The 144179-nt window shown below is 46.3% G+C and overlaps 2 protein-coding genes and 1 long non-coding RNA gene across 5 annotated transcripts in view; 2 read left to right on the top strand and 1 right to left on the bottom strand.

Moving 5' to 3' along the window:
• ISCA2 (iron-sulfur cluster assembly 2) overlaps nt 1–18429 on the top strand; it is a 28122-nt gene extending 9693 nt beyond the window's left edge. The window contains exons 2-4 of the mRNA XM_068132550.2: nt 7475–7604; nt 9818–9933; nt 17655–18429. Coding sequence (XP_067988651.1) covers nt 7475–7604; nt 9818–9933; nt 17655–17826 — 418 coding nt within the window. The 3' untranslated portion in view covers nt 17827–18429. The remainder of the gene's footprint in view (nt 1–7474; nt 7605–9817; nt 9934–17654) is intronic.
• A 5492-nt stretch (nt 18430–23921) lies between these two features.
• Nucleotides 23922–54547, top strand: LOC137437869 (uncharacterized). The gene is made up of 3 exons (XR_010986607.2): nt 23922–24120; nt 27482–27628; nt 54397–54547. It is a non-coding gene; the product is annotated as an uncharacterized LOC137437869 (long non-coding RNA).
• Nucleotides 26975–91726, bottom strand: LOC137437868 (uncharacterized). 3 transcript variants are annotated; one of them, XM_068132551.2, is made up of 14 exons: nt 91090–91726; nt 68765–68835; nt 63181–63978; nt 62722–62847; nt 60267–60458; nt 59591–59845; nt 46757–49276; nt 45373–45453; nt 44940–45068; nt 37109–37249; nt 36694–36852; nt 35472–35651; nt 34638–34778; nt 26975–27241 (listed from the first exon to the last, which is right to left on the bottom strand). In XM_068132551.2, the coding sequence occupies exons 1-14, from the start codon at nt 91158–91160 to the stop codon at nt 27159–27161; spliced, it is 4947 nt and encodes a 1648-aa protein (XP_067988652.2). In that variant the 5' UTR covers nt 91161–91726; the 3' UTR covers nt 26975–27158. The 3 variants fall into 3 exon arrangements, with proteins under 3 accessions (XP_067988652.2, XP_067988654.2, XP_067988653.2); XM_068132553.2 differs by having other exon boundaries at nt 36694–36849; XM_068132552.2 differs by having other exon boundaries at nt 60267–60455; nt 91090–91306.
• Nucleotides 91727–144179: the final 52453 nt, after the last annotated feature.

Raw genomic sequence — 144179 nt, 5'->3', positions numbered from 1 at the left:
TTTTCCCTCATTGAGCAGCTAGGGTGCGATACAACCAACGTTCGGGTGGAATCGGGTGAGTTTTGTTAGGTCGCGGTTTTAAACCACCGCTCGGTCTATAACATCCTAACCGCGATCTATAACAATTGGTAGTCAGGAGGTGGGATTCGAACCTGGGACTAAATTTATTTAGCCCAAATTTTGGACACCAATTGTGTTAGTACAATAACAATTGGTGTCGGGGAGTGAGATCGACCCGGAGCGCGCTTCACGCGCTCAAAATTATAAAGTACGAAATTTGTTTTGTTTTAAAGGAAGAGCCCGAATTTTGAAATCGCGCCATGGCTGTCCAAGGCGACGGGATGCCGGTGGGAGAGATAGAGGGGTTAGAAGTAACCCAGGACTTCGGGGAAGAAAGGGAGGAGGAAAATGGCAGTGGTTGCGGGAATTTCAGGTGCACAAAATGGCGCTCTAGCGCACGTGATTACAGCGGCGCCACATTTAGCCACGCCCATGGTCGCGGTAGTCGGAACCGGAGATGCCAATGGATTTGAACCTTTTTTTTATACAAATGAAGGCCCTTATGGCCCAGAATAGTGAGCGATTGGAGGGCCGGATGGATGCTCAGAGTGAGCAATTGGGGGTAATGGGGAACCGGATGGATGCTCAGAGTGAGCAATTGGGGGTAATGGGAAACCAAATGGGGGTAATGAGGGACGAAGCGAGGGGTACCGGTGAGAAGTTAGACAATAATTTTGAGGGGTTAGACAACGGAATAAAAGAGGTGAAACATGGGTTAACGGGGGTGGAAAATAGAATGGCTGCCCAGGAGAATCAGTTAGAGGGGATGAAACATGGGTTACCGGGGGTGGAAAATAGAATGGCTGCCCAGGAGAATCAGTTAGAGGGGGTGAAAAATGGGTTAATGGGGTTAGAAAATAGGATGGAGGACAAATTGCGGGAAATAGGGGAACAATCCGCCCGGGAAATCGAACAGATGGGGAACCAGATGGAGGAAATACGACGAGGGGTGAGTGAGGAGGTTTCGGGGCTACGCGAGGAGGTAAAGCGAGGCGAAAAGCGTATAGAGAAAGAGGTGAGAAATAATACGGCAAAGTTACAGGGGGGAATAGAAGATCTGACGGAGGAGGTGGAGCAGCTGACGGAGGGACAAACGAAGTTAGTGGAGCAGGTTCAAAAGAACACTGCGGTACTAGAAGGGTTAAAGGCGACACAAAAAGAAATTAAAATAGAATTAATAGCGACGCAGAGGCAATGTCAGATGGTAAGGGAGGAACTGACAATGAGGGTGGACGAGGTGACAGAAGTAATGGAGACGAAGGACCGGGAGGTAAGGACGCACGTAGAAACGGTCACGGTAGCCTTAGAGGACGAACTTGAGGAGACGCACCGAGAAATAAAAGAGGTTAAGCAAAAATTAGAGGAAGTGGGAGAAGAGGTGAGTGAAATTAAGAAGGGACGAACAGAAACTAAGAGAGAAATCCAGGAGGAGGTGATGGAATATGTGCAAGGTCGGTGCTCAACTCATGATGTGATGCTCACTAACCAAATAAAGAGTTTGCAGGTGGCAAAGGAGGTGCGAAGACGAAGTACGGAGGTGAGTGGCAATGTATATGATGTGAGGAAAGCTTCAGTCGGCTTGGGGATTGGTTTGGATCCGGGTGTTCGTGAAAGGCCGTTGGTGAAGTGTGCGACAGGTCTGGTGTGCGAAAAAAGAGGTGTGCGAGAATGTCCGACCATGGGGTGTGTGAGGAAAAAGTGCACGCCGAGGAGTGAGTGTGCCGTCAGGAGTGAGTCGGTCGTAGCGCGTGTGCGAGGGAGCACAGGGAAGCGCGGTGTAGTGAGTGTTACGGAGGAGGTAACGAAAAAGTGTGCGCGGGAGGATGCGCGAGAAAGGTGTGTAACGGACGGGTGCATGAGGAAAGAGTGTGCTGTCGAGAGTAAGGGCGAGTGCGCGACCGAGAGTGGAGGTGAGAGTAGTGAGAGTGAAACGGAGCGTGAGTTGGTTGTGACAGGTGAGCGAGGATGTACACCTGGAATGGAAGGGTGCACACCTGGAATGGTAGAGCGTGTGTGGGAAGGCACCTTTGAGTTGGTGGTGAGGCACGTGGATGGGTGTGCGAATGAGAGCACACCTGTGATTGTCACAGAGGAAGTGACCGAGGAGGGGGCGCGAAGCGGTGTATTGGTGAGGTGTGCGAGCAACGAATGTGTGCCAAAGTGTTCGGTGGTCAGGTGTGTGACCAAGGCTGTGAGTGGAATGGGTGTACCTGGGTGTGAAAGAAAAGGTACGAGGAGAATGGGAACGGCTGCATGTATGAGCAAGAAAGAGGTAGCGTATGCATGTAAGCCTGCAGGTGAAGCGTCGACGGTAACCGGGTTAAAGGTTAGAACGACTTATAGCCGACTCGGGCCCTCGGTGCGTGCCGGGCTTCGCGTGCCGCGAGAACCGGCGGGGATCCGAACCACGGCGGTTTCGAAAGAACCGCCGTGCGCGATCCACGCTGAGCCTCGCGTGGAACGGCCGCGTCCGGGCTCCACTGGGCGGAGCGGGCAGCTCGATAGGAAGGGTCGTCATGGCGACCACTTTCTATTGAGACGTGCCGGCAGGTCGAGATCGGGACATTGGATGGCTCCACGCCGAAGTGGTGCGTGGGATCTCGGCCCGGGTAAGCCCCCGTCCCTGCCCCGAATGCGGGACGTATCCAGCCGCTGGCACAAAACGACCCGCGTTCATTGCTCGGCTGTACGAAGCCGGGCTGTAGATGTGAATTGGCGCACCGAGAGGATGTAATAGGTAGACGGACTGTGATAGTGATAGTGATTTGATCCGAAATTTAGAAAAGTGAATAGAATTGGCAGTAAATGGAAAATTTTTGAATTGGTTGAATTTGGACGAGCGAAATTGGTAGTGAGAGACCCCCGATGTGGTGGGATGGCAAATCCACCATCCTTCCCATGTGGGGGCAAAGGAGCAATAGATTATGGGGTGTATGGCAGTGAAAACTAGCCCGGGTGGGGTAGGTTATATTGATAGGGATCTAGCGAAGATGACATTAGGTGACGATAAGGTTAGGTAGTGACTGATACCTGTAGTGGGGACGCAGGTAGATTAGTGTGGATGATAATGACGTGGGAGCGCAATAGTTTAAAGGGACGACAGGGAAGCGCAAGTTTCAGAAGGGAGTAGTTAGCTGAGATGATGCCGTGTTTGTGAGAATTGAACAGGTGTGATTGCACAGGTGTGCAACTGGACAGGTGTGTGGAGCAGTGTATGAGTAGTGAGTGTGTGGATCAGCGCGAATGCGCTTGGGGAGAGAAGGGTGCAGGTGGCACCAGGTGTGAGAGCACAGGTGTGCAGGTACAGGTGTGTGGAGAGAGTTGGAGTGAGTGGTACGGAGTGGTGTGCATGGTGCGAAGGTGTGGATGGGGGAAGAGTGGACCCCTTTCACGAGTACCCGGGGCGGGTTGTGCAAGTGTTAGGTAGAGGGTGCAGGTAAATTGTGGTTGGATATTGGCATTTGTGGTGCGGTTGCAGAATGGTGTTGTGAATGGGTGCATTAGTGTTGTGGAAATGGCTGGGCGTGTAGCCTGTTAGTGTGTGTAGTTGGTTGGGCACTCCACCACTGTGAGGATGTCGGCCAGGTGAGGCCGCAGGTGGGCTCTGGGAGCCGGTTGAGTTGTGGATGGGGCCCGAGGATCCGGAGGACGGACCCGGGTAGCCCAGTGCCAGAGAGGGCACCGAGTGGGGAGAGCGCCAGAGGGCCTTCCCCAGGTAGTTAGGTTAGGGTAAGGAGCAGGTAAGCTCGGAGGCAACTGCAGTGGTGGAGGTGTGCAGGTGGGTAGACCCACTGGGAGAGGTACACGTCGCAGCCCAGAAATTGTACGAGGGCACCGGGAGATGAATCGGGGGAGTGAGACCCCAAATTGAAGAGCACCACAGTTTGGCCAATGGGAATTGGTTTTTAGAACCCATAGTGTAAGAGGGCCAATGGTTTGGCCGGAGAAAGACCCCGGGTAGTGTAAAGTTGTTAAAGTCATTTAGGAAATAGTTAGGATTGATGAACCTGTCGCACCATACGCAGCCACTTACCTGTGGTGATGATGATGACTCCACACCTGTGTTTTCTTTGTTTGGTGCAGGAAATGAGATTGCTGTGAGGATTTGTGAGACGCATCACGACGTGGGTGTGACATTGTGCTTTGATGTTCCATCTCTGCCTCCTTATGAGGATTGATGATGAATTGATGATGGCAAATTTTGAAGTAGAGGGATTGTGGAGACGAATTTGATATAGGGGAAATATGGGGAAGACGTGACAGTAGTGATGAATTGGTAATGTGTAGGTTTTGTACATATGGGGTAAGGGCAAGGGTGGGCTAGGTAACAGGGGGGTGACGTACGGTAGGGACGAGCTTTCTCACTTCGCCCTCCGTACGCATTTCGCCTTGCATTGCCTTTTTGATGTGTACCCTTGAGACCTTACCCCTCGCTCATCTGTCTTGTCCCCCCTTTTTTTGTCTCCCACATGAGGACCTGAGCGCCGTTGGGCGCCGAGGGGAGCGTGCGTGGGTCGGCCATTGTGCGCCCGAAATTCCCAGAACCAGCTGTCTGCATCGATGCACCACATTATGGACCACATGTCAGTGGCCGAGCACCACTTATGGACCCCATGGGTTGGGGCATGGCCCCTCTGCTGGAACCGGCCATGAGGGCCCGAAATCTTGCTGGCGGACCTTGGCCACAGGGCACCAATGCCCCACAGGTGAACCATACACATAGTCGGCCTGGTGGGCCATAAATAAATAAAAAGGACACATTGGGTGCAAGTTTTATTGAAAATAGGCCGCCAGTAAGCAAAGCAAAGAAAATGACAACAACTGGAAGAAATAATGATAACCAGCAGAGGGAGCCGAAGAGCAAGAGACACCTGCAGGGTTGGGTTTGTTGGTTTTATTTTATTCATTGAACAATGGGGACTGCACCGATTGGTGCTTGGGTGTGTATTGGTGCGTTTTTGGGTGCTTTAATGGTGCATTGATGCAGAGCAGACTGTCCTCCCCCCAGAAAGAACAATTACAGGTCCTGGGTTAGTTTTGTAAATAAAAGCAGAGTCATTGTAAATAATGCTCCCCACCGTCAGTGTATAGTTTGAAGACCATTCCGCAATTCGGTTAACTGTGGGCGAAAGTCTGTTAGGCAGGGTGCAATGGAGCAGCGGGACACATTTATTTATGTTTAAACTGTCGCACTCAGGGTCAGGTTAAAAATAGAGGGAACTACACCTACGTGTCACGCTAAAGCTAAAAGTTGTAGGCCCGGGACGTGCCTAAGAGGAGGAGAGTGCAGTGTTGTGGATATGAGGACTGTATATATATTTTTTTATTGTGTGCTGTATGATTATAATCATAATTATTATTATTGTTGTTGTGCTGTGCCTCCTGCCTCCGGAGCTGTGTAAGATCAAAAGGGCGTCCCATAGTCCACAAGCATACACGTCAGCCAATCATAGGATATTCATGTTCGATAGTTATATCTTATTCTGTGTTTTAAGATAAGGCTGTGTCTCCCATTAATTGAAATACTCCATTGCACCAGTGAGAGAGAATAGATCCCCTTCCATTCCCATCCCCAAAAATCCCCATTTCCTTCACATCCCCCCTTTCGTGATTGCCGACCCTCGATTGCCATATTACATCCCCTCTCGTCATTGCTGAGCCTCGATTCCCAATCACCTCCCCTCCAATAACCGCCATTGACCACGAGGCTCGAGTCAGGGAAGAAAGGCGTGTCTCCACCTCGTCAGAGGAGGGGAGGGGCGCGCCCGCCCGTCGTCGTCCGGGGCGGAGCCCGAGGGTCGTGCGACCAGCCAGGGCCGAGGTGAGCGCCCCGATGGGCGTGTCCAAAGCGCCGGGGGCGTGATCGCTGGGGGGCGCTATAAAAGGGCGCAACCGGAAGTGGAGGAGGAGAAGAAGAAAGAGAGATGCACTCTGGGTTGGAAAAAGAAGGGTTGTGAAGAGAGGAGGAGTTGGTTGCAAGGAGTTGGTCACAGTCGGTTGCCAGAGAGAGGAGTCGGTGGTGAGGAGTGAGAGAAGCAAGAAAGAGTTGAGGGTTGAGGGTTGAGGGACCAGACCAGTGAGACAAGTCCTGGGAACGCAGCGGACGGAGGCCGCCGCAGCCGCGCCACCCCACCGCCAAAGGGGGCCTGAACGGCGGTTCGGAGCAGGGCCGAAACGGAACGGCGGCTGCTGAACGCGCCGGTTGTGCTGCAAGACCCCCCCTTGGACCTTTCCTCTCCCGCCAGCCATCCACCTTCTGCCATCCCTGGCATTCCCCGTGTGAGTCGTCTTTGTTTGTTCTGTCCTGGGTAATAAGTTAAGTCTGTAGATAAGCTAAATTTGCACTGTGTCACCTGCGTCTTGTACTTGTAAATAAACTGAATTGCTTTTTGTTGCTTGTGTGTAAATAGTAGAAATAAATTCAGTCGTAATATTTCAAACCTTTTTTTTGTCTCCGTTTTCCTCTTGCATTGCGTCGCTTTTGTCTTTTCCCTCATTGAGCAGCTAGGGTGCGATACAACCAACGTTCGGGTGGAATCGGGTGAGTTTTGTTAGGTCGCGGTTTTAAACCACCGCTCGGTCTATAACATCCTAACCGCGATCTATAACAATATATTCACATGAAAAAGTAAGTACACCCCATGTAAAGTTTTGACTTTTTCAACATATTTCAACATACAGCTATTTGATCTTCATTTCAACAATATTGATAAATAAAGGTGATATAATATAACAAATATCATGAAACATTTACATTTTATTGTCCATTGTATAATTTAAATAAACATAAATGCAAATTTCACATGTGGAAAAACTAAGTACACCCTTGGCTCTAATAGGTGGTATTGCCCCCTTTAGCAGAAACAACCTCAAGTAGGCGTTTCTTATAACTGTCTACCAGTCTCTGACATCGACTGGGAGAAAATTTTGCCTACTCCTCCATGCAGAATTCTTTCAGCTGTGCGATGTTTGAGGGGTTTCTTGCATGCCCAGCTCATTTCAAATCCCCCCACAACATCTCGATGGGATTTAGATCCGGGCTTTGACTTAGCCATTCCAGAACCCTCCATTTCTTTCTTTTCAGCCATTCCTTGGTGGATTTATTGGTATGTTTAGGGTCATTGTCATGTTGCAAGGTCCACCTTCGGTTGAGCTTCAACTTTCCGACAGATGGCCTCACATTATGGCCCCCTTGGTATGTATCGCGTTAAAAAAAATCAGACATTCAGACACCAAATTGTGTATTTTAGTTTGATTCATATACATTTATTATGTAAGACCTCTTTGTATGCAGGGAGACCTTGGAATGAGTGCCTTTTCTGCAGTTGTATGACCTGTTTTGAACATATGGGAGGCAGGTGTACCCCACCTGTTTTTACTCCATACCTGTCTCGTCACTTCACCTGTTTCACAGGGATCTTACTTCCCAATTTGCTGCACAGCGTCTAGTTGGAGGGTGCCGTGCTCTGAGTGAGCATGCCAGCACAGAGGGCAAAGAGACGACGTCCTCAGCAGACATCCACCTCAGTGACAGCTGTGTGCAGGTCTTTGATTCTCTTTTAGAAAATGATGGGTGATTAACATCCAATAAAATAATGTTTGATGCATTTCTGCTATTGAACATGATCGAGGCATGGGGTTCCAAACCTTAGCTTTTGACGTATTGAGGCTGAAAATGCAATTTAAATTTTATTTTTACCATTGAAAGAAAGGAAGAAGTTTCGGGAACTGAGTGGCGTGCTGATGAGGAGGGGAGTGTCGTTGAAGCTGAAGGGAAAGGTGTATGCTGCATGTGTGAGAAGTGTTATGATTTATGGGAGCGAGACATGGGTAATGAATGTAGAGCAGCAACGAAGGTTGGAAAGGGTGGAAATGCGAATGGTTCGATGGATGTGCGGAGTATCGTTGAGAGAGAGGAAGACAAATGATGAATTGCGAAAAATGATGGGAATAGAGCCTGTGATGGATGCTGTGAAGAGGAACAGTTTGAGGTGGTTTGGTCAAGTGTTGAGGAAGGATGAAAGTGACTGGTTGAGAAGAGTGATGGAAATGAATGTAGAAGGAAGTAGAGGACGGGGAGGACCGAGAAAGACTTGGCTGAAGGAGGTGGAAGAAGAAATGCGGGCAAGGGGGTTAACAAGGAGAGATGCAGAAAATAGGGCAAAATGGAGAAGATCGTTTCGATCGGAGAAGATCGTAGGAAGATCCTAATGCTCTAGCAGGGAAAATGGCCTTAAAATGCATGTCGTTTTGTTGTTGTATTGAAAGAACCATGAAGCACCAGGTTTGGTGTGAATCTAAGGAGATGCTTTATCATTTATATCCAGTGTGTTTGGGGTGATTTGTCATGGATTTTTTTTTTTAGCGTGGTTGTAGTGGGGAATATCTTATTTATTTATTTATTTATTGAAGTCACCACAAGCTTGTGTAGCTGCCCACCAGGAAAGGATCAGGGGAGGTTTCTACTTAATGTCTTGGATGCATTCTGTGAATCTGCGCTGCTAAGCAAAACGATGTTTACCACATGAGATATTCCCATAGACGTAGTGTTATAATGGGGGGTGGATGCGTTCTCGGGGCACATTTTTGTCACCCTAACGTATCTTTAACCTCACTTAACTAGCTATTTGGGACATATTAAACCAATTGATAATGGACAATTAAATTACAAGTTACAGGTGTACTCGCCAAAGGTGTACCTGAAAGTTCATCCTATTGCTCACGCTCAAGTACCCATTGTTGTTCAAGTTGGATTAAGACCTCGTTCGTCAGGTCATCCCCATGTGACTGGAGCAGTTGAACCACATCTTTCCTCATCCAATGTTTTTTTTGTAAGTTGGGTGCAAAATAGTCCATGGAAAGCACTTAATATCTATCCGATTGCGAGGGAAAAACACGTGTAACTGACCCCAAGTTACCGCTAATCCTAACTGTCGATGTTGCATGAGGGTGGGATGTGACTTGGTGGAGTGTGCATGGTGCTTGCTCTATAATCGGATAATGATGTGTGTATTCAAAACGACGTAAAGCCGGTTTTGGCTCGACTTATCGTGAACTATGTTCCCTAATTTGTTGGCGACGTTATAGCGAAACGACGTTATTTGGCACCATGTATATCGCCGACTCCCTGTATGATGTTTCAACCACTGAGTGATCTTTATCCAGGACTGCGAGTTATTGAGTCATTCGAGACTGGTGAAAATGAGAGTCTCACGATCTCCATATTGTAGTCACATGATCCACCCTCCCCATCTCTCCCTGGGAGAACACTTTGCAAACAATGCCTGCAAAGACCAATTGGTGGTCGAAACTTTAGTCCTGAGCCTTGCATGCAGGACAGCTATACTAGTTGATGGTTCCTTCAATTTGGAATATTAGTCAGGAAATGATCCTCAAGTAAGCATTTTGGCTGAATAAGATTGTATCGGGTGTTTATATCGGGTAATAAGATTGTATCGGGTGTTTATATTTCTGGTAGAGCATGAGCGTAGGGAGCAATCAAGCTTGAAACGGACCTCAATGATGGTTTGCCATTGTTTTGAAAGGAGAAAAACATCATTTCTCGATATTCTGTGTTCTAGCTCTTCCACGAGCCTCGACTTTGTATACAAAAAGGTCATCTTTTACTTCTCCAAGTGCATACTTAATTATTCTGAGTCATTCATCTGATTTCCAATTTATCACTGCTTTTAACCATTGCGATGTTTTTGTTGTTGCACCCTGAGGTGCGTTGCGATGTTGTTGGGTGTTTGTGCAGAGATTGCTGGCAATAGGAGAGGAAGGAGAGTTCCTCCGGTTGGAGGTCGAGGGCGGTGGCTGTTCAGGCTTCCAGTACAAATTTGGTCTCGACAAGAACTTGTCTGCCGATGACAGGTATAGTAAATTTGCTTCTGATTATTGAGATATACTCTCTACCTAGCTACCCTGCACCTACGATCGGTGCGAGTGCAAATTGCATGCGTAACCACCGACGTTCACAAGACATGGGGGGCGGGGGGGGGGGGGGTGGGGGGGTTGGGGGGGGCGGGGGGGGGGGTGGGGGTAGGGGGGGCGGGGGGGGCAGGTGACGTGCGATTCACCTGGGGAGGGAGTCCTTAATCTCGTAATTTCACTGAATTCCAGTTACAAAATTAAACTTTGATTTATAGGCTAGGTTTATGGTCTAAATGTTGTACAATTGCTATTAGATACAACCAAGGTAATTCCATAGTTGTGGAGATGGTGTTTACACACCTTCAGGGACTACTTTTTATTTACACTCCAAGTTAAACTATTTATCCCCAATTTTTAAAATTTGGAGGTGGGATGCAGGATATTGTAACCGGCTATGTCTGTCTGTCTGTCACGCTATCTATTCCTAAACGGTTGTGCAGAAATTCACCAGACTTGGTGGTTATGATCACCACATGGGAAGTAGGTGTGAGAGCAGTATCATTTTGCCTCTACCCCTTGTGGCGGGGTCAAAATGTCAAATACCAAAAAATGCAATTCCCGGCATATTTTAAAACTTTTTAAATGGAACTTTGTATATGCAATCAACATTGGAGGTTGCATGAAATGTGTAACGATTTTTTGGATTTGACCCTCAGTTCATGCCCCATGGGGGTGAGGATTTAAGGTCATGGGGTGAAAATGGGAGAAAAATTTTTTTAACTTTGAATTTGATATTGGGTCAATCCTGGTGGAACCTTTTACCATCTTTCAACTTTGATTTAGGTGGAAAGCATGGGGATTTGCGAGGGAACGCCATCGACTTTGCTCTGGTTGTTTTAACTTGGTAGTCTTAGTCTCTAGTATGTGCGTGTGGAAAAATTTAATATTTGCATATCATCTTCACCCTAACATCCTCAAAATTTACTGTATTTGAATGTGACATGGGACAAAAATGAAAAGCTGACGAACAAAATCCCTTTTCAAAAGTCTGCAAATTCTTGCACTGTATAACAAAATGAAAGTTGTACATTGATACAAGTCTTTTAAATACATCACAAAAAGCTTGTTTTATAAAAGAGCCACAAAACAATAATTCAACAATTATTGTGTTACACTTGCATTCTGTCACGTCTGTATTACCTCCGCCACCGAAGGTGGATGGAGGTTATACATTTTCACCCTTGTCTGTGTGTCTGATTGTCTGTAAACAGGATATCTTAAAACTTTGTGGTGGGATTTGGACAAAACTTTGTGGAGGGATTTGAACAAAACTTTGTGGAGGATTTGGCCAAAACTTTGTGGAGGGATTTGGCCAAAACTTTGTGGAGGGATTTGGCCAAAACTTTGTGGAGGGATTTGGCCAAAACTTTGTGGAGGGATTTGGCCAAAACATTGTGGAGGGATTTGAACAAAACTTTGTGGAGGGATTTGGACAAAACTTTGTGGAGGGATTTGGACAAAACTTTGTGGAGGGATTTGGACAAAACTTTGTGGAGGGATTTGGACAAAACTTTGTGGAGGGATTTGGACAAAACTTTGTGGAGGGATTTGGACAAAACTTTGTGGAGGGATTTGGACAAAACTTTGTGGAGGGATTTGGACAAAACTTTGTGGAGGGATTTGGACAAAACTTTGTGGAGGGGTTTGGACAAAACTTTGCGGAGGGATTTGGACAAAATCTTGTGGAGAGGCTGGGTGTGAGACAAGGACAAAATGATTAGATTTGGATGGAAATGTGGATCCGGATCCGGATACGGGGATTTTAAGTGATTTTTAACCATTGGGAGATGGGGCCAAACACGATATATACCTGATGCTTCAAGAAGTTGTGGACGAATTGAGACAAAACTAGTTGGATGAGTTAGATAAGCGACAAGATCACGCCGATTCGATTTTGGTTCAGGTTTGGCTCCAGAACCGGCCCATTAGTGGGATACAAAACGTAAACTTTTCATCCTGGCAGAGGTGTGCATTCTACTGAGTGCCTTTCTAGTTGATTATTTGAAGACCATACAGTTATTTCTGCAAGTTAAACATCCTCTGAGGTTGCTCCCTTGCACTACAAAATGGAAATTAAGGCTAACTAGTGAGGTACACGTGCTACGCACGGGTGGGAGGCCAGAAGCAAACAGACAATACAGAAACGGTGAATGCTAAAGCATGAAACCAATAAATTCCACATTCCTGTAGCACCTTCAGTCAGTCACAGATCAGATATGGACAGCAAGTTCGTGAAGGACTTCCATGAAAAACGTACCCGTTCGCAAACAAACAGATACGTGTGTTCCATACCCAGTCAATGGCGAATCTGCATATGGCGATCCGCGAATTCACGTTTAGAAAGTAGAAACCGTCACGGCATTTCGTCATTCACTTTAACTCGATATCTCTTTTTTCATTCCAAACAGTATAACTCCAATCACAAATTAAATAACATTAATATAAAAAAATAAACTTTTAACAACATTCGTGACATAAACAAATATTTAAATCCTGATGTGAAGTTCCGTACAGTTAGGTGAATACAATTACGAATTCAAAATCGTAATTGTATTCACTCAATTCCAATCATCAATTGATACGTTAACAAAACGATTAACCTGTAACGATTTAACATTACGATTGAATGACGGTTGTATTGGGATATTATCAATCCCACGCATTGTGTAATCTGTCCACTTCCGCATTCGCGGCAGGTTCATAATTCTCATCAAAATCTAAACAGTATTTGTAGAATTTCAATAAAAGCCACATCACTGTTCATATCGGTAAATATTATTCCATCGTGTTTGGAAAAACTGGAAAATTGGAAAATTGGAAAAACAATATAGCCTATTTTACTCCAAGGGGTCCCAGGAATACCCACCCAAAATATCATTGCGATCGGTTCAGCTGTTTTTGCGGTACCTTCGAACGGACAGACGGACGTTTGGTGAATAGTAAGATATAACACAAAAGCAACATCTTTGACCACCAGGCCCAACTTCATAATCTTTACCACAGGTCAGAGGTTACACAGCCATGTAGCTAGGAATAAAAAAAGATTTAATCTTCTGTGGCAAAGATGTATCAAAAATCATTTAAGCCTTCACCCTGTAATGCTACAATTTAAAAGACACAAAACAGAACATTTATAAAAGAGCAATTTGGTAATTGCCTAGTTCTCAAAGATGTTTTGTGAACCATTACAAAGCAATCGCCAAGGGTGATCCTTGCAATCGCCAAGGATACAAAGCAATCCTCCCCAAGAGCCAGCAATCCCATGATGGCCATATTTTTTTTGGACCACCATTTCACCTTGACCTTCACTATTTAGGGACCGAGTGTAGATTAAGAAAATGTGTCCCATCTGCAATCTATCCATAAACTCAACATCATGATAAATGGTGGAAAATTATTCAAGTTGGATCACAAAGATTTTTTTACTTAATTAGGTCACAATGTGAAAAAGTAGGTCAAGCACACAAATCAAATATCAGGTGCACACCTTCATAACAACAACAACAACAACAACATGCATTTAAAGGCCATTTTCCCTGCTAGAGCGGGGGTTAGCCTTGCGGTCCCCATGACAATCTTCTCCATTTTGCCCTATTTTCTGCATCTCTCCTTGTTAACCCCCTTGCCCGCATTTCTTCTTCCACCCTCTTTGGCCAAGTCTTTCTCGGTCTTCCCCGTCCTCTACTTCCTTCTACATTCATTTCCATCACTCTTCTCAACCAGTCACTTTCATCCTTCCTCAACACATGACCAAACCATCTCAACTTGTTCCTCTTCACAGCATCAATCACAGGCTCTATTCCCATCATCTTTCTTCATAACATAACAGGTCCACTATTATGTTGCAAGAACATCTTTGAAGGCCAAGAAGTCTTTGAGATTCTGCATTGTCAAAATTGAGCGATGGAAAAAAAAAAAAAAATTTTTTTTTTTTTTTTTTCAGACTGCCATTTGACCTTGACCTTTAACTCGGATGGGTATGATGTACAATAAGCATAAATGCGCCTTGCTCAAGGCTATCTAGAGGACAATTTCATTCTGATTGGATAAACCTTGGTAAACAAATTGGTGAAAAATGTCTAATTGGGTCATGACCTTAAAATTAGGTCACGGTAAAAAAAAACCGGTCAGCCACGCATATTTTTTATTTCCATTATTGATACAAAATGTAATTACGAAAGTCCTCGTACATTGGCAGAAAGAAGGGTGAAAAACCTAAATGGTGGTTTCGTACTCCTATGTTGGTAAGATATTGACCTTTAACTTGGAGGGGTATGATGTAAATTGAACATAAATGTGTCTTGTTCTAGGCTATCTCGAGAGGGAAATTTGGTTCCGATCGGACAAACCTTATTTGAGTTATGTTGAAAAATATTTTTAAAAATTAGGTCATGACCTTTAAAATTAGGTCAAGGTCTAAAAAATTGTGTCAACCCGCATACCTTTCCCATTGTTGATGCAAAATTTCATTCCTGAAGTCCGAGCTGGATCTGAGATACAGCTTGGAAATTGACAGAAAAAAGGGAGAAAAACCTAAATTCCTACTCGAAGAGTCGATGTACTAAATTCCTACTTAAGACGCAGATTCCTACTCCTGTCCTAGGGGTCCAAGAAACTCTGGAGTACCATTAAAAATTGGGGGAACTAATTGTACAAGCAAACTCTACAACAGCTATATTCTATAGGGGGAGGCTTAATGAAGCTGTAGACACCAGTTTAAGTAGGCCTACATGTAAGCTTCATCGTCATTCCTTTATAATTAAGCTATTTTGTATTTTATAAGTGAACATACCCGATCTGCATGTATTCATAGAAAACCATTTGGAACATTTAACTTACCTCGAATGACCAAATACTTTATGTAACAAGTCACCAAACCATCTTCAGTGCCGTCTTGCTCTCAAATGTGGTAAATGTGTCGAATACAATGTAGGCGTTATTTTGGTTGATTGACTCATTCAAGATGATGCAACACTTGAACACTTGTGTGAAGAAAATGTGGTAGATTGTTAAATTGATTACATAATTCATGAAGATGCTTCAGGGAAAGTTGAAGACAGGTTGTGCAGATTATATTGGAAATCTTACCCCCATAGCATTATTCATGTGTCGGTAATAAACTGCGTGAATTTTAACATAAATACAGCTCAAAAGGGTTTCTGGGATAGAGCACAGTGTATTAAATTATATTTATCACCAAAAACACATTTCTTCAATATGAAGCATTTAAGTGACTAGTACACCCGTTCACTACGGGAGCGGCAGGAAGGGTCATTCCTCTTTGGGGTATATAGATTACCGTCGATCTATGGACGGGTCTCAAGAACATTGGGTGTGTGTTCATTTACCAAGTTTCTTGTGGAGAGATCACCAAGTGGTTTAAGCAGTCGAGCAAGCACTCCATTCAAAACCGTTAAGGAACGGCTGGCTTGGCAAGCACTAGCTAGCTGCTTGGCAAATGGGCACAACCCGGGCTTCCTCCCTTTCAGTTTCGTGTTAAACAGCAGGAGCGAGTTTCCAAAGTTTGATACGAAAAACGCCACGTTAGCGGCAGGAAGGGTCATGTTATTAACCCAACTCTTGTGGGGTATATAGAGTACAATCGATCTTTGCTCAGTTCTGTAAGTAAAACTTACCTCATGGATGTCAGGATTCCTCCAAATTTCTTTATTTAGTGTTGTAACGTGTTTGTGGTTTATAATATTTTTACTTATGGTAGAAGCTGTTGGGCCGTTGCTCCCACGAAAACGCCATAAGCTACTTATGAATGTTGACCCGACATTTGTTCAAGGAGGAAAAACCCCTTGGGGAGGTGGGCTATTATTGGTATTAATATTGTTTTGTAATAGCATTAATATTATGCTATTATCATTAGTTTTGTTATTAGAAGCGGCCTTGGAAAAACACCACGATAAAGCTAACTTAACATGGATGTAGACCTCAACACACAACTCCATTGACGGCAATGATGGGGAAAACCCGCTCGGGGTAGAAAACCCCCATGGGGAGGAAGGCAAATGAATGCGCTACAACCTTCATTGTGTAACCCTTAGTCATCCTGTCAAGATTGGTTGAGATTGGATAAGTAACAACGGAATGTATCGCGGTCCAGAATCATCAGACAGACAGACAGATGCCAAATTGCGTATTTTAGTATGATGATTATCACACCATTCAAAAGTTACAACCAGGATACGTCACGTCCGCATCGTTGAAAACTGGGCAACACAGAGAAATAAATTATTACTCCTCCCTTTATGACCATCCATAAGTGTAAATTCAAATTTTGATGAAACGTTTGAGAGTGAATTTGTGCACAATTTTGTTAATAAAAAAAAAAAAATTTGAATTATGAAGAAACAAAAACACATTTTCCAATGTTCACTTTGGTCATGTTTATTTTGGCTTTGTTGTCATCGTTCTGGGAACATAAATAAGAGGTGCAGATGCGTGAGCATGTTTTTTGTGTTTGTTTTTTGCTCTGCTTGTGTGGTAGATTGTTTCAATTTACACTTCGAGTGACATTTACACATCGTGGACAAAATTTAATCGGCCCTTTAATGGAAATGGCTGCAGATCTGTACAAACTATGAACTCGCAGCAATCATTCTGAAGTATATTATGTGTGCCGAGTGACTGGTCGACAGACTCGGCTACGCAACAGGTTAATAAAATGGCGAGAAGTGGCAACTGCAGAGGGCGCAATGTGCACACGTTCGGCGATGATGTACATGTTTTTAAACTTTCATTGCATCCTGCTTTATGTAGAGCAGAAATGATAGTCTAAACCCTCTTGGGTATAAATCGGGTTGTCATTATTCATCTTGTGGAATTTAATCGGTAAAAGGACTTGTAAGTCGGTAGAGCCGACGTTTCTGTGAGAATCCACTCGTCTTGGTCACGGCAGATGTTGAAGTGAAGAAGAAGCTAGAAAATCGTCACGCGACCTCCACCGTTGGTAGGGTGAATTGGTCTGTAGACGGTCTCATACGGTGTGGGAGACACGTTATAGCCTTGTCCCACATACGTGACCGATTAAATCGCAAACTGCCCCTTTTGTTGAGAGATGGTGATTCAATTATTTCCCAAATAGATATTCCTTTACAACTCGAGAAAAGCACTTTTTTTGTCGAAGATGACCACTTGACTTATCAAAGCTGTGACCATGCAGGTTGAGTTCAGGTGCGTATGTACAAAGCCTCTTCACAAACTGGACGACGATGTTGGTTCATACGGGACTTAAGAGTTTGCCGAGTTTCTCCTATGTTTGTCCCAGTGCATGATGGCTCTCCATTGATGCCATACACCAAGTCGCATGTCCTATCCTTCTGGATCTTGTCCTTAACATGAACGAATGGGCTGCGTATAATTCTGTGTGTTTATATGACGTGACAATGCCATACTTGGAGAAGGATCTTCTCAATTTCTCAGACAGCCCAACCACGTACAGAATGGTCACTTGTGTGGGTATAATTCATCACGTGGGTATATCACTCATCTTGGGTATAATTATGCGTACATGTCCTAATTTAGAGAAGAAACAAATCCAACCGCCCCCACCCCCCTGGAACTCATCTCTCCTCCTCCCAGAACCCAAGATGCATACTATTTATTTATTTATTTTTCTAAATATCTTATTGGTGTTTATGCCTTCTGCACAGGGTGTTTGAACGTGCTGGTGCGAGTGTCGTCATCGACTCTTCATCGCTCCAATTTGTCCGTGGATGCACCGTGGACTATCGGCAGGAGATGATCCGCTCGGCTTTCCGAGTGGACAACCCGCTGGCAAGCCAGGCGTGCTCTTGTGGATCCTCGTTTGCCGTCAAGCTTTAAAAGTGACGGCCAGGGAGCACGTGAAAGCCACGTTTGTCTTGCTTGCCTTCGAGGGCGACTTGTGGACACCAAAAAGTTGTGCATCGTCATTTGTAAAGAAAACATGTTGACTTTGCTGTTATTATTTGGTAGAAAAAAAATAGAATTTATAAACAGTTTGTTGTGTATGTATATTTTTTGCCCATGGTTTCATGCCGCTAAAATCCTTGATGGTTTGAAACGGACGCAGTTTTGTTTGAAATCCATCTCTATAGTTACTAGTCATTTATTTTATTTTATTTTGTAGAATGTGTGCTTGTTATTGAAGATGTCGTAATGTTTGTGTTTTATTGTGAAGGAATGTATGATGTCTGGGCTGGGTTTTGGACCTTGGCCACGTGTTGCTATGAGCATTGGCTGGGGATTCAGCTTCCGCCCCTTGCCTTTTTTTCCATAGAACGTGATGTCCTTCTCGATTGGCAGCCTGGTTTCGGAAAGACAGGTGTTGAATCAAAACTTTGGGGTGGGGAGGTGGGAAGGGGGGGGGGCGGTATTGCAGTGTGGGGAGGGGGGGGGTGATTGGCTGTGCTCATGGAGATTGGAATAAAAAAAAAATTCTTTGTTATCCCAGTTTTTGTGTTTTCTTGGTTCTGCGATTGTACATTTCATTCCTGCATACTAACTGTGCCTGAACATTACAGAAGTTTGGTTGGAGTCCTTGTACTTTGGAAGATGAGGTCATCCTTTATACTTTGGATATTAGTGACTTCCATGTTGGGGGGAAATAAGGATTTCACCCAACTTGCATATCTCCATCGGGTTTGTAAACTAGACATTTACCAAGGCCTTGTATTACACGATTTACCAGCAATATTCCAGAGGATTGTTTGCTTTGGCCCCAGTCTATTTTGAAGCTCTGAAAATTCCCCACAAAATGCTGTTACTGCAAAGGCCTCAAATCTTGATATGTGAATTGTATTTGGGATAACCTTTGCAGGTGTTTGCACTTCCACTAGAGTGACAGCATTATTGACGTGTGTTTTGATCCCATCGTGCCCCCAATCCCCACACCCTTGTTCTGATGTCAATTGCAGGAATTCTCACCGAAGCCTGGAATTAATCTCCGTGAAAGGGCAGAAGGTTCATAAATGCCTTCGCTGTGAGAGCACCGAGACTGTTTATGTAACACCCTTCATTTCCCAAACTCCATCCCCAACCATCCAGTTCATAGTTTTTTTGCCTCTTTACATTTGGATCCAAACAATCCACTTTATACCAAAAGACTTTTGCTCCGCCATATTATTGATAATGCTTACTCGGTCTTGTTCCATGGCCGTTTATTATCGAATCCCCCCTCCCCATGTAAATATGACGGTATTTTTAAATCATGTTTATATTAGGCATCCTTATTCCCCTTTTTCGTGAGCTCAATCAATCAAATACATTTTTTGCAGCATAGCCCACAGAGCAATCCGTTGGGGGCATTACGGGCCTTAAAAAGTGCAAACCTTTGCCCCCCTGAAGTGCATGATTGGTCGGGGTGACGTCATATATATATATAATCGTCTCGGCTGGTCACTTTTGTGCTTGTCACTCACTTCCCATTCCTGGCTCTTGTGCGCTCATGAGGGGAACTTTGCGGCGCTCATGTGGACTTTTGCGATCATGAGGAGGTGTTAGTGGCAGTTTGCGGTGTGCTTCCCTGGACGGCAGAGGGACCCAAGGTAGGACTGCCTTCAAAAAGGGCCTCACGTTTATGGGGCCGAGGAGCGGCCATCTTGTGCGCTTCCCACCAGTGGTGCTTCGGGCTTCGAGGACCAGAAAGCTCCTAAAAGTCTAGTTGAGCAGGCTAAGTGCCTGCCGATATAAAAAGAACATTGTTTTGTTTTTATTAAATCCTTCCCCTTGTCTGTGTTTCGTGTCTGGGTGGAGACGTCTCACCATAGGCTTTAGTTTACCTCACCATTTTTTTATTGCCATGCTTAGTTTCATTAAATTCATTATTGTGCATTTCATTTGTTGTGTTGTTTATTCGTTTTGTAGGTTCGAGGATAAAAACCCCGTGAGCTCCGTGCAGGTAAGCACTTTGGTTCCGTCCCGCGCGCACCAAAAAGTTCCGCCAATTTCGGCTTGATCGCCTCGGAGTAAAAACCGTTACGGCCTTCTGTCACTCTGGGGTGTTAACCGTTCGGGCTGACAACAATCCAATGGTATTAATTTGTGATTGGAATGATGAATTATGCTGTTTGGACTGAAAATATAGAGAACGTGCTGTCAATGCTTGACGTTCGACTGACGGTGGCACAGGAATGTGGAATTTATTGGTTCTTTTTTTGTCATTCACCGTTTTTTTTTTTTAACCGAAGTCATTGACGAACCGGTTGTCCATCCCTGAAGTCAAAATAATTTCATACTTGCATTATTTGCTAACTGGTATCCCCACCCAAATCATACTATCCTCTTCAACTAAAGTATCAAATAAGCCCAGCTTCGCCATTGTTAGACTTTCGGTCTTGTTTAGATAGCACCTTTCATGGTGAAAAAAACCACCAAGACACGGAACACAGAAGAAAAACTAGAAAGAGCGATCAGCGATTGCCGACCCAAGCCCAGGACGTGTGGTTTTGTCCTTTTGATCCTTGGGATATTTTGTGTCCTCTGGATATTTTTGCACTTGGGAGGCTTTTGGATCTTTGGGCAGGGTCTTTGGTGTATTTTGGGTATTCAGTGTCTTTAGGGGTCTTTCGTGATGCGATCATCTGGGTCTTTTCGGTTTTCAGGGTATTTAAGTGTCTTGGGAGGGGGTGGGTCCTTGGAGTCTATTTTTATTTTTTTTGGGATACAGAATCGAGGCTCGTGTAAGAGCTAACACATTGAACATGAAAACATGCACAGACACATAAAAGATACAATGAAGGGAGCGGGAGACAAGGGGGGGGGGGGGGGAGAGGGAAGCACACAAGCACAACAACAGTAGAGAACAGGGACGTCGGTAGATCTGGGGGAGGATGGAGGGGTACACGGTATAAAGCACATGAACACTACTAGGAATTTCAGGAAAGAAGTTGGGGATTGAAAGAGGCAGATTTGGGTTTTTTTAACAGGGGTAGAAAATATCAAGGTTTATGGGGGAAGATAAGAGATGGTGCTGAACAGCTGTTTTAAAGACCTGGAGGGAGGAGAGGGATTGAAGAGCATGTGGGAGTTTGTGCCAGAGGCAGGAGAAAAGAGGAATGAAAGAGTGAAGGTGAGCAAGGAGTCTTGATTTAGGCAGTTTCACTACAAGAGGGTTGCTGGCAGATCTTGTGCGTCCTGCAGGGATATTTGGGAGGCAGAGCACAGACAGGCAGGGGGAGAAAGGCTGAAGAGGAGTCGGAAGAAGACAGAAAGACCACCACCCTGCCTGCGGTGAGAGAGAGAGAGAGAGAGAAAGGCCCTCAGAATCAGCTTCATCGCCTCAAAAATTGCCTCAGACCTCAAAAATTGATGTCTTCTGGGTTTTTAAGTCTTTGATGGTCCTCCAGTAGGGTATTTGTGGGTCTTCATGGTACTTACGGTCTTCGTGGTCTTAATGGGTCTCAGGGTTATAAAGGTTCGAGAGGATCTAATGTAATTAATACACATACTCATGTTTTGTGTGGACAAATAAACAAACAAACATAAAAGATGTCATGCATGGCATGATACTTGTTAAATCCCTAAAATATGTTGTTGACCTTTTGCCTATGTTGACCTCAAAAATAATTGCTTGAATTCAGTGACCTGATATGCAAATGCTCTTCATATTCCAAGTCAATCGGATGAAATTGAGGATTTTAGAAATTTTGCCTATGTTGATCTTTTCACCTTTTGACCAAAAAAAATAATTGGTGGTTGAATTAAATGACCGGATATGCAAATCTTGTCCAAATTTCCAGTAAATCAGATAAAAATTGAGGATTTTAGAAAGTTCACCCAAGTTGTGAGAAGGTAGATATTACCTTCGAAGAGCTGGAACTGTGTAGGAATAGTATGGACCATGTGCGAGTGGAAAGCCAATTTCGATGTAAAGGAAGTAGGGATTTGTTAGTTTAAGGATTGTGTTTGAATGTGCACGATATGAGGGCCGAGCTTGTGATGAGATAGAGAGGGATTGAAGTTGAGGAAATGTGTGTGAAACCCCATGCAAACTTCCACCGTGCGTGCCTGGTGACATCTCTGTTGAACAATGTTCACAAAAGCCCAGAAAATCGAGGCAGAAAGCCATGGCATTCTGCTCGGCAGAACGAGAGGGGGGGCGGAGCTATAATTGTCTCCTGGACGGGGGCGGAGCTCAACGTCTGGAGGAGGAGCAAGCGTTATCAAGGGAGACGAGGGAGGAGCAAGCAGCAGTGCGTTCTGTGAGGAGAATTGGGCGGGAACAGAGTGCGATGAAGCTTGCTGTGTTTTTGGAGAGCCTGAGGGGAAAGAGAGAGGAGAGGGAGGAAAACAAGAGAAGAGTGTGTTGTGAAGCTCTCTGGAGAATTGAGAGTGGGCAGAGAAGAGCGTTTTGTGAAGAGAACTGAAGGAGGAAAAGGATTAAGGAGGTCGTCCGACCTACCCGCTTTGGCTCTGGTGTTGTCTTCGTCCTCCCACCCCCATTGCCGGTGGTTCATCGAGCTGTCACCTCACCTTGCCCATCGTCCTGCCCATCTCCTCAACACCAGCTCCATGCCCATCTTCCCTTTGCCACACCAAGAGATAAGTTGCCCGGTTTTGTGTCCCTCAGGTCTCACCCCGTCTGTGCTTGTGCGTAAGGGGCCTTAGTTTTAATAGGATTTATTTTACCTCATTAGTTCACCTCATTGTATATCTTATTATAATAGAGCAAACGTATATGATTCGCTATGTATGTATGTATGTTTATATGTGACGGAAACGTCTTCTTCAAATAAAATTACCACCCTCTTAATTAATCCTCTTAATTGCGTTAAGACTGCTGAGACCTCTCAGACCTTTGACGACCCTTTAATTCCCCCAAGACCCCCAAAGACCCAACATACCCTGAAGACCCCAAAGACCCAAAACACCCCAAAGACCCAAAATACCATTCAAGGCCCTGAGGCTCAAAAAGACCCTGAATACCCAAAAGACCCCAAAGACCCAAAACACACCGAAGACCCAAAAACACCCCGAATACCTAAAACACCCCAAAGACCCAAAACACCCAGAAGACCCAAAACACCCCGAAGACCCAAAACACCCCGAAGACTCAAAACACCGAAGACCCAAAACACCCCGAAGACCCAAAATACCCTTAAAGGCCCAGCGGATCCAAAAGACCCTGAAGACCCAAAAGACACCGAAATGGTCAAAGATGCCTACCCCTCTGAAACGACGTGTGGTGAGGCGGGCGGAGCGCGCCGAGTCACGCTAGTAGTGATAATTGATCATTGTACGTATATAGTGATATATTGAAGAGGATATAGTATGACCTGGGTGGGGATACCACTACCAATTGCCAGTTAGAAAATAATGCAAGTATTAAATTTTTTTGACTTGAGGCATGGACAGCCGGTTCGTGAATGACTTGGGTAAAAAAAATACAGCGAATTGAAAACGATGAATCAATAAATTCCACATTCCAGTGCCACCTTCAGTCGAACGTCAGGCATTGGCAGCAGGTTCGTGAAGGACTTGGACACAAAACGTATCCAGTCTTAATGTTGCTATATCCAGTCAATGGCGAAACTGCAAATGCGGAATCCGCGAATGTCACGGATGGAAACCCTTACGTCATTTCCTCAATCTGCTTTAAACTCAATATCTCTATATTTTCATTCCAAACGGCATCGTTCATCATTCCAATCACAAATCAATACTATGGTATTAATATATCAAAATACAATGTTAAATCACGATTGTATTGAGATATTATCAAACTAGGGAAACCGTTATCATCTGTTCATTTCCGGTTTCTGAGCAAGATCCATTTCGCCAACATTTAAAAATCATAACTGTGTTTAGGAATTTCTGAAACCTACCTTATGACACCCGATGGGATCCCAACACGTTCCACAGAAGGTTATTATATTCCCTTTTAGTAAAATATGCAACTGCAATGGTTAATAAACGTTGTCCCCCTGTCACGTGACCAGATCCTCAGCTCTGATTGGTGTAAGTTTGTGGGGACATACAGAAAGACAAACGCTGTTCTGGACTGCTTCGCCCTACGGGTGGGTCAGGCCGTAAAAAACAACAATCCTCCTGGAGATTCCTGCTCTCGGATGATTTATCATTCCTCATTGTAATTCTGTGAACCTGATACTTCCTCTGGGAAACCCGATGCTCCAAGAAGTGAGTGCCCCCCTTTGCCTATTTATATTGTGCCCGTTGGTGATTCCCACTGGGATGCAAAGCAGGTACTTGTGTCGGAAATTCTCACAACTGGAAATGGTTGTCTGATTTTTGGTAGGATGCTATATGATTTTTTGGTAGGATGCTATATGATTTTTGGTAGGATGCTATATGATTTTTGGTAGGATGCTGTATGATTTTTGGAAGGATGCTATATGATTTTTGGTAGGATGCTATATGATTTTTGGTAGGATGCTATATGATTTTTGGTAGGATGCTATGATTTTTGGTAGGATGCTGTATGATTTTTGGAAGGATGCTATATGATTTTTGGTAGGATGCTATATGATTTTTGGTAGGATGCTATATGATTTTTGGTAGGATGCTATGGTTTTTGGTCGGATGCTATATGATTTTTGGTAGGATGCTGTTTGATTTTTGGTAGGATGCTATATGATTTTTGGTAGGATGCTATATGATTTTTGGTAGGATGCTATGATTTTTGGTAGGATGCTATATGATTTTTGGTAGGATGCTGTTTGATTTTTGGTAGGATGCTATATGATTTTTGGTAGGATGCTATGATTTTTGGAAGGATGCTATATGATTTTTGGTAGGATGCTATATGATTTTTGGTAGGATGCTATATGATTTTTGGTAGGATGCTATATGATTTTTGGTAGGATACTATATGATTTTTGGGAGGATGCTATGATTTTTGGTCGGATGCTATATGATTTTTGGTAGGATGCTGTTTGATTTTTGGTAGGATGCTATATGATTTTTGGTAGGATGCTATATGATTTTTGGTAGGATGCTATGATTTTTGGTAGGATGCTATATGATTTTTGGTAGGATGCTATATGATTTTTGGAAGGATGCTATATGATTTTTGGTAGGATGCTATATGATTTTTGGTAGGATGCTATATGATTTTTGGTAGGATGCTATGATTTTTGGTAGGATGCTATATGATTTTTGGTAGGATGCTGTTTGATTTTTGGTAGGATGCTATATGATTTTTGGTAGGATGCTATATGATTTTTGGTAGGATGCTATATGATTTTTGGTAGGATGCTATATGATTTTTGGTAGGATACTATATGATTTTTGGTAGGATGCTATGATTTTTGGTAGGATGCTATATGATTTTTGGTAGGATGCTATATGATTTTTGGTAGGATGCTATATGATTTTTGGTAGGATGCTATATGATTTTTGGTAGGATGCTATATGATTTTTGGTAGGATGCAATATGATTTTTGGTAGGATGCTATGATTTTTGGTAGGATGCTGTATGATTTTTGGTAGGATGCTATATGATTTTTGGTAGGATGCTATATGATTTTTGGTAGGATGCGATATGATTTTTGGTAGGATGCTATATGATTTTTGGTAGGATGCTATGATTTTTGGTCAGATGCTATATGATTTTTGGTAGGATGCTGTTTGATTTTTGGTAGGATGCTATATGATTTTTGGTAGGATGCTATATGATTTTTGGTAGGATGCTATATGATTTTTGGTAGGATGCTATGATTTTTGGAAGGATGCTATATGATTTTTGGTAGGATGCTATATGATTTTTGGTAGGATGCTATATGATTTTTGGTAGGATGCTATGATTTTTGGTAGGATGCTATATGATTTTTGGTAGGATGCTGTTTGATTTTTGGTAGGATGCTATATGATTTTTGGTAGGATGCTATATGATTTTTGGTAGGATGCTATATGATTTTTGGTAGGATACTATATGATTTTTGGTAGGATGCTATGATTTTTGGTAGGATGCTATATGATTTTTGGTAGGATGCTATATGATTTTTGGTAGGATGCTATATGATTTTTGGTAGGATGCTATATGATTTTTGGTAGGATGCTATATGATTTTTGGTAGGATGCTATGATTTTTGGTAGGATGCTGTATGATTTTTGGTAGGATGCTGTATGATTTTTTGTAGGATGCTATATGATTTTTGGTAGGATGCTATATGATTTTTGGTTGGATGCTATGATTTTTGGTCGGATGCTATATGATTTTTGGTCGGATGCTGTTTGATTTTTGGTAGGATGCTATATGATTTTTGGTAGGATGCTATATGATTTTTGGTAGGATGCTATGATTTTTGGTAGGATGCTATATGATTTTTGGTAGGATGCTTTATGATTTTTGGTAGGATGCTATATGATTTTTGGTAGGATGCTATGATTTTTGGTAGGATGCTGTATGATTTTTGGAAGGATGCTATATGATTTTTGGTAGGATGCTATATGATTTTTGGTAGGATGCTATATGATTTTTGGTAGGATGCTATGATTTTTGGTAGGATGCTATATGATTTTTGGTAGGATGCTGTTTGATTTTTGGTAGGATGCTATATGATTTTTGGTAGGATGCTATATGATTTTTGGTAGGATGCTATATGATTTTTGGTAGGATGCTATATGATTTTTGGTAGGATGCTATGATTTTTGGTAGGATGCTATATGATTTTTGGTAGGATGCTATATGATTTTTGGTAGGATGCTATATGATTTTTGGTAGGATGCTATATGATTTTTGGTAGGATGCTATATGATTTTTGGTAGGATGCTATATGATTTTTGGTAGGCTGCTATATGATTTTTGGTAGGATGCTATATGATTTTTGGTAGGATGCTATATGATTTTTGGTAGGATACTATATGATTTTTGCAAGGATGCTATATGATTTTTGGTAGGATGCTATATGATTTTTGGTAGAATGCTATATGATTTTTGGGAGGATGTGAAAATTTGAGCAAAAACCTATAAAAGCTACGAAGGATTCCTTTGTGGGGAAATGACAAGAAGGAAGATCAGCTGAGCTGTAAATTCAGAAAAAGATTGTTTAATGTCTTCATTATCTCCGATCACCCTGGATCTCTGACTCTAGCGCTTTTCATTATGGACAATAAAAATTATACCAATAATATTATAAAATTATGATAGTATAAACAATGTGGTGCATTGAGGGCACGAGTTTTCCTGCAATGTGCTCCAGTCCAACCAAACGGTCTCACAAACAGCTGTAGGAGCCGGGGCTGTTGAGGCACCGGTCAGTTCCACAAGGTGGTGGTTTCTGTTCGCATTCGTCCACATCTGCACAGGAGACAACCACTCTTGTTAATGCAACCACTCCTTTCTTCAGTTCCCTTTAATACCAGATCCTCCCATTATCCCACATCCTCCTCCTGTCATATCACAAGCTCTTCTTATGATTGGCTCTGTTATTTGAGTATGGTTTAAAAATTTTTTATATGACATAACACAATTTTGATCAGGTACCCCAACTTGTTCATCCATAAAGATTTTCCCTTTCCCTCTCTTTCCTCTCCCTAGCACTGCCTGATTGAATGGGCATTGGACACAGCTTATGGTTGTGGACACACAGTTAAGAGAGCTTCTGAGATATACCTGGATATCTCAACCTGGATGATGAACGGTTCCCAGCTGATGATCCAAAAGACCATTGAATTGCTCAGTCAGGTAATTACAAACTAAGCGGTTGATTGCTTTCATTGTAACTACTGTGGCTCTCGTAGAGCGCATCGTCTCTCCTCGCGTCTTCATTCTGAACAAAAATACCATTGTTAACTGGACATGCTACTATTATGGTCTGTATACCCATATCATCCGTGCACCCCGATGATGTCGGTTTCTTGGCATCGGTTATGAATGTCATGAATATAATTCTTCTCTCACATCGGGTCATATATCAGATATATGAAGTTTCAGATTTTTTTTGTTGTTGTTGTTTTATACAAGATCGAGGCTCGTTTAAGAACGAAAATTGATCACAAAAAGACAAACTGACACATAAAACATAAGATAAAGGGAGCGGGAGACAAGATGGGGAGAGAGAGGGAAGCACACAAGTACAACATTTGAGAGCAGGGACATCGGGAGATCCGTGGGAGGGAGAGGGCTTGGGGAGGGGGGAGGCACGGGAAGGGGGTGGTGAGGGGTGGAAGAGGTATAAAACACATGGACACTGCTAGGACTTCCAGGAAAGAAATCGGAATTTAAAAAAAGTGTATCTGGGGTGAATTGCCGGGGGAAGAAAAGATCAAGGTTTTGGATGGTAGAAGATAAGAGATGGTGGTGAACAGCTGTTTTAAAGACCTGGAGGGAGGAGTTGAGCGGTTTCAGAGAAAATGATGTTCAAATTTTGTCCTTTAATCTAATATGGTTGACATACCATGTGACCTATGATGTCATAAATTTAACTTGAGTAACCCAGCATTATACCCCATGGGGAGTTCTTGCCATTTGGCAAGTTTAAATTTTTTTTGTTGAGCGGTTTCAGAGAAAATGATGTTCAAATTTTGTCGTTTAATCCAATATGGTTGACATACCATGTGACCTATGATGTCATAAATTTAACTTGAGTAACCCAGCATGTGACCTATGATGTCATAAATATATGAAGTTTCATAATTTTGGATTGAGATTTCATTTCAACCAATTATAGCTAGAATACCACTTCACCGATGACATCATCGTTATCACCATATATACCCCATGGGGAGGTGATGACATTTATGCCAAGTTTCAATTTTTATTACAATTTCACAATCTGTTTTGTCGTAACTGGTCCACAATTTTTTGGAAATACAGTATTGTGCTGTATAATCGTGCTTTTGGCCGTATCACTCAATATAATTACTTTAAAAATTCTCGTATCCGGATCCTGATCTTCACCAAAATCGAATCAATTCGTCCATGTCACACACCCAACCTGCCCGACAGATTTTTGCCGAATCCGTACACAACTTTTTGAGATATCCTGCTCACAAACAGACAGACAGACAGGGGTGACAATATAACTTCCGTCCAGCTTCAGTGGCGGAGGTAACAATTACTACGAAACGGGAGTGTTTTGAAAGGGGCAAAGAGGCAATTTGTGCTGTAGTTTTTAAGTATATAATTCAATTGAAATAAAATAAAGACTTTAAATGGGAACCCAAATGCTCTGACCACCTCGTCATTAATCTATCCCTTGATACTCTATAAAATATATATGATGTGTCGTTTTCTGATTTATAAAGTGGGTAATTTTGCAATTAAAAGTCAAATCTTCTTATTCGCGATTAGCCGTGACGTCACACCATGAAGCCGACCACCATTTCCGTGTTGTTTGCGGGTTACATCGCGCGGTGCGATTTAACTCAAATGAAGAATAATTTTCAAATTTCTTCAAATATGACAGGTCGATGCATTCTTGGTGGTTGGAGTAATGCAAACCGAGAGAGTTTCATGCTACACCAATGTTCGGAAGATCCGAGGGTTGCCAGAAATTGAACGAGGTTTGTCCAAAATACCCGAGTATGGATTGGGCCTGAAAAATGTTTGCTTTTGTGCTCGGAAGATTTTACAGAGCACTGTCATGGAACAACAGAGATGGCTGCAGATCTTGTGGTTACCCACCACGATTGAGAGAGGATGTCATCCCCACGATTAAGTGGAAGAAAGCCGTAAGTCGAATCTAAAACACCATCCCTACCGAGCTACAAGCATATGGACACGGGCGATTTGAACGGTGAATTAAACACCTGTATTGGCCTGCCAATGACCGATCTCACCTGCCACTACCTCTCCCTCACCCCTCCACTGGGGTGAGACATCGACACGGCACAGATGCAGCACAGACCCGAAACAGCATGGACACGATGGTGGGACACGTCCATGCTGTGTCTCTGCTGTGTTGTGCCGTATTTCTTCTAGAGTAATATAACTGATTTATCAATTAATACGAAATCCCTGATAAGCCGCCAATTGAACAGAAAAACCAACCTACCAATCTGTAATGAATATAAGCCTCGTGTTGGCTTAGCGGTTTGGGTGCCGGCTTGGGATCTTAGAATCCTGGGTTCGAATCCCGGTCGATCGTTGAATTAACGCCAGGGGGGTTGACTCAGCCTGTCATCCTTCCGAGGTCGGCAAATTAAGTACCAGTTCACTGGTAATTCCATGTGTGTCGCAAGAGGCGACTAACAGGGTTGGAGGAAGGAAGGGCATCCGGGCATAAAACATTGCTTCAAAAAGGGGACCACGGTGCCCGAAAAAGGTCAACTCCCGCTCTGTGGGGAAAAACGGCCTGTGAAGGTGGTTCTTCTTCAATCTGTAGTGAATATGTGACCAGCGTTTTCATCTGCACTACTAACACTGCCATCTTAACTCGCACCATGTTCATATGAATCGCTCACATAAGGCTCAAAATGATACGGCTCCACAAATCCCCCAAAAGCGTTTCCATCACTAGTTTTGTCTTCAATAGTTTCTTCCAAATCCCACTGATCAGTTTCAACATATTGATAACTTTCAGAGTTGCTAATGACGGAGGAATCAGTATTGGAATCCGATCTCGACAGACATTGGTCTCTGTGCAAGTCGCCATTTGGATGAAGGTGGGTTCATCATGTGACGTCACTGGCGAAATTGAATATCGACACTCTAGGGCTGTTTTCGACACTTTGTGATTGGCCGAAATTTTTCAAAATTTTTATCCCTTCAACTTAGACAGTGATGAATGATTTTCAATGGTTTTCAGAAAAGAAAATTGCGTTTGGGATCCCCTTTGAAGGCTGTAAAAATGCGGAAGTTTACCACTGTAGATGCAATGTCTTAGAAGAAGACCATTCCTTTTTGCATCTTCGGATTGCATCAGATCTTTCGCATCATCTTTTGCATAGAGCTTCCAAAGCAGTTTCCTCGGCTGGGGGGCCCAATCCTGAATGGGTCACCACTCAGATGCAGGATACTCAAATGGCTCATTCTTCCAAGTAAGCTGGAACTCATTTTGCCGACCTTGGATTGAAGTCAACCCACCTGGTGTTAATGCAATAGCATGGCAGGGGCTCAAACTCAAGACCCTAAGATCTTAAGCCAGCAACCTTAACCATTAAGCCAACACAATGCTTAATGTCTTCGACGCCACCTTATTTAGCACAATACATTAGTTATTTGTGCCTGTTGTTTGTGTCCTTTATGGCATCCTTAAAACAAAAAGTTTCCTGTTTGAATGATTTTCAATTCTGTTTGATTACCAGACAGGCAAACAGAATAAAACATTATCTCACTCCTCTCTGCTCATGTGCTATCAGGACAAATTCAGTGCCAAAGTACTGCTAAACTGCAGGTTTGTTTTCTGATTCATGTTCTGATCAAAATGAAGTTGTTGCTCGATCATAAACTGATGATCGCAGACAGACAGACAGACAGAGTGAATTAATTGCTCAACCCTGCTTTCCGCGGCGCATGCACAGGGTAACTAGAACGGCACTCGGTAGAGAGCATACCTCCACCAGGCTGAATAGTTTATGTTTTGTATCCCACTGATAGGCCGGATCTGCATCCGGACATGAAGCAAAATCTAATCGCTTGTTCTTGTCACCTAACCAACTCGTCCACCAAGTTTTGTCATAATCCGTCCATAACTTTTTGAAATATCATGCTATATACAGTATATTGTTTTCGGCCCTATCTGTCAATGGTGAAGAATCACTTAAATTCTCAGATCTGCATTTTCACTAAAATCGAATCAATTCGTCCTTGTCTCACACCCAACCTGGACTGCGTTTGGATGGGTTTGAGGGTAGAGGAGTAGCAACTGAAACCCTAATCCTATCCAGGTTCCTCCTGATGACACCGTCTTTGCTCTTTACTTCTTCTGGTTCCTTCTGATGACTCCAATGCACTATTTGGTTTTCCATTTCATTATGATTGTACTATATCCTGATGCTGTGTGGACTGTGCTTCCCCGCTGATGGACCTCTGGTAGCTTGTAACTGTTGCTGCGTTTTTGCCTGAGAAAGAACTGCTGAAATCTATCTATCTGGGTTCTTCCCAACATCTTTGTTCCTTTCACATTTCTTTCTACTTTTTCATGTTTCTCTTTATTCATTCTAATTCTTGCTTCGTCTTTATTTCTCTCTTTCTTTATCTATCTGTCTTAGGAGAAGTGAATTCTTGCAGAAAATTTTCTGGAAGGTTCACTTGGCTGTGCCTGGATTGGGTTTGAGGGTAGAGGAGTAGCGGCTGAAACACGAATCCTATTACTCCTGATTACTCCATCTTTGCTCTTTACTTCTTCTGGTTCCTTCTGATTACTCCAATGCAGTATTTGCTTTTCCGTTTCATTAATAAATTCTCAGATCTGCATCGTCACTAAAATCTAATCAATTCGTCCTTGTCTCACACCCAACTTGTCCACCAAGTTTCGACCAAATCTGTCCATAACTACACTACTCACAATAAGTTAGGGATATTGGCAGGTTCTTCGGTGTGGTTGATTTTGTGTGTTTATTATCTTGAAAAAAGTTTTTGGTCCTAATTCTATGGTTATTAATGAGTGTGAAAAAACACAGCATTCTTGATTTCAATACCCTAACCCTAACCCCTATAAAAAAAAATAAACTCACTCCTACAATATCCCTAACTTATTGTGAGTAGTGTATTTGAGATATCCTGCTCACAGACAGACAGATAGACAACCAGCGGTGAAAACATAACCTCTGTCCACCTGTGATGGAGGTAATGATTTTTTTTTCCTTTTTGATCCCATGAAATACTCATTTTAAATCTTCTTTACTCTTGCTGATGTTTTTTATGCCTTTTCCTCACTGCCTACCATAATTGTCAATATTGTCGTGCAACTCCAATTAACATCAGAGTCGCGGAAAGCCTAAACGGTCTTATTGGAGGCAACTACCAAAACACGGATGCGGCTATGGCTGCGCGGGAGGAAGAAGGAAAATGAAGGCTGCGGCGAAAGCACTTAACTGCAGCACGCCGGCGTAGCTCCGGTCCTGTGAGAGGAAATTAACTGAAGCGGCACAGGTTTGAATGGGAAAGGAAAATAAGACAAGGGTTTATTGGGAAAACAAGGACAAAGACAGGAAAAAGCACGCGCCGGTAAAAAATATCCTAATCGGGATCCCGCACACCAGGCCTCAAATACAAAACGGGGGAATATGAATTAACAAAGAAACACGTCTTTTGTGTCAAAATGTACGCGGAGGCGGCCTTATCTTGTCTTTGTCGTCTTGGTGGTAGTCCGTGGGCTGAGTAGGGTTTACATGCACCCCCCCCCCCCCCACAACTTAACCTCCCGGGTATGTCCATGTACCCCCCACCCTAGGGGTTAGGAAAAACCATGTTAACAGAAAAAAACCTCATTCCCTCATAGTTTGACCTCTGGTGACCTCATTAGTGACCTCATTTGCATATAACACATATCATTGTAAAGAGTGTCCCAGGACAAACATTTTGAGGGGTCATATGCAACCATAGGATGACTAGGTAAAAAGTTATGGCCATTTGAATTTCGCCTACCCCTAATTTTCGGAAATCACTGACACAGGGGGGGGTAACATCAAAATATGCGTGGGAGGTACCTTGGGAATGAGTTTTTTTTCTGTTAACATGGTTTTTCCTAACCCCTACGGTAGGGGGTACATGGACATACCCGGGAAGTTAAGTTGTGGGGGGGGGGGGGGGGGGTGCATGTAAACCCTACTCAGCCCACGGACTATGGCTGCCGTCCAACACCGCTCCGTCCGGCCCGATCGCACACCACGAGGTCCCTCGCTCCAAGTCCCACAAGGCCTCTCAGCACCGAGCACCACGCACCAAGCACCGATCACCACGAGGTCGACAGCAGGACAGCGAGCTCCACTCGGGCTACACCTCAGCCCAACTCGGGTCGGGATCTCTGAACGACTCGACCGGGCTGCTCCAAACAACTCCCTATGGCTCAACTGCCAACTCTGCGAACTGCGCACTGCGAACTGCCAACGCAACTCGGGCTCTCTCTCCTCGTGCTGAACTCAGGATCTCAACTCAACTACTCACTCCTCCGGCTCAACTCTACTGCTGAAAATGGCGTCCTGCCCTCGGTAATATCTCCGGCCGATGACGTCAGCATTGGCGCACTCCTCAGCCAATCAGAGCCTCCCCGGGCTTGCCGGCTTGTCCAGGGGCACGCCCACTGCGCCACCGCCACGTCCGTCCGACTCTGTGGTCACAGCACGTGCTATGCGAGGTGGGTAGGCCTCTCGGAGGTGTAAATGGTGGCGGCCAATTGTGGCGGTGTTCCAGCCTGATTTCTTCCTAAGTCATGTCAGGGGGAAGGGCGTCATTCAGTGTTGTACTAAAGGTCCTAACTAGTGTTTATGTGCTCTGCAGTGCCATAATGGACAAAGGTTTGACTACTAGGTGAGGCATACAAGGGCTCTACTCATTATTCCCTACACTAACTAACACACGAATCTCCTGGTAGATTCACAATCATACATCTTAACCCGACAAACTCCTACACATGAAGAACTTATTACAGGTAGATTCCCTATCGCGACAGTCGAATACCTACCTATACAGATCTACCTAGCTCAAGATATTGCTTTACCCCCAGACATAACAATATATTAACCTTCTATCCCGAGTCGACTCACAACTGGATTTCTGCAATTTTTGAAATTTTATACGAGTTGCTCACCAAGGCAGGCCATCCTCGCAGTATGCAGGCGGTAACCTTCATGGCATTGGCAGGTGTAACCGTGCTGTACCCGGATGCAGCGACCATTCTCACAACCGCTCAGGACCCCACACTCATCAGCTGGCATTTCCATCTCCAGCACTGGGTGGAGAATGTTTAGGTCAGATATGCAAAGGGAATTGTAAAGTAACGCTTCTGGGCCATGACAAATGGAAAGAAGTGAGATGAAAGTGAAATGATCTTCAGAAAGATAATCTCAGGAACGCAACAGATCTGGTCATGAACCATGCTCTATACAGAGCGTTGGCACTGCCGAAGCAGGTTCTTTGGCTAGGGTTACAATCCTGGATGGGGATCACCACTCCGACATATATTTTGTTCCCGATGACCCAAAGGACCCAAAAGTCCCCGAGCACCCACAAGATCCAGATGACCCAAAATTCCCTGGATGACCCAGGAGGTCACGGAAGGAATTTGTAATTTTTTTCATGGTGTCACCGATAGCTCACCTATTTTTTGTGAAGGACACCATCATGGGACCTTGGTGCCCACCAACTAATGCTGGCAGACAGGACGCCCGTTTAACGTCCATCCTAGGGACGGCACACACATTGATGAATCTCCCTGCCTGTGAAACACCGGGATGGCAGTTTATAACTGAATCGGTATTCAAACGCAGGCAAGACAGCTTAGAGGCGAGCCTGCGTTACATCTAGGTCATCCTGGCAGCCCATAATTCCGCAGTCAAAGTTTTTTGTTTGGAGTGATTGAAAAAAAGACATTTCAATATTCTTAATTTGCCATTCTTTGAAATAGAAAACGGTAATATAATACCTCCAGGGCCATGTAATGGGGCGGTCTCCCGTAGGCTGTCTGCGCCATCATGATACATGAAATCTGGAAGTGGCAGTTCCTCATCACCATCTGGCAGGAAGTGAGGTTCAAAGAAGTCCCTTCTTTCGGTGGCTCTCGATCCACCAGCCCGAGGGAGGTTGCATAGTTGAGCATAATCCTCTGTACAGGTTTTAATGAGTAATGGGTCAGTATTGCAAGCATTACATTCACGATACACAGGCAAGCATCAGCTGGGAGGAAGTATTTGGAAACTTTGGGCAAAGCTCAATCATCATGACTATAACTACCTAATTTATTTTGAGGTCAAACTAAAAGCTTTTGGTAAGATCATAATAAGATAGTGATAGAGAAATTTTTTACCATTAACCTACCTGCAATAAACCTGGATGTAAAAACCATTAAGCTTAGGAAGGTGTTGATGTCCTGGAAGTTGTTTTTCACCTTGGCCTAAACTACCTTAAATCTCGAAGCATAAACTGGTGATCATCTAGGATTCTAGATAACCTTAAGCTGGGTCCTGTTTGAGCTGATCAAGGTGATCACTACTGCTGAGAACTCTTGCCCTCTGACAACTATCGGGGACGCCTCTTCGTGGTGGTTGTACCCCCCAACGCAAGTCAGGGGCCAAATCTTCCCCATTCTTCCCTGCTGCCCGGATTCTTCAGGGCAACGCGGCCACGGTCGGAGTGCTGATTGGTCCTCATGGATAACTCTTTCCCTCTTGTCTCTGTCTTCTCTCTCTCTCCCTCTCTCTCTCTCTTTCTCTCTCTCTTTCTCTCTCTCCCCCTCTCTCTCTCTTTCTCTCGCTGTCTCTTTCTCTCTCCAACTCCATCGTGGCCCTGACTTCATAAAGGCAGGGGTACACCATCCTGGATGTGGGGTATCTCTGGGTCACTCCTGGGAGATCAATCAGCTGTCTCCGTGCCACGGGCTTGTTGGAGAGATCTGTCAGGAACTATACAACAACAACAACCACAACAACAACTCTTGCCCTCTGTTGTTGTCTATAGGAGATAATAAACTCAATCATGGAAAGCCAATCATGACTACCTGTTGTCCATTTAGAATAACCGCTGAGAACTCATGCATAGACAACAACAGAGGGAAAGAGTTCTCAGTGGTTATTCTCACCCCCTCAGCTCCCCTTTTGTTGTACGTATCATTTGAGTGAAAATCGTGAGGATTGTTTGAGAAACCCCACCTGATGACTGCAGAGGACACAAGGCACACTCCATCCCCCACGCCTGGCCAAAAAGGCAGCAGCACTCTGTGTAGGTGGTCTGCCGCTGCACCAGCTCGCTACACATTAGTTGCACGTCTATGTTCCAGCACACGTCCAGGTGTACGGATATATCATCTTCTGGAAAGATAATATAACCAATAATCAACAGCTACAATGACCAAATGACAGTGGACCATCATGAACGTGTGTGTGTCATTGTTGTGAATTGTGTCCATTGGAAATATTTGCACTACTTCTCAATGCAAGTATCACATGGTCAAATATCTAATTGTGCAACCCATAAACACAGTTATATCCTTACATGCACTTGCAAGACCTGTGTGTAAAATGCGCATGCATTTAATGTTACTGCAGCTCTTTAGATGGTACGCACCAGCAGGTTCTGAGCCATTCAAACAGGCCTGCCCACTGGGATCCAGAACTTGAGGTGGGTGACAAAAACAGCTGTAGGAGCCAGGCGTGTTTACGCACTCGCCATCCATGCAGCGCCCTTCATCCGAACACTCGTCCACATCTGTGCAATGGGTGCAATTGGTTAGCTTGTCAATAGCTACAATGGTGTAAACATAGCTCATGATTCGTATTCCACACAATCCAAGAGTGAGAGTTGGTATGCTGGGATTTATGGTAGAACAGTACTCCCATTGAGCTATGGAAAAGGTATTGTAGATTGTGAGTAGTTCTCTGATTTTTTGAAGAAAACCTCTTGAATGACATCTGATGTCAGTATTTGACTGGCATAAGAGGCCAGCTTTTCTATGCGGGTGGCCCAGTTGAGGTCAAGGCTGATACTGAGGCCAAGAAGAGACTTACCTCTTCCAGTGGCTGACTATGAAAATAGGTGGGTTCATTTGATGATCCTCAAGGAGCTAGAGGTGAGACGTAGGTTTTCCAGGATTCAGGGGCAGATCCAGGAGTTTTGAAAGGGGAGGTGGACGGGGGTCCAGAAATCAAGGGAATGCTGCTGCAAGTGCAAAGCCATTAAGATTAAGGTGTGGGGTCCAGAGCCCACTGAAGGGCCCCAAAAGCTTTGGGATTTTAGATGCTCTCGGGTGCACTCTGAGCATCTACTGACCACATTAGCTACATGTTTGGAAGGGAAAAATCATTATTTTCCATTGTAATTTTTTTTTTCTCTTTTTATCATAGATTTTGACATGATTGAATAATTGGAACGTGGAGCTTTGTCAACCAGTTCAGCATCAGTATATGGAAGATGATGTCTCGTCTCTCGTGTCGTGTTGAGTTGTCAGTCATTCCTTCTTTATTATTATTATTATTATTTTGATCGGGTCATTTGTGAGTGTTCACAATGACATAAAAATGAGTATGTGAACATCAAATGTTATTTAACTCCCTCCAAACAAGACGTCTTTATCGAAGTACCTGTAATTAAGTCGTAGCATCTGAATTCATTCAGGAAGGATTGTTCATGAATATTCATATCAGAACTTTTGTAACAATTGGAAATAGTCCCTCTTCATACTGTGTTCAAGACTATATGGCGAACGGTTTCAGTTACACTTTTCATATTGTTTTCCAAACTAGCGATGAATCGAAGAATCAGTGCATGTGTCCTAAAAACCTGCTCTACTGTTCATCCTCTTTCTGCTCTGTTCACTCGATTATTCTCTTTGGGTTAATTTTCATCTGTCACTGCTGAGAAGTTATAGCGAACATCACTGCAATACACAACTAATATACTTGCCTTGCACAGTCAGCTTGGTGCGAGCCAACTCTTCTGTTTTTTTAAACGTTTTTTCCTTTGATCCAATATGGCTGCCAGACCACGTGACCAATGTCAACATAAGTTTACATTCTCCAATATAATTGTTGCATAGATCACGCTCAATAATTTTCAAACTGATCAGACTATGCGTTGTCCCTGTCGAATTATGACGTCATAATTAAGGCACCAATGATGTCATTGTTAACAACACTTATTCCCCATGCAAAGTTCTATACAATTAGCCATGTTTAATTTTTTTCCATGGAGCGGTTTCAGAGATATGGAGGTGCAACTTTTTCCGGCTTTTTTCCAAGATGGCTTCTGCACCACGTGACCTATGATGTCATAATTATCATTAAAAAATTCTACAGGGGAAGGCACTCCGATGGTGAAAATTCCGTGTCCATCGGGCCAACGGTTGCAAAGAGAAAAAAAAATTCATACTGATCGGATCAAGCATTGTACTTGTCGAATAATGAAGGCACTGATGACATCATTATTACCATGACCTATTCCCATTGGGAGTACTTGACAATGAGCCATGTTTCCATTTTTTCCATTCAGCAGTTTCAGAGAGATATAGGTGCAAAGTTTTCCAAGATGGCACCAGTACCACGTGACCTATGACGTCATAATTATCACTAATAATTCTACAGGAGGCGCTCCTATTGTGAAAATTTAGGGTCAATCGGACCAACTCTTGCTGAGGAAAATGAATTTTTAAAATGCAAACACGTACGTTTGCGTACGTACACTATTCGTACGTACGCCACACGTACGCATGCAACCGATCGCTTAACCCCACTTCTCGATTCGCAGGTGCAGGGTAAATGTGGTACAAAACTGGATCCTCTTAACTACAGGCCTATTCGCTTGCTTCCATCTATATCAAATCTATCATCGAAGTTGACATCAAAATCCTTCCTTCTGTCCAATGGCCTGATCTTAGATCATCAGTTCCGTTTCAGACCCAGTCATTCCACCATGGACATGCTGCTTCTACTCCCCCAATTCTGGATGAAGCCTTCAATCTCAGACAGGAGATCAGGACCATCTCTCTGGACATATGTCGAGCATTTGATAGTCTGGCACCCTGCCCTGATCTCCAAACTCTTTCCAAATGGGATCCAAGAGCACCTCCTCTCATGGATCACTGATTTCCTCTACTCCTGTATTCACAATGTCGTTGTGAACAGGGTCCTCTTATGTCCTCTCCCTGTCATCTGTCAAGGCTGGATTGCCCCCTGGACAGTGCCTTTGGCATAGTCTTATTCCTCATCTTCATTAATACATTTTCTGATTCACTGGAAAATCCTACATATCTCTTTTGTGATGATTCCACCCTCTGCCAGATCATTTCTCATCCTTCAGCCAGACAGATCTCATCGAAGACAGGAGACAGGCATCTCCCCTCTCTGCAGACTTTGATAGAATGAGGAACTGGCCCAATATTTGCAATATGTCTTTCAACCTGGACAAACCCCACACACTCACACTGTCTCTCGGAAAGCCATCTGGCAAACCCTCCCATCTGCTTCCCAAATAAACCACTTGAAGAGATTAAGTAACTAAAACGTTTAGGCCTCACCATCAGCCATGATCTTTCTTCGACAGACCATATTTTCAAGATGGCCTCCAAAGCCAGCTGCCGACTGGGCATCCTCCATCGTGCAAGGTCTTTCTTTGGCCAATATTAACTTTTGAATATCTACAAGGCCTTCATTTGCAGCCTGATGGAGTACTGCTCTCCCATTTGGCTTGGTGCCCTTGCCTAACACCTTGCCCTTCTTGATGTCATGAAAAGCAAGGCCCTCAAAAGCATTGGGAGCTCCTAAGATAAAGCTAAGTGTCTAGGCCTGTTACTTTCGCATCACAGACAGGTTGGTAGCTTCTCTGTATTCTACCGCCTCCTTTTTGGTCTTGCACCCTCTGCCTTGTCTGTACTCTGTCCCTCCCATGTTTCTGCAGGACGTACACAGTCCACCAGTAACCATTTTATTGTTAAACTCACAAAATCCAGGAAGGCTGGCCTTCTCCTTTGGAAGCTTCCCATCTGCCTGGAAGTCAGCAAACATCACTCCCATCCACAAGAAGGGTGTAAGATCCTATCAACTATGGGCCAGTGTAAGCTTGCTTTCAGTTACAGGCTAAGTTGTGAAATCCATCATTGCTGCCAATGTCATCCTTACTCTTTTCAAAGATTGTGATGTCTGACCATCAGGCAGTTTGGATTCCCTCCTGGTCGCTAAACAATGGACATGCTGCTTCTAATCTTTCAGCAATGGTTAGAGGCTCTCAACCTCAAACGAACCATCTCCTTGGAGTTATCTTGGGAATTTGACAGTCTGGCATCCAGCTTTGCTTGCTAAGGTATCTATCAGTGGCTCACACAAATGCATTCATTCCTGAATTTCGGACTGCCAATACAGCCCAACACTCGTGCAGTCAGTGCGGTACTATCCATGGAACACTTTCCTTTCTGTTCCCAGTTGGAGACTGAAGTTCCCCAAGGCAGTGTATGCGGCACAATCTTGTTATTCATCGACTTAAATGGCCTTACTGATCCTCAGGAAAAATCCTCTCCTCCTTTTTGCAGATGACTCCACACTGTCGTACAACATTCCATCCCACTGATAAGCAGACAGCAGCTGCGTCAGTCAATGCTGATGTGGATATGATTGAATTCTCTCTGGTAAATGTTACATCCCCTTTTCAAATTCAAAATCATTGGTATCTCCCACCTATATTTTTCACTTTCCAAACAGGTGGGTGGTCTCTCTGTCTTATACCGCCTCCTTTCTGGTCTTGCACCCTCTGCCGTTTCCATGCTCTTCCCCCCACCTCTTTCCACCAGGTTCCTGCATGGCATATGCAGTCTGCCAGTAACCCCCTTCTGGTGAAATCCAAAAATCTAGGCTCACTGCTCACCCCCACTCATTCGTTCCTCTGTTTTTTACTGTCTGTGGAACCAACTTCCTCGGTCTCTTCAATATTCTTCTTCCCTCCATGGCTTCAAGACGGCTGTTCACCCTCACCTCAGGTCATTCCCCATCCACAACCATAATATTTTACACCCCATTAATCCTACCAAGCCCATCTTTTTCCGAGTTTATGGTTTATCCTTCCACTATTGTGATTGAGAGTTTGCGGATGTATCCATCTTGTTCACCCACTTTGTCCTTCCATTGCTCTCATTCTTTGCCATACCCATTATCCCTCCAAGCAGTAGTGAATCCAGGGTGGGGTCTACACCCCTCCCTGTTATTTTTGTGGGGAGTTAAAAAAGAAAAAAGAAATAATGACTAAATCTGCTAAAAACAAATGCAGGCACTCCTCTCTGTAGCTCTACATTTTTTTTCTCGCTGTGATGCATATTTTTCCACCGCCATGTCCGAAGGATCGTCGTGGCGTATGTTCTGCAGACGACCACCGATCAAAACAGAAGGGTATTATTCCATTGTAAAGCAAAGGATATACATATTGTCCTGCCACCAGCAATTAAGACCTCTGGATGACAGATAACCGAGACAGTTTTACTCCCGAGGCGGCTGCCCGACAAATAGCGGTATTTTTGTCGTGCGCGGAATGAAGGAAGGCGAAGCGTTTACTTGAACGGAACGCACGGGTTTATTCCGAAACCATAAACAAGTAAACACGACAAGGAAAATTCAATAAATATGATTGAATGAAAATAAAGCAAGGGGTGCAGTGCAATAAATGTTGAGGTAACCTAAAATTCTAACTGAGGTACCTCCACACACGGACTCAAAATTGGACACCCAGGGGAAAGATAAAATAAAATAAAATTTCTTTTCAGTGCTGGCACTTAGGTCTGACCTACGAGGTTGGTAGCTGGGGATGAGGCCCAGAGCTCATTCTCCCTCCAGCGGGAACCCGGCACAAGATGGCCATGGCATCGTGCCTGACGGCGCCACGAACGTGAGGTGAGTTGTGAGACAGCCCTCTTTCGCTCTCCCTAGGATGAACTGCATGGCCTTCAAACCACTCAAGCAATCGCCAAAACCTCATGCAAATTACTGCCGACTGGTATAAAGTGCTCCTCACCCCAAAAGCGCACACAAAAACCCCAATGCACCAAAAATATATCACAAGCTTCTCATTCGACCAGGACCCAGAGACACTCTTCCTCTTTTTTTCGAGAAGCTTCTCCATGATGTTACACTGACCAATGGCAAAGCTCTTTCCAAATCACTCCATGGTCCTCTTGGCCAATCATGAACTTTGGGGCGTGGCCTCATGGCCTTTCTTGACCGCACACTGATTCTCCACCTCTACTGGGCGGGGCCTGCCTATGAGGTCCATTAAGGCGGGGCTTAGTGTCCGGGAACCTGCCTGGTTTGCAGTGGACGGTTGTTGTGATTCAATGGAGTTTTCATGGCTGGCCTTGTCAGCAAAACGTAAAGGGAAAATTAAAGAGAGGAAATCGCATACTGGGGAAAACTAACCTTAATTCCTAACTAATTATCCCTGCTTCACCCCTCGTGTGAAGACACATAAACAATCTTAAGCTACAGTTTCCCTACTTATGTACATCGAAATTTCTCCTACTTGTCCACGGTCCATGCTAAGATTATGCAATCCTACCTTTACTATGGGATTCCTTCATGAACCCCCATAAACGTAACAATATAATACAGTAAGTACTATTATATTGTAAATTAACATCCATTAAATAGGTGGTCTGCCCATTAAACGGGTTTTATTTTTAATCTGCACGTCAGGTCGTTCCTGCTTCGTTTTTAATTAGTAAGTCGTACTCTACTTCGGGCATCATAATCGAGTAGTATCAAGAGTAGTATCAAGTACCGTAGCTTTCATTGTGAGTAATTTTTGTAAAACTTATTTGTTTCTCTTCTATTTCGATGTATCTATGGTGGGTATTTATTTAATTATACATTTAGTGATGTTCTTTATTGATTTAGCGATTTATTTTGGATTTAGTTAGGTTAGGTTTGTTTGTGTAAGGTGTCCCAACATTAGCAAATCAGAAACGCATATTCGATTAAGCCCCCGACCCCCACCCCTCAGCCCCCAAGCCCACCTTCTTCCAAATTTGCAGTTTATTCCTCCTGCGAATTTACTTCTGTATCCAACTTGTCCACTCCGTGCATCCTCATTTTACCCTTTCTTCCTCCCCACTTCCCTTATTTGTCCAATTCTCCCTATATTTTATCCTTCAATCCTGTTGTTGGTGTCCCCTCCACCCCATCTCTACTGTTACAACCTCCACCCCACTCTACTGTTCATTATGTTCTGATGCGCCCAGGTCCATTCAGTGTTCTAGCTCTTCCACAAGCCCTTACTCTGTATACAAAAAATATCTTTGCCAATGAGTCATGCTGTGAGGGAGTACTTCTTAAGCAGATGTTACGCATACATTGTTTAATGGGCCTGACATAATTATGCAGACATATAAACGTTCATTAAAATCGACGTTAATCGGGTAGCAGTGAAGAATCCTCAAAAAGTTTAATGACCAACTTTTGTTTGGGAGGAGAGCTGAGTAAGTTGGTGAAAGGGAATGTATGGGGTATGAGCCGGTGGGTGTTGGATACAAAAGGTTCCCCATATTTTTTGTACCTTGTACCTTATGCGTTTATGGCCCCTATATACTCTTTGCTGAGCACAAAGCACAACTTTACCAGCTATGTTCATCTTTTTAATCACTTATAATATGCATATATACATGAATGAACTAGAACGGCACTCATCGAGCGTGTAGTCTCGCCTCACGTGCGCATTCCAAACCCCAAAAATTTTTTTACATTTTTCTTTTCAATCCAATATGGTCACCAGAGCACGTGACCGATGATGTCATAAATTTAATTATTTACTCATCAATATGAAGTCATATGAGGTCATAGATATGAGGATATGATAGATATGAGATATCATATCTCATATGAGATATGAGATATGAGATAGATATGAGGTCATAGATAAAATATATGACGTATCAGATTTTTAAAATAACGATTTTGATTCAACCAATTTTAGCTGGAATACCACTTCAGCAATGACATCAGCATTATCACCCTATTACCCTATGGAGGGTTGATGACATATGCCAAGTTTAAATCTTTTTCATTGAGCGATTTTTGAGATGTCCAAATTTCTTAATTTAATCCAATATGGCTGCCATACCACGTGACCTATGATGCCAAAGTTTTTAATAAAATATTCTCCATGGGGAGTCCCTCCTTTGTTTACAGTTTTCTAACGATCGGACAAACGGCTCTAGAGAAGAGGCAATTGAAGCGAAAATATATAGACATGGACACAGATACACAGACAGACAGACACGGGCATTACAAAAGTCTCGCAACCCCTTCGGAGCAAGACTAATAACAATTCCGTGTGTTTGGTCCACTTCTCTGAACATTTAAAAAAAAATCCTATCACTATATCCTGAATACAGATGCTTCACATAAAACACCAAGCTGTGTCCTCTCACCATAACAAGCCAGATGCACAAAGTCATAGTAGAAACCGTCTCTGCAGTGGCACAGGAAGCCCCCTTGCTGGTTCACGCAGAAGCCCCCGCGGCATGCTGTCCTCTCAAACAGCAAGCATTCGTCTGCATCTGGGTAGGGAATGGAAAGCCTCGAATTCCGTCTGCTTCTTCATGCGACTTCGGCACAGAAACGCTTATATTATCCGCAGCCAAAACATTCTTGCCCTTTACTGTGGAACGTTTAAATATTTTAAACAAACGGTGCAGGTGATGATGAAACGGTGGAGAGATTCAGGAGTAAGCGTGTCACTGCTTTTTGAGTTCTGCTGTCTGACCAAAAGTATGTGATAATGTCCAAATAATTGTGAATGTCTGATGACGAATAACCAAATCGGACGGTTATGGACATTCCTTAGAAAGACCCTCTCCTTACCCTGGTAAGGCTGTAAATCTGGCCTCATGGGATCCACCGGGATATAACCCCTACCTCCAGGACACAAGGAGGAAAGCTCTTCTGCAGAGGGATAAAGAGAAAAAAAAAGTTAGGCAACTTATGATTTATTCCCATAACTTCACGACCTCTAAAGGTTCACAAGCAACAACACCATCATACTAAAACCCAAACACACTTCATCCTTTGCTCAGCTTGTGCAACACGGTTAACATAACCTTAATGGACCTTTTTGTGATGGATCATCTGTCAGCAAACCTGGCATCAATGTACTGCGACCAGATCCCTGCAGGGTAGTGGGCAGCACCTTCGTAAAGCGATGAAAAGGCAGGATGGAATGCGTGGAGAGAATTTGTGTCCTTGGTGGCCAGACGTTCAAAGCCGAGAGTGGGTCGCAAGGAGCATGAGAATGTGGACAACGGTAAACAGAGGGGAAAAACAACCAAAGTACAGTACGCCAAGCAGGTTTCATTTACAGGAAAACAATGAAAACCAGCGCATGTAGAAGTGGAGTTTGAGAAGTTTGTGATGAAAAAATAAAAAGCTATTCAAAGAGCTTGGAAGTTGTTTTAAGTCCATGGTGGAATGGGATCACATGAGGCCTACACGTGCGAAAGCCAAGAGTCTTAACATACTTCCAAACAGAATTGAGAAAGATGGATCCAACCACAAAAAGGACATGAAAGTGCTGATTTCTGGGTTACCAGCCGTGATCCCCATCATGAAGTTCTGTTGGAATACCATGTACATGCAGGGAACGAGACTTGGAAACCTCGTGTTTACTTAGCATGACTGCCTCATGGGTTCCCATGAGTAATTACCAATAAATGCTTCGTGATGACTTTTGTAAAGAATGCTAGTGGCCACAAACTGATGTATGCAACTCCCTCAAGAACTTGGACATAAAGTTTCAAGATAATCCAATAATGTATGTGACCGATGAACAGGGCAGGCAGTAAATACATTAAGCATCAAACGTCTACCTTGTTGTATTTGTACATGCTTTTGGTAAATGAAAACTTAGTTCACTCCTTGCGTGGAGTTTTTAAAAAGCTACCGATTGCATCAATAAACCCCTCTCACATACAGTAGGTATGTGCATGTATTTACAGTATATGGTGCTATCTATTCGTTACTTTTGAAAAATGGTGGCATTTCTGACTCTCCGCCACTTCCTCGTATACTCATTTGATGCCTTTCCCTTCCTGTACTCCATTTTTTTCCAAACATATCATCCCATCTCTCGACAATTTGCCCACACTTTACGATCCACCTTTCATTTTTGTATCACCCACCCTTGTTATTGCTTTCTCGAGAGTTACACCCCCTCCCCTTCCCACGGCGTTGTGAATGCAATGTGCCTCACCAGAAGGAAACGCTGGGCAGGGCTGGCCATGACAGCTGCCCCAGATCCCTCCGAGTGTGCAACAGCACTCCTGCAAGGTAAGGTTAGAGGCCAAAGCTGCGCCACATTCAGCTCCTTCCTCCACCGCCAGGAAGCATGCTGCCCGTTCCAGCTCACCCGGCACCCCACTTTCGTACCCTGTATGCCTTGCACTTCCTAGTCGGGTTTGACCTCCAAGCAGTGCATGATCGTGACCTTCCAGCCTGCCAATTAGTTCACCTAATTTTCTATTTCCTTGCCAGTTCTTAAAACTGTCTTCTTTATGACTCTCTCGCAGTCCAACTCTTCGCTGTTCTGGCCTCTTGAGTCTTTCAGTCCAAACAGGTCTCCATCGTTCTGCTCTATCTTTTCCTTCTGATTTGCTTCCCCATTGCTCTGCTTGCCTGCCATCTACCAAAGGAGGCCCAAAGCCAGTCGATTTGAAATCTCCCAGACTTGCCGGCACACTAACAGTCTGGGCCTCTGACCAGCCAAGTCTCCAGCTTTCTTTCATCTTGTCTTTTTGTTCATGCACATGTTCCTCCAGCCTGTCTATTTGTAAGGTCTCCAACCGATCACTCTCCCTGCTTTTGAGCTCCCAGCCCTGTACTTTGAGTTCCTCTCCACTTTCATGCCGAACATTTTCCAACCGATGATGCCACATCTCGACCGGTGCATTTGGCTTTCGTTCTTTTAATCCACCTGGCCAACCTTGAGGAGTCTCTGGTCTTCTGTATGCTAAATAATTTGGAACGGTGGCTCGCCAACTGTCCAATCGATCCTGATTTATTTCTGGTTTTCTATCGTTGTAGTTTTCAAAGTGAGCTTCACCCAAGCCCTCTGGTTCTCCATCCTTAAAAACTGCCTCTGCTGAACCATGCCATCTTACCACTGGGGTAGCTTGTTCATGATCACTATGGAGATGTTTTTCTTTGGCAATATTGCTGCCTGGTGTTCTAATTTCTTCTTGCTGCCAAATGCTGCTGTCTTCCTTGCCTTGTAATTTGCTCTCACCTAGAATATGAGAGTTTGCCAACCTCCGTGCCGGCATGTACTCTTCCCTCTCTTTTATTCGAGGAAACATCCTTGACTGTTCGTATTCTAGATTATCTTTCCCTTGAACCAATGAACTTCCATCCTCTCTTGATTTGGTTCCTCTTAACCTTTCTGGCTGTGTAATATTGGACCCTCTTGAAGTCGTCTTCACATGAAGATGTAGGCTGCCATGTTTTCCAGTGACTTCTTCCCCTCTATGCCACATTATTGGTGGTGTAGCTGGAAGGTGTTCTGGTCCTGAGTCTTCATCATGCCCTTTATCCACTGAACCTATATTCTCGTGACCTTGTGAAGCATTCGCCTTATGTTCTTCAAATATTCCTTCACTGCCATTTTTGCCAAAACTTGCATCATATGCATCCCCTTTTAACTCGACATCTGTCATGTGTTCTCTTTGTGGTCCATAACTGACATTACCATCCAGTTTCGGGATTTCACTATTATTTTGAAGCTTATGATCCAAAACATGTGTACCATTTTCCTTCTCAGCCTGTGATCTCGTTTCTACTTTTAATGGAACATATGTCGTGTGGCCAGTGAATCGAAAATCTTGTTGACTTATAGGGGAATGCAAGTAGTTATCAATTGCAGTACTCCAGGAATTTGTAGGGGAAATATGCAGATCTTGAGATGATGATCCTTCAGCATTTGGATTTCCTGTGGTCTCCTGGAACATAGTAACAACTTCCCTTATGTCCTTTGGCTGAAGTTCCTTCTTGGATGGCTGGATGTTTGCCTGCTGTTGAAATCTAGATTCTGGCTGCCAGTTTGGCAGCGCATCTATTTTCCAGGTTGTAAATTCATTATGTTCCTGATGTGTCATGTCCACATCGGCCTCTACGTCTGCACCTTCTTCTCGAGCCACAATGTTCACATTTGATTCTGGCAAATGTCTCCCCAAATTATTTAACTTTAACTTTTCCTGCAAATACCTTGCAGGTAGCGTTTGCTCTCCCATTCTGTGATCCTGCACTGGCCTTTTGTTTGGACCCATAGCACCTTTAGCCTCCTCCAAGCGTCGACTTTGTTGAAAACGCATCAAGTTTATAGCTACTGGAGAGCTCGGATAAAATTGACCAGGTCGAACACGACTACCCTTGTGATGATGACTTCTAAGATCGAGATGTCCCATTGGTTTGCCGTGTTTGTGAACCTCCTTCGCCAATGGAACCACCTGATGTTCAGCTCGAACACCAAGATATTCAGAACCTTTCTTGGATGGAATTGTCGATCGATCATAGCTCAAAGTGATTGGTGCATTGGGAACTTGTGGAATTCGAACAATATGATGATGTCGAATGTTCTCTGCATTTTCTTTCTGTCCACCTCCACCATTGAGTAAATGGACCCGATGGTGATAAGTGCCTCTCTGACCTCCTCCTCCAGCTCCACCTGCTGCTGCTGCAATTGTCTGTTTTCTCAATTGAGTTTGCACTTGAGATGCCCCTGTGGGATACAAAAAAAAAATCAATGCTCCCCCGCATTGGATTTACAGTGTATTCAGTCATGCATCTGTAACTTTTCAACTTTTAATTGTCTTAAAATTTAGTGTCAAACTGTGTAACATTTCATAATGTGTTACATCAATCGAAATACATCTAATAGTTATATTAGCGACAGCCTTTACAAACACGTTCAAATAAGTTTCTGTGTCAATAATTTTTGCCAGAACTTTCCATTTCTCAAAACTTTTTAAAATTCAAACAACCATTTGAATAGAGATGACAACTTGAACACAAACGTTGATCAACAGCCAATAGATGTTTTTCTTCTTATTCTTGTCATGACATCACCAGCCATGTGGAAAACCTCTCCTGTTCATTAGAAATCGTTCATTTCGTCTTGAGGCACAGCAGATCAAACTGCACTTGCAAAATAGTCAAAGAAACAGTCCAAGTTGATCTGTTCAAACAATCACTTCCCTATAGATTATGTTTAACTGAACAGAAACCTCATTTCCTTCAAATATGGTACAGGAAATAAGGCTGCACTTCATATGGAGATTGCAAGGTTGAGAAGGATCAATTTCAACTATGGAAGGCCTGTGTTATGTCTTCTTGCAAAAAGAATTGAAAAACACACACACACAGCATTCATTGGTGGCAGAAATCCTGCAAACCGTTTTGCTGTTACAGGATACCTAAATAGACTCAATAGGCCACCATAGTTAATTATGTAAGCAGGTGGCCAGTCCAATGTGGGCAATGTCAGGTCTCATTAGGATCACAGCAAGGCCTCCAGCAGCTCGGTTTTTCTTCACCAAGGGTTTTGCAAAAGCACGTGTGGTGCCAAATGGTAACCTGGAGCAGCCTTTCCAATGAGAATGCAAGATTGTTATCACAGCCCTTAGAGAATCCCATCTGTTGCGATACGAAACTCTGAGGAGCCTCCACATTCCGGAAAGACATTGGCCAATAACAAAAGAGTTTTAATAATGGCTTACAGCAGGCTTACACATTACACTTTAACGTCTCAATTTATATTTCCTTTTCTTCTTAGTCTTCGTCTACATTTATATCTTCATATACTCGTATGTAAGGACTATTTTCAATTCGCGAAGAGTAGGCGAGACATCGCCGGGACCATGGCCAAATCTGTAATTCCAGCCCTCACCTACAGAGGGCATTGTATCAGCGGTATAGCCGATACCTCAGCCAATCATACAACCTCACAGCCTTGTGAAAGAAGAAGAAGCACTATCTTGACTAATTTATTTGTCCGGCTTTGCAATCTTTAGGTTTCTGCATCTTGTGGTTTGCTGGTGAGAGTAGCCAGGAGCAATTGTACAAATGAGTGCGGATGCTTCTGACGTTATGACGTGGGAGAATTGCCAGATTGATACTGTAGAATGTAGATCGATCAACGGTATCCACACTAGACTTGCTGCCTTGTGATGAAAGGTTATTGAATTTAATCCCCAATCCAAAACCAGGATCTTTTCTACCCACCAAGCCTTCCTTCTTCCAAATTTCCATTTTCCCTTCCTGAGAGTTTCCTTCTGTATCCATCTTGTCCACCACCCCATGCGTCATTTCCTGCCCTCATTCTTCCCCATCCCCTTTGTTTGTCCAAGTCTCGTTCTATCTTGTCCTTCAATCCCACTGTTGGTGTCCCTTCACCCTCTCCCTCTACTGTTCTTTTTGTCCTGCTACGTCCTGATCCGTTCAGTGTATTATCTCTTCCATGAGCCTCGACTCTGTATGCAAAAAAAGGCTAAAAGAAGGCAAAATTTACAAGAAACTGCTGCAGAAGCTGTGACTGCAGTCATTACTAGCAAACAAAAAAAACTCATGAGTACAAGTAGCAGCACCACTCCAGGGTGCTGCTACTTGTACTCATCAGCACCAACGGAGCAGGTTTGAAAGTAGAAACAAAAGGAGAAAACTCTTGCATTGCAAAAATATAAGATGGGCCTAGAAATAGAGGAACTACTGTTATGGATTTGTCACTTCCGTTGTTGTGGTTTTCATCCACTGTAAACATTTTTGATTCCATGTATTATTATCGTTGTCATTTAAGGGAAATAGATATAACTGTTTTCAAAAGGTAAAAAAAAGTTAATGTTTTAAATGAAACCGGAACCAGACGACGAAGAACAGGAAGGGGAGAAAAAGAAGGCGGAGCGAGTGAGTCGGACAAGAAGGAGCCGAGCTACTTGGAGGTTTGGAGCGAACGTTGACGAACGAGAGTCACGAATGAACTTTTGGTTTCCCGGGAAAGGGATTCCTGCAACAGAGTTGTTATCGCTGTGACAGATCAACCTGCGTGTCAGGTTTTGCGGTCGATTCCGAAGAGAATCATCGTCGGGCCGTTACGTCTCGAGTACGGGCCGTCAGCCATTTTGATGCCTTTGAAGCAGTGTCACTTTGCGCGTCGCGTAAGGTTTCTTTGCTTCGCTTCAGCCGTTTTCACCGCCTCCAGACGTTTATCTGGGGTGTGTGTGTGTAACGTGGATTTTGAAGGTAAATCTGCGGTTGGCCGGTTTGGAGCCGTGAAACGTCCATACCCGAGGGTGTGATTTCCCAGTCGCCTGGAGGGCGCCTTTGGATTTCCCAGTTGCCTTGAGGGTGCCTTTGCGCAGCTTTGGCTGCGTGACGGTGACTGTCAGCCGAACAGGATTCTGGTCTCGATTGGACATCGTTCTGACGATCGCTGGAGCGGATCGACTTGGGCTTGATGCCAGAATAGAGACATTGGGGAATGTTCTTGTTTCACTCACTTGGAGCACAGTGAGTTATATATTACGAAACTGATGGTACCATCATAGGATATACATTGATTGTACTTTTGATTAATATTATTGTTGTACTGTTATTCTTGTGTGATCTTAATACAATATTTGTTTGTGGGTAACAATTGGTGTGGCTTCATCATTGATCTTTGACATACAGAATAACACATTTTTCTGCCGTGACTCCTCTCGGGGCTCGGAGGTACACCGTGACCAGGGGGTTTGGGAGAGGAGCACGTAATACTACACACAGCAATGGTTGATTGAGAGGACAGAAAGATGAGGATCAATGTCATCTGAGTTCGGCATGAGAGACAACCTAAGAAGATGAACTCAGTGGTGTAATGGGTAGAGCAACTCCGGAAAGTCTGGGAGGTCAGTGGCTCAAAACTTGGCCAAATCATACCAAAGACTTTTTTAACTAGAACGTCACTCGGTAGAGCACATACCTCCAGCACGCTGAACAGTTTACGTTTTGGATCCCAATGATAGGCCGGATCTGTATCTGGACCTGAACTAAAAGCTAATCACCTTGTTCTTCTCACCTAACCAACTCATTCACCAAGTTTATCATCATCCGTCCATCTCCTTTTTGAGAAATCATGTGCACAGCCAAACCAAAGAAAGCCAAACAAAGGTGAACACATTACCTCCATCCACCTATGGTGGCAGAGGTAAAAATGGTTTGTGCTGCTTTCTTGCTTAACATTCAGCATTTAACATCTAAAATGGCACGGACAATCCCCATAGGTTGGGATCCTTGGGGAGGAGGAAATTCCTCCTTAGTGATTGCCCCGCTAAGTACAGTGAGAAGGGCGGCGCCATTGTTATGACATCGCTGGTACCAAGAGTACCCCGGAAATGACGACCCCCAAGGTCAGCAACTGTGTTTATATCTCGTCTAACAGTCTTGTGTTGTGTCGCGTGTGTGTGTGTGTGTGTGTGTGTGTGTTTATGGCAGCTCTACTATAAGCCTTAGACTTAGATCATTAAAGAAAATGTCAGTAAGATTTATGCTTGATAGCATGCTAATTTGCATAAAAAGATGAAGGCAGTGTCTCAATGTTTACCGATTCATTTGACCGATACTGGTTAGATAACCACAGTGGAGAGGCCTCCTATCATCGTCAATATCAGAGGGAGATCAAAATAGGAGGATTTAGTCAGGGCCCTTAGGGATATTTTGGTTCATATTCTTCCAAAAGCATCAAATTTGGCGCAGATGTTGCCCATGCCATACTCTTTCGATTTTTGACGGGCGCCAAGGGCGGTATGATCCGGGGACCATACCGGTCCATCCCGCCATGTCACCTGACCTATGACATCATAATTAGGATATGCATCCAATTATTATCTATAACACCTGACCTATGACATCATAATTAGGATATGCATCCAATCACATGGCGTACTATAAGTGGTCAAAGTTCAAAATGAATCGATCGAAAAATGAAGGCAGGGATCCATTTTCAAGGTTTTCATAAAATCCAATATGGCCGCCAGGTCACATGACCTATGACGTCATATTTATGACATGTATACAATCATGTATACATGAACCCGGATCATGATCGCACAAAAATTAAACACAAGGATATGGCACACAGTTCATAAAACATCAAAATCCGTACCTTTGTAATTAGACTGATGAACTGCATATGCCTGAAAATTAGGAAATAGACATGTAAATATTTCCTCTAATTGTCAAAAATAAGGTCAGAGTTCGATTACCCAACCCAGAAACATAAAATGGTGAACCTCGTGTAAATCTTGACAAAAAACTCAAAAACCGACATGTTTGACTCAAAAATGACCTTTAGGATGACCTTGAGGGTTGACCTTGACCTCGAATCATCAAAATAACATCATAATTGGATTCCTCGACCTCGAAAACCCCTGAAAAGTGGTATCATACATGAGTCCAACCCTTTTGGTTATTTAACTGATTTTCCTCTAATCCGGGTGGCGGCCATTTAGTATTTCGCCAATATGGGGCCCCCGGGGGGGGGGGAGGGGGGCGCCCGTCAAAAATCGAAAGAGTATGGCATGGGCAACATCTGGGCCAAATTTGGTGCTTTTGGAAGAATTTGAACCAAACGGCCCCAATATATCCCTAAGGGCCCTGACTAATTCCAAGGTGTCTGGACCTCCCGCTACTTCCACATCTTCGTTGCTCCCAAGAAAACAAATTATTATCGTTTGATTCAACAATTAAACCTTCGCCACTTCTTTGTTTTTTGCAATGTACCTGTACGTCACTTCCTGTTTGACCTGTTTATCCCAGGTTCGAATCTCGACTCAGCTATAAACTGCCTCCCTGGTGTTTCACATGCAGGGTGAGGCATCGATTTGTGTGCCATCCATCGGAAGGGCGTTAAGCTGGAGGATCCGTCTGCCAACATCGGTCGTTGGTGAATGTTAAAGATTCCACGTTGTCTTTCACAATGGCCAACCAAAAACGTTCCCATGACCAACCCCACAATAAGGTAGGGATAATTGCAGCCATTAAATATGTAGTTGTGAGTTGTTTTTCTTTACTGCCAAAATATTATTTAACAACCTCTATTTTAAAAAAAAAGTATGCTTCCAATTTATGATAAACTAACACAATTTACGATATAATTTACTTATGATAGATTGTAAGATACTTAACCATAAGGAATGGCTTCTTTATCACAATACGAAACGTTTATTTTCCTATTTATTCAACATTTCTTGAACAGCCGTGTAATCCAGTGGAATAATAAACCATGGTTTGTAACCATGGAGGACACAACTTGTCCTGTATGTGCCAAACATCACTTAACATATGTATTTGACATAATTCGTTCAGGATTTGCTGGTTATTATCAGACACAATTCAAGTTTAGAGGCCCCACGAGATCACCAAATGTGAGGCCAAATTCTTGCCATACCAGGAAGTGTGAAACCTTGGTAGGAGGGAAGGAGAGCAGAGGGGGTTGAGGCAGGAAGTGGGGGGAAAATAAATGTTCAGTCCCTCCATACTGGCACAGGCCGACAAGGTTTGATGGAACGTTACGATAACACAAACACGCATATGGCATGTCATAGTGCACTTTTGGAAATGTACCAGCTTGATTCGTTTGGAAATGGCTGGTGTAAATTCTCTGCATAGTTTATACAAAAGTTATTCAATCCAAAATTATGAATGTCACTTTTGTTGTAGTCTGACTCCCCATTGAGGTCAATTGTCCTTACCTTGAACTTTCCACTGTGTGCTGTGTCAGCTGATAGCTCCTGATTGCCCCCCCCATGGGTTCACGGTGAAATATAGTCTGTTTAGTCTCTCCAGCAACACAGATAGATCTGTTTAAAGTCACATAATGTCACTTTTAGAAGATGCCAGATCGTCACAAAGTGATACATCAACGGCAGTCACAATACTGCAAATTCTGCTATTTTTTTGGGAAAACAGATCCAGAGAGCCGGTCGTCTTCAATCTAGTGGCCCCTTGAGGAAGCCGTGAAAATGGCAGGGACCATGTCCTGAAAGTAACTACTTCCATTTACGTCTCCATGGTGACCGAAGTCCACAATCCAATCGGATAATCAAGGAGCATCTGCATGAGACCTAGGCCGACCTTCCAGGATTCGAATGGTGGTGCACACATCAGGGAAGTAAAAAAAAACCCCCCAAAAAACCCAAAGATCTGCTCGAGGCACGTTTCCGTCGGGACGGCATCCCAAGTGCACTATGGGGTTTGGCATTAACGAAATTAGTCTCACGCCTTGGGCAGGGTACTTTGAGATGAGAAATTAAACCTGGCAGGACCCTTGGAAATAGAAGCCAGACCAGAGGATGGAGTTTGTTGTGCTATTGAGCCCACAGGAAACCGAGCGTCGTCAAAGTGGAAATTCCACAGCGTTGCAAGCAACGCTATCAAACCACATGATGTTGGCAAAACCTAAGTGATGTGACATAATTATTTGTAAAGTAAATAATAATAACGCTTAATGGCATTACATTATGCTTTAGACTGCAGTTTGCACTACAGGCTGAAAATCGAGCATTCCGATCCCAGATTCTGTCCAATTCCAATGAAAATGCAATCTTGCCCTTTGGATAGAAATTCCAACGTTTTTCCAATCCACGCCATGAAAATGTATCAATAATCATCTGAATCTCTGCGCCTCAACGAAGCAATATTTCATCTCCCTCCTCGGCGTTTTGCAAATGCACTTCTGCGTTCCACGAGCACAATCTTCAAAGCTGCGGCGATGAGATTTACTGCACCCGGATTGCGTTTGCTTAACCCCATGCCTGTACTTTTTGTCTACAAACCGAGTCGATGAATGTACTTCATTTGTTTGTCCCCACGGTTGTCAGCTATTGTGACATCACTCTTTTGGAATGCTTATAATCTCACTCGACCATCCCATTTTTCCATTCGCTCATCTCCCCGTCTTCTTCCTCGTGTAGGCACTTCCATGCACCACACATCTGTGAGGAAAGAGTTCCAGGAAGCACCTGCTTCTCATTCTCACAAGTTAGTGACCTAACAATCTTCTTTTTGCATGTCTTGTCCCAGCGCTGGCTTTGCTACTGTGTCGTTTAGTTTATTTCCTTTTGGACATAGCCATGGCTGCCAAAGACGGTGAGGGTCGAGAAACAGCCCAGAGAATTCGAGCCAATTAAAAAGCAACAGTCAGCGATTCCAGGAGGAATAAGGTCGGGGAAACTGGGTAAACGTTCTCTGGCTGGTTTGATTAAATGTAACAGCACCATTCGGTCATGGCAGGAGCACACCGCCTGAAGATTTGGTGACATGGTTTCTTTTCTACTGGATTTGTCTGAAATTCCGGCTCGTTTGGAATACCTCCTGCAGGCCACGGAACCCTGTCTGTATTTTCTCAAGCCAGGTCTGCACAAGTGTTGCCAATAAAAAGTAGATTGAGCACGCAGGCTTGTCTGCAATACTCCGTAGCGCGTTGCCGTTCCCGTAGATCCGTTGGATGTCTCATTCTCAAACAATACTATCTGAGAACGAAACTCTTGGGAAAAGAATAGTGCAAATAAGCTTTTTCTTGAGGCTACAGTATGCTCACAACGATTTGTTGTAATGAATATAACTATCAATTGCATTGTTCAAACAAATTGACTGTTGTATCAAATGGACTCAACAAAAGAACATAGTTGGCGTGGAATCATTTACCTCCTGAGGGATTTGGAAATGGTTCTTTATATTAACTAGCAGGCACACCCACTCTCTGGGTGGCAGTATCCTTCTCAGTTTATCGGAGCTCGGGCCAGAGTATGTGCACCAAAGTAAAGCAAAAGTACGTGCTTGTCTTCTGGCATTGGGTGGCCACTTAAGGCCAGTATTGTGGTTGGAGCCAGAAGTAGAACTGGATTTGGAACCTCTACGTAGGCCCAATAACTTTTACATGTCAAAATTTGAGTTTCGGTTATGCCCACGTTTGTTCCATTATAGGAAGACTGACACCACCAGACTGCTCATTGAGTTGATTTGCTCATTATGCTGGAGGACATCTTCTCCTGTAGATTGATCGATGGAGCTCTGATTGCTAGGAGTTTGTTCCCAAGCCCAGAACAATTCTCGGTAACTCACTTGACAGCAGTCACAGCCAACAGGAATGGGTGTGTCAGTGGCAGGGAATGATTAATAGGTGTGGTTACATGTACAAAGAATCTGGGGGGCCCTGAAACAGTGGGTCAGTTTGCCTGCTGGATTGAACACTGTGTAGGCATGTTTACATTCCCATAGGACCACACACTAAAATCAAATATATCTTGCTTTGTCAATAATGGACAAAAACTACCAAGAATCAGACATCACTGACTGGTAGCCTGCGGATCAACTGAACTTGAGCTACCTCAACAAATATTTCAAAAAATGGAAGAAAGCCAAATCCAAGCTATGTCAGCATCTTTGTAACTTGTACTTTTTTTTCTCAAAAAAATTGTTTGGTCAATATATTTGGCACCTACAACTACACCTCCAGAAAATGTGCTATTCAGGCTCAATTGACATCTGTTACAGGACATTCTGCCTTTACAAAGACACTCGATGCACAGTCTATATTTCCACATCATGCTATAGTTACCCCACACACAGGAAGAGAAAAGCGGGGTTAAGCAATTTGTTCACTTCTGTCTGCCCATCCACACAACGTCAGTTTATGATCAAGAAACAACTTATTTCAACTGATTGTTATATTTTGAACACTAATTGGAAAACAAACCTGTAGTTTAACAGTACTTTGGCTCTGAATTTGTCCCGATCACACATGCGCAGAGAAGAGTGAGATATTTATTTTACTCTATCTGCCTGTCTGGCAGTCAAACAAAATTTAAAATCATTCCAAACAGGAAACTTACTGTTTTTAAAGATGTCACAAAGGACACAAACAACAGGCACGAAAAACTAATGTAATTTGTTAGGGTGGCGTAACAGCCACTGTGTCAACGGTGGTAAACTTCCGGAATTAATTTTTTTATACGACATTTTAAATCTTTATTTTATTTCAATTGAATGATATAATTAAACACTGCACAGGGTAAAGTGTTATATGAACTCTGTATTCAATGCTGTATTTAACTAGGCTGACATTACGGCTTACCGTTTGCTACAAAACACAAATAATATCTCCACATTTGTTGCAAAATATTTTTCTCCTCAACAGAAGGTAACAAGGAAGAATGAGGTTGTGTGAAGAAGTTGTCCACTTTCGTTGTTTCATTTTCACCGATTCAAGTGTTTGTGGAGATAACAAAATGTATATTTCCGATCAAAATGACTATTAACTCCAAATAGCTCTCTACAGATCATGTGATAGATATATAATGGTACTCCAAACACCAAGACACCTCAAGATTAGTCACAACATACCAGAGATCAGATGAAATCCATTTAATTTGACCTCTTGTGAGGTGATCTTTGGCCATGACACCCGGACACCTTTACGGTTGGTGTCATGGATACGATAAGATAATGCAAAGGATCCTTGGTTTCCATGTACTGTATGTTGAGATGAAGATGCCACGGTATCGTCAGTTATGGAAATTACATGTATCCAGATTTTTTAAAATTATAGTATCCAGATTTAGATCCAGATCTTCACCAAAATCTAATCAGTTCGTTCTTGTCACACACACCCAACCTGTCCACCTTGTTTATCCGAATCAATCCATAACGTTTTGAGATATCCTGCTCACAAACAAACAAACAGACAGACAAGCAAGGGTAAAAACCACCTTCGGTGGCAGAGGTAGATAGTACGGCGTGATGATATGCTACACCAAAGATGGCCAAAGCCTGATAATCAAGGGATCAAAAATTACTTCATGAAACAACCAGACACCAACAAGCAATGGTGAGGCAAAATGCTTAAGACTATGCATGAGGGCATTGTTTTTCATGAGTTGATAAGAAATTTCTAGGATGAACGTAGATAAGATAAGAAAGTCAAGTTTCCATTAGACTGGAGGCCATTTTGACGTAAAGAGCTGACAAAGAATTGTCGTTTTGGTGTAGAAGAGCACTTTACCTCGATTAGGCCCCATAGGGACAACTCGCTGTATGGTGACAGCAGGGGCTTGGACAATTTTGATGAAGTGCAGAGATGAGATCTTGGGTCCAAGAGGGAGACGAGCAGACAGAAAGGAAGTGGTGGGTGGCCTCGGCACGGGGACGTATGGCACAGCTTCACGGAACTTGGGAGTGAGGATTTGTGATGGTGGTGGTCTTCCCTTCTTCTCCTGGGAGAAGGAGAAGCTGGGAGGGCACAGCAGATGAAACTCATCTGTGAGATAAATGGGGAGACAAAAAATAATTAGAGGTAAATGGTCAACCACAAGGTGTGAACTACGCATCACGTGTAGACCAAAATAGGTTGGGCAGGCGGGTTACCTCACCCTGAAGGAGTTTTTGCAAGAGCAAGCATGGAGTTTTGGGGTTTATTTTCATTTAAATTCAATAGTGACAATAATTCTCTTAATACTAGCTCAAATTCCAGAAGTTTAGAATGCAATTCCTTCAAACTGCTGTCTTGAGCCTGATTTTAACACAAACTCTTGCATAATAGTCCAGTGCCTTCATAACCTGGCCACTGTATCCACCGTAAGGTCGACATATAACTACCATCGTAATTGGCATGACCAGCTCTGATTGTTTAGCAGTAATGTGGTGTACGTATTTTTATTGAAATTTGAGAATGGGATCACCAGAGCCAGGGGTGGGGCAGCGCTGGCATCCCGGGCCCCAAGCTTTTCCCAAGACACAGCAGCACATGAGGTGAGGCACGACGAGTGCTAGAGGCAGACTGCAGCCTGCCGAGTCGACCTCGCGGTAGCACTGAGCTCGGCCACCGTCATTGGGCTTGGGTCGTCGAACGTAGTTTCGAGAAGCTGCCACTGCTTGGGTGGGAAAGGGGTTTCAGTTTAGGGTTAAGCCTGGAGGAATTAAGGAACTGAAACGTCACTGTATTCACAGGCAATGCATCCAATTATGCAGGTATACAACAGAGCGCTTGGCCATGATTTAAGGCATTGCGAGGTACTGCCTGCTCCTCGATGGCTGTTTGGACGGGTGTCTAAAGCCTTTATTTTTCTTTCTAGACTGACTGGTGTGGGTTGATTCCCATGTGGCAGCTCACGCCCACCAGCATGCAATTTGAACGTGTCATGGTGAGAATGCCAAACACCCCTCAACATGAGCTAAGAGAGACCTTCATACTGTAGATGACTTAAATAAAACTGGTTGAGGGTTTCCTTTACAGTAGTTCCTAAGGTATAGGTTCATGTAGATTAAACAGACTTTATGAGTTAGTTATGCTGTTTGGCATTACTTTCTGAACACTTGCAGCTCATCACCTTGCAATCTCAGGTACAATTGCCACAGAAGGTGGACAGAGGTTGTGTTTTCAGCCCTGTCTGTCTGTTTGTTTGTCTGTCAGTGAGCAGGATATTTCAAACGGTTATGAACGGATTCGGACAAAATTTGGTGGATTGGTTGGGTGTCTGACAAGGACGAATTGATTCGACTTTGGTGAAGATCTAGATCTGGATATGAGAAATTTTTAAATATTACAAGTGATTCTTCACAAGAGTTAGGGCCAAAAACGATATTTCAAAAGGTTGTGGACGGATTTGGAACCTGAGAGGCTAAGCCTCAACAATCTTTCCAAGATATTGCACCAAGAAGGAGATTGTAGAGCAAGTTATCTTCCGGCCATTTCCTCCTATCACCAGTAATGTAGCACTCCGTTTAGCCATACCTATTATGGCTAAACACCAGATTTTGCAGCCACATCTACGTTATCTGGTCACTGCCTCTCTTTTGCGCTGATGAAGGACTAATGCTTGAAACGCCAGCAACACCTCACTTACCACGGCAGAAAATATACTCTTATCGGCTTTCAGGTGATAAAAATCCATTGTACTTTTGAAAATGGTCATTTTCCTTGCAAAAGTCAGTCGCCAATTGGGCATCCTCGATCATACAAAGTCCTTACTTTGCACACCTGAACTGCTATCCACCTACAATGCCTTAATCCACAGTGTGATGGAGTACTGCTCTCCCCTCTGGGTTGGCTCTCCTGCCTCACACCTTGCTCAGCTCGATGCCATGGAAACCAAGGCCTTCATTATCATGGAATCTCTCACACTGAAGCTTAGTCTATCGGTCTATCACTTTCTCATTTCAGACAAGTTGGTGGTCTTTGTCTTCTACCGCCTCCTATCTGGTCATGCACCGTCTGCTCTTTCCGTACTTCCCCCACCTCCACCAGGTTTCTGCAGGGCACACACGGTCCAGGAACAACCCCCTTCTGGTAAAACTACCGAAATCCTGGATCACTGCTCACCTCCACTCAATCATTCCTCTTTTTCCTGCCAGTGGAACCAACTTCCACATTCCCTTCAATCTCGTTTTACCCTCCAGGTCTTCAAGAAAGCTATTCACCACCATCTCAGATCTTCCCCAAATCCAAAACCATGATCTCTTCTACCCTTGTTAGATCACCCAAACCCTCCTTCCAAATTTCTAGTTTTTCTCTCCTGAGAGTTCCCATACATATCCATCTTGTCCACCCCATGCATCCTTTCCTGCCCCCCATTCCTCCCCCACCCATTGTTTGTCCAAGTCTCCTTTTATCTCGTCCTTCAATTCTGCTGTTGACATCCCCCTCCCTCTCTCTACTGTTCCTTTTGTGCTGTTACATCCTGAACCATTCACTTCCATGAGCTTTGACTCTAGCCAAAAAGGCATCATTCTGAAAGTAGATTATAAAGATAACACACTGGCTTACATACAACATCGATAAATGTGAGAACCTTTGAAGAATCAAGATTACAAACAGAAACAGAGTGTGGTGTGACATGTGGGGATAATCTTCCAAGCCAGACTGGAAGAGCAGGGGTGGGTGGAGAGGGAGGTTAAGCAGTGTGTTCCACAGAATAAATAGGTAATCGGATAAAAAAAAACATCGACTTAAAACAGATAGCTGTTTCAGCCCGAATGGTATCACCCATCGGAGACAACTAGCAAAGCCATGCAGCCAATAGTAAGGAGAATCCAATATCACCAGACTGAGGGGATTAAACAGAGAATAGCTGGAAAAAGAAAAGGAAGGCAATGATTATGTACCGATGTGAAATTCTCTTGGAACCATGCGCTTACCACGGCACCGACCGGTCTCGTCGGCGGAAAATCCTTTGGGACAGACGATCTGCGGTGAGGGCGTAGGAGGTCGTCGCATCCGTCGCTGTGTGACCATGGGTCGAAATGGCTTTGTGGGTGGAGACGCTACAGACCAGGAAACGTAGAATAGAAATTGTTCATCTCCAGTAAATAAATAATAAAATTGATTAATCCATGTACCTGCTGTCTTACTGATCAAGACTTATCTGTCTTACATTGTGGGTATCTTTCCAAACTATCATGACCAATGATATTGAAAGATTGGACTATTGGAAGAATCCAAAGCAAGCACTTGAAGCCCAGCTGTGCAATTATTGTTATAATATTAGACTTTGGCCATGGCACATTTTGGTGCAATTGTAAAAAAGTTGGTTCCCATCCAGAGCCTTAACTTTACCTTAGGTGCTCCGATGACTGTGTAAAGTAGGTTTGACTCACATATCCGTAAGGGCGGCGCATTCTGCCTTGCGGCAGAGGATATCCTGCTCGTAGAGTCGCAAACTCTTCGACAACGACCCCTATTGCAACGCACACTGCAACTCGGGGAGGGAGAGATGACTTGAACCTGGCTCCGTTTCTCGATACCCTTTGGCGTTAGTGAAGGAAGACGAGGTGCAGGAGGGCCAGGAGGTAGTACGTTATTGTAAAGGCCATAGGTACGGGAGGCCCGCAATTCTTGAGGTCTAGCAGGTTTATGAGAAATGATGTGATGATGTCGAGATGTGCCGGCTGCATTTTTATGAAGGTTAGCAGTGTTGACTGAATTTCGTAAACGATTTACAGAGTGGACAAGACGAGGTGATGTGGCAGCAAATAGCTTCCGGTGTCGAGGATCCACAGTCTGCCTCTGCACCTTTACCATGACAGTGCCAGTGCTGCCTGACCCTAGCAGACGCTGTGCAGCATCTCGCATAGCCTGCAGCACGTGGGCAGGGGGTCCAGGGCCTCCTGAAGCCGCCGCCATTGCTGCTGCTGCAAGGTCAAGCGCTGGACCCTCCTCTACTGATTTACCCCCTGGAGTTGCAAAATGTGGTGCTCCTCCTGAATTGGCCACAATCACATGGCTCAGAATGTGGTGTGACTCCTTCGTGGCTCTCCTTCGGCCCCCTGAACCTGACCTTGAGGTACCAGACGATCCTGAGGAAGACACTCCTGGTGGCCCAGGAAGAGCTGAGCTGGCACAAACCCCCGGCCATACGCATCTCCCCCCAGCTTTGCATGGTGGGAAGCAAATTGCTGCAGGGAACAAGAAGGTTGCATAGTTATTGCCGTTTTAATAACGAATGCCAATTTACACATAACCCTTCGACTTGGAGAATAAAACCAGTTATTTTCCGCAATATAAACAGTAAACGAGTGCCGGTTTCCGGTTGGTATCCCACTGATAGGCGGCTTCTGGATCCGGACATGAACCCAAATGTAATCAATGTGTTCTTGTCACCTACCCAACTCATCCACCAAGTTTCGTCCGAATCCGTCCACAACCTTTTGAAATATCGTGCAATATTTAGCTTTTAGCCCAATCTCCCAATGGTGAAGAATCACTTTAAAAATTATCTGATCCGAATCTGGATCTTCACCAAAATAGAATCAAGCCGTCCTTGTCATACACCCAACCTGTCCACCAAGTTCTGTTTGAATCCGCCCATAACCTTTTGAGATATCCCCACTCATGGACAGACAGACAGACAGACAAACAGACAGGGGTGAAAACATATAACCTCCATCCATCTTCAGTGGCGGAGGTAACTATTAATTATCAAAACAATGATGCCCTTTAAAAATGGCAAATATTTATGTGTATAGTCACGTGAAAAAGTAAGTACACCCCATGTAAAGTTTTGATTTTTTTCAACATATTTCAACATACAGCTATTTCATCTTCATTTCAACAATATTGATAGATAAAGGTGATATAATACAACAAATATCATGAAACATTTACATTTTGTAGTCCATTGTATAATTTAAATAAACATAAATGCAAATTTCGCATGTGGAAAAAGTAAGTACACCCTTGGCTCTAATAGGTGGTATTGCCCCCTTTGGCAGAAACAACCTCAAGAAGGCGTTTCTTATAACTGTCTACCAGTCTCTGACATCGACTGGGAGAAATTTTTGCCCACTCCTCCATGCAGAATTCTTTCAGCTGTGCGATGTTTGAGGGGTTTCTTGCATGCACAGCTCGTTTCAAATCCCCCCACAACATCTCGATGGGATTTAGATCCGGGCTTTGACTTGGCCATTCCAGAACCCTCCATTTCATTCTTTTCAGCCATTCCTTGGTGGATTTACTGGTATGTTTCGGGTCATTATCATGTTGCAAGGTCCACCTTCGGTTGAGCTTCAACTTTCCGACAGATGGCCTCACATTATCCTCAAGCACCCTCTGGTACAATGAAGAATTCATAGTGGATTCTATGATGGTGAGCTGCCCAGGCCCTGATGCAGCAAAGCTGCCCCAAACCATAATATTTCCACCACCATGCTTTACAGTTGGTATCAGGTTCTTGTGGTCAAATGCTGTCTTTGGTTTTCGCCAAACATGTCTTCTGGTACTGTGGCCAAATAGCTCTACCTTTGACTCATCTGTCCAGAGCACATTGTTTCAGAAGTGCTGGTCTTTGCCGAGGAGTTCATTGGAAAACTTTAGTCTTGCCCTGATGTTCTTTCTGGACAGCAAAGGTTTCCTCCTGGCACACCTCCCATGTCGATCAATTTTGTGCAGCCTCTTTCTAATGGTAGACTCGTTCACTTTGACATCAACAGTGGCAAGAGCTACCTGTAGGTCCCGTGATGACATTCTGGGGTTCTTAGAGACTTCTTTCAGCATCTTGCGGTCTGCTCTCGGGCTGAACTTGCCTGGGCGGCCTGGCCTGAACAAGTTGGCAGTTGTTTGGAATCTTCTCCACCTGTAGATGATCTTCCGGACAGTCAAATGATTGATTTCAAATTGTTTGGAGATCTTTTTAAGTCCCTTCCCAGACTCGTAGGCATCTATAACCTTCTTTCTGAAGGCCTCAGAGAGCTCTTTTGATCTAGGCATGGTGACGCCGCACACTTCAACAACAGAGAGCAAACAAAACTAAATGTCTGAGGTTTAAATAAGACACGTTCCTCCAAGATCCTCTCTAACGATGTTCTAATCATTTGCACCTGAGCTGGTGCACCTGATTCTAATTTTAGGTATTTGAAGTAGTGATAAATGTAGGGGTGTACTTACTTTTTCCACATGCGAAATTTGCGTTTATGTTTATCTAAATTATACAATGGACTGCAAAATGTAAATGTTTCATGATATTTGTTGTATTATATCACCTTTATCTATCAATATTGTTGAAATGAAGATCAAATTGCTGTATGTTGAAATATGTTGAAAAAGTCAAAACTTTACATGGGGTGTACTTACTTTTTCACGTGACTGTATAGTGCATTCAGAAAGTATTCAGACCCCCTCACTTTTTTCACATTTTGTTATGTTGCAGCCTTATGCTGAAATCATTTAAATTCATTTTTCCCTCATCAATCTACACTCAGTACCCCAAAATGACAAAGAGAAAACAGGATTTTAGAAAGTTTTGCAAATTTATTAAAAAATAAAAACTGAAATATCACATTGACATAAGTATTCATACCCTTTGCTATGACACTTGAAATTTAGCTCAGGTGCCTCCCATTTCTTTTGATCATCTTTGAGATGTTTCTCCACCTTGATTGGAGTCAACCTGTGGTAAATTCAATTGATTGGACATGATTTGGAAAGGCACACACCCGTCTATATAAGGTCTCACAGCTGACAATGCATATCAGAGCAAAAACCAAGCCATCAGGTCGAAGGAACTGCCTGCAGAGCTCAGAGACAGGATTGTGTTGAGGCACAGATCTGGGGAAGCCCACAAAAAAAATTCTGCTACATTGAAGGTTCCCAAGAGCACAGTGGCCTCCATAATTCTTAAATGGAAGAAGTTTGGAACAACCAGGACTCTTCCTAGAGCTGGCTGCCCGGCCAAACTGAGCAATCGGGGGACAAGGGTCTTGGTAAGAGAGGTGACCAAGAACCCGATGGTCACTCTGGCTGAGCTCCAGAGATCCTGTGTGGAGATGGGAGAAACTTCCAGAAGGACAACCATCACTGCAACACTCCACCGATCTGGGCTTTATGGCAGAGTGGCCAGACCGAAGCCTCTCCTCAGTGAAAGACACATGACAGTCCGCTTGGAGTTTGCAAAAAAGCACCTAAAGGACTCTCAGACTGTGAAAAACAAGATTCTGTGGTCTGATGAAACCAAGATTTAACTGTTTGGCCTCAATTCTAAGCGTCATGTCTGGAGGAAACCAGGCACCGCTCGTCACCTGCCCAATACCATCCCAATGGTGAAGCATTGTGGTGGCAGCATCATGCTGTGGGGGTGTTTTTTAGCAGCAGGGACTGGGGGACTGGTCAGGGTTGAGGGTACAATGAACGGAGCAAAGTACAGAGATATCCTTAATGAAAACCTGAAACAGAGCGCTCAGGACCTCAGACTGGGCCGAAGGTTCACCTTCCAACAGGACAATGACCCTAAGCACACAGCCAAGACAACGCAGGAGTGGCTTCGGGACAACTCTGCGAAGGTCCTTGAGTGGCCCAGCCAGAGCCCTGACTTGAACCCAATCGAACATCTCTGTAGAGACCTGAAAATGGCTGTCCACCAACGGTCCCCATCCAACCTGACAGAGCTTGAGAGGATCTGCAGAGAAGAATGGCAGAAAATCCCCAAATCCAGGTATGCAAAGCTTGTCACGTCATACCCAAGAGGACTCGAGGCTGTAATCGCTGCCAAAGGTGCTTCAACTAAGTACTGAGTTGAGGGTCTGAATACTTATGTCAATGTGATATTTCAGTTTAAAAAAAAAAAATTTGCAAAACTTTCTAAGATCCTGTTTTCTTTGTCATTATGGGGTATTGAGTGTAGATTGATGAGGGAAAAAAATGAATTTAAACGATTTCAGCATAAGGCTGCAACATAAGAAAATGTGAAAAAAGTGAAGGGGTCTGAATACTTTCTGAATGCACTGTATGTATATATATACAGTCGTGGCCAAAAATATTGACAGCCTTGCACTTTTTTTTTTTGAATAACTCACAATTTTCTCTGAAAATACGTTGCAATTGACAAAAGTATTTGGTCTCCACAATTTTTTATTTCACTGTGGATATTACAGAACATTTGTTTTTGAATCAGAACTTAATATATCCTTTTAAATCAGAAAAAAAGCATCCAAGTATTTTCTTTTCCCCCAAATAAGTCTTGATTGAAACAGATAGTCATGTCTGGTTGTTTCCATAAGCTTTTGGATTCCCACAAAACTGGTATCAATAGTTGTTATGATAATATGGCCTGTGACGACCCCCTTCCCAAGTCTAGGACCTGAATGTTTCTATCGAGCCGGGTATATTTAAAATAGGAATACGTGGTGGAAAGATCAGATGTGGAGCACGTAATTACGAGCCCTCTGCCAGTAGATTGGTCCAGATATTGGTCTCGCCAATCATCTGTGACCAACAATGTTTTGCATCCAAAAGCAAAAGCCCAGGAGCGGACCACAAAAGTACCAGCTGTTTTTAATTATTACAATGAATATATACAATGGCTGTGGATATTAGGTGTCCCCCCAATGCCTTCCCCCTCCCATCCCAGCCAACATTATTTTACTCTACTGCAACTTACACATATAGCAATTGAGGGCAATGCAAGACCCTTCAAAAGTGAGCTCTGCAGGGGAGCAAGCAGATAAATGTCCACACATTAGATAATCCGTGGTGGTATTTTATAAGAGGCAATGAAATCATTAGGGAAGAGCGGAAGGACACTCTTTTATTTTGCCAACAGGTCTGGTAGTGCTGACCGAACCCGGTGCCATGTTTACTGGCAGATATCGTGAACGGCGAGAAGCCCAGAAGCTACATCCATGTGCGCCATGTTCATGAATCCGCAGACAGCTCGGGACGGCCCGTTACAGAACACCAGTGACAACTTACGGACAGTGCAGGTTAGAGGGCCAGGCCGCGACATCCAGCCGGGGCAGCATCGACCCCCACACACGTTGGCACTGGAGGAGAGAGAGAGGTAAATAATGCGGAGAGCGGATCATCCATGGACGTTGTGAGATGCCATGTTTGCCTAGCAGTTTAGGCAATTAGAAACAGCAGTCCTAAACAAAATCACTTCCTAGAGAGGGAGCAGAAATTAAAGTCTTCCATTACAGTATCATGACTCCTGTATGACTACAGAACAAATAAGCAGCTTATCGTAATTACCTTTTGTATATTTCCTTTAAGGGGCTCTATTTATCCGATTGTAGCCAGGTGATCTTAATCCCTTCTTTTCCCGGCGGTCTCTTTCGGATATGTTGGATTACACCAATAATCATTTAAACATGTGGAGGCCAGCTTGTTGTTTGACAGTGCTTTCAGTTATTTTTTTCGTTATCAGAAAACAAAATATCAAACTATGGATGACATCATCACTTTTTCAATAATTTTGATGGAATTTCAACACAGGAGAAGCTAGGACTTTGGCCCCATCAAAGCCTGTGGTATTATATTATTGCCAACTTATGGTTGTGTGTCCATGTTCTCTCCATTTTTAAATGCTGAGTGTCAAAGCAAGGAAGCAGTAAGTACTCGACAGGGATTCGCTTAACAGACTGTTACGTTTGTGGGGGGTAAGCAATAATTACCTGAGAGCCAGGTAGAATTGTATAGATTACCATGCTCCGTATGTCGCGATGAAGAAGAAGAACCCCCATGTACATAAGTAGGGATAAGGTAGACCGTATGTCGTGTAATTGTATAAGTGTCCCCATGAGAGGGATGGGGTTATGTTAATTAGTTAGAGATTAATGGTAAATCCCCTGTATGTAAATGGCCTCTGTTATTTTTCCTCTGTTCCTTATGACAATGCAGCACACACACAAAGCCAGGCAATAGCGCATTAAAAGACACCAAATAAAAGCTAACCGGAAACAGGACTTTGAGCACCAACGATGATACCACCAACGTGTGATAACACCAAGCAGGCAGGTCCAGGAGGCCATGCCCCGGAGAGCAGTGATTGGTGAGATTTGTCGAGGAACAAAGAGAGGGACTGGCTGATAGGAGCAGGCACGGGCGGCGTCGGATGACATCAGAGCCTTGAGCACAAAGGAGTTGAAGGGCTGACATTTTCTCTCTCGTTTTCTGGATCTGGAGGTGACGGGTAGCCGATAAGCTTTCTTGCATTGGGACGAGCTCTTGCGGTGGGACAGTCCAAACGAACGGTCTAAGTTTACGAGCTCTTGGCTGTGGGGTTTGGTGGTGAATGGTCGTGTTCCGACATCATCATCGTGATCGTGAGGAGGAGCGAACTGCGGACCGAGGCCTGCGGTTTCCCACGCACGGACTGCAGACCGAAGCCTGCGTTTCCCACGAGCGAAATGTGCACGGAGGCCTGTGCTGTTCCCGCCAAGGACGAGGGGGTTTGACGATTCCCGAGGGGGTTCAGGAGACACTCAGAGCTAAGTACCTTAAACACACACATTTATTTTCACTTTTATTGTTCCCTTTGTCTGCATACGAGTCTGTGTGGGGATGTCCCATTTAGGAACCTTAGTTTTGCTGGGTGTTATTTTGTTACTGGCATTTCTTCAATAAAGCCGGTATTTTTGGACATTTTAAATCCGTGTCGGTTTGAATTAATTTTTATCGCAGGTTCGAGGACGTCCGGTGGGACCCGTGAAGGTAAGTTCATCCTTCTCCTTTCCCTCGCGTGTAAAGAACACCGTCATTTTTTACTCAACACCTCGGAGTATAAGCTCGTTCGGCTATCCGTTTCCTTGGAGGATTTTAATCCCTAGGAACAGGACAATACATTCAAGTATTTAGTAAGACGTGGCCAGGGCCCAATCACCGATGTCCCAGCCTCAGGGCAAACACTCTAACCATTGCAGCATCAATTGTGGAATGATCGCGACATTGTGTTGTCATTCAAGGTTCCATCTGAACTCTGTACTAATGATGCAGAAACCCAAGGTTCAAATACTATACATTATCTTGATTTGTCCATCTTGTACTAATGTCCTTGTTTTTTTGTTTTTGTTTTTTTTCAAGTAAATGTCCAATAATATCTACCAATGTACCGAAAATTAGGGAAAAAAGTGGAAAAGTTGGTGGAAAAATTAGTACCATACCGATTTACTTGGAGCAGGGGGCACTGCATCAGCGGCACTGCTGCGCTCCCAGAAATGATGCAACCAGCAGCGACATGCTGCCCACGAGATAATATTACCACAATGTTCTTGTAATTTAGGGTAAGCGTACATTGATGTAACTTATGATATCCTTATAATTATTCGAGTACATACACAAGCACCGATGTCTGATACAAACTCGAGCAAATAGAATGTCCAGGTGACACGTTTCTTAGTTACAAAGAGTCACATTAATCTCAAATAACTTCATAAAACCAATTGATTTGACTCATTCGAGAATAAAATGTGAATTCAACTTTTTTAAACGATAACATGAGAAAGAGAACTAAATACATTTGGAACTAATAAGTACATTTGCTCGAGATTAAATTGTTAACTTCGCATGTTTGTTCTGGTGGGAACAATCGATAAGTGTTTGGGAATTCGACGCATTTCCGCCTTCATGGTGATTTATTCTCTCTGTATATAAGTGAATTATTTGATAACGATCAGATGTTGTAATTCCCAGATGTTGGAATCGGAATTTGCTTTTCATTTATTTGGATTATGCAGCACAGTACTTTTCAACATCATGATGATGCACAGTACTCGTAGTCGTTTTCATGAAGAACTACATCCCTGGAGTTGGAAACACGTGAAAACACGTGAACCAAAATCGAATTGGCTTGTTATTGTCACCTAACCAACTCATCCACCAAGTTTTGTCGTAATCTGTCCATAACTTTTGAGATATTATGTGCCATATATCGTTTTGGCCCCATCTCTCAGTGATGAAGAATAACATTTTAAAAATCATTGGATCCAGATCCGGATTTTCAGCAAAATCTAATAATTTTGTCCTTGTCACACACCCAATCTGTCCACCAAATTACCTCCAAATCCATCCACAACTTTTTGAGATATCCGCTTCACAAACAGACAAACAGACAGGGGTGAAAACAACTTCCTCCACTGACAAATCTTTGCTTTCCCTGTTTTTCATTCAAAATTAAAGCTGCTACCTTTTTTGCTGATATGGATAAAATGTTGGGCTTACTAGTTATTCTTTTCTTATGTTTAATTGGCTGGTTTTCATTGTTAAACATCTGTAAATCATATTGTTATGTCGGTGGGGTAAAGGAATATCTAGAATCAGATAGATCTGTATAGGTAGGTATTCGACTGTCACGATAGGGAATCTACCTTGTAATAAGTTCTATGTGTAGTCCGGTTTGTCGGGATAAGCTGTATTGATGTTCCTCGCTACGAGGGAGCAGGGCGTGCTACATAGTCCAGGGATTATGGATAAGATTCCTTTGTTCGTCGTCCCCCCTGTCGCCAAACCTTTGTCCCTTATGGCAACGCACACCTATAAACACTTAGATAGGTCCTTTAGTGCACACAGTAATTAATTCCCCTCCCTTACCATGACGACTTTGGAAGAAGACAGGCAGGAAACCAGATCGGGGCACCTCTGGCTGGCCTAGCAACCCACTTCGTGGCAAGGCTGGGGGCCACGCCCAGGAGGACTGTTGATTGGGCAGGGGAGGGGCGAGCAACACCACAGGCGGGAGGCCCTCGGCCAATGACAGGGCGCCAGCGAAGGTAAAGATTGGAGGAGAGTCGACGAAGGTGATAAGAGGGTGCGCTGCACGACTTTTCAGCAGCTCTCTCTCCTGGCTTCCTCGCGTTCGTGGTTTCCTCGTGCTCCTGGCTTCCTCTCTAGGCGCCGTTCTCCCTGTCTCAGCTCTCTCTCTCTCTTTGTGGTGAACCTCGTGTGGGGATCGCTGGCCCTGCGTAGATGCGTGGTGCTTTTGGTTCTGCGTGGTGCTTGGAGTGGTGCTCGGTGCATCTGGAGCTTGGTTTGGTGCTGAGCGGGCGGGACCTCGTGGTGTGCAGCGGAGCGAGTCGTATCGGGGCCTAGTGAAGCGTGCGAGGCGGATGGAGGGGGTTTCTCCGCGCCGGAGCTTGGAGCCGCGTGGGGACAAGACGACGGACAGATAAGACCGCACACCACATACACCAAATATAACGAACGGTTCTTTTCGTAATTCATTCCCTCGTCTCGTATCCGAAATCTGTCGTGTGGGGACGTCCCGATTAGGACATTTGCTACCGGCGCATGCTTTTCCTGTCCAACCTCCTTGTGAATAAACCCTTGTATTATTTTTCTATATATATATATCTGAACGCAGTTTCCGTGTGGTTTATTTAACAGGTAAGACTGCAGGGCTCTTGCGCCGCCCCCCTCCATCCCGCGCACTTTTGTGTAGCTTTTTGTTTTTGGAGTCCGCCATTGAGTTTTCGCCTCAAGAGCTAAGGCCTTCGCAATCGGCTTCCGTGACTGTCTGATTTTAATCAAAGGCGGCCACACGACAAATGGTATTCAGTAGTGGGATTTGAACCTGATTACAACTGGTGCCAAGGAGTGTGGAGAATTTGGAAACAAAATTTTCATAGTCGGAGGCGAGAAATTTGTATAGTCGATTGGGCATACGAAGCGCGATATCGCGTCTTCGAAAAATTTTAATGTTGTTTTAGGAATTAAAATAAATACGCGCGCGGGAAACGACCTTCCTCAAAGCGGATGTCGGAGGCCGGTGAAATGGAGGTGTGTAGCGAGGCTTCTGTCAGTTTCGGAGGTGAGTCGGAAATGGCTGGGGTGGAGCATAGTGGTGGAGCTTCCCCCGCCGCAGAGACGGCCCCCATAGACAACCAGGCCTTAATACAATTTATGGCGCGATTGGAAAATAAAATTGATGGATTGGAGGGGAAAATGGGAGAAATGAAAAATGAACTAAAAGGAGAAATGAGGAGATTTTGTGCCGTTGGGGCCCAGGAGACGCTAAAGGTGACAGAATTTGAATCGGAACGGGGGGAAGCCAAATTGGGAATTGCACCCGGAATGGCAATTGAAGGAAATGAGGAAGTTACAGAAGGAAATTTGGAAGGAAATAGGGAATGTGAAATTGTAATAGGGAATGTTTCCCACCTGCTGGCCTGGAGGTGAATTGGGGCCGGGTGGATGCCTCAACACCTCAACAGGGGGATGAATTTGGAGTGGTGCAGCACCAGGGCGTTGTACAGAGCAAGAGGGGGTAACATTATTGGGGGTCTGTGTGGTGGAGCCGGACCATGTATTTATTGATCAAGGCCTGTCAGGGCCAGAAATGATTGGTGATGGGGATTATGTACATGATGTGACCCAGCGGCTGGGGACCTGGGACAGTCCCATGGAGGTACTGGTTGACCAGGCCCAAAGGAGCTTGGGGAATGAGGTGAGTCAGTCCGAGGAGGTGGTTGAAGTGACCGAAGGGACCCTCACCATGCACTGCGGTTTGGTAACGGAGGCTCCGAAATTGAATACCCAGTTGGGGGAGTGTGTTGGCTCCGGGCTGGATTTTGACATTGAAGGATCGGGAGATAGAGCCTCTGGAAATTTGGTCCCCGTAGGGAATTTGGACCAGCTGCGGGGAGGGGCAGAACAACCTGAGGGAGGGGTTGTTACCTGCAGCTGCGGTTTGGGAGGGGAAATGCAAATTGTAAAAAGGAAATTTAAAATAAAATTTGAAATGGGAGGTTGATGTGGAGCAGCCTTGGTTAGAGTTGGTCCCCGGGCTGTGGGATTTGGACCAGAAGAGGTCATTGGGGATGGCCTTGGGCAAAAGTTGCCCCTTTAAAAATTTGGGTATGCTAGCCAGCTGGGGGGCTGTGCTGGCGAGATTTGGACGTGGGGTCCAGCCATGGGCGGCATGGTACGACCTGGGCCCCACAGGGGGTCTGGAGTGTGGCGTCCCTTGTCCGTCAGGGAAACGCCCGAGCGTGTGGCTCGGGCCGACAGGGTCACCGGACCCTGGTGGGGGTTAAGACCTCCAGGTGGCCCGAGGTGGTTTCTCAAGCCTGGGATGGCATGTATTGAGGACCACAAGGGGGAGGTGTTGTGGGTCGCGCTTTGGTGGTGGCACTGCGGATGGCCAACTTGGGCCTGATGTGTTGACCGCCCGGGCATGCGGCCTGACACCCTCTCCCTGAGACTCTGGGACAGCAAGCATGTGGTGACCTGCCATGCTGTGCTGGGCTATGGATGCGGGTCGAACCGCATGGAGAGGAATGAGATAGCCCACCGGACAACCATTGGGGCATCTGTGGAACGTGATGGTGTGAGAGTGACCTTCCACAGATGGTGCGTGATGATTTATGGACTCTCTGTTTGGGAAGAGAGCCATGGGGTTGATGAATCGGGAAGTTGTAACGTGCCGAGCATATGGGCCATGCTCGGCTGGCATGTGTATGGCAAAGCATCTTTCTTTGGTGAGTTTAGCAAAATGTGAAAAATGTTTGGCACGGGTAATCTAAGGGTTAGATGCAAAATTAAGGGTGAATTTTGTGAAGATAAATGGTGGTCACTGCACAGTGGCACCATTATTGATCCAGGTGTGTAGACCAAAGAGTTGGAGGCTGTGATAAAATTGATAGATTAGCAAGCCACAGCCTTCAACTTGTTGCGGGGGCGACTGCGCCAATATTTGGGATGCGGGGTTATGGGGATGTAGTTGTGCAGCCTGAGGGTCAACGTGGTGCTGTGCGTGTCCGAGATGTGTGGACCATGTCTTCTGGGTGGGTCTCCTGGTGGAGCATGGCTGTCGACTGGACCTTGGTGTGGTCAAGTGTGGGTGGGCACTGGGGGGCTGCGGTTGTGGACTGGGGGACGAGGGCGGCGTAGGTGATGTGCGGGGAAAGCCACGCACTGCGACCGTCTCCCCCAGGGCCGAGGTTGTGCATGCGGTAGTGTTTGTTGGCAGCAAGTGCTCACCACATTGGCCAGCTGGGGTTGGTGCAGCCATGTTCCTCGCAGGCGGGGGGCGGGGGGGCGGCGAAGGATGGATGGTGGGATGACCCTTGCACGGTAGAGGTGCAGAGCTGTCATAGCCATATGTAGTTGTGTAGTGATAATCACCGTTGGATGCAGACCCACATACCTGCCAGTATAGTGGGAAGAAAAGTGAAATTTGGAAAATTTGGTTGGCCCAATGAGAAATTTTGGGATTTTGAGGGTGGAAGGCACTTTGGACCTGACCAACCGGTAATTACCTGTACATCAAGGTAAAGGTAAGGTCTTGATATTTACTGTCCCAGGCTTCAGGACTTGTTTATGTAAATTTGGGGACATGTAATTTGGAGTTGGGGGCGGGTGAGAGTGATGACATGGATGGTGAGGGGGATGGAATGGGTGCCACAGAGTCTTGTGGGTGGCGTTTGTTTATGTGTAGAGGTGATGTGTTTCTATGTGGTCGTGAGGTTGGAGAAAATGAATGAGTGATGATTATTGAGTTTTGACTGGGATTTCACATGAAGCAGGCCATGGCAACTCTTGTAACATCATTTTGGTACCATCATCTATGGAAATGTGTGAGAATTGAATGGCAGCAGGGGAGGAAATGTGTTTTGGGATCTTGTGGGTGGGGAAGGTGTGTGTGTCCGTAGGTACAGATCAAGCTCGGAGGAGCGATGCCTGCGACCCCCCCTCTGTGGCAATTACCCCTGGCAGCCAGTGGTATCTGGAAATTAGAGCTCATCGGTGGAGGGTCTGGTTGGGCGCCGTGGGGTAAAGGAGACCCCCGGCGACCCGTGGAGCTGCGCGGAAGCAGGAGGCAACGGAGCCTGGTGTGTGGAGACGCTCACCGGCGGGGTAACAGTTGGAAAGGGCTGTTGGGCTGTCACGGGGCCAAGAGGTAAAGGGGGGGGGGGGGCAATGAACTTGTGAGTCGGTTGACTTGTGTTTGGGACTGCGGACACCACAGCCTGAAGCGCCCCCACCATCTTAGTGTGCGGTACCTCCCCGCTGCCTAGTTGAGACATGCACACATGAATATGACATCAATGCCATGGTCCTGCAGGGGGGTGAAGTAAGTGCTTGAAATGATTTTGTGTGTAATGAGTTTTGGAATGAGAATGAGTGGATAAGGGGTTGTGTTGAATGAATGAGGGCGAAATCCACGAGCCATGTCAATCACCTGTAACATCTGGACAGGGCCCGCGGAAATTTAGGGGTGCATTGGGATGGCCCCGCAGGTAAGGTAGCATCTTGTGGCATCCACCGGGGGACGCGGTCTGTAGACTGGGTATGTACAAATGTTTATTAGAGTTCGGAATTTTCGAATAAGGATAAGTTTGTGGTGAAGTTAGTTTTTGAGTGTTGTTGTTTCCTCCCACTACAGGAGCGACGAATGGAGATCATTGTACATATTTGCATGGTTGTTAAGGGGATTAGCATGTTAAGGAGAATAGGTAGGAAGTCCGGCTCACTTCCCACAGCCCTCCTGATTTATTTCATAGGCTAATTAAGTGTGTGACATTAAGTGTTAAGACTGGAATGGTCACGCCTACAGTGAACCTAGCAGGAGCTATGGTTCCAGGGGAGGGGGGGGGGGGGTGGGAGCTGTGTTATGTCGGTGGGGTAAAGGAATACTCTCCATTGCCATTTTGTTTTCTGTGATCAGCGTGACCAGGGGTGTGTTTCATTAGCAAGAGGCTTGCTATTACTTTCCAATCCAGTCGTTCCGTATCAACCGCTTCGCAAGCCGCTCGGCAAGTGGAGTAAGCAATTGAGAGCTGCTTCGTTATGTTCGCAAAAATGGCCGCTGTAGTCGGATTCAAACCGATGCTACAACCAATGAAATGTACGGATGCATAACCTGGTTATCTATATATAATTTTTTTTTGAAATGTGCATTTCATACTTTTATTATTTCTACTTTTCATCCTAATTCTTCAAGACCTATGAACATGCAAAACCCTTCCATCCCCATCCCCAAAATGTACAATGGTAGGGTCCACATATAAGTTTGGTAGGGGCTCCTCCATCTGACTGCCCATTTTTAAAATCTTTCTTTCCCTCTTCCTTGTACTCTGTTGGGGCTGCTGACACAATAAATTCGTTTGGGGAAGTTGTTGTCACAAGAGGATCGAGTAAACACTGAAAACGACAGCCTGCACAGCATTTGTTCGAGTACCACGATAACATTGTTTCCATGAAGACCGCCATGTTGTTAAGCGGTTCTGTATCCTGCTGCTTTATTCATCAGAGGCTGCGTAGCAAGCTCTCGCGAGATTTCAGTCGATCCAGTTAGAACACGGAAGCAATCAAAACATGGAGCAGGAACATAACCTAACATTTTTTGATTCATTTATTGAAGGTTCTGCCTTGAGTCCATCTGCAGGAAGTAGATGCCTGACATAATGAACCTCCTTTTGGCGAACTTTGCATTTTTGCATGTTCAACTTAACTTGAGGATGTAGGATGTAGCCTTCTCCATGACTTGTTTAAAAAGCTGTTATGATAAGTTCGATCTCATCCTGCAATCAAGATATCGTCTATGAAAGCTGTGGCTCCAGCAATGCCATCCAACCTCTGAGCCATGATATGCTGAACTATTTCTGGGGCACATTTCGATCCAAACGGTAACCACAGCCAATTTAAAGTGACCTATCGGTGTATTGAAGGTCGTCAGATGTGACGAATCCTCATCCACGAGAATCTGCAGGAGCCCACTCTTTACATCCAATACCAAGAATAACTTGGCTTCTGGTATGTTGGAGAGCACCTCTTCAACCGTCTTCATGGGATAGTGTTCACGTTTAATGGCGTTGTTGAGATCTCTAGAATCCAAACATATTCTCAGCTTACTGTTGCGAACTTCAGGTATGATTGAACTGACCTACTCGGTTGGCTCCTCCACTAGAGTTATGAAATCCTTATCTACCATACAGTTAAGGTCCTCTATGATTCTAGGCATCGACGCTGCAGGTTGCCGGCGTGCAGCATGTACAACACCATTGGATGACAGATCTATTTTGATTTAGTAGACCCCAGGTAGGGTACCTGAAGTACAAATTATATCAGGAAAGTCTCGTAACTCTGGAGGAATCTACTTGATTCACCATCTGTTGACTGGACCTCCACCAGGGAACTCAGCTGAACAATGAGGCTAAGGTTCTCAGAAGTATACCCAGATATCACATTCTCCTGATTCAGGTTGACCAGCTCACATGAAACTATTACAGACATCCCCTTGAATTCCAGGGAAATATCTGTGGAAGCAACCGGCTGAATGATATGGTTGGAGTAGATTCTCAGGGTTTTATTGGACTTGTAAAGGTAAGAGTTGATCAGTAGTCTTTGAAAATCCCTGAGAGTGAGTGCATTGCACCTTGCACCTGTATCAATGTGGAAGGTAATGTTCGCAATGCCACTGACGCGGACAGTCTGGGACCATTTGTCACCTGCCACGGTGCCGATGTTGTCGACCTTGTACATCTGAAGAACCTCTGAATTGTTTTCCCATAGTTGTTCCTTGTTTTCTTCACATTGATTAGGTGCGTTTTTCCCAGTCACTGTCACCTATGGCACACCAACATCCTGTGATCCGGGCCTTTCCAATAGGAACAGGCAGAGCTCATTGCAGAACATTTCCTTTGGTTCCACAAATGGCGCTTATCCTTGCCTTACATAAAGCACGCTTTGAATTCCTGTGGCTGTGATGACTAGGAACGAGGCTTGGGATGCGATTTCTGACTTGGATGACACTCCAGGCTGGTAGTTATCTTCATCTTGCACGATGTGAAGTTGCTTGCGAGACAACTCAAACTGTTGTCCAATCTCCAGAGCTTTGCTAGTAATCTTTTCTAGTGTTAGTCCTTCACCTTGGTCCAGTACCCTTTCTTGCACCTTGGATTCATAAATGCCAGCAATGATCACATCTATAAGAAAGTCCTCAGGATCATCATACTCACAGTCCATGAGAACAATTCACAAATCCTTGACAAAGTTATCAAAAGTCTCCTCACTCCCTTGTTTCCACTGCTGGAGCCAGTGCCGGGCAATCCGCCTGTACTTTCTTGGGCGCACATACATTTCAAAATGACTGAGCACCCTGTCGGGATCATCTTTCTCACTTTCCTCCCATTTGAACGTCTTGTAAAGTTTGTGCCCATCAGCACCGATCCAAGAGCCCAGTCATCATACCGTATTTATGGATGGTTGGTTGTCGGAAAGCTGTGATTTCTGTTAACTTCGGACACCATGTAACGTACTGCGTTATTCACCAAAGGCCGCATAGCAAGCTCTCGCGAGATCTCAGTCAATCCCGTTTCAGCCGAAGGCAATCCAAACATGGAGCAGGAAAATAACATTACATTACAGGTGCCGAGCACTCCGTTACATTGGAATCAAGCAAGCCACTTTGGCAAATGATCGTAACCATTGGGTCACTGAATTGGTTCACCAATCAAAGGCTAGAAAGAATATTGTTTTCTTTTAGATTAAACGTCAAAGGTCAAGGTTGCATGATATATAAAAAATAACCACCTTTAGAGGCCATTTTTCCCCGCAAAGCGGGGGTTGGCCTTTTTCGGGAACCGTGGTTGTTGTTGTTTTTTTGGTCCCCTTTTTGAAGCAATGTTTTACGGCCGGATGCCCTTCCTGACGCCAACCCTTTTTGCCGCCTTTAACGACAAACAGGGAATTACCAGTGAACTGGTACTCAATTTGCCGACCTCGGAAGGATGACAGGCTGAGTCAACCCCCCTGGCGTTAATTCAGCGATCGACCGGGATTCGAACCCAGGATCCTAGGACATCCTAAGCCGGCACCCTAGCCGCTAGCCCAACACCAGGGTCAACACCACATGCATAAAGTCATCAATTTACATCTGATTGACCTGAAATTTGAACAGGGTTTGCATATTGGGTAACTGAATTGGTTCACCAATAAAACGCTAAAAGCCGATTGTTTTGAGGTCAAAAGGTCAAGGTCACTAATTATCAATTTCCATCTGATTGACTTGAAATTTGAGTAAGGTTTGCATATTGGGCCACTGAAGGCTTTTGCTTTTGAGGTCAAAAGGTCAAGGTCGCCTAAGATCAATTTTTGGGGGATTTTTTTTAGCTGTTTTTGTCATGTTTAGCATACGAAGAAGTACAAATTTAGAAGAAGTCCAAATACAAAGCGGACGCGGACTGGCTTTGCATTTTAAGATGCTCTCTAGTTACCTCTGCCACGAAAGGTGGACGGACGTTACGTTTTCACCTCTCTCTGTCTGTTTGTTCGTCTGTGAGCAGGATATCTCAAAAGGTTATGGATGGATTCGGATGAAACTTGGTGGTCAGGTTGGGTGGACAAACTGCTTCGATTTTGGTGAGGATCTGGCGTGGTGTTGATGCCAATAATATGTAGTTTCCTGATTTTCAAAAGCAATACAACCAAAGTAACCCAAGAGATAGTACTATTATAATCAAACGGCCTGAAAGTTTTGCCTTATAAGCAAAAAATTAAACTTGAACATTTGGAGAAAAAAAGGAGAAAGCAAAATGTTTTTCAGTGCTATCACTTATTTTCCATCTCTGGAGACCTAGAACTTCAAGAAAATCCGAGTGAGTCTTTGTCCTTTCGAATGGTACTCGTGAGCAATTGTTTTGCTTCTGACTCATCCCCTACCCTGCAATGTAAGAATAATTGGGGAGTAGAGTTGTTACCCTGCGCTCGCGAAGCGAAAAGTGGGGTTAAGCATTCTTGTGCGTACATGTGCCGTGTGCCGTGTGCCGTACGTGTCTGCATTTTAAAAATTAATTTTCTCAGCAACCGTTGGTCCGATTGACATGAAATTTTCACCATAGGAGCACCTCCTCCTGTAGAATATTGATTATTACGTCATAGGTCACATGGTACAGGCGCCATCATGGAAAAACTTCGCACCTCTATATCTCTGAAACCGCTCCATGGAAAAATTTGAGACCTTGCTCATTGTCAAGTACTCTCCATGGGGAATAAGATATGTCAATGATGATGTCAACGGTGCCTTCGTTATGACGTCATAATTCGAAAAGTACAACACTTATCCAATCATTATTTTAAAAATTTCAGCAACTGTTAGTCTGATGGACACAAAATTTTCACCATAGGAGCACCTCCTCCTGTAGAATATTGATTATTACGTCATAGGTCATGTGGTACAAGCGCCATCTTGGAAAAACCTAAAAACGTTGCACCTCTATATATCCAAAACCGCTGCATGGAAAAAATTGAAACATGGCTCATTGTAAAGAACTCCATATGGGGAATAGGTGTTGTTAATGATGACGTCATTGATGGCATAATTATGACGTTGTGGCGGACACAAAAGCCCACTGGCATGGTGACATCATTCCACGCACCAAGTGGGCGGTGGCCACGCCCGAGGGGTAGGCGTGGCCTCATGATATACACCGGGCGACCAGCCCGGAGGAGTTCAGTGTTACAGTGTAGTCTTACAATAAAGACGTTTATATGTTACCGCTTGTCCGCTTCCTCCTTGCTCACAAGCAGCGCGCGTAACGCCGCGCTTTACTGGTGACCCTCGACGTTGGATCTGCCGTAGCGATCCTTCCGAACACGACGCCATTGCAATGGCCAACGACAAGGCAATGGCGATTAAACTTCCCGAATTTTGGGAGGCCCAGGCCGAAGTCTGGTTCGTTCAAGCCGAAGCCCAATTTCAGCTTCGGCGCCTCACCAACGACGACCTGCGCTACTGCCATGTCGTCGCCTCCCTCGGGCCCGGCACGGCCGCTCGAGTTGTGTCCGTCCTTCGCCACCCACCGGACGGCCACAAGTATGAGGCACTCAAGCGGCTACTCCTAGCCACGTTCGGCCTCACGGACGACGCACGGGCCGATCGCCTCCTGGATCTCCCCGAGCTCGGTGAGACGCGCCCGTCGGTCCGAATGGACCATATGCTGTCACTGTTGGGCGACGAAGCCCCCGGTTCGCTATTCCGGGCGCTTTTCCGTCGCCAACTTCCAGCGCAGGTTCGCCTCGCGTTGGCCGGGACCGGGCTAACGGAACCCCGAGCATTGGCGGCCGAGGCGGACAAGTACTTCGCCGCTTCGGACACGCGGGCGAGCGTTGGCGTGGCCGTCACGGCCTTCGACGCTGATGTTCCACAGCATCATCTTCTACAGCACGCTGATGTTCCACAGCATCATCTTCTACAGCACGCTGATGTTCCACAGCATCATCTTCTACAGCACGCTGATGTTCCACAGCATCATCTTCTACAGCACGCTGTGGTTCAGCAGCATGCTGATACGCACCTCGTGAACGCCGCCACGCCCCGCCCACCGCCGCGGCGAAAACCGCCACCGCGGGGAAACCCGTCGACTCCACCGGCCTGGCGGAGCCAGCCGCGCTCCTCCAGCTCCACCACCTGGTGCTGGTTCCACGCCAAGTTCGGCCACGAAGCTCGGCGGTGTCATCCGCCGTGCTCCTTCAACGGGTCGGGAAACGCCCGGGCCGGCGCTCAATTGTGGCGATGAGCGCCGGCCGTTCGAGCAGCCTGCTGTTCATAACGGACACCTTCTCCGGGCGCCGTTACCTGTGCGACACGGGAGCACAGGTGAGTGTCATTCCCGCCGGCACGTCAGACAAGCACGCCGCGGGTGGGGGCCCCGCGCTGCTTGCCGCGAACGGGACGCCCATCCGTACGTACGGAAAACGCTGCCTCTCTCTGCGGTTTCGAGGGCAGGTTTTCCGATGGACGTTCGTCACCGCCGACGTGCCCATGGCACTGCTTGGCGCAGACTTCCTGTGCGCTAATGGGCTCCTGGTCGACGTCAAGCGCAGACGGCTTGTCCAGGCCGAGACGTTCAGCTCGCTCGCATGTGCGTTGCCCAGCTCAACGAGCGGCTTGCCAAGCGGCTTGCCGAACGATTCGGTTCCGGCCACGTTGGTCTGTACGCTTCCGGCAGCGGACGCATTCACCCGCCTCCTCGCCGGCTTCCCGGCCCTCACGCGGCCCACCTTCTCGGCGGGGGCCGTCAAGCACGGGGTGGCCCATCACATCCCCACCGTCGGGCCACCGGTCTACGCCCGGGCACGCCGCCTCGAGCCGACGAAGCTGGCGGTGGCAAAAGCGGAGTTCGCTACCCTGGAGCGACTCGGCATCGTTCGGCGCTCAGAGAGCGCTTGGGCGTCGCCGCTGCACATCGTGCCGAAGCCCGGCGGGGGATGGCGACCGTGCGGGGACTATCGCCGTCTCAATGACGCCACGACTCCCGACCGCTACCCCGTCCCCCACATTCAGGACTTTTCCGCCCGTTTGGCGGGCAGGTCCTTCTTCTCGAAGGTGGACCTCATACGTGGCTACCATCAGGTCCCCGTCAGGCCGGAGGACGTCCCGAAGACGGCGGTCATCACGCCATTCGGACTCTTCGAGTTCCTGCGCATGCCCTTCGGTCTGAAGAATGCGGCTCAGGCGTTCCAGCGACTGATGGACAGCGTCCTGCGCGACTTGGATTTTGTCTACGTCTACCTGGACGATATCCTCGTCGCCAGCGCGTCCCGCGAAGAGCACCTACACCACCTCCGCACGCTCTTCGAACGCCTGGGCCAGCATGGCCTGATTGTGAACCCCGCAAAGTGCCGGTTCGGCGCCGCCACAATCGATTTTCTGGGGCACCGTGTCACCAGGTACGGAGCCGTCCCCCTGCCGGCCAAGGTGGAGGCGGTGAAGGGGTTTCCGCGCCCCCGCACGATCAGAGGGCTGCAGGAGTTCCTGGGCATGGTGAACTTTTACCATCGGTTCCTGCCCCGTATCGCCCAGCTCCTGCGCCCCCTGCACGAAGCTCTCCGAGGTAAGCCGGGCAAAGGCGACGTTACCTGGACCGAGCAGATGGACACGGCGTTCACGGGCGCGAAGCTCGCCTTGGCTAACGCCACCATGCTCGCGCACCCGGCGCCCGATGCACCGATCGCCCTCACCACCGATGCCTCGGACTACGCGGTGGGCGCGGTGCACGAGCAATGGGTGCGTGGAGCTTGGCAACCACTGGCGTTCTTTAGCCGGCAGCTTCGCCCGCCCGAACGCCGTTACAGTACCTTCGACCGCGAGTTGCTCGGACTTCACTTGGCGGTCAGGCACTTCCGCCATCTGCTCGAGGGTCGGGCGTTCACTGCCTTCGTCGACCACAAGCCGCTGATCTTCGCGATGGGCAAGGTCACCGAGCCGTGGTCGGCCCGGCAGCAGCGTCACCTCTCGGCCATGTCCGAGTACACGACGGACATCCAGCACGTCGCGGGGAAGGACAACCCGGTTGCGGATTGCCTTTCCCGGGCCGTCGCCCACGCAGTCCACCTCGGCATCGACTATGCCCGGATGGCAGCGGACCAGGCCGCTGACCCCGACGTCCAGGCTTTGCGGACCGCCGTCACGGGCCTCCGCGTCACCGAGGTGCCGTTCGACGGCGCGGGCGCGGCCCTCTTGTGCGACGTCTCCCTCGGGCGTCCTCGCCCCATTGTGCCCGCGGGCTGGCAGCGCCAGGTGTTTGACGCCATCCACGGCCTGTCCCACCCGGGCGCGAGGGCCTCCCAAAGGCTGATCGCCGACAAGTTCGTCTGGCATGGCCTCCGGAAGGCCGTCCGCGGCTGGGCCAGGACATGTCTCGCGTGCCAGCGCGCCAAGGTGCACCGGCACACCCAGGCCCCGTTGGCCCCGTTCACGGTGCCGGAACGCCGGTTTGACCACGTCCACGTGGACCTGGTGGGACCTCTGCCCCCCTCGCGGGGTTTCACCCACGTCCTCACCATGGTGGACCGCACCACCCGGTGGCCGGAGGCCGTGCCCTTGGCGTCGACAACGGCGGCCGATGTCGCGCAGGCTTTCATCGCCACCTGGGTCGCCCGGTTCGGCGCCCCCTCAGACATCTCATCCGACCGCGGCCCCCAGTTCACCTCGGAGCTCTGGGGGGCGGTTGCGCAGGGGCTCGGGGTCCGGCTGCACCGAACCACGGCCTACCACCCCCAGGCTAACGGCCTGTGTGAGCGATTTCACCGCTCATTGAAGGCCGCGCTCCGGGCCACCCTCCGCGACGGCGGCTGGGTCGACAGGCTCCCCTGGGTCCTGCTGGGCCTCCGGACGGCACCCAAGGAGGACCTGCGCGCATCCGCGGCGGAGTTGGTCTTCGGGCAACCGCTGCGGGTGCTGGGCGAGTTCCTCCCCGACTCCACGGCACCATGGTCCGCGGCACAGCAGCGCTCCGCTCTGCAAGAGACCGCCCAGAGGTTCGCCCCGGTGCCAACGGCATGCCACGGGCACCCACCGACGCACGTCGCCCCGGAGCTTCGCACGGCGGAGTACGTCTTCGTCCGCCACGATGCCCATCGGACACCACTGCGGCCCCCGTACGACGGGCCTTTCCGCGTGCTGGAGACCGGGGCGAAGCACTTCACCCTGGACATCGGCGGTACTCCTGACCGCGTTTCGGTAGACCGCCTCAAGCCGGCCCACCTCGATGTGGACCATCCACCGCCAGTGGCCCGACCCCCACGTCGGGGCCACCCTCCTGCGGGCAGACCCCCGGCACCGCCCAGCCCCGCCGCCACGGCGCCCCCCGGTCCTGCACCCATCCCAGGGGCAGCCAGGGGCATCCCACCTGGTATCCCTGCACCCCGGACGCCGCCGATCGCCAGGGGGCGCTTCGGCCGGGTCATTCGACTGCCCCACAAACTGGCCCTCCAGGTGCGCGGGAATTCTGGGGGGGGGCGCGTGTGGCGGACACAAAAGCCCACTGGCGTGGTGACATCATGCCACGCACCAAGTGGGCGGTGGCCACGCCCGAGGGGTAGGCGTGGCCTCATGATATACACCGGGCGACCAGCCCGGAGGAGTTCAGTGTTACAGTGTAGTCTTACAATAAAGACGTTTATATGTTACCGCTTGTCCGCTTCCTCCTTGCTCACAAGCAGCGCGCGTAACGCCGCGCTTTAACGTCATAATTCGACAGTAACAACGCTTAGTCTGATCAGTTTGAAATGTATTGAGCGTGATCTATGCAACAATTATATTAGAGAATATAAATTTATGTTGTCATCGCTCATGTGGTCTGGCAGCCATATTGGATCAAAGAAAAAAAATGGTCAAAAACGGAAGTGTTGGCTTGCAACAAGTTGACTGCGCAGGGTAAGTATTCTATGAATACCATCTAGTTGTATAGGAGTAGTAGTGGTAATAGATTTACCATGCCTTGTGAGGTAACAGTCTTATTCTTTCATATGCAGTACAAGGCTGTGAGGTAGCATCATTGGCCGAGGATGCCACTGTGCCAATAATGCAGTGCCCTCTGTAGGTCGGGGCAGGAATGTGTAATTTGTTCAGTGTACCGGCGATAGCTCGCCTAATCTTCTCGAAGGACACCATTCCGGCAGACGGAATGCCTGTTTAACTTCCATCCGAGGGACACCACATGGATGGGCAACACTGGGATGACAGTTTATGGCTGAGTCTGGATTCAAACTCAGGCTAGGCAACTGTGAGGCAAGTTTGCGAACCTCTGGACCATCTTGCCAGCCTGCGACAAACAGTAAATGCGTTTTAAAGTGTGTTCCTAGAAATTAAATAATAAAAAAGGAATTGTTCCATTAGCCAATTGGGAAATTTCTGAGCAAAAATCAAAATAAAAGAGGGAGAATCCCTGTGCATTTGGAGTTTAAGTGCAAAGTGATTCAAACCCATAAAATGTACAAATTATACTTGGCGTGTGTAGCCACTACGGACAGAACAACACGACTGGTGTGTCACGCACTGTGCCAGGTTAGGCTGAGGGGGTACCGGGCGGGAGTTCGGGGGGGGGGGGGGCGGGATGCATCACATCGCAGCCAAAACCGTACTTCTCTGCATCCGACAAGCCAACGCTTCCAAAAGGCGAGACGAAGCATGTTTGGCGTCACGAGTGGATCCTACAGGGTGTTGTTCTTCCTAATGGTCCGCCCAGCGAAGCCCAGACACCCCCAATGAGAGCTCTGGAGTCCAGACAATAATGCGCGGCCAATTGGACGCGTTTCCAAGAGTCGCCAAAATGCGCTGCGTTCAGCGTTACGTCACAAACGTTTTTTCCTCGTGCCAACGTGCACAATGGAACGGTACAAGGCCAGTGTGTCCGAAACAAATGCGCGCATTCAGCTTTCGAGTACAGGCTGCCCCGGTCCACGTGGTTGTTAATGGCTGGGTGTGTCGCTCCCACTAATGGGAAACTTTTGTTTAAATCTTCTCACCACTTTTGCCGTCCATGCGCGTGTTCGTTAAGGAGCTTGTTCTCAAAAACGATTTTGTGCCGTTTCCAACACATCTAATCCCTTAGCCGTTTCCTGCCATCCCCTCACTCGTCCGCTGAGCCCCCCTTGCGCCCTCCCTCCCACGCGGTTGCTAACAGCGCCGCCCGTTCCCATCACTGTGTACTCGACACAATGTAAACAAGGAATGTCGAGTAAAGCAGAAGCAAAGAAAACAAGCGGGGGGGAGTGGAGGAGTGGGGGGGGGGGGCAAGAACATCAAAACAAGATCCGAGCATTTTACAGCGATAAGTTTCACTTAGTCCGTTTACTTACTTTGCTTTCTAATCTCAAATCATTGAACCAACAGTATTACGAGGAGCGTTCAAAAAGTTGTACGAACAACATATACTAACATTGTTTTTCTGTACATAAGTATATTTCTTATATATAATTAAAAGAAAAATTAGAATGGCACTCGGTAGAGAGCATACCTCCGCCAGGTTGAACAGTTTACGGTTTGTATCCCACTGATGTAGACTAGACGGATTTCTGAGAAATGTGAATGTTAGATGCATTTTTGGGTAAAAGTTGGGAACCTCACTTTTTATCATAATTCGGGTATGCTGAATTCGAGTAACCCGGTTCCCAAGCCGAATTTAGAGGTTTTGACCTTCTAATTAGCATAAACAAAATGGCCGCCAAATTGCCATTTTTGTACAATTTATTTGAACAAGCATTCATATATCCTGTATATACATGCAGCTCTTTTACTTTAACTTTAGGCCTACAACTTTTACCCCAAAATGCACCTAGAAGCTTATACATGGCCTTTTTTCATAAATCCATCTAGTCTATGTTATGGTTGGCGACATATTGAAAGAGACATTCAAACTGATATTGAAATTGGACACTATAAAATGAGAAATGGTTTTAATAAGACAATCATACAACCATTTATTCTAAAATTAAGTATACATGGCCATGAAGCACAAACATTCAGGAATGTCACACATGTTGTTTTGCCAAACTACATCAAATTCATACAAGGGGTCTGATCATCACTCTGTTGCTGACAGGCACACATTGATGTGCACCTCAACTCTGAATAGCGACATTTGCAGCGTCGAGTCTTGCATTGTTTCTGGGTTGCATAACAAATCATCTCGAGGAAACTTTCTGGGATTGGACTCAGTGACATCAGAATACGCTCTAGTCCTGAATCACCACGTTTCCATCCCATTTCCACAGGTGCAGGAAGGTCAGGTATGGCACAATGAGCATTTCTCCATACCATGGCTTGATAGTGTACTCGCATCAAATGGAAATGAAGACCATCACTTGTCGGTGACATTGCCTCTGGTTTACCAGTCTTGGAGAACAACATATGTCATGCTGAATCAATCAACAGAGGTTGTTCTGTGCACATTATATATTCTGCAGACGAACGCTTCTGCAGATTTGATTGTCCTCTGTGAGTTCACCAATGCCCAAGTTATTCAGCAGTTTATGCAAAACTCAAAAAAAAAAAACCGGCTTGGGAACCGGGTTAATCGAATTCAGCATACCCTAATTATGTTAAAAAGTGAGGTTCCCAACTTTTACCCAAAAATGCACCTATAAGCTTGTACATGGCCTTTTTCCATAAATCCGTCCAGGGCAATCAACAAACTCAATGGTTTGTTAGATGGAGGTTTGTTGGTAAAAAAAAATATATACGTTTTGTACATCGTGGGGACGGTGGTGCGACTTCGCGTCCAAGTCTAATGGGCCGGATCTGGATTCGTACCTGAACCAAAATCGAATTGGCTTGTTCTTGTCGCCTAACCAACTCATACACCTAGTTTTCGCATAATCCGTCCATAACCTTTTGAAATAAGATATGCTATATATCGTTTTTGGACCTATCGCTCAATGATGAAGAATCACTTTAAAAAAAATTATCGTATCTGGATCCAGATTCGGATCTGCACCAAAATCGAATTGAATCGTCCTTGTCACACACCTAATCTGTCCACCAAATTTCGTCCAAATCCGTCCACAACTTTTTGAGATATCTTGTTCACAAGCAGACTTGGGGCGAAAACGTAACCTCCGCCCACCTTCGATGGCCGAGGTAACTATACACACCTGGCTCGGTGGCATAATGGTTAAAGCCCCCTCTGGGTTTGGCAGGCCTGTGGTTCAAACTTCGAGCCCCACCCGAGTCATACCAAGAAGTGTTTCTTTGTGTATTGCTTTATGTTTAGCATTTATAAAAGAATAGAGTACGAACAACCATAGGTTGGCAACCATTACCTATGGGCCGATGGGCTCCTTCTGCGTAAATGAAGTTCCTTACAAGATAATTAATTATTATTATATATTTCCGAATTATATAAACAGGACTTATGTGACGGAAAATAAATAATTCTGTGTGTTGGATTATCGTGAGCATGGAATATGTCTGCGCTTCATCCATTGGAAGCACAAGCTGAATGTGAGAATGCGAACGACGTGGACAATGCCCAGCCGAACATCATATGACGTCACAGCATGTGCTAATGAGACGCACGGGGGTTACACCCGACCCAGCACTGGCGCTGCGGGACCACGGACGCACGTGCAGGGTGTAAACCGCCAAGGCAGACTCGTTTTCCCTTCGATAACCACGAGGGTCCCTTTGGTATACACTTTGTAACGATCCAGCGCAACGATCACACACGGGTCTTCGGCTTATTGGGTCTACGAGTGCAACCAATATAATATACCATTGTGATTGGATGTCCCGTTAAAGGGTTACCTGTCATGCAGCGACATTGGGGCAGTCACAGCGGTTATAGACCAGTAGGCCATATTTGACCAGCAATATAACTAGGTGTACAAGTCAACCTTACACTCGATATAGCGACGGGCAAAATGTCCCAAGCTGGCGAAATATACCGTGACATCGTTAACGTTCATCTCGCAGACGGGACACCTTGAGACGAACCAACCTTTGCTCTCACACAGGTAAGGTAACCTCGGCACAACACGTCCATACACAATCATCACAAGATTCCTCGCGCGGTCCTCACCCCGCGGGCCGCGCGCGCGCCCGGCTCGCGTGCAGCACGAGCGCCAGCAGCGCGAGGCTCGCGCGCCGCATGGCGTCTTCCCACAGGTCCGCGTTCCCTCCACCTCGCGCGTCTCTGTCGCTCCTTCGTTTGTTTCACTCTCTCCCTCTTCCCGTCGGAACTTTCTTTGTCTTCCCGGAAGCGGTTCTTGTGTTGTTTTCTTTTTTTAACTCTTTACTATTGAATTTTTTTAGTTCCTTTTATTTTCCAACTTTTTTTCCTTTTCGTCCTTTTTCCCGCCTTCAAGCTCTTCTCTCCCTGGAGATTTCCCGCGTTTTTGGATCGATCCTGACACCAAATTTCGTTCTCCTCTTCGTTTTGCTCGATGGAAACCTTTTTCTCACGAGTAGTTACCTCTAACGCACTCCAAAATGCGCGCCCTCGTTCTCTGCTGCGCACCCCTGCCTCACTCCCTCTGCAGACCTTCCGCTCTCCGTTCCGTCAGGACGTGACTGAACCGGAGAGCAGCGTTCGAACATCGTTCGTCGACCGCACGGCTTCTCTGTAAAAGCGCAAACTTTCGAAAAAGCGCAAAATATATTAAACAAATAAACGACAACGGGAGACACTTTCACTGCTCCGGGTCTCGACTCGCAGTGTTGGGTTGATAGAGAGGGAAGGTATAAAGGACGGGGGGGGGGGGGGAGGTGGGAGAGAACATTTACAGTAGAACAACACTTTGGTTTCCCCATTCGGCAATCCGCAGAGAAAGAGAGCGTTGTTTTGGGCGGTGACCCCCAGGCTCCCCCCACCCCTCATTCCCCTGCTGCAACGATTCGCTCTGCGAGGTTTTGCCCCCGAGACAGCAAATCACGTGCGCACGCGCAGCTCCGAACACCCCCAAGCTTCCCTCGCTACCCTTCAACCCCCTCCACCCCCCCCTCTCCAGCAACCCCACCCCCACAACGGCAGGTGCCTCCACCCCCCCCCCTCCCCCCCAATGAAGTACGCTCTTGTCGAGGAAAATCTTGGAAGGTGAGATTAATGATTTTTCTCTATTCTGCACTTCAAGTTCCTTCTTTGGGTATATTCCCTAAATATTGTGCTGGATCTTGCACACCTAAGGAAAGGCAGGTAGACAAGCATGATTGTAAAACTGGCAGTTTCGGGCTCGTGCAGGTAGGCGTAGAGATGTGCGACTTGCGAGAACACATGCAGGTAGGACGGCAGGTACGAGGTGGAAGCTTGTGTCAGTCGGCGGACAGGTAGAACAATGGATGATGTTGCTTGAGGCATGCTAACCGCCATGGAGAAGCAAAGAGAAGCTGACGTTTCGGACGTTAACCCTTCGTCGGAGCAAAACAGAGTGGAATCTTTTTATTTTATTTTTTCTAGAAAGGGTCGATATAGATGGGAGTGAGCCAGGGGTGCGTGCGTCAGAGGGGGGTCAGGGAGCACGTGGGGGTGAGAATGGCTGATTTTGACAGGTGGGTTCAAAGTTCATCGGTGAAAAGTCAAGGCGACTTGGACTGGGAGAAAAGTAAGAATAATAGGAAAACAAACAGGGATCGAAAGATCGTCAGATTCATGAACGTAAGCAACTTTTTAAAGTGCATCAAGCAGAGGGGCAGACAGGGAGGCACACCAATGTGTCGACCTTGGCTGGTAGGTATATAGGCAGGTAGGTATAAGGTGTAAGACTGACATTAGGCAGGCGGCTGGAAAATGAGCAGTTTGGGATGCAAATTGATAGGTAGACAATGGACATCCACAGAGGCAGGTATGTGTGCACAAATATAATGCAGGTACCAGGGAGGCATGGACAATGCACTCCCACTCGCCTGTTCCTCCCATTTCTTAGCGATTATGATTCCCTCTTTCACGGCCATTTTGCAGGCATATCAGACGCCTGCCGGCTCCAAGGAGGGGGGCAGTGGGGGGCACGTGGGAGGGGTAGCATTCGCTCAAGTTTCTCCTTGCGATCCCCAACGTTTCTCCATCTGGAATGCCTGCTCCGTGTGTTTTCCCACCTAAACTTCAGCAGGATGTGCTAATACCGCATTGCCCTGATGGAGACAAGTCCATCCACGTACTTTCTTAATTGCACATCGCCAAACATAAGTTCACATTTAATTTTCTCTCTTTTATCCAGAATGTTGCGTCACAAAGTCCCGCGGATGGATGTTTTAAGCCAGGTGTCACATTTGCTGCCATGAATTGCTAGACGTAAAATATCCCACAGTGTTTTTGCTGAGTAGATTAGTTATCGCCAGCAAACTGGAGCAAATTTCAAATTCCTGCCCTGATAACCACTGGGACGGCAAAGGCAAGCCACCCAGTGTAATCCCTGCCATGGAGCTCCTTTCGCAGCACTTCTTCGTTCGTATGCAACACAAGGCTGCGGAGTAGCATCATTGGCTGAGGACGTGGCTGTGCCGCTGATGCAGTGCCCCCTGCTGGTTAGGGCAGGAATTTGTCATTTGTTGAGGGTGCCGGTGATAGCTCGCCTACTCTTAGCAAAGCACACCGTAGGATCTTTAACATCCACCAATGAATGCTGGCAGACGTCCAATCATTTACTGTGGGTTTAACGTTTATCATTTAACGTCCGTCGTTTAACGTCCATCGTTTAACATCCGTTGCTGAACGTCTATTTAACGTCCATTGTTTAACATCTATCATTTAAAAGTCCATCGTTTAACGTCTATTTAACGACCATTGTTTAACACCCATCATTTAATGTCCATCGCTTAACATCCATCATTTAACGTTCATTGCTTCACATCCATTTAACGTCTATTTAACGCCCATAGTTCAACATCCATCATTTAACGTCTATTTAACGTCCATTGTTTAACACCCATCATTTAACGTCCATTGTTTGACATCCATCATGTAACGTCCATTGTTTAACATCCATCATTTAACGTCCATTGTTTAACATCCATTGTTTAACACCCATCATTTAACGTCCATTGTTTGACATCCATCATTTAACGTCCATTGTTTAACATCCATCATTTAACGTCCATTGTTTAACATCCATCATTTAATGTCTATTTAACGTCCATTGTTTAACACCCATCATTTAACGTCCATTGTTTAACACCCATCATTTAACGTCCATTGTTTGACATCCATCATTTAACGTCCATAGTTTAACATCCATCATTTAACGTCCATTGTTCAACATCCATCATTTAACGTCTATTTAACGTCCATTGTTTAACATCCATCATTTAATGTCTATTTAACGTCCATTGTTTAACACCCATCATTTAACGTCCATTGTTTGACATCCATCATTTAACGTCCATTGTTTAACATCCATCATTTAACGTCCATTGTTCAACATCCATCATTTAACGTCTATTTAACGTCCATTGTTTAACACCCATCATTTAACGTCCATTGTTAAACATCCATCATTTAACGTCCATTGTTTAACATCCATCATTTAACGTCCATTGTTTAACATCCATCATTTAACGTCCATTGTTTAACATCCATCATTTAACGTCCATTGTTTAACATCCATCATTTAACGTCCATTATTCAACATCCATCATTTAACGTCTATTTAACGTCCATTGTTTAACACCCATCATTTAACGTCCATTGTTTAACATCCATCATTTAACGTCTATTGTTTAACACCCATCATTTAACGTCCATTGTTTGACATCCATCATTTAACGTCCATTGTTTAACATCCATCATTTAAAAGTCCATCGTTTAACCTCTATTTAACGTCCATTGTTTAACATCCATCATTTAACGTCCATTGTTTAACACCCATCATTTAACGTCCATTGTTTGACATCCATCATTTAACGTCCATTGTTTAACATCCATCATTTAAAAGTCCATCGTTTAACCTCTATTTAACGTCCATTGTTTAACATCCATCATTTAACGTCCATAGTTTAACATCCGTTGCTTAACGTCCGTTTAACGTCTATTTAACGTCCATTGTTTTACGTCCATCGTTTAATGTCTCTTTAACATCCATCGTTTAACGTCCATCGTTTATGTCCATTTAACTTCCATCGTTTAACGTCCGTCGTTTAACATCCGTTTAACGTCCATTTAACGTCCATCGTTTAACATCCGTTGCTTAACGTCCGTTTAACGTCCATAATTTAACATCCATTTAACGTCCATCGTTTAACAGCCGTTGCTTAACGTCCGTTTAACGTCCATCCGAGGGACGGCACACACATTTATGAATCACCCTGCCTGTGAAACACCGGAATGACAGTTTATAGCTGTGTCAGGATTCCAACCCAAGCTAGACATCTTAGAGGGGAGAGTGTGTACCTCTAGTCCATTCTGTCAGCTCTGAACCTGCCTTCGGGCAGAGCACGACAGGGGTTAGGAGAGAGAGAGAGAGAGATAGAGAGAGACAGACACAGACACACAGACACAGAGACAGAGAGCAAGAGAGAGAGAGACAGAGAGGCAGAGACGTGGAGGCTTGCAACTTATGGTCCTCTCAACTGATGAGCCGAATGTGCCTGACATAAGCAAAACCGATGTCTTCTTTAAAGTATGTGAATCCAAGCATGGATTATTTAATGAATCCATGCATCCACTCATCCATACATGCAATCACCCATCCTTGTGATATGAACCTCTCATCTTTACATCTCATCTATCCAACCGTCGATGAACCTATCAATTTGCTGGTGCATGCTATCCTCCACATAAAAGGGCAAGCGTGCACATTCTGCACAGCCAGAGCAGGAGTCGACATGTGGTTATAAGGCTGCCTGGCTCGTAGCCCTGAGACCTGAAACGGTTCCAAGACAAGCAGACCGGCCACCCTTCCTCCCTCCCCTGCCTTCCCTATATTCGTCCCCAGGCCTACCACCTCTACATGAACCGCTTTACAGGGTCACGTTGCACTGCCTTTTCAGGACCCGCATCGATCCCTGGACTCCAACACATTTTCATCTTAGCCACTGCAGTCTCAAATCCCTGGACTCCTCCTGTACAGCTGATTCTTTGTTGAAAGTCTTTGACATATTGGATTAATGCCTTTCTGTTTCTACTCAACATACTGTATGTATGAAGAGCGCTTCATGAGAAATGCGTACACAACCTTAGATGTTAGTGCTGAAATAACGAAGAGAGTCGCTTAACTTGTTAGCTAGGTGGTTATAACACCCATTATTTAGGTGAATCATTCACATTGCGATACAAGCAGGAAATTTGGCAGTTATGTTCTAAAATGGATACTCTTTAAATTCATTCGATTAGACAACTCGAATATTCAACATGGCGGCCATTTTGAAAAAAGCATTTGAAAAAAATGGCCTGTTTAAACTAAAACTAAAAAAAAACTAAAATGTTTAAAATTTCAATTTACCTAATTAAGATCAATTAATTTTTTTAACGATCTCTTAAAGACAATATGTAGTTCTGTGATTTTGTATTGATACTCGTATGTCCTAAATTCAATATAAAAAAGTTTATGGCACTTTTTTGCAATTTTGGCGGCCATTCTGAAAACAAATGGCCACCATGTTGCATTTTTGCCCCCGTCGCACCGCGGAGCGAAAGGGGGACTATGGTTTTCCCCTCCGTCCGTGTGTGCGTCCGTGCGTGCATCCGTGCGTGCGTCCACCCACCCGTCCGTCCGTGCGTGCGTGCGTAAGCGAAGGACCGAATTCTAATTTGGTGTGTGGGTGCAACCCACGTCAAAATCCAAGATGGCCGCCGCCATGTATGTCTGAAACTTGTGAGCGGAATATCTTGGAAAAATAAGCGAAGTACCAACCTCTAATCTGGTGTGTGTGTGTGTGTGTATCTACACATAAGGGAGAACGCTATTGAAAATTGGGTCGCCACGTCAAAATCCAAGATGGCCGCCACCATATATATATGTCTGAACCTTGTGAGTGGAATATCTTGAAAAATAAACGAACTACCAACTTCTAATCTGGTGTGTGGGTGTATCTCGGCATAAGGAAGACCGCTATTGTAAATTGGGTCGCCACGTCAAAATCCAAGATGGCCGCCACCATATATATGTCTGAACCTTGTGAGTGGAATATCTTGGAAAATAAGCAAAGTACCAACTTCTAATCTGGTGTTTTGGTGTATCTCGGCACAAGAAAGAACGCTATTGAAAATTGGGTCGCCACGTCAAAATCCAATATGGCCGCCGCCATGTATGTCTGAACCTTGTGAGCTGAATATCTTGAAAAATAAGCGACGTACCAACTTCTAATCTGGTGTGTGTGTGTGTGTGTATCTACCCATAAGGGAGAACGCCATTGTAAATTGGGTCGCCACGTCAAACTCCAAGATGGCCGCCACCATATATATGTCTGAACCTTGTGCGTGGAATATCTTGAAAAATAAACGAACTACCAACTTCTAATCTGGTGTGTGGGTGTATCTCGGCATAAGGAAGACCGCTATTGTAAATTGGGTCGCCACGTCAAACTCCAAGATGGCCGCCACCATATGTATGTCTGAACCTTGTGAGCTGAATATCTTGAAAAATAAGCGAAGTACCAACTTCTAATCTGGTGTGTGGGTGTATCTCGGCACAAGAAAGAACGCTATTGAAAATTGGGTCGCCACGTCAAAATCCAAGATGGCCGCCTTGCGTCTTCCACTTTGTCAACTCACATCACTTCACCGACGGGGGACCTCGGTGTAACGCTTGTCTAGTTGGCTAATCAACTGGATTTAAAGAGGATCGATATATAAGAACATCACTGACAAGTTTCATGATTTCACAATGTGAACGGTTTTTTTGCGTTAGCCGCCAAGCTTTATTAGGCAGGAAAGAACAAATGCTCAATTCACATCAATGGAGTTTGCTTAGTTTCTCGACATGAAGGCCTCTGAGTGGGCTTGAAGCAGAAAACTGTGAGATCCAATAAATGGAAATACGAGTATTGTGTTCATAACACACCGTCGGGGTACTTTTAATAACTTTCGATTAAAAACAAAATTCTCTCTTGCTTTTTTTGGAAACTTTCCCTGGTGGTGGTCTGCCCAAGGGCAGGTTCAGGTCTGCTGCACTGCAGCTCATATCAAGGATTTTAAAGGGTAGGTTTAAACGGTAAAGGGTAGGTTTCCCTGGTGGTGGTCTGCCCAAGGGCAGGTTCAGTGCTGCTGCACTGCAGCTCATATCAAGGATTTTAAAGGGTAGGTTTTCCATTCCTCCGTTGTGGGAGCCACAGCAGGAATTTTCAACTTCGTCAGGGTTCCTGCGATAACTCGCCTGCTCTCTCGCAAAACGACACCGTGGGATCTTCGGCTTCCACTAACTTGTGCGAGCAGACGTGACACCGGGTTTAACGTCACATGCTCATTGATGCAACTTCCTGCCCGTGAGACACCAGTGAGGTCGTTTACAGTCGAGTCGGGAATCGAACCCAGACAATACAGTTCAAAGAAAGGTGACCGAACTCTGCATCATCCTGTCGAACTGTAACAATAAAATGAGCGTTATTAAAGGTCACAGGTGAACTCGGCAGAACGCACACAACTTGTCAGCGGTACATTGTTTTTAATTTATTATTATCACGACTGTTGTTGGGATATTCAATGATTTCGTTTGCAGGAGGTTAAAAAGAAACACCTCCAGCTAGGGCAAGGCACCAGTGAAATACAATCCGTAATAAAAATTCCTTTGGGAAAATGAACTGCCTTCGGGTGACATCTTCAAAGCACCGACCAACAATAACCGGGACAGGCCCGAGACGGTGACCAACTTCATTTCCGGGTCGTTCAACAAACCTGAGTTCAAAGCAAGCCCTCGATGACGTGTTATATTGACGAGCAATGAATCAACTTTGGAATGCCCTCGTTTGTATAGTCTGTAATTGTTTTGTTTATGAGTGTTTACATTTCTATCACTGAGCATCCTTGCAGACCAATCTGTCTGTCTGTGTTACGTCTGCAAAGCACAAAAATATCTGTGCTGACGTGTGAGCAGCTCCTTCCTCCCTTCCTAATATACCCTCAACTGTCTTGTTTGTTCCCCATAGGCTTTATTTTGATACGAGCATGTACCACCCATTGCTTTGCTGATGGGAATATCAAGAGAGGGAGAGAGGGGATGAGGAGGTGAGGAGAGAGAAAGAGAGGAGGAGGTGGGGAGAGCGAGAAAAAAGGAGAGGGAGGAGATAGGAGGGGATAGAGAGAGGAGGTGGAGAGAGAGAGAGGAGGTGGAGAGAGAGAGGAGGTGGAGAGAGAGGGCATGGAAGAGAGAGAGAGAGGAGGGGGAGATAAGAGAGAGAAGGGGGAGAGAGAGGAGGTGGGGGAGGGAGGAGGGGACGAGAGAGATGGGGGGCACAGAGAGAGCTGTGGGATAGAGAGTAAGGGGGTGGGAGGAGAGAGAGTATGGGAGGAATATCAAGCGTGCACATCTATATCTGTGCCCCCCATCTCTACAAGACGAGAGAGATGGGGGGCAGAGAGAGAGCTGTGGGATAGAGAGTAAGGGGGTGGGAGGAGAGAGAGTATGGGAGGAAGGAGAGAGTAGGGGGAGGGAGGAGAGAGTAGGGAGAGAGAGAGAGAGAGAGAGAGAGAGGAGGTTGGGGAGCACATCAGATATTGATGCAGATCAGAATATCATGAAAGCAGATCGCACAAAAAGGTGAAACAATGCAATCTTGTGAGAAGATGAAACAAGGAGCGAGGAGAGGAGGTTCGAATTTATTTAACAATTTACAAAACTAGAGAGTTCGTAGAATACCTTTCCCAGCGCAGAGTTCAATTGTATAATTAAATTGAAATAAAATAATGATTGCCGTCATGCACCACCGTAATGACATCACACCCCTGTCATGTGACTAGATCCTCAGCTCTGATTGGTGTACATTGTGAGCGACACACATACATACAAACAGGCAAAGACTGTTCTAGACAGCTTTGCCCTACGGGCTATGCTGTGAAATATGTACAGGTATGTACTATTTCCTTATGTTCAATGGGCGAATTATCTCACATTATGTGTACTGTGGACTTATCTTAAATGGCAGCGGTTTTTTTTGTTTTTTGTTTTTTGTTTTTTTTTGTATACAAGATCAAGGCTCGTGTGAGAGCTAAAATCAATAAAAAGAATTTTTTTAAACGACACACAAAACAAACAAAAAAAGGAGCGGGAGACAAGATTGGGAGAGAGAGGGAAGCACACAGGTACAACAGCAGAGAACAGGGACAACGGAAGATCTATGGGAGGGAGAGGGCTTTGGGGGAGGAGGCATGGGAAGGCGGGGGGGGGGGGGGGAAACATAAAACACATGGACACTGCTAGAACTTCCAGGAAAGAAAAAAGTCGGTATTTCAAAAAAAAACAGTGGATTTGGGGTGAAATTACAGGGGTAGAAGAGATCAAGGTTTTAGATGGGGGAAGATAAGAGATGGTGGTGAACAGCTGTTTTAAAGACCTGGAGGGAGGAGTGGGATTGAAGAGAGTGAGGGAGTTTGTTCCAGAGGCGGGAGAAAAGAGGAATGAAACAGTGAAGGTGAGCAGAGAGTCTTGATTTTGGCGGTTTAACCATAAGAGGGTTGCTGGCAGATCTTGTGCGACCTGTAGGAATATTTGGGGGACAGAGCCTAGAGAGAGCTGGGGGAGCAAGGCCAGAGAGGAGTCGGTAGAAGACAGAAAGACCACCAACCTGCCTGCGGTGAGTGAGTGAAAGGCCCTCGGAGTTAGCTTCATCGCGGAAGATTCCAATGATTCTGAAAGCTTTGGTTTCTACAGCGTGAAGCCGAGCTCGGTGTGAGGCAGGAGCACCAGCCCAGAGTGGAGAACATTATTCCATTGAGCTGCGGATGAAAGCCTTGTATGTGGTGAGGAGCTCAGGTGTGCCAAGGAAGACTTTGCACGACGGAGGATGCCCAATCGGCGACTGGCTTCGGAGGCTAGCTTGGAAATGTGGTTTTCCCAGGAAAGATCATGGCTGATAGTTGGACCCAAAAGATTGAGTGACAGAACTTCTTGGAGAGGATTATTCAGAAAGTAGATGGGAGGGTTGTCCAGTCGGTCTTTTTGGAGAGACATAGTAAGAGAGTGAGATTTGTCAGGATTGAGAGACATGTTCCACTTGTTTTCCCAGTCTGTGATTTTGTCCATGTCTGCAGAGAGTGAGGAGGCTGCAGACTGCCGATCTGAGGGATGAGGAATGGAGCGGCAGAGTGTGTAGTCATCAGCAAAGAGATAGAGAGGATTTTCCAGAGTGTCAGATAGATCATTGATGAAGACCAGAAAAAGCACAGGGCCCAGAACACTACCATGGGGAACTCCAGCCTGAAAAGGAAGGGGAAATTCGAGAAATCCATTTAGGGCCACACGTTGACTACGACCAGAGAGGAAGTCCGCAAGCCAAGCGTGGAGATTTCTATGGATACCATCAGAGGAGAGTTTGGTGAGCAGAGCGGGGTGCCAGACCGTATCGAAGGCACGTGATATGTCAAGGGAGACAGCTCTGATTTCCTGTTTGGCATTGAGGACCTCCATCCAATTTGATAATTAGAATTTGCGGTGTTGCAATTTGATAATTTAGGATAGGTGGCAAATATTGATGTGTGTGTGTGTGTGTGTGTGTGTGTGTGTGTGTGTGTGTGTGTGTGTGTGTGTGTGTGTGTGTGTGTGTGTATGTGTGTGTGTGATGTTTGCGGCACAGGGAAAAGGGAGGATCCTTATTGTATCAAGTGTTTCTTTTGTCACAAGTTGCCAGTACAGCAAAGCTGAGGGCTAGCCACGCATCGCCTGGATGACCCACTCGGCCGTATCCAGGAGGAGCCATCAAAAGATTCCAGTACGAGCAAAGTATGCACAGAATTTAGGTTTCATTGTGATCCCCTTCAAAATAGCTCCATTGACTTTTGATACATTTCTTCCAACGTGAGCAAAGTGCTTGGACTATTAACAGTCAGCCATTCCTGGCAGGCTCCCACAACACCTTGATCGCAGATGATGGCCAAAAGTGTCTGAGTCTGCGATCCAGTGAACCATAGACCTTCGTTTCAAGGTTGTTTTCCAGTTTGTTACCCTCGCCAGAGGAGAGGGTATTGCATTTGAGTCCGTTTGTCTGTTTGTCTGTTTGTTTGTTTGTTTTACACAGAATAAATATGATTTTCTCTGCGACCGTTGGTCCGATTGACAGGAAATTTTCACGATCGGTGCAACTCCACCTGTATAATTTTTAAGCGATAATTATGACGTTATAGGTCACGTGGTTCGGCCGCCATCTTGGAAAAATCGAAAAAAACTGCACCTCTATATCTCGGAAAGCGCTGAATACAAAAAATTGAGACATGGCTCATTGTAAAGAACTCTCCATGGGGAATAAAATATGTTAATGATGATGTCATAGCTGCCTCCATTATGACGTCATAATTCGACAAGTACAAAACTTCATCCGATCAAGATGAAATTTCTTGAGCGTCATGCAGGCATAAAGTGGTGGAGAAAAAAAAAATAATGATGACGTCATCGGTCACGTGGTTCGGCCGCCATCTTGGAACAACCGAAAAACTTTGCACCTCTATATCTCCTGAAAAAGCTGAATATAAAAAAATAGAGACATGGCTCATTGTAAAGAACTCTCCATGGGGAATAAAATATGTTAATGATGATGTCATAGGTGCCGCCATTATGACGTCATAATTCAACAAGTACAAAACTTCATCCGATCAAGATGAAATTTCTTGAGCATAATCTAGGAATAAATTAGTTTAGGAAAAAATAATGATGACGTCATCGGTAACGTGGTTCGGCTGCCATCTTGGAAAAACAGAAAAACTTTGCACCTCTATATCTCCTGAAAACGCTCAATATAAAAAAAATTGAGACATGGCTCATTGTAAAGAACTCTCCATGGCGAATAAAATATGTTAATGATAATGTCATAGGTGCCTCCACTATGACGTCCTAATTCGACAAGTACAAAACTTCATCCGATCAAGATAAAATTTCTTGAGCATAATCTAGGAATAAATTAGTTTAAGAAAAAAATAATGATGACGTCATCGGTCACGTGGTTCGGCCGCCATATTTGTTTTAACACAAAAGTCGTAAAAACCACTGAAAACATGTCCTGGCGAGGGTCTGCAATCTCTGATTGCTCTTTCTAGTTTGTTGTTGTTATTGTTGTTTTATATTGTATTTTCCCAGCTTTTTTATGTAACAATGCATGACTGCACCTTTGCACAGACTCTGATAATTGTTCCTTCATTTTAACAAACATTTCATTTTTTTAACTCTTCAAATGCTCTGGAAAATGTCGCACATAACCTGGCCATGAGAAAAAGGATGCACAAACAGATCAATTGGATGCATGAGCTATGTCACAATATTAAAGGTACATGGAATTGTGTAATATCATGTAATAAACATACACTACCAGTCAAAAGTTTAGGTACACCCAACATTTTATGATTTTACTATTTAATGTGAAAAATGAACATAAGATGTGAGCAAAACTCTTACCAAAGATATATCTCTTATTTACTGATAATGTATTGTGCTTCAATGTATCTCTCTTGTGCGAAACATAGGTTCAAAGCACTTTTTGGAAATAGGTCAAAAAGTGCAATTCTAAATCCAAACTGAAACGCGAAGTTAATGTTATTAACGTTTCATCTCAGAAGCAAAAACTTTACAAATAACCTACCGTGTGTGGAATGAATGTTTGAGCTTAGTTTCTTCATCACGTGCAATGTCTATTATTGCCAGGCGTTGCAAAAAATGTTTACTGAAAGGCCAGCCATACAAGCTAAGGAGTGTTTTTGTGTTTCAGATTTCATGAACATGGGTGCCAAAGCTCAGCTCATGCCTGAAAAAAGACAGGCAATTGTGATTTTGAGAATTTTTTTCATATTTTGTTCATATTTTGAACACGAATTGGAACATTAATCATAAAACAAACCTGCAGTTTAGCAGTACTTTGGCACTGAATTTATCCCGATCGCACATGCACAGAACTGCTTGTCTGGAAAGGTATTTTTTTTATCTGCCTGTCTGACAGTCAAACAAAAATGAAAATCAATCCAAACAGCACACACCACTGTTTCTAAGGAAGGACATTGTGAAGGACACAAACAACAGGCACGAATAACTCATTTTACGTGTGAAAATAAGGTGGGGCATATGATGCTGCGGCAACAGTGGAAACTTCCCCAAAAAATCAAATTTCGACAAACTTCAAATCCTTAATTTTATTTCAATTTAATTGCATGCTTGAACATTGAAGATCATAAATCGCCTTCTTGACATTTTCAAAACCTCCTGTTTAGCAATGCAGTACTTGGACAATATAATTACGGTCTCATGCCCTGAGGGCAAAGTAACTGTGAGATTCAGTCTTCACACCATCTCATGCCCTGAGGGAAGAGTAGCTGTGAGATTCAGCATTCACAACATCTCATGCCCTGAGGGCAGAGTAGCTGTAAGATTCAGCATTCACACCATCTCATTCCCTGAGGGCAGAGTAACTGTGAGATTCAGTCTTCACACCATCTCATGCCCTGAGGGAAGAGTAGCTGTGAGATTCAGCATTCACAACATCTCATGCCCTGAGGGCAGAGTAGCTGTAAGATTCAGCATTCACATCATCTCATTCCCTGAGGGCAGAGTAACTGTGAGATTCAGCATTCACACCATCTCATTCCCTGAGGGCAGAGTAACTGTGAGATTCAGTCTTCACACCATCTCATGCCCTGAGGGCAGAGTAGCTGTGAGATTCAGCACTCACACCATCTCATGCTCTGAGGGCAGACGAGCTGTGAGATTCAGCATTCACACCATCTCATGCCCTGAGGGCAGAATAGCTGTGAGATTCAGCATTCACACCGTCGCATGCTCTGAGGGCAGAGTAGCTGTGAGATTCAGCATTCACACCATCTCATACCCTGAGGGCAGAGTAGCTGTGAGATTCAGCATTCACACCGTCGCATGCCCTGAGGGCAGAGTAGCTGTGAGATTCAGCATTCAAACCATCTCATGCCCTGAGGGCAGACTAGCTGTGAGATTCAGCATTTTCACCATCTCATGCCCTGAGGGCAGAGTAGCTGTGAGATTCAGCTTTCACACCGTCTCATGCCCTGCGGGCAGAGTAGCTGTGAGATTCAGCATTCACGTCATCTCATGCCCTGAGGGCAGAGTAGCTGTGAGATTCTGCATTCACACCATCTCATGCCCTGAGGGCAGAGTAGCTGTGAGAATCAGCATTCACACCATCTCATTCCCTGAGGGTAGTGTAGCTGTGAGATTCAGCATTCACACCATCTCATGCCCTGAGGGCAGAGGAACTGAGATTCAGCATTCACACTATCCCATGCTCTGAGGGCAGAGTAGCTGTGTGATTCAGCATTCACACCATCTCATGCCCTGAGGGCAGAGTAGCTGTGAGATTCAGCATTCACACCATCTTATGCCCTGAGGGCAGAGTAGCTGTGAGATTCAGCATTCACACCATATCATGGCCTGAGGGCAGAGTAGCTGTGACATTCAGCATTCACACCATGTAATGCCCTGAGAGCAGAGTCGCTGTGAGATTCAGCATTCACACCGTCGCATGCTCTGAGGGCAGAGTAGCTGTGAGATTCAGCATTCACATCATCTCATGCCCTGAGAGCAGAGTCGCTGTGAGATTCAGCATTCACACCGTCGCATGCTCTGAGGGCAGTGTAGCTGTGAGATTCAGCATTCACACCGTCGCATGCTCTGAGAGCAGAGTCGCTGTGAGATTCAGCATTCACACCATCGCATGCTCTGAGAGCAGAGTCGCTGTGAGATTCAGCATTCACACCGTCGCATGCCCTGAGAGCAGAGTCGCTGTGAGATTCAGCATTCACACTGTCGCGGCGTCGCATGCTCTGAGGGCAGTGTAGCTGTGAGATTCAGCATTCACACCATCTCATGCCCTGAGGGCAGAGTAGCTGTGAGATTCAGCATTCACACCGTCGCATGCCCTGCGGGCAGAGTAGCTGTAAGATTCAGCATTCACATCATCTCATGCCCTGAGAGCAGAGTCGCTGTGAGATTCAGCATTCACACCGTCGCATGCTCTGAGGGCAGTGTAGCTGTGAGATTCAGCATTCACACCATCTCGTGCCCTGCGGGCAGAGTAGCTGTAAGATTCAGCATTCACATCATCTCATGCCCTGAGGGCAGAGCAGCTGTGAGATTCAGCATTCACACCATCTCATGCTCTGAGGGCAGAGTCGCTGTGAGATTCAGCATTCACACCATCTCATGCCCTGAGGGCAGAGTAGCTGTGAGATTCAGCATTCACACCATCTCATGTCCTGAGGGCAGAGTAGCTGTGAGATTCAGCATTCACACCGTCGCATGCCCTGAGGGCAGAGCAGCTGTGAGATTCAGCATTCACACCATCTCATGCTCTGAGGGCAGAGTCGCTGTGAGATTCAGCATTCATACCATCTCATGTCCTGAGGGCAGAGTCGCTGTGAGATTCAGCATTCACACCGTCGCATGCCCTGAGGGCAGAGCAGCTGTGAGATTCAGCATTCACACCATCTCATGCTCTGAGGGCAGAGTCGCTGTGAGATTCAGCATTCATACCATCTCATGCCATGAGGGCAGCATAGCTGTGAGATTCAGCATTCACACCATCTCACGCCCTGAGAGCAGAGTCGCTGTGAGATTCAGCATTCACACAATGTAATGCCCTGAGGGCAGAGTCGCTGTGAGATTCAGCATTCACACCATATGCCCTGAGGGCAGAGTAGCTGTGAGATTCAGCATTCACACCGTCACATGCCCTGAGGGTTGAGTAGTTGTGAGATCACTGAGATTGAGCAGTCAGACAATGATGGCACCTGTAATTATATTTCGTGAAAACACAAAGTAATAGATTAATAGATCATTCACAGGGCCTTTCTTTTTCCAGACTGTGCGGTGTAAGACGTTCTATGAACTCTCTGTCGTTTTGTTTAAATTTCTATCAAACGTTTAACAATCATTTATATTGATGATTGAACTTCAAATTTCTGAACTTTATTCTCTCAAATTACTGCAAATAAAACCCTCTTGGTGACTTTCAAGTTTCAAACAGCATTTTGGAGCATGGAATCACCATGGTTGCAAGACAAGGTAAACCAGGAAATGTTACTCGGCAACGATAGAAAAGCTGAGTCGTTGTCGCCTTTGAGCTGTGTGTGTCACGTGGGTTCGAATGTCGACACAGCTATAAACGGCCTTCCTGGTGTGTGGCAGGCAGGTGAGACGTCAACACGTGTACCAAATCAACGCTTGTGACGTTTGAGAGACGGATGACGAAGCAGCGTCGTTCCGCGTTCCCAAAGTCTCCGTGCTGGGACTACGTGAGCCTGGAAGCCTCGACGTTTTTAATGTGTCGCGGAATCATTTTGCCCTTCACGTGTTAACATGTTAATTGTGTTTTCTGTTACCGGAAGTGACGAGAGGGTTGCTTGGTTGGTCACGTGCGTCAAAAAAGATTGCACACGGATTCCGAACGCCTCTGACGTCTTTGCCTTACATCGGGTTCGGGTTAATATAGCGGTTTCTATTTGTGGGCAGGGTAAAGAGGAAGAAGAGCACGGAGTGGACAATGGTCGCACCGTACTCGTCGGCGAACGCAATGGCTGATTTGAAGGGCACGGTACAATAGGCAGTCTCAAAACCCACTTTGCATTCACGCTCAACGTGGAGCCATGACAACCCAAAGTAATTATTACGTCATTGCTGTTTTACACTCGCTGAACTAACTTTTTCGAGGGTCGCTTTGACATATTTATATAAATCGAAAAAGGCATTTTTAAGAATCCGTTTTTCTTATGAAATGATATTTTTTAAACTGACCTTAAAAGACATTTCGTTTAACAGATGTCGGGTCTTTATGTCCTTTCATCTCCGTCTTTCCGACAAGTGGCTCCAGGCTGGAAAAACTTTGTTCAACCCTCGCTGTCCCACGTCCGCCATTTATTGTGAAGCTGAAACTTTTCGCGGGTATTTCCCCTCCAGGTCATTAAGGAACACACATTGTGCCTCTATGCGGTTTAAATGGCTCCAGGTAACGAGTTTGACAAGGACCGGTGTAGTTCGCTGGAGGCTCCTTGGGTCCATCTGGTAACGCTTTGCCTTTGTCGTGTCATGTTGGTTTAACCCTCGACACGAAGCTTCCTCCCACACGTCCGTCTCAATCGCTCCGCACTTTGGGTGCTTGGATGGGAGGGTGGGGGTATGATTGGATGGATGGATGTGTGGAGGAATGATTGGATGGATGGATGTGTGGAGGGATGGTTCATTGGATGGATGTGTGGAGGAATGATTGGATGGATGGATGTGTGGAGGGATGGTTCATTGGATGGGCATGTGGAGGGATGGTTCATTGGATGGATGTGTGGAGGGATGGTTCATTGGATGGATGTGTGGAGGGATGGTTCAATGGACGGATGTGTGGAGGGATGGTTCAATGGATGGATGTGTGGAGGGATGGTTCATTGGATGGATGTGTGGAGGGATGGTTCATTGGATGGATGTGTGGAGGGATGGTTCAATGGATGGATGTGTGGAGGGATGGTTCAATGGATGGATGTGTGGAGGGATGGTTCAATGGATGGATGTGTGGAGGGATGGTTCATGGATGGATGTGTGGAGGGATGGTTCATTGGATGGGCATGTGGAGAGATGGTTCATTGGATGGATGTGTGGAGGGATGGTTCATTGGATGGATGTGTGGAGGGATGGTTCATTGGATGGATGTGTGGAGGGATGGTTCATTGGATGGATGTGTGGAGGGATGTGTGGTGGGATGGTTCATTGGATGGATGTGTGGAGGGATGGTTCAATGGATGGATGTGTGGAGGGATGTGTGGTGGGATGGTTCAATTAATGGATCGGTGGGTAGTGGGATGGTTGGATGGATGGATGGATGAGTACTTGGAAGGATGGGTGGATGAATGGATGAGTGATTGGAAGGATGGGTGGATGAGTGATTGAAAGGATGGGTGGATGAGTGATTGGAAGGATGGGTGGAGGAGTGATTGAAAGGATGGGTGGATGAGTGATTGGAAGGATGGGTGGAGGAGTAATTGGAAGGATGGGTGGATGCATTGATGGACGGATAGATCGATGAGTGGACGGATGGTTGAGTGGTTGGAGGAATGGATAATTACGTGGAGGGGCAGCTCGGTACACATGGATGGATGATTGTTGCATCAAGGTATACATTTTTAAACATTGGTGAAAACTTTCAAAACATCAATTAAAACCCCTGGTGCCTACAATTCTGATTTCATCCTACTTTGTACCACTGCAAGATCGTTACAGTCGAACATCATGAATCTCCCGGTCATGTGTTCCTCGAACGAGGGTGAAGACCATTGGCGATCGAGCGTTATTCAAGGTATTCCTTAACTGTGGAGTTATTTGCCTTTTAAAATCCGTACAATCTCAACCATTTACGGTTTTTAAATCTGGTGAATATGATTGGTGGGATCACTGGGATGGATGGATGGATGTACAGAGAGAGGGGTAGGTGGGTTGTAGTATTTACGATGATTTTCTCGTATTGTACTGCATATCCCTGTACTATGGTTTTTAATGGGTATAATGTAAGTGTTGAGAAAGCTTTGAGGGGCCTTCAAAACATATGAACGACAGAGTTCATAGAACACGATACGCCGCACAGTGTTCAGATGTATATTTCAACTTTAATAAAATAATTATTTTAAAGTTCGTAGAAAAAAGAAATCTGGAAGTGTAGCGCGACTGAAGTAGTCTTATACACCACCTTATGGAACATGTCGAAGTACGGTGCTGATAAACTTGGAGGTTCTTGGAAGTATTATGAAGGCAATTTGTGTTCTACAACACTAAAATGTGTAATTCAATTTTAATAAAGATTTAAAGAGGTTTAAAAGCGTATAAATTAATTAATTCTGTAGTTTACCGCCGTTGACGCGGCGTCTATTACATCACCTTATCCAACATGTTACTTTAGGTATTCGTGCCTGTTGTTTATGTCCTTTATAACGTCCTTAAAAACAGTGATTTCCTGTTTGGAATGATTTTCAATTTTGCTTGACTGCCAGGCAGGCAGACAGAGGGAAAATATTGTCTCACACCTCTGCGCCTGTGCGATCGGGATAATTCCCAAGTGCGATCGGGATAATTCCCATGTGCGATCGGGATAATTCCCGTGTGCGATCGGGATAATTCTCATGTGCGATCGGGATAATTCCCGTGTGCGATCGGGATAATTCCCATGTGCGATCGGGATAATTCCCATGTGCGATCGGGATAATTCCCATGTGCGATCGGGATAATTCCCATATGCGATCGGGATAATTCCCATGTGCGATCGGGATAATTCCCATGTGCGATCGGGATATGCAGAGAGGAGGGAGAAAGGCAAAGTACAGTAAAATGGCAAACTTCCCTTCCTATTCATGTTCCGATTTGTGCTCGAAATATAACATTGAATCCATTGCCAGGTGCACAACTTGCACAAAGCTACTCTTTACAATACATTCATAATACACCGATCTAGTACCGTAGGTACACCGATTTTGGTTCCCTGGGATCCTCATTCGGATGTACCATACTCTGTTACAGAATGTCGAAGTGACGTTGACCGATATGCCTCCGCCCACATTATTACATCATTATACGCGTACATACTTGTACTAACTGATTTACATCCATTCAGCTGTTCTCAAGTATCACATTTTTACCTGACATGACCTCGAACCTTTCAGCTTTGACACGGAAATCTAAACAGTAAATCTTTGCTTCATAATATATTGTTACGGTTTTTAGAACCTTCACTTTGTAAATTTAGTAGTAAATTTCCTGTGTACATTTCCCCTTAATTGGCTGTTAATTGAAATGAGCACCTTAGCTAGTCCATGTACAAGCATGTAGCCAATCATAGAACCTCTCTATAGTTATTTCATTAGTCTGTGTTTCAGATAAGGCTGTGTGTCCAATAGTCGATCTTACGTTGCACCAAAATCAAATAAGATAGATCCCCTTTCGATGGCCCCAGAACCTCCATTACCAACTGCATTTGCCTCCACTACTCATGTGCTCTAACTCAGAGAAGAAGGGCGTGGCCCGCCCATCGTCATCAAGAGGAGGAGTCAGCCAGCCCCGATCAACCAGCCAAGAATGAGTGGGTTTGGCTTGAGAGGGCGGAGAGAGAACGATCAAACAGTTTCGCGAACGTTCCAGGGTGTGGCGCTATATAACCCGTTGCGCAGAGCCCCCACCAGAGTTCTGTGGAGAGGTGAGCAGAGTTCTGTGGAGAGGTGAGCAGAGTTCTGTGGAGAGGTGAGCAGAGTTCTGTGGAGAGAGGTGTGGTGGGATGTGGTGGGAACAAAATCGGAGATCTCGCGAGATCTCGGAGACGGTGGGAGGGATTTTCGAAGCTCCACACGGTCTCCACGTTTTTCGAAGTTAAGTCTGTTCACAATTGTATTTTGTCGAAACTGTATTTATCTTTCGGTGTGTGAAGTTATTGTGTGCAACTTTGGTTGTTTCTCGGTGTTTATCTTTCATAAATTGATCGTCTGTTTGCCGTGTCGTGTCTTGAGGCCTTGTACAGTGTGCACTGTACAACCTTGAGGCTTTGTTTTTCTCTCAGCGGTCCGTCGTTTGTGATCTAATAACTTTCGTTCTCTGTATTCCCAGGCTTTTCACCCATAGCCTACTTCCTTGTGTAAATCTCAACTCAAAAAAAAAAACAAAACAAAAAAAACATTTCCTTCTCTGTTCTCATTCGTTTATTCATTCTTATTCGTTCGTTCGTTCTTCGACCACGTGTTTCTCCCCCATTTCCCCAGATAGTTTTCACTCATTAACCTTCAATGTTTACACTTTCCCCTCAAGTTATGTATTCCATCATATTTTATAACACCTTTTTCTTCTTCTTCTTTAAAAGGCTGCTTTCGACTTGCTCACCAAATCAATTCATCCCAAAAAAAATATCCATCTCCTATAGTGCCTTTTTTCTACATTCCCTAAACTCTCCTGCACTCCATCCTCCATCCAGCGTCCTTAAACGTATTTTTAACTCGAAGGTCACAAGAAACTCATTTTGCAATAAATGTTCGTTTCCCATAAATCGTACACTTTCAAAAATCCAATCTCACCCCTCCCCTCCAAATCTTCCCCATAACCCCTCCCCTCCAAATCTTCCCCATCACCCCTCCCCTCCAAATCTTCCCCATCACCCATCCCTTTCAAATCTCCCCCCTTGCCCCCTCCCTCCTAAACTACCCCCTCACCCCTCCCCGCCAAGACGCCCCCTCGCCCCTCCCCTCCTAGACTCCTGCCTCACCCCTCCCCTCCAAATCTCCCCCATATCCCATCCCTTTCAAATCCCTCCCCTTGTCCCTTCCCTCCCAAACTCCCCCCTCACCCCTCCCCTTCAAATCTCCCCACCCTCATTGCTTCTCAATTTCCCCCCTCTCACTCCCCCTCCTCAAAGCGTCCTCCCTGCTTCTTCCCCTTTCAAACTCTCACCTCCATCTCCCCCAACCTTCTGCCTCGCTCTTCCCCCTCCTCAAATAACACCTCATTGTGGCTCACCCAATCACCATCAAACCTTTTGTCCGCCCCATCCTTCCCTTTCTCCGAGCTATTCTGAAATCTCTGACACACGTTCAACAGCTCTCCCTATCTCTTCCACCTCTTCCACATCTTACCCTACCCCTCCTCCCCCCTGTTCTGTATCTGATGCTCCCCCTTCCTCCTCATTAACGGTATGGACCTCAAACATCCGGGGCCTTCGTTCAAACTTAACTGATCTCTCCATACAGGTTGCTTCTGTCAAACCAGACGTGATCTGCTTAACAGAAACTTTCCTCCTTTATGATGTCTCTGATTCCATAGTATCTCTCCCGGGCTACTCCCTCCTCCGGTATGATAGACCTGAGCCTCGTCCTGGAGGCGGGGTTGCTATCTTTATCAAAAACTCTCTTCCTCACTCGCCCTGCACTGCACTCTCTCCACCTCACCCCCAGGAATACCTCTGGCTACGGCTTCCCCTTCGCTCCCACCTCTTGTTCATATGTGTGTTGTACCGTCCACCAAACAGTGATGACTCCATCTACATCTCGCTGTCTGATGATATGGACCAACTTCTATCTACTCATCCCAACTCTCTCTTCCTCATATGTGGTGATTTCAATTGTCACCATGCCAGTTGGCTGGGTGTGGGTACCTCTCTCACCAGCCATGGCTCTTCAGCAAAGGACTTCTGCGACTCACTGGGACTGACACAATCTGTCAATTTCCCGACCCGGATCTCAGTCAACGGAACATCTTCTCTTCTGGACTTGGTTATGACTAACTTCCCTGAAAATGTCTGCTGCTCTTCTTCTGCTCCGATCGGATCATCTGATCATGTCCTTGTTAAAGTGGACATCTCTCTGACCATCCTCAGGGAGCCTGCTCAGCGTCGACGAGTCTGGTATTTCACTCAGGCCAACTGGCACGGTCTTCAAGCAGCCATCAATCATCTGGAATGGTCTCCCATCTCTACCACCTCTGACATCAACTCATCCTGGGAATTCTTCCAAAGTAAATTGCTCTCTCTCATGCACAGATTTATCCCATCTCGTCTTCAGTTGTCATACCCTTCCTCCCGTCCATGGTACACGGAATCTTGTGGTGAGGCTGTTGCCCAGAAACAACTTGCCTTCGTCTCCTGGAAAGCAAATCCAACGGAAGGAAATCTCATTTCCTTTCACAAAGCCCGAAACAAGTGTGTGTCCACCCTCAGGAGAGCCAGGAAACAATATCTCTCCGTTCTCAAGACCGAACTCTCTTATCTGTCTCCCTCTTCCAAATCCTGGTGGCGTCTGGTCAAATCCGTTTCTGGTGTTTGTTCCCCCTCCATCCCCTCCCTTATCTCAAACGGCTACACAGCTGACTCCGCACGTGAAAAAGCTGAATGCCTCAACTCTGTGTTTGCCTCTAAATATTGTGTCCCAAACCCATCCCTCTCTGTACCCACCATACCCAGTCGTACCCTGCTGCTCCTGGACTCCGTGTCCTTTCCTCCTGACAAGGTGGAAAAGTTTCTGTCAACCCTCGACTCTGATTCTGCAACTGGACCCGACGGCATCAGCCCACGGGTCCTAAAATCCTGCTCTGCTGCTCTATCTCACCCTCTCTCTGTTCTCTTCACCCTCTCGTTTGCTCAAGGTCAACTGCCATCTGCTTGGAAATCAGCCAACATCACCGCTTTGCACAAAAAAGGTGCAAAAACAGATCCTAGCAACTACAGACCAATCAGCCTTCTCCCAATTATCAGCAAAGTCATGGAATCCATCATTGCTTCGGATATGAAATCTTTCCTCTTCTCCAATGGCTTGATCTCTGATCATCAATTTGGTTTCAGACCAGGTCACTCTACTCTGGACATGCTGCTTCTGCTGTCTCAACAATGGATGGAGGTCCTCAATGCCAAACAGGAAATTAGAGCTGTCTCCCTCGACATATCACGTGCCTTCGACACGGTCTGGCACCCCGCTCTGCTCACCAAACTCTCCTCCTTTGGTATCCATGGAAATCTCCACGCATGGCTGGCTGACTTCCTCTCTAGTCGTCGTCAACGTGTGGCCCTGAATGGGTTTCTCTCATCTCCTCTTCCTGTTCAGGCTGGAGTTCCCCAAGGCAGTGTTCTGGGCCCCGTGCTTTTTCTGGTCTTCATCAATGATCTCTCTGACTCTCTCGAAAATCCTCTCTATCTCTTTGCTGATGACTCCACTCTCTGCCGCTCAATTCCTCTTCCCTCAGATCGGCAGTCTGCTGCCTCCTCACTCTCTGAAGACCTGGACAAAATCACAGACTGGTCAAACAAGTGGAACATGTCTTTCAATCCTGACAAATCTCACACTCTTACTATGTCTCTCCGAAAAGATCGACTGGACAACCCTCCCATCTACTTTCTCAACAATCCTCTCCAAGAAGTTCTGTCGCTCAAGATTTTGGGTCTCACTATCTGCCATGATCTTTCTTGGGAAAACCACATTTTCAAGCTGGCCTCCAAAGCCAGTCGCCGACTGGGCATCCTCCGTCGTGCGAAGTCCTTCCTCGGCACACCTGAGCTCCTCACCACATACAAGGCTTTCATCCGCAGCTCAATGGAATACTGTTCTCCACTATGGGCCGGTGCTCCTGCCTCACACCTAGCTCGGCTTCACGCTGTTGAAACCAAAGCTTTCAGAATTATTGGAATCTCCCGCGATGAAGCTATCTCTGAGGGCCTTTCACTCACTCACCGCAGGCAGGTAGGTGGTCTTTCTGTCTTCTACCGACTCCTCTCCGGCCTTGCACCCCCAGCTCTCTCTGTGCTCTGTCCCCCAAATATTCCTACAGGTCGCACAAGATCTGCCAGCAACCCTCTGATGGTTAAACTGCCGAAATCTCGGCTCTCTGCTCACCTTCACTCTTTCATTCCTCTTTTCTCCCGCCTCTGGAACAAACTCCCTCACTCCCTTCAATCCCACTCCTCCCTCCAGGTCTTTAAAACAGCTGTTCACCACCATCTCTTAGCTTCCCCCATCCAAAACCTTGATCTTTTCTACCCCCGCTAATTCACCCCAGATCCACCTTGTTTGAAATTCCAACTTCTTTCCTGGAAGTCCTGGCAGTGTCCATATGTTTTATACCTCTCCCACCGCCCCCTTCCCATGCCCCCCCCCCCAAAGCCCTCGCCCTCTCTCAGATCTCTCGATGTCTCCATGTCTCTCGGTCCCTGCTCTCAAATGTTGTGTTTGTGTCCTTCCCCCTCTCTCCCCATCTTGTCTACCGCTCCCGATGTTATATGTTTTATGTGTCGGTTTGTCTTTCTGTGTGATTAATGTTCGCTCTTTCACGAGCCTCGATCTTGTATACAAAAAAAAGAAAAGAAAAAAAAAGGTGGGCAGGCAAAGCAGTGGAGCGAGAACGCATGAGGCGGAGGACGTACGAGGCCTGAGGGAAACGCCGCTTGGAACACCCCCTGCGCGCGAAGCTCTGACGCGCTGCTGCACGTGAACCAGATTGCGGAGGAGTCGGCGGCCGTTCACCTCCAGCCTGCCATCCTGAACGGACTCTTCTCTCCCTTCTAGCCATCCACCCCTGCCATACTATCCATTCGTGTACGTGATTTTGTTTTGTTTGTTCTGTCCTGGGTATAAGTTAAGCTTGTTTTTAAGAATTGCTCTGTGTCCTTCTGCTCCTTCCATTTCCCTGTAAATTACTTCATTCCTTCTTCTTCTTTGGGTTTTTTTGGTGTAAATAATAATAAATCCTGTTATTTCTTACCTTTGGTTTCTTCTTCATTCACATCCGATCGTCTTTGTGATTTCCCCCATTGAGTACCTATGGTGCGATTTCGGCCAATGCTCAGGATCGGGTTTAGTTCTCTGTTAATGGCTCGAACTTTGGACTGCTAACCCGCTCGGCAAATACCATCTTGTCCGTGGTTTCGAGTGGAGTTACCCACCTGCCTTGTGGAGGGATTGGTGGAGGTGTACGGGAATCCCTTGACCAATCACCTCGGCCAATCCCACCCCACAGGGTCACGGGGTCGCTTCAGGATCGGAGACGGCCAGTGCAGCATAGAAGGGGGATTAACCCCCCCCCCTTTCTAAGGGGAGCGCCGTCCCCGTTTCCGTAACAATTGGTAGTCAGGAGTTGGGATCTGGAACCTGGGACTAAATTTATTTCGCCCAAATTTTGGACACCAATTGTGCCATTGGCCATAACAATTGGTGTCGGGGAGTGGGATTTGAGGCCCGAACCAAATTTTTAATCCATCTCGAAATTTGGTCGAAATTACGAGCGGCCGAAATTTTATTTAACATCTAAATTTTAAAATCGTGCCATGGATGATCAAGGTGATCGGATGCCGGCAGGGGAGCTAGAAGAGGGTTTAGAGTCGACCCAGGACCCCAGGGAGGAGGTGGGAGTAATGCGGGAGGAGCGCAACACGCATTCGGTAGCAGAGGTTTCAGGCGCTCAAAATGGCGGCGGCTTGCACGTGGCTGCGGCGGCCACGCCCGCTGCACCAATGGGGGTGGTCCAAATGCAGGCCCTCATGGAGCAATTTATGGCACAAATGCAGGCGTCCCTCAACCTGGAGGGGGACAAATCAAGGGCGGAAATCAGAGAAATGAGGGACGAAGCGAGGGGTACCAGTGCCCAAATTGGGAAGTTGGACAGTAAATTTGGGGGATTAGAAAACCAAATTGGGGAATTGAGGAATGATATGGGAAATCAAATCAGGGGGCTAGAAGCCAAATTTGAGGGTTTAGACAATAAATTTGAGGGGTTAGACAACAGGTTAGAAGGGCTAGAAGGTAAATTGGGGGTCCAACTGGAGGACGTGGGTAACCAAATCTGGGAAATGAAGAATGGGTTAACGGAGTTGGAAAATAGAATGGCCACCCAGGAGAACCAAATGGAAGGGGTGAAGAATGGGTTAGGGGGGTTAGAAAACACCATGGAAGGCAAATTGAGGGAAATAGGGGAGCAATCCGCCCGGGAAATTAAACAGATGGGGAACCAGATAGAGGAGGTAAAAATCGGGTTGGAAACCAAATTGGATGCCCAGAGGAATGATTTGGAACAGATGAGGGCGGCATCTACCAAAGAGATGGGAGAGATGGGGGAGGAGATAAGGCGTGGAGTGGGCGAAGAGGTCGCAAGGGTACGCGAGGAGGTAAAGCGGGGTGAGGAGCGCATGGAGAAAGAGGTGAGGAATAGTACGGCTAGGTTACAGGGGGGAATAGAAGACCTGACACGGGGAGTAGAGCAGCTGACGGTGGGACAAAAGGAGTTGGGGGAGCAAGTGGAAAAGAATACGGCGGTAATAGGAGGGTTGAAAGCGACCCAGAAGGAAATAAAAAAAGAACTGATAGCGACTAAGAGGGAATGTCAGATGGTACATGAGGGATTGACAAAGTTCTGTGGAGAGGTGAGCAGTGTTCTGTGGAGAGGTGAGCTGAGTTCTGAGGGAGGTGCGCTGAACCAAAGTGAGAGAGTTCTGAGGAGTCCTTCTGTGGAAATAGGTGTGCAGGCAAAGCAGTGGAGAGAGAACGCATGAGGCGGAGGACGTACGAGGCCTGAGAAAAACGCCGCTTGGAACACCCCCTGCGCGCGAAGCTCTGACGCGCTGCTGCGCGTGAACCAGATTGCGGAGGAGTCGGCGGCCGTTCGCCTCCAGCCTGCCATCCTGAACGGACTCTTCTCTCCCTTCCAGCCATCCACCCCTGCCATACTATCCATTCGTGTACGTGAGTTTGTCTTGTTTGTTCTGTCCTGGGTATAAGTTAAGCCTGTGTAAGTATAAGCTGCCCTGTGTCTCCTATCTTTCACTGTAAATTACCTTCGTTCCCTTCTTTTCTTTGGTTGTGTAAATAGTAATTAATAAATACCTGTTCTTCCTACCTTTGTCTTCTTCATTCTTGTCCGATCGTCTTTGTCTTTTACCAATTGATATATGTGGCACGATTCGGCCAACGCTCAGGATCGGGTTTAGTTCTCTGTTAATGGCTCGAACTTCGGACTGCTAACCCGCTCGGCAAATACCATCTTGTCTGTGATTTCGAGGAGAGTGACCCACCTGCCTTGTGGAGGGATTGGCGGAGGTGTACGGGAATCCCTTGACCAATCACTTCGGCCAATCCCACCCCACAGGGGAGCGGGGTAGCTTCAGGATCGGAGACGGCCAGTGCAAATAGAAGGGGGATTAACCCCTCCCCCCCTTGCTATGGGGAGCGCCGTCCCCGTTTCCGTAACAATTGGTGTCAGGAGTGGGATTCGAACCCACGCCTCCAAGGGAGACTGCGACTGCGATTAATGATGTCATGACGTACCGCGAGGCTCAGATATAGCGGACTGTGAAGATAAGTGTGTGTTACGGTTTTTATAACCTTCACTTTGTAAATTTAGTAGTAAATTTCTTGGGTACATTTCCCCTTAATTGGCTGTTAATTGAAATGAGCACCTTAGCTAGTCCATGTACAAGCACGTAGCCAATCATAGAACCTCTCTATAGTTATTTCATTAGTCTGTGTTTCAGATAAGGCTGTGTGTCCAATAGTCGATCTTACTTTGCACCAAAATCAAATAAGATAGATCCCCTTTCGATGGCCCCAGAACCTCCATTACCAACTGCATTACCTCCATTACCAACTGCATTTGCCTCCATTACTCATGTGCTCTAACTCGGAGAAGAAGGGCGTGGCCCGCCGATCGTCATCAAGAGGAGGAGTCAGCCAGCCCTGATCAACCAACCAAGAATGAGTGGGTTTGGCTTGAGAGGGCGGAGAGAGAACGATCAAACAGTTTCGCGAACGTTCCAGGGTGTGGCGCTATATAACCTGTTGCGCAGAGCCCCCACCAGAGTTCTGTGGAGAGGTGAGCTGAGTTCTGTGGAGAGGTGAGCAGAGTTCTGTGGAGAGGTGAGCAGAGTTCTGTGGAGAGGTGAGCAGAGTTCTGTTGAGAGGTGAGCAGAGTTCTGTTGAGAGGTGAGCAGAGTTCTGTGGAGAGAGGTGGGCAGGCAAAGCAGTGGAGAGAGAACACATGAAGCGGAGGAAGTACGAGGCCTGAGGGAAACGCCGCTTGGAACACCTCCTGCGCGCGAAGCTCTGACGCGCTGCTGCGCGTGAACCAGATTGCGGAGGAGTCGGCGGCCATTCGCCTCCAGCCTGCCATCCTGAACGGACTCTTCTCTCCCTTCCAGCCATCCACCCCTGCCATACTATCCATTCGTGTACGTGAGTTTGTTTTGTTTGTTCTGTCCTGGGTATAAGTTAAGCTTGTTTTTAGGAATTGCTCTGTGTCCTTCTGCTCCTTCCATTTTCCTGTAAATTACTTCGTTCCTTCTTCCTCTTTGGGTTTTTTTGGTGTAAATAATAATAAATCTTGTTATTTCTTACCTTTTCTTCTTCATTCACATCCGATCGTCTTTGTGATTTCCCCCATTGAGTACCTGTGGTGCGATTTCGGCCAACGCTCAGGATCGGGTTTAGTTCTCTGTTAATGGCTCGAACTTCGGACTGCTAACCCGCTCGGCAAATACCATCTTGTCCGTGGTTTCGAGCGGAGTTACCCACCTGCCTTGTGGAGGGATTGGCGGAGGTGTACGGGAATCCCTTGACCAATCACCTCGTCCAATCCCACCCCACAGGGGAGCGGGTAGCTTCAGGATCGGAGATGGCCAGTGCAGCATAGAAGGGGGATTAACCCCCCCCCCCCTTGCTAAGGGGAGTGCCGTCCCCGTTTCCGTAACAATATACTTATACCAGGTTTGGTCAAACTCCTATCACTGGTTCACAGGTTAGTGAAGTAACAGCATTTTTACCTTATGGGACCTCTGACTTTTGACCTCTTGACCCCATAATCGAATCACTTCAGCTTTACATCATTATACTTACTTGTACCAAGTTTGACTTCATTCCCTTCAGCCGTTCTTAGGTTATTGCAGTAACGAAAACCTATTACAGGCTCTGGGAGGGGTGAGGGAGAGAGAGAAAGCGGTGGGGGAGGGATAGAGAGGGTTGGGGGAGAGTTAGAGAGGGGTGGGGAGAGAGACGGAGAGGGAGGGGGTGAAACAGAGAGGGGTGGTGGAGAGAAAGGAGGGTGGGACAATACAGAGAAGGGTGGGACAATACAGAGAAGGATGGATAGAGAGAGGGTGGGAGAGAGAAAGAGAGGGGTGGTGGAGAGACAGGAAGGGGTGGATGTGAGAGACAGAGTGGGTGGGGAAGAGAGAAAGAGAGAGATTCAGTTGGGGTCTGGAGGGAGGGAGAGTGAAGCCTCGCAACATGTTGTTATACTGTATACTCCATACTCCAGGAGGGAGTGATGGTGTGAGAAGGAAGGGGGGGGGGTGGGAGTAAGGGAAAGAGAGAGGGAGGGAGAGGAAAATGAGGGGGAATGTGGGGCGGGTATAGAGAGGAGTGGGAAAGTGAGTATAAGGAGGGGGGAGGTAGAGAGGAGGAGTAGCGTGGAGGGAAGGGTGAGGAGGGGGAGGGAAGGGTGAGTAGGGGGAGGGAAGGGTGAGGAGGGAGAGGGAAGAGTGAGAAGGGGGATAGTCGAGTGAAGAGGGGAGAGAGAGGGGGGTGGGAGTTGAAAATCTGGCATATGCAATGCCCAGTTTAACGTCCATCTGAGGGACGGCACACAAATTGATGAATCACCCTGCCATCGAAACACCGAGATGACAGTTTATAGCTTGGTCGGGATTCAAACCGAGGCTAGACGGCTTCGAGCAAGTGTGCATTCCTCTCGCCATCATACTTGTCCCGTTGTTTTTAATACTCCAATTTATTTTGCCTTCCTAACTCCTGGGATGTCCCCGCAGAGTACCGCGCTGCCATATCACCATGGAAGCCAAGAGGCTTAAGTACTCCGGAAAGCACTCCAACAAAATGGTTGAAGAATAACACGTTTATTTTATCACCTTAACATTGCCCTTAACATTTCTAATTTTAATTTCAAAAACGACATCCGTTGTGATATAAAGTCAATTAATTACACCACTTGTGACTGTATCACCATGGCTTACAAGCTTCGGTTGATAAGGAACAGCTTGCTTTTATGGTATTACTTCGTGTGTCTCTATATACAGTACGCTATGTGGGCAGATCTAACAGCAGTGAATGAAGGAGCCTTTATTTAATCCATAATACTATATAGATTTCCAACTCTCTTAAAAACCTCAGAACTTTGATTATATAGTATACTTTAATTATTCTGTGCGAGTAGATCGTGTTTCCAACGCAAGGCACGTCTTAATTATTTTCATTGCACTCAATGAAATCACTCAATGAAGCTGGATAATTTTGACACATTCCTTAATCTTTTCTTCACTCAATATAATTCTTCGAACAGTAGAAAAAGATAAGTTTAATCCTTTGGCAATTTCACGTTTTCTTGCTTTGACAATTTCTTTCCTAAATTATCTTCAAAAAGGGTGTTTAAACACACCCAAACATCCAGTTTTCATTCATGCACTCCCTTAGAGTTAGGTAAGTATAACTGCAAAGTTCAGGGCCGCTAAGTTTCATGGTTTTGGAGTTATGGAGGAGACACATACACACACACACACACACACGCAAACACACACACCCTTTATTATTTATTTATTATTATTATATTGTGACTTTACTTTATTACTGCTTTACTGTGACACTGTTTACACTTTATTGTATTACTTCCGTCTGGCCACTCTGCCATAAAGCCCAGATCGCTGGAGTGTTGCAGTGATTGTTGTCCTTCTGGAAGTTTCTCCCATCTCCACACAGGATCTCTGGAGCTCAGCCAGAGTGACCATCGGGTTCTTGGTCACCTCTCTTACCAAGGCCCCTCTCCCCCGATTGCTCAGTTTGGCCGGGCGGCCAGCTCTAGGAAGAGTCCTGGTTGTTCCAAACTTCTCCCATTTAAGAATTATGGAGGCCATTGTGCTCTTGGGAACCTTCAAGGCAGCAGAAAATTTTTTGTAGGCTTCCCCAGATCTGTGCCTCGACACAATCCTGTCTCTGAGCTCTGCAGGCAGTTCCTTCGACCTCATGGCTTGGTTTTTGCTCTGATATGCATTGTCAACTGTGAGACCTTATATAGACAGGTGTGTGCCTTTCGAAATCATGTCCAATCAATTGAATTTACCGCAGGTGGACTCCAATCAAAGTGTAGAAACATCTCAAAGATGATCAAGAGAAATGGGAGGCACCTGAGCTAAATTTCATGTGTCAAAGCAAAGGGTATGAATACTTATGTCAATGTGATATTTCAGCTTTTTTCTTTTTAATAGATTTGCAAAATTTTCTAAAATGCTGTTTTCTCTTTGTCATTTTGGGGTATTGAGTGCAGATTTATGAGGGAAAAAATGAATTTAAACGATTTCAGCACAAGGCTGCAACATAACAAAATGTGAAAAAAGTGAAGGGGTCTGAATACTTTCTGAATGCACTGTATAAACTAATAAATCGGCACGTTTACAGCCAAACTTGTATGACGTCACGTATAATATAACATCACCTCTTCCCCCAAACACGAGAAGCGTCAAACAATCACAGAGTGATTGAGGATGGAGCGAGGCCAACAGGAGGGTGTAGATCTTCTCCCGATGGGTGTAATCGCTGCCCCCTGATGACCCCTAGTGGTATTTCAATGTAAAATGATATTGTGGCCATATTTTCTGAAAACAGTGCGAAAATTGGCGAATAAAATTGTCATGTATTCGTAGCAGTGTTGTAGTCAAGTCCACCTGGTCCCAGTTCGACTCTGAGCTGTCTGAGTCAAAGTACGATTCCAGCAGTACCGTGTGCGAGTACTTGGGAGTCCGAGTCCTGTGCTGAACATGTATTGGAAAGAGGCAAAAAAGAGCGAATTTATTTGTGCTTATGTATCTATCTATAATTCCAGTAATCTCTGTGTGTATGTTTGTTTGTCTGTGACCGCTGTTTCTCGACAACCACGGGTCCGATATACTTTAAACTTGCCAGGTATATTGCTGGGGACCTGAGGATGTGCCTTTTCAAGGTTTCATATTAATCGGACAAGTAGTTACCGAGCTATGTCCAAAAAACGATTCAACCAATCAGAGAGCAGCGAGCTATCACGTGTGCCGAACGTGCCGAACAGACTCTGCCTCGGACGGCACATTTGAGAGCGTATTCATTTATTTCACGTTGGCAAACTATGTTGGCGTTAAACTATGTTTTAAAACTAATTAAAACTAATTTGCGATTCTTTCGCTTTCCTGCGCGTTTGTGCACGCTATGGCGATTTCTTTACCAAACTCCGCAAGCCGTTCGCTTTGGACCAAACCATTTCATGTAAATAGAGGGGGGGGATTGTCACCGTACTCGCAAGCCGTTCGCTTTGGACCAAACCATTTCATGTAAATAGAGGGGGGGGATTGTCACCGTACTCGCAAGCCGTTCGCTTTGGACCAAACCATTTCATGTAAATAGAGGGGGGGGGGATATAATTTTAGATATATATATAGTACGGGCATGCCCTAGTTATGTAAATGAAGACAATTAAATATCAAAACCGACAAAAAGCGTAACTTGTTACTGTTATTCTGTGTTATTTGTTACTGTTGCGATCAAGTTTTGTCGAAATTGTGTGTGTAGTTTCGGAGAAGAGAGCAAATATCTACTTTAGGGGGTCAAAACTCCCGCAAACCTCTTTAGACCCTGATTTTTTTAATGACGTGAAAAAGTTTGGTACATCACAGGTGAGGAAGGTTGTGGTGAAATTTCATCCAGAGAAGGGAGCAAATACCTATTTTGGCGGTCAAAGTCCCGCAAACCTCCTTAGACCATGATTTTTATTTTAATGCCATGAAAAAACTTTGGTACATCACAGGTAATGAATGTTGTGGTGAAATTTCATCGAAATCATGTGTGTAGTTTCGGAGAAGAGAGCAAATACATATTTGGGGGGAGGGAGGGTCGACCCCCCCCCCCCCCTCCATTAACCCTTTTAGTGAGGGCAAATTTTGATGAGGTCAATACACCTTCATTAGGCATCAGTATGAAGCTGGTGACCAAGTTTCATCAAAATCGCTATTTTGGTTCAAGCGATAATAACTGAAATGTTTACAGACTCACTCACTCACTCACTGACTAACTTACCTACGGACACTGCTCGATCGCATAAGCTCACCGGACTGAAGTCCAGGTGAGCTAATAATAGTAGAAGGTTGAATCAGCTTGCCAAAGTACTGTCGGGGAATTTCAAAAAGCAGCAGTTTTAGTAAAAATGATAGGAGAATATTGTGTTGGATTTCCAAAGTACTGTTGGGAAGTTTTAAAACGCAGCAGTTTTAGTAAAAATGATAGGAGAAGATTGTGGCAGATTGGCAATGTGCTGTCGGGAAGTTTTAAAACGCAGCAGTTTTAGTAAAAATGATAGGAGAAGATTGTGGCAGATTGGCAATGTGCTGTCGGGAAATTTCAAACCGCAGTAGTTTTAGTAAAAATGATATTAGAAGATTGTGGCAGATTGGCAATGTGCTGTCGGGAAATTTCAAACCGCAGTAGTTTTAGTAAAAATGATAGTAGAGATTGTGGCAGATTGGCAATGTGCTGTCGGGAAATTTCAAACCGCAGTAGTTTTAGTAAAAATGACAGTAGAAGATTGTGGCAGATTGGCAATGTGCTGTCGGGAAGTTTCAAACCGCAGTAGTTTTAGTAAAAATGAGAGTAGAAGATTGTGGCAGATTGGCAATGTGCTGTCGGGAAATTTCAAACCGCAGCAGTTTTAGTAAAAATGATAGTAGAAGATTGTGGCAGATTGGCAATGTGCTGTTGGGAAATTTCAAACCGCAGCAGTTTTAGTAAAAATGATAGTAGAAGATTGTGGCAGATTGGCAATGTGCTGTCGGGAAATTTCAAACCGCAGCAGTTTTAGTAAAAATGATAGTAGAAGATTGTGGCAGATTGGCAATGTGCTGTCGGGAAATTTCAAACCGCAGCAGTTTTAGTAAAAATGATAGTAGAAGATTGTGGCAGATTGGCAATGTGCTGTCGGGAAAGTTGAAACCGCAGTAGTTTTAGTAAAAATGATAGTAGAAGATTGTGGCAGATTGGCAATGTGCTGTCGGGAAATTTCAAACCGCAGTAGTTTTAGTAAAAATGATAGTAGAAGATTGTGGCAGATTGGCAATGTGCTGTCGGGAAATTTCAAACCGCAGCAGTTTTAGTAAAAATGATCGTAGAAGATTGTGGCAGATTGGCAATGTGCTGTCGGGAAATTTCAAACCGCAGCAGTTTTAGTAAAAATGATAGTAGAAGATTGTGGCAGATTGGCAATGTGCTGTCGGGAAATTGCAAACCGCAGTAGTTTTAGTAAAAATGATAGTAGAAGATTGTGGCAGATTGGCAATGTGCTGTCGGGAAATTTCAAACCGCAGTAGTTTTAGTAAAAATGATAGTAGAAGATTGTGGCAGATTGGCAATGTGCTGTCGGGAAATTTCAAACCGCAGTAGTTTTAGTAAAAATGATAGTAGAAGATTGTGGCAGATTGGCAATGTGCTGTCGGGAAATTTCAAACCGCAGTAGTTTTAGTAAAAATGATAGTAGAAGATTGTGGCAGATTGGCAATGTGCTGTCGTGAAATTTCAAACCGCAGCAGTTTTAGTAAAAATGATAGTAGAAGATTGTGGCAGATTGGCAATGTGCTGTCGGGAAATTTCAAACTGCAGCAGTTTTAGTAAAAATGATATTAGAAGATTGTGGCAGATTGGCAATGTGCTGTCGGGAAATTTCAAACCGCAGTAGTTTTAGTAAAAATGATATTAGAAGATTGTGGCAGATTGGCAATGTGCTGTCGGGAAATTTCAAACCGCAGTAGTTTTAGTAAAAATGATAGTAGAAGATTGTGGCAGATTGGCAATGTGCTGTCGGGAAATTTCAAACCGCAGTAGTTTTAGTAAAAATGATATTAGAAGATTGTGGCAGATTGGCAATGTGCTGTCGGGAAATTTCAAACCGCAGTAGTTTTAGTAAAAATGATAGTAGAAGATTGTGGCAGATTGGCAATGTGCTGTCGGGAAATTTCAAACCGCAGTAGTTTTAGTAAAAATGATATTAGAAGATTGTGGCAGATTGGCAATGTGCTGTCGGGAAATTTCAAACCGCAGTAGTTTTAGTAAAAATGATATTTGAAGATTGTGTCGGATTGGCAAAGTACAGTCAGGAAATTTCACAACGCAGCAGTTTTAGTAACAATGATAGGAGAAGATTGTGTCGGATTGGCAAAGTACTGTTGGGAAATTTCAAAACGCAGCAGTTTTAGTAAATTGATAGTAGAAGATTGTGTCGGATTGCCAAAGTAGTCAGGAAATTTCAAACCGCAGTAGTTTTAGTAAAAATGATATTAGAAGATTGTGTTGGATTGGCAAAGTACAGTCAGGAAATTTCACAACGCAGCAGTTTTAGTAAAAATGATAGTAGAAGATTGTGTCGGATTGCCAAATTACAGTCAGGAAATTTCACAAGGCAGCAGTTTTAGTAAAAATGATAGAAGATTGTGTCGGATTGCCAAAGTACTGTTGGGAAATTTCAAAACAGCAGTTTTTGTAAAAACGATAGTAGAATATTGTGTTGGATTGCCAAAGTGGTGTTGGGAAGTGTAAAAACGCAGCAGTTTTCATAAAAATGATAGTAAATATTGAGTCGGATTGCCAAAGTACTGTCAGGAAATTAAAAAACAGCAGTTTTTGTAAAAATGATCGTAGAATATTGTGTTGGATTGCCAAAGTAGTGTTGGGAAGTTTAAAAACACAGCAGTTTTAGTAAATTGATAGTAGAAGATTGTGTCGGATTGCCAAAGTACAATCAGGAAATTTCAAAACACAGCAGTTTTTGTAAAAATGATAGTAGAAGATTGCGTCGGATTGCCAAAGTACTATCAGGAAATTTCAAAACACAGCAGTTTTTGTAAAAATGATAGTAGAATATTGTATCAGATTGCCAAAGTAGTGTTGGGAAGTTTAAAAACGCAGCAGTTTTAGTAAAAATGATAGTAGAAGATTGAGTCGGATTGCCAAAGTACTGTCGGGAAATTTCAAAACACAGCAGTTTTTGTAAAAATGACAGTAGAATATTGTATCAGATTGCCAAAGTAGTGTTGGGAAGTTTAAAAACGCAGCAGTTTTAGTAAATTGATAGTAGAAAATTGTGTCAGATTGCCAAAGTACAGTCAGGAAATTTCAAAACACAGCAGTTTTTATAGAAATGATAGTCGAAGATTGCGTCGAATTGCCAAAGTACAGTCAGGAAATTTCAAAACACAGCAGTTTTTGTAAAAATGATAGTAGAATATTGTATCAGATTGCCAAATACTGTTGGAAAAGTTTCAAAACTCATTGAATGGGTTTTGCCAAAGCGAAAGTTGTGGACGGATTGTGTCAAAACATGGTGGATGAGTTGGGTAGGTGACTAGAACTAGCCAATTAGATTTTGGTTCAGGTCGGTATCCAGATCTGGCCTTTCAGTGGGATACAAAACGCAAACCTTTCAGCCTGGCGGAGGTATGCGCTTTACCGAGTGTTGTTCAAATTTGCTTCTGCTCCTCTTCTTCGTTGTTCCTGCTGCTTAGACGGTTCATGCAGTTTGTACAGTTTCTATGGTTGGTTGCCTGCTCGTCACGATTATTGCATGGTCCTTTGTGGTGATGAGATACACTGTGCCTCATGGATTTTAGAGTACCAGAGGAGAGATGCCTGTGAGAGCAGCAGAGACATGCAAATCTGCACCATTTCACTCTAATGACAAACGGGCCCCAAACACTAATCGGGTCGTGGAGCGCCCCCCCCAAACCAAGACCCACGTCGTGTGCACGTGTGAGTATCGCGCACACGGAGCAGCTCTCTCTATGTTTCCTCTTCTTCTCTCTCAGTCCCATGTTCCCTGAATAAGAGGACTGAAGGAGCTATGCTCCAACGCGAGTCGGAAGGATTAACGCGACAAAAGACGGAAATTCGTCCGAGTTGCTTTATTGCACGTATCAAACTCGGGTACTCTGAAAAGCCCGTTTATCGGGCAGCAATATATTGTTACGGGTCGCGGACAAGATGTTACTTTGGGCCGAGCGGATGGTCAACCGCGACCGTTACAGGATCCCCGATTAGCCCGACTCCCCCAACGTTGACCAATCGCGCCACAGGTATTCAATCGGGAAACCTCTAAAGCGACCGAATGTAAAGAGGAAGAGAGAAGAAGACAGAGTACGGAGGAATAACAGGATTTATTATACACACAAGCAAAAAGAAGGAGCGATCAAAGTTATTTACAAGCAATGGATGGAAGAAGCAGTCACACAGTGAATCGTTAGCTTATACTATTCAATTTACTTAAAAACCCCAGGACAACATTCAAGACAGACAACGTTCACACTTACACGGGGGATATTGCAGGCAGGTATGGCTTGAGGATGGATGGTTGTTTTGGGAGGCAATGGAGGGTCCAGCGTGGATTGCTGCCTGGCGCGTCCTTTTCGTGGCCTGCGGCCCCTTAGCTGCCCCCTTAGCTGCAGCGCAGCTGGTCGCACGATGGCTCGCACACACCTGCTTGTTCAGGCGTCTTCCTTCTCCCCAGCAACAACGAGCGACAGCAAGCAAGAGGACGGGGTCAGAGCAAGAGGGTGGAGTGCGTCCCGCGGCGGCTTATATTGGTTTCTCACCGAACCTTCGCGCACTTTCTCGGGGGTTCCCGCTCCGCCCTCTCTTAGCCAAACCCCTTGTTCTGGGTTGGATGAGCGGGGCCGACTTACTCCTCCCCCCTATGCCTATGACGAGGGGGGCGACCCGTCTTCTCTAGCCACTCCCCTTGTTCGTAATGGCCGCAAATGGCGAAAACCGGTCAGCAGCTGCAGGTAAGGCGCCGTCACGTTGCACAGCAGTTCAGTACTGCAATAAACGGTTGCTGTCAAAGCTCAAGTGGGGGAATCCCTGGCACTTGAGCTGCCATGGATCATCGGAGGGGCCTACGCTTTATTTCGTTTGATGCAATGCAGAGTCAATCTAGTGGGAAACACATATTTAGCCTACATAGAATAAGGAAATAAACGATTTAAAAAGATATATCGTGGCCTGTGTGTAAGTTTCATGGAATTAACTAGGAGGACGGCTGCGACCATTATTTACATTACGAGGGTGTTACACACAACAAAACCATACTTTTCACATTCGTTACACTTTCTCCAAAATTGTTACACTTCTCAAAACCGTTACACTTCTCAAATTCGTTACACTGCACCCTCCTTTCTTCAGGCCCGTCCTCGGGCCTACAAAACTTTAACTTAGTGTGACACGTAGGTGTAATTCCCTCTACAATTAACCTGACCCTGAGTGTGACGATTTTAAAATACAAATAAGTATGTCCCCCTATTGCATTGCACCCTGTCTAACAGACTCAAGCCCACAGCTAACCGAATTACGGAATTGTTCTCAAACTATACATTTACGGTGGGGAGCATTATTTACAGTGACGTTATTTCTTATTTACAACGCAACCCAGGACCTGTGTTTTTTTTTTCTTTTTAGGGAACAAGAAAAAGAAATTCCTGTTGGGAGGGAGGAGACAGCACGCATTGCATCGATGCACCAGTACCAATACCACAAAAGCACCAAAAGCACCAAAAGCACCACTCGGTGCACAGTCACCACGGTTCATAATAAACACAACAAAACAACTGGTGGTGGTCTTCTCTTTTTCTGCTGGGCCGATGTTCTTCCCGACGTCTTCTGGCTTCATGCGGCCTACTTGGAAATAATAAAAAGCACAACTTGTGTTCATTTTTATTTAGGGCCTCAGGGGCCAACTAAGGGTGGTCCACCTGTTTGGCATGGGTGCCACCTTACCGAGGTCCGCAAGCAAGATTCCCTGGCCACTATGGCCGGTCTCCAACAGAGGTGCCCTGCCCCAGAACCTGGGGTCCATCAAGTGGTACTTGGCCGCAGAACAGCGGTCCATAAAGTGGTACATCAACGCAATGCATGCTGGTTCTGGGAATCTCGTGCGCACAATGGCCACCTCACGCACGCTCCCCTCGGCGCCCAATGGCGCACAGGTCCTCAAGTGGGAGACAAAAAGGGGGGAAGACAAATGAGCGAGGGGTAAGGTCACAAGGGTACACGTCAATAAAGGCAATGCAGGGTGAAGTGCGTACGGAGAGCGAAGTGAGAAAAACTCGTCCCTACCGTACGTCACCCCCCCTGTCACCTACACTACCCTTGCTCTTACCCCATATTTACAACAATTTACACCTTTACAAATCCGTCGCTACTGTCACGTCTTCCCCTTATTTCCCATACCAAATTCGTCTCCACAATCCCACTATCCAAAATTTGCCATCATCAATTCATCATCAATCCTCATAAGGAGGAAGAGATGGAACATCAAGCACAATGTCACACCCACGTCATGATGCGTCTCACAATCCAAAACATTTGCATCAAAAATAATTAAACATGGCATGGTGCGGAGTACCTGTCACCTCAGGTGAGTGGATGCAGATGGTGCGAGGAGACTCCAATCCTAACTATCCTCTAAATGACTTTAACACACTTTACACTACCCAGGGTCTTTCCCTGCCAATCCATTGGCCAACTTACACTATGGGTTCTAAAAACCAAATTCCCATTGACCAAACTGTGGTGCTTCTCAATTTGGGGTCTCACTCCCCCGATTCATCTCCCGGTGCCCTTGCACAATTTCTGGGCTGTGACGTGTACCTCTCCCAGCAGGTCTACCCACCTGCACACCTCCACCACTGTAGTTGCCACCCGAGCTTACCTGCTCCTCACCCTAACCTATCTAGCTGGCGAAGGCCCCTCCTGGCTCTGTCACCCCACTCGGTGCCCTCTGGCACTGGGCTACCCGGGTCCGTCCTCCGGATCCTCGGGCCCCATCCACAACAACTCTACCGGCTCCCAGAGCCCACCTGCGGCCTCACCTGGCCGACATCCTCACAGTGGTGGAGTGCCCAAACCAACTACACACACTAACAGGCTACACGCCCAGCCATTTCCACAACACTAATGCACCCATCCAAACATCATTCTTCCAACCGCACCACAGATGCCAATATCCAACCACAATTTACCTGTACCCTCTACCTAACACTTACACTACCCGCCCCGGGTATTCGTGATGGGGGTCCATCCTTCCCCCATTCACACCTTCGCACCATCCACTCCACTCCATAGTTTCCACCATACTCACTCCACGACCATCCATCCCAATACGCCATATATCCCATACCATTTATTCCACACAACCATTCTCCATACCTGTTGTTGCACACCTGTGCACTCACACCTGGTGCCACCTGCACCCTCCTTTCTTCCTGGACCATTTGGTCAACACAACACGCAATCACCACTACTCCCTCATACACTGCTCCATACACCTGTTCAGTTGCACACCTGTGCAATCACACCTGTTCAATCACACCTGTTCAATCCTCAAACACACGGCATCATCTCATCTAACTACTCCCCTCTGAAACTTGCGCTTCCCAGTCACCCCTTTAAACTATTGCGCTCCCACGTCATTATCATCCACACTAAACTACCTGCGTCCCCACTACAGGTATCCTTGTCACTAACTAATCTTATCGTTACCTAATGTCATCTTCTAGGGCCCTACACACAATATCCTAACCCACCCGGGCTAGTTTTCACTGCCATACACCCCATAATCTAGAGCGCATTTGCCCCCTTCTGTGAGGGATGACAGAGTTGCCATCCCACCACATCGGGGAGGTCCTACTATCAATTTGGCACACCAAATTTCAGCCAATCAAAAATTTTGCCAATCATCTGCCAATCACCGTACCAATCATCAAATTTTGCCTTTTTCTAATTTTGGGTCCAAAACACTAACCTCATCACTCGTCTCCTTATTAGATCCTCTCGGTGCGCCAATTCCCTTCTAAAGCTCGGCTTCGTACAGCCGAGCAATGAATGCGGGTTGTTTTGTGCCAGCGGCTGGATACGTCCCGCATTCGGGGCAGGGGCGGGGCTTACCCGGGCCGAGATCCCACGCACCACCTCGGCGTGGAGCCATCCAATGTCCCGTTCTCGACCTGCCGGCACGTCTCAACAAAAAGTGGTCGCCATGACGACCCTTCCTATCGAGCTGCCCGCTCCGCCTAGTTGAGCACGGACGCGGCCGTTCCAAGCGAGGCCCAGCGTGGATCGCGTACGGCGGTCCTTTCGAACCCGCCGTGGCTCGGATCCCCGCTGGTTCTCGCGGCACGCGAAGCCCGGCACGCACCGAGGGCCCGACTCGGCTATAAGTCGCTCTAACCGCTAACCCGGTTACCGTCGATGCCTCACCTGCATGCTTACACGCATACGCTACCCCTTTCTTGCGCATACATCCAGCTATTCCCATGCTCCTCGTCATTGCACCTTCTCTTACACACCTTGGTACACTCATTCCGCTCACAGACTTGGTCACACACCTGACCACCGAACACTTTGGCACACATTCGTTGTTCGCACACCTCACCAACACACCTCTTTGCGCCCCTTCCTCGGTCACCTCCTCTGTGACAATCACAGGTGTGCTCTCACTCGCACACCCAACCACGTGCCTCACGACCAACTCAAGTGTGCATTCCCACACACGCTCTACCATTCCAGGTGTGCATCCTTCCATTCCAGGTGCACATCCTCGCTCACCTGTCACAACCAACTCACGCTCCGTGTCACTCTCCCTACTTTCACCTCCACTCTCGGTCGCGCACTCACCCTTACTCTTGACAGCGCACTCTTTTCTCATGCCCCTGTCTGTTACACACCTTTCTCGCGCATCCTCTTGCGCACACTCTTTCGTTACATCCTCTGTAACTCTCACCACAGGCGTGCATTCTCCTTCACTCTTGACAGCGCACTCTTTCCCCATGCACCTGTCTGTTACACACCTTTCTCGCGCATCCTCTTGCGCACACTCTTTCGTTACTTCCTCCGTAACACTCGCCACACCGCGCTTCCATGTGCTCCCTCGCACACGCGCTACGACCGACTCACTCTCGACAGCACACTCACTGGTCGGCGCGCACTTTTTCCTCACACACCCCATGGTCGGACATTCTCGCACACCTCTTTTTTCGCACACCAGACCTGTCGCACACTTCACCAACGGCCTTTCACGAACACCCGGATCCAAACCAATCCCCAAGCCGACTGAAGCTTTCCTCACATCATATACATTGCCGAATATTTCGCCACTCACCTTGGCACCTCGTCTCCGCACCTCTTTTGCCACCTGCAAACTCTTTATTTGGTTAGTGAGCAGCACATCATGAGTTGAGCACCGACCTTGTACATATTCCATTACTTCCTCCTTTATCTCCCTCTTAGTTTCTGTCTGTCCCTTCTTAATTTCACTCACCTCTTCTTCCACTTCCTCTAATTTTTGCTTCACCTCTTTTATTTCCCGGTGCGTCTCCTCAAGTTCGTCCTCTAAGGCTACCGTGACCGTCTCTATGTGCATCCTCACCTGCCGGTCCTTTGTCTCCATTACCTCTGTCACCTCGTCCAACCTCATTGTCAGCCCCTCACGTACCATCTGACATTGCCTCTGTGTCGCTATCAAGTCATTTTTAATTTCTTTTTGTGTCGCCTTTAACCCTCCGAGTACTGCAGTGTTCCTTTGAACCTGCTCCACTAACTCCGTCTGTCCCTCCGTCAGCTGTTCCACCTCCTCCGTCAGGTCCTCTATGCCCCCTTGTAACCTCGCCGTATTATTTCTCACCTCTTTCTCCATACGCTTTTCGCCTCGCTTTACCTCCTCGCGTACCCCCGAGACCTCCTCACTTACACTTCGTCGTATCCCCTCTTTCATCTCCTCCATCTCTTTGGTAGATGCCACCCTCATCTGTCCCAATTCATCCCTCTGAGCAGCCAGTTTACTTTCTAACCCGATTTGCACCTCCTCTATCTGGTTCCCCATTCGTTTGATTTCCCGGGCAGATTGTTCCCCTACTTCCCGCAATTTGTCTTCCATCGTATTTTCTAACCCCATTAACCCATTTTTCACCTCTTTTATCCCATTGTCTAACCCCTCAAATTTTTTTTCTAATCCCTCTATTCTACTCCCTAACCCTCCGATCTGGGCTCCCATGTCCTCCCTCAATTTCTCGCTATTGGACCCCATGTCCTCCCTCAATTTCTCGCTATTGGACCCCATGTCCTCCCTCAATTTCTCGCTATTGGACCCCATCCTTTGTTCTAACCGTTGGCTATTGGCCCCCATGTCCTCCCTCAATTTCTCGCTATTGGACCCCATCCTTTGTTCTAACCGTTGGCTATTGGCCCCCATGTCCTCCCTTAATTGCTTGCCCATTCTTTGTTCCAATTGTTCGCTATTCTGGGCCATAAGGGCCTTCATTTGTATTAAAAAAAGGTTCAAATCCACCAGCGGCGCTGCTACGGTTGCGGGCGCCGTGGCCATGTGCGAGGCGCCATTTTGCGCGCCCGTAACCTCGTGCGCGAGGCCGCCATTTTGTGCGCCTGATACTCCCTCAACCACATTGCCATTGCTCTCCTCCTCCCTTTCCTCCACATACATTTCCCCAAGGTCCTGGGTTACCCCTAACCCGTCTATCTCCCCCACCGACATCCGATCGCCTTGATTGTCCATGGCGCGATCTCAAAATTCGGGTTTTATAAAACAACGCAATTTCGGCAGCTCGTAATTTTGACCAAATTTTTTTTTTTTCTACACGTTTTAAAAATTTGGTTCGGGCCTCGTATCCCACTCCTAGACACCAATTGTTACGGGTCGCGGACAAGATGTTACTCTGGGCCGAGCGGATGGTCAACCGCGACCGTTACAGGATCCCCGATTAGCCCGACTCCCCCAACGTTGACCAATCGCGCCACAGGTATTCAATCGGGAAACCTCTAAAGCGACCGAATGTAAAGAGGAAGAGAGAAGAAGACAGAGTACGGAGGAATAACAGGATTTATTATACACACAAGCAAAAAGAAGGAGCGATCAAAGTTATTTACAAGCAATGGATGGAAGAAGCAGTCACACAGTGAATCGTTAGCTTATACTATTCAATTTACTTAAAAACCCCAGGACAACATTCAAGACAGACGACGTTCACACTTACACGGGGGATATTGCAGGCAGGTATGGCTTGAGGATGGATGGTTGTTTTGGGAGGCAATGGAGGGTCCAGCGTGGATTGCTGCCTGGCGCGTCCTTTTCGTGGCCTGCGGCCCCTTAGCTGCCCCCTTAGCTGCAGCGCAGCTGGTCGCACGATGGCTCGCACACAGCTGCTCGTTCAGGCGTCTTCCTTCTCCCCAGCAACAACGAGCGACAGCAAGCAAGAGGACGGGGTCAGAGCAAGAGGGTGGAGTGCGTCCCGCGGTGGCTTATATTGGTTTCTCACCGAACCTTCGCGCACTTTCTCGGGGGTTCCCGCTCCGCCCTCTCTTAGCCAAACCCCTTGTTCTGGGTTGGATGAGCGGGGCCGACTTACTCCTCCCCCCTATGACGAGGGGGGCGACCCGTCTTCTCTAGCCACTCCCCTTGTTCGTAATGGCCGCAAATGACGAAAACCGGTCAGCAGCTGCAGGTAAGGCGCCGTCACGTTGCACAGCAGTTCAGTACTGCAATAAACGGTTGCTGTCAAAGCTCAAGTGGGGGAATCCCTGGCACTTGAGCTGCCATGGATCATCGGAGGGGCCTACGCTTTATTTCGTTTGATGCAATGCAGAGTCAATCTGGTGGGAAACACATATTTAGCCTACATAGAATAAGGAAATAAACTATTTAAAAAGATATATCGTGGCCTGTGTGTAAGTTTCATGGAATTAACTAGGAGGACGGCTGCGACCATTATTTACATTACGAGGGTGTTTCACACAACAAAACCATACTTTTCACATTCGTTACACTTTCTCCAAAATTGTTACACTTCTCAAAACCGTTACACTTCTCAAATTCGTTACAATATATACACATTATGCCGGAGCGTTTGCCCGGGATTGTTACACTTCACATTGTTACACTGGACCTGCCCGGGCATCCTGGGCGAGCCCTGGAAAGGCGAGGGCAGGCATGCCCGGGCGTCCTTGGCGAGCCCTGGAAAGGCGAGAGCGGGCATGCCCGGGCGTCCTGGGCGAGCCCTGGAAAGGCGAGAGCGGGCAATCGGGCATGCCCGGGCGTCCTGGGCGAGCCCTGGAAAGGCGAGAGCGGGCATGCCCGGGTGTCCTGGGCGAGTCCTGGAACGATGCGTCTGGGCATGCCCGGGAAAGACGAGACCGGGCGTGCCCGGGTGGCTTGGGCGAGCCCGGGAACAGCGAGTCCGGGCATGCCCGGGAGAGGCACGTCTGGGCCTGCCCGGGCGGCCTGGACGAGCCCGGCATGGTGATTGCTCCCTGGCCGCGGCCTTGGTAGGTGCAAGGCGATTGTGTACACCCAGCGGTAACTGCTACACACGCCCCTCCAGAATCGACTTGCACCGGCAGGGTCAATTTAAGGGGGGTCCTGATGACCCGGCCGAAGCGACCCCTGGAGGGTCGTGGGGGGGGGGGGGGTTCCGATGTGGTGGTGGGTGGTCGAGCGGGGCGAACTGTGGACGGGGGGCGGCCTCGCCGCGGAGGAAGGTTCAACCGTGGTGGTTGGTCGACGTCCACGTGCGCCGGCTTGAGGCGGTCCACTGAAATCCGGTCCGCCCGGCCGCCGAAGTCGATGACGAATGACCCGTCGTACGGCGGCCGGAGTGGCCCCCGGTGTGCGTCATGACGCACAAAGACGTACTCCGCTGTGCGAAGCGCTGGGTGGACGTAGGACTGGGGGCCACCGTGGCGGGACGTTGGCACGGGGGCAAATCGTCGGGCAGCCTCCTGGAGGTCCGAGCGCTGGCGAACTGCGGACCAGGGACTGGTAGCGTCGGGCATGAACTCGCCCGGGACGCGGAGCGGCTGGCCGTAGACGAGATCGGCGGTGGATGCCTGGAGGTCCTCCTTGGGGGCCGTGCGGAGGCCCAAAAGGACCCACGGCAGCCGGTCGGCCCAACCGTCGTCCTCAAGGCTGGCCATGAGCGCGGCCTTCATGGAGCGGTGAAAACGCTCGCACAACCCATTGGCTTGGGGGTGGTAGGCCGTGGTACGGTGGAGCTGGACTCCCAGGTTGCGGGCGACCGCGCCCCACAGCTCGGAGGTGAACTGCGGACCGCGGTCCGAAGAGATGTCTGCCGGTGCGCCGAAATGGGCGACCCAGGTGGCGATGAAAGCCTGTGCCACGTCGGCGGTGGTGGTGGAAATGAGGGGAACGGCCTCCGGCCACCTGGTGGTCCTGTCCATCATGGTGAGCAGGTGTGTGAAACCCCGCGAAGGGGGAAGGGGGCCAACCAGGTCCACGTTGACGTGGTCGAAACGCCGTTCGGGCACGGTGAAAGGTGCCAGCGGGGCCTGGGTGTGGCGGTGGACCTTGGCCCGCTGGCAGGCCGTGCAGGCATTGGCCCAGTCGCGGACGTCCCGTCGAAGGCCGTGCCAGACGAAACGCGCCGACACCAGCTTCTGAGAAGCTTTCCGGCCCGGGTGAGAAAGGCCGTGGATGGAGGCGAAGATGCGGCGCTGCCAGGTAACGGGCACGATGGGGCGAGGTTGCCCTTGGGAGACGTCGCAGAGCAGGACAGTGTCCGCGAAGGGGATGTCGGCCAGGCGGAGGCCCGTGTCCACCGCCCGGAGGGCCTGCACCACGGTGTCGGTGGTTTGGTCGGCCGCCATGAGCGCGAAGTCCAGGCCGAGGTGGACCGCGTTCGTGCTGGCCTGAGAAAGACAGTCGGCCACGGTGTTGTCTTTGCCGGCGACGTGCCGGATGTCCGTGGTAAATTCCGACACGGCGGAGAGGTGGCGCTGCTGGCGGGCCGACCACGGCTCCGTGACTTTGGCCATTGTGTAAACCAACGGCTTGTGGTCGACGAAAGCCGTGAACGGGCGGCCCTCCAGGAGGTGCCGGAAATGGCAAACGGCCAGGAATAGACCGAGGAGCTCGCGGTCAAACGTGCTGTATTTTAACTCGTTCGGCCGGAGTTGAAAAAAGCGAGTGGCTGCCAAACCCCGTTCACCCATTGTTCATGGACGGCGCCCACCGCGTAGTTGGAGGCGTCCGTAGTGAGGGCGATGGGAGCGTTGAACACCGGGTGAGCCAGCAGCGTTGCGTTGGCGAGGGCCCGCTTCGCGCTCGTGAATGCCGCGTCCATGGCCGCGGACCAGACGATGTCATGCTTGGCCGGCTTGCCCCGGAGGGCTTCGTAAAGGGGCCGCATGAGCTGAGCAGCGCGGGGCACGAATCGGTGATAAAAATTCACCATGCCGAGGAACTCTTGCAGGGCCTTGATGGAGCGGGGACGCTGGAACTTGGTGATGGCCTCGACCTTGGTCGGCAGCGGCACGGCCCCAGTCTTGGTGATGCGGTGGCCCAAAAAGTCAACGGTCGTCGTGCCGAAGTGGCATTTGGCCGGGTTGACAATTAAGCCGTGCTCGCTGAGGCGTCCGAACAGCGTTCGGAGGTGGAGGAGGTGCTCAGCTCGGGACGTGCTGGCGACGAGGATGTCGTCCAGATAGACGAAAAGAAATGGCAGGTCGCGCAGCACGCCGTCCATCAAGCGTTGGAATGCCTGGGCCGCGTTCTTGAGGCCAAACGGCATCCTCAAAAATTCGAACAGGCCGAACGGCGTGATGACGGCCGTCTTTGGGACGTCGGCCGGCCTGACAGGTACCTGGTGGTATCCCCGTATCAGGTCAATTTTTGAAAAAATAACCCGTCCCGCCAAACGAGCAGAAAAGTCTTGGATGTGCGGGATCGGATACCTGTCGGGGGTGGTAGAGTCGTTGAGGCGGCGGTAGTCGCCACACAGGCGCCATCCGCCCCCCGGCTTTGGCACGATGTGCAGTGGTGAGGCCCACGCCCCATCGGAGCGCCGCACGATGCCGAGGCGCTCCAACGCGTCGAACTCGGCTTTGGCCACGGCGAGCTTGGCCGGGTCGAGGCGGCGGGCCCTGGCGTAGACCGGCGGGCCCGTAGTGGGTATGTGGTGCTCGATCCCATGTCGCACTGCGACGGCCGAAAACGTCGGCCGCGTGAGGGCCGGGAAATCCGCGAGCAGGCGAGCGAACGCGTTCGCCGTCGGGAGGGCGCATGCCAGTTCGGTCGCCGCGGAGCTGCTCATCGTACATGCCAGGGAGCTGAAGGTCTCGGCGTTGACAAGGCGACGCCGTTTGACATCGACCAGCAGCCCATGCGCACAGAGAAAGTCGGCGCCCAGCAAAGCCATGGGGACGCTTGCGGTCACAAAGGTCCACTGAAAGCGCTGGCTGCCGAAGCAGAGGGTGACGTTGCGCGGGCCGAAGGTGCGTATGGCCGATCCATTAGCAGCGACCAAGGAGGGGCCGCAAACGGCGTTCTGCCTGTCCTGCTCGGAGGCGGGTATGACGCTCAGTTGGGCGCCGGTGTCACAAAGGAAACGCCGCCCAGACGCTTTGTCCTTAATAAAAAGCAAGTTGCCCGAGTGGCCGGCGCTCATGGCTGGTAATGAACGCCGGCCCGGCCGTTTCCCGACTTGCCGAAAGTGCACGGGGGTCGGCATGTCCGAGCCTTGTGTCCGAACCTGGCGTAGTAATGACACCATGCCTGGTCAGGTGGAGGCCCCGGCCGTCGTGTTGGAAGCGGTCGGCACGGCGTGGCGGCCGCCAGTTGCACCGGCAGTTCAGCCTCCAACCGCGCAGGGCGCTCAGGCGTCATGGGCGTCACCTCGGACGGCGGCGGGCTCCAGGTAGCCGCTCCGATGTGCTGGCCTGCCGAGGAGATCTTGTCGGCTTCCCTGGCGAGGGCGCGGGGATCCGTGATCGACGTGCCTGCCAGGGCGAGGCGTACCTGGTTAGGCAGCTGGCGGAGGAACAGCTCTCGGAACAGAAAATCCGGAGAGTGCTCGCCGAGCAACGAGAGCATGTAGTCCATTCGCTCGGACGGGCGCGTGTCGCCGAGCTCGGGCAGGTCGAGCAGGCGTCGTGCGCGTTCCGCCGGTGAGAGGGCGAAAGCGTCGAGGAGGAGCGTCTTGATCGCGCCATACTTGTCAGCGGCTGGCGGGCGCTCGAGGAGGCTCAGGGCACGGGCCGCGGTGGCGGAGCCGAGCGCTGCTACCACATGGTGGAAGCAGGTATCGTCGGCGGTGATGCCTCGTAGGGCGAACTGGGAGTCCGCCTGGGCGAACCAAACAGCCGCGTGAGCCTCCCAGAAGGTAGGCAGTTTAAGGGCAACTGCCATGTCCATGTTCGGGGTCACCAATGAAGGAGCTATGCTCCAACGCGAATCGGAAGGATTGACGCGACCAAAGACGGAAATTCGTCCGAGTTGCTTTATTGCACGTATCAAACTCGGGTACTCTGAAAAGCCCGTTTATCGGGCAGCAATATATATACACATTATGCCGGAGCGTTTGCCCGGGAAAAGCGAGACCGGGCATGCCCGGGCGTCCTGGGCGAGCCCTGGAAAGACGAGACCGGGCGTGCCCGGGAGGCTCGGGCGAGCCCGGGAACAGCGAGTCCGGGCATGCCCGGGAGAGGCGCGTCTGGGCCTGTCCGGGCGGCCTGGACGAGCCCGGCATGGTGATTGCTCCCTGGCCGCGTCCTTGGTAGGTGCAAGGCGATTGTGTACACCCAGCGGTAACCGCTACAGGACAAGGTTATTTTTAAGGAGGTCGTGGTTCCGAGGGCACTCTGGTTTTATTTCGTCATTTATTAGGGGACCATTGGTATCCTTTTCAAATAGCTAAGATTATTATTATTTTGATTCCATGAAATTTATTGGTGACCTACAGGTCAAACCGCTTGTCGTAGGAACTTGAAACTTTGACCACATGGTATACCACATGAGTTGATGCATATCCTAAGTATGACGTCATAGGTCATGTGACCTGGTGGCCATATTCGATTTATTGAATATCTTAAAAATCTATCTCCTTCATTTTTCAACCTATTGAGTTGAAACATGGCATACATATAGTCCACCTCAAGGTGAAGAACGCACTTTTCTCCGATTTTTAAAAATGTTTTTGCTAATTAGTCTTAATCTTAATTAATTAATTAGTTTTTGCTAATTTGCATCACCATGGTGCACCAATTAAAAAAGTGCTGACTCAGCATTTTAAAAAATATTGTTATGTTTGTGGCGTAGTGGTATCATGCTCCAGATGCCGGGTAAGAACCATCACCATGTAATAAGTTCTATTTAGCCGAATGTCGGAGTAAGGTGTATCTTCGTCCCCGTCATGAGGGGGAGGGGCATGTTAACTAGCTTAGGGCATAAGGATAAATTATCCCTTGTAAGTCTTACCCTATGTGATTTACATCCTTTGTCCTTTATGGCACCGCAATAGACACGAGCGAGGAAATGGCCATTAATTGCACGGAATAATAAATAATAAAACCAACCGGAAGCCAGTTCTGAGCACGGACATTTGGACGCACCAGCTACATCGCCACGGAAGACAGGCAGGCCAAAGACACGCCCCAAGGAGCCGTGATTGGCCAGGGCAGAGCAAGAAGCAACTCACTGATTGGTAGAAGGAAGGCCGAGGAGGAGGCAGAGCGCCAATTGGCAAGGACCAACGATGTCGTCGGAGGCGAGCAAGAAGCGGCACGCTGATTGGTGGAGAAGCACTGATGACGTCTCGACCTCGACGATAAAATAACTCTAAAACCGACATTTTCTCTCTTGATTTTTGCCCTTCACGCCTTGCCTTTCGCCCTTCACGCTTTGATCTTGCCCTCGACGACCTTTTATCCTTCCTCGCCTCTCGCATCTTCCTCTGTCCCTCGACGTTCCTGCCTCTCACTCATCCCTGGTCTTCGACACTCTTGCTGACACCATCCTTTGGCGTGCAAGGAGAACGGAGGCCTGGCTTTGTGCGCGAGCGCCAAATGACGAGCGGTTTCTTGCCAACACCGGAGCCGCGTCCGGACTGCGCGCTCGGGGCCTGACAATTGCTGATGATGCACCGCGCGAGTTGAGCTAAGTGCCACAATTAAGTTACACACCACATAATTTATTTTATCCAGTTTATATTCCCCTATGTCTGTGTTTCTAAGTCTGATGAGGGAGCGCTCCATTTAGGAATTTAGTTTATCGTCGCGCTTTTCTTTGTCCCGGCATTCCGTTTTAATAAATCCTTTCATTATTTTCTGTACATTTGTAAATCCGTTTCCGTTTGAGTTATTTTTGCAGGGTGAAGACGTCGGCGAGACCCTTCCAGGTAAGTCGGTACTCTTCTTCCTCCTCGCGTATAATCCACTACATAGTTGGATTAAAAACGCCTCCATTAACGCTCGTTTGCCTTCCGTGGGTTCTTTCATTGTTAACTGAGGGAATCACACGACAATATTAATATTGTGATTCCATGAATGTTGTATCAACCTACAGGCCAAATAGTTAGTCAGATGAACTTGAAACCGTGACCAATTATAGTATGTCACTTGATTGGATGCATAGCCTAAATATGACGTCATAGGTCACGTGACATGGTGGCCATATTGGATTTTATGCAAACATTTAAAATGCATCTCTGCCTTAATTTTTCGATTGATTGAGTTGAAACTTTGACCGCTTATAGTATGCCACGTGATTGGATGCATCTCATATGTCATGGATTTTATAAGCACCTCGTTAATTATAAAAATAATACATGCATGGAAGATGCTGAAGTGGCGTGTAGGATAGTAACACCAGTATGGATGACATCACTGTCATTACAATCATGCACAGCCCGCACCAACATCTCAGTGAGCCAGAACCCGTATTTGGCTTAATATACTTTCCCTGAGGGTCAGGATAACTCCAAACAACATCTCATGTCCCTCCCCATGGACTGCCGTCTCAAAGATAAATTTGTACAGAGTTGGCAAGTCAACGCCTCGTAGGGAAAGAATGTTTTGCAAGGTCAAACATGCATAGAATATTATGATAACAGATCCTCCAAAGTCAGACAGTTAGCCACCAGGACTGGAAATGGGCCACAGTGTGTCGCTGCTGCGACCATCAGGATAGGGAATTCAATGAAATCCCCCACACATACATATGACATCATAGGTCGTGACATGACTGCCATATTGGATTTTTTGAAAACCTTTAAAATGCATCTCTGCCTTCATTTTTCGATTGATTGAGTTGAAACTTTGACCACTTATAGTACACCATGTGATTGGATACACATCCTAAATCTGACGTCATAGCTCATGTGACCTGGTGGCCATATTGGATTTTATGAAACAGAAAAAAAACATTTTAAAAATGTTATTTATGAAAAAAAAAAAATGAAAAAAAAAATTCTGAAAATATGAAAAAATGATTTTAAGAAAAAAACCGACCAGTTTTCTCCTCCATTCCTGCTGGCAGTTTTGCCGTGGTCGTGTGTCTGAGATGTTGTTTCGTGCCTAAATTAACTAGCTGACGCAGGGACCTTTTTGACCATTAACCTCGGGGGGACTCAATGGTCTTCAAAAACCACGTGACCATAACAATACATTATATTGTGTGTGCACCGACCCTCTCCATATTTTTAAATCCTTCATATATCATTGAACGTTCAGAAAGGTCATTTGTT

This window comes from Myxine glutinosa, chromosome 12 (assembly GCF_964187855.1).
Source record: "Myxine glutinosa chromosome 12, kmMyxGlut1.1, whole genome shotgun sequence".
In the NCBI taxonomy this organism is placed as follows: Eukaryota; Metazoa; Chordata; class Myxini; order Myxiniformes; family Myxinidae; genus Myxine; species Myxine glutinosa.
The sequence above is the reverse complement of the archived record's forward strand: the minus strand, read 5'-3'. Positions and strand labels throughout refer to the sequence as shown.

Excerpts from the sequence above, each read along its gene's own strand:
- LOC137437868 (XM_068132551.2), bottom strand. The coding sequence starts at position 91,160 with ATGCGGCGCGCGAGCCTCGCGCTGCTGGCGCTCGTGCTGCACGCGAGC. Across the intron at positions 63,979-68,764 it reads CCCTCTAACCTGCACTGTCC|CAATTTGCTTCCCACCATGC; the intron begins GTAAGTTGTCAC and ends TGTTCCCTGCAG. Across the intron at positions 34,779-35,471 it reads CCCATTACATGGCCCTGGAG|TGCTGGAGATGGAAATGCCA; the intron begins GTATTATATTAC and ends TTCTCCACCCAG.